This window comes from Diabrotica virgifera, chromosome 6 (assembly GCF_917563875.1).
Source record: "Diabrotica virgifera virgifera chromosome 6, PGI_DIABVI_V3a".
NCBI classification, from domain to species: Eukaryota; Metazoa; Arthropoda; class Insecta; order Coleoptera; family Chrysomelidae; genus Diabrotica; species Diabrotica virgifera.
In genome coordinates this window covers 22,346,694-22,459,440 of record NC_065448.1, presented here as the reverse complement: position 1 = coordinate 22,459,440, position 112,747 = coordinate 22,346,694, and the positions used below count along the sequence as shown (strand labels likewise).

The 112,747-nt window shown below is 32.5% G+C and overlaps 3 protein-coding genes across 3 annotated transcripts; 2 read left to right on the top strand and 1 right to left on the bottom strand.

Moving 5' to 3' along the window:
• The first annotated feature begins 566 nt into the window (after positions 1-566).
• Positions 567-25,304, top strand: LOC114331507 (uncharacterized). The gene is made up of 4 exons (XM_050652589.1): positions 567-684; positions 10,878-11,609; positions 22,451-22,492; positions 24,349-25,304. The coding sequence occupies exons 1-4, from the start codon at positions 673-675 to the stop codon at positions 25,222-25,224; spliced, it is 1,662 nt and encodes a 553-aa protein (XP_050508546.1). The 5' UTR covers positions 567-672; the 3' UTR covers positions 25,225-25,304.
• A 13,913-nt stretch (positions 25,305-39,217) lies between these two features.
• LOC114331186 (uncharacterized) lies at positions 39,218-83,098 on the top strand. The gene is made up of 6 exons (XM_028280683.2): positions 39,218-39,323; positions 40,212-41,026; positions 60,998-61,282; positions 61,337-61,577; positions 80,865-80,903; positions 82,268-83,098. The coding sequence occupies exons 1-6, from the start codon at positions 39,312-39,314 to the stop codon at positions 83,015-83,017; spliced, it is 2,142 nt and encodes a 713-aa protein (XP_028136484.2). The 5' UTR covers positions 39,218-39,311; the 3' UTR covers positions 83,018-83,098.
• Positions 60,804-64,048, bottom strand: LOC114331469 (cuticle protein 18.6-like). Its single transcript, XM_028281060.2, has 2 exons — positions 63,941-64,048; positions 60,804-61,667 (listed from the first exon to the last, which is right to left on the bottom strand). Exons 1-2 carry the CDS (start codon positions 63,950-63,952, stop codon positions 60,888-60,890), a joined length of 792 nt encoding a protein of 263 aa, XP_028136861.1. The 5' UTR covers positions 63,953-64,048; the 3' UTR covers positions 60,804-60,887.
• Positions 83,099-112,747: the final 29,649 nt, after the last annotated feature.

Sequence of the window (112,747 nt, the reverse complement as noted above, 5' to 3'; positions counted from 1 at the left end):
CTTAAGAAACGCTAGTATCTCTTCTTCTGTGAATTTCTGTTACTATGTTTGACTGCATTTTGTGATGTCACACGGCTTTTTAACTGATCTGGCTGGAACGTCTATCTTTCTGTTACGTGGCTGTTAGTGTAGCTGTTAGTGGCTGTTACCTACAACCACCATAGACAAGTAGGTACATACTCAACTTGACTGATTGACCTCAATTTGTTGACCGCAAATATTTATAAAATCACACAAACAACGTTTGACCTAATAGGTTTAGATAGCTTGAAAATAGATTATTCTTTGAAATGCTACATACTCTATATACATAACATCAGCTTGATTGTCAGAAAAAAACGCTTATACCTACTAGGCAGATTGCAGATCTTTCTAGGAGATAATAAAAAAAGTTTACCTTAACATAAACAAACATGATATGCAAATTTAAAATCTTATGATCTTATTAGGAATACATTAAACCAAATTTCAACTTTTTTCCCCAATCCCGCGTGCAATAAACTATTTTTACAACTTCTTGATTATCAATTAAAAAATAGTGCTAGTGACGACCTTCAAAAAACCGGCAAATATATTCCGGGGTGGGGCTGATTTACAAAGATAACGAAAATCGTATAAATAATAATCAATTTGACCAAAAATTATTGTTAAGTTCACTAACGACCAAATACAATGGCTGCTAAAGTAAGTGTTATTAATATTTGTTTAATTGTGTTCAGTGATCTTACTTAAGTCTTTCTTAAGTTTTTTTTCAGGAATTTACTACTTGTGCTTACAAAGTAAGTCCATTAATTTTTTGGGTCTTGGTATATTACATGATTCTTCTCCATTCTGATCTGTTTTGTGTTTTTTTCCAACTTTTTATTTTTAATGTTGGTATATAATTTTCTATTTGTCCTATTTCTTTTTTTTTTCTAACGTTGTTCGGATCCTGGTGTATTTTGCATGCTTCAATATTTTATCTTCTTCCTTAAATTCCTTTTTCTTTTGTGTTTTTTTATATGTGCCAGTACATAACTCATGTATAACTCTATCTATTCCTATTTTGAGGAATCTATTTAGCAGGATATCGTGTTTAACGTTATCAAAAGCTTTTTAATAGTCAATGAAACATAATACAAAAACATCTTGGCGTTGATGGTAGCAATTTGAGTCCACGATTCCATTGAAAAGAATGCCTCTCTTGCACTTAACCTATTCAGACACCAAATTGTGTCTCTCCGGTATTTACTTCACATTTCGAATATATCCGAGAGTGTATGGCTCGTAGAAAAACTTTCAAACATGGCTCAGATAACTTATGAGTCGATAATCACTACAGTCTTTAGGATGTAACTTTGTGGAATCGTTACATAAGTAGATTTTCATGTTTCAAGGATGATGTAGATGCTTTAGGTGCGTAGGTGTACCAGTAATTTCTTTAATGTTTCAATGTTTCTATAAAAGTTTACATCGTCATGCTGAGCATGTAGGCTCTCCGCTTCTTGACATTCGTAAATCACCCAGATTTCTTTCGTTCGTTTGCATTTTTGTTTACTAATTATGTTTAGTTCCGAACACTTTTTATGTTGTTGTTGAATTTTGGCCATCGTTCTTTCCTTCATAATACATGGCATATCATCGGTCATTCAAAATAAATTGTTCTTTGTTGTTGCTGGTTTAAGCAGGTTATCAGAAGCTGTTTGAATGTTAGAGTATAGTATAGTTGATCAAAAAGATGGCATAACCCAGACATCCAAAGTGAAATTTATCCTTCAACACCAAATTGTTCTATATGGTCCACACAATGTCCAGAAAAAAGTCACACCATTTTACCAAATCGGTAAATTCGTAGTTTTTTAAGTTTTTCGCCAATATTTCTAAAACTATGCGGTTTAGCATGAACAACCCTCTATACAAAATTGTTCTACATTAAATTTGAAATAAAAAAGGCCCGAAGCATAATATTTCTAAAATGAATGGTTCCAAAGTTACGGAGGTAGTATAGTATAACTGGTCCAAAAAAAGGCCCAACCCAAACATCCAAAGTAAAAGTTTTCCTCCAACACCAAAATGTTCTATGTGGTCCACATATTGTTCAGTAAAAAGTTACACCATTTTGAGCGTCCGGTTTGGGAGGGAGATGGGAGAGAAGCCGGTAAATTAGCAGTTTTTTAAAGTTTTTCGTCAATATTTCTAAAACTATGCTTTAGCGTAAACAATGGTATATACAACAATGTTCTACATGAAATTTAAAACAAAAAATGTTTTATACATAATTGTTTTAAAATCAACGGTTCCAGAGTTACGGAGGGTGAAAAGTAGAGGTTTTCGATACTTTTTATATTTTTTGGGCAATATTTATGATATAACTATACCAAAAACCCAGACATCCAAAGTGAAAGTTATCCTCCAACACCAAATTGTTCTATATAGTCCACATAATGTTCAGAAAAAAGTCACACCATTTTGAGCGTCGGGTTTGGGGGGAAGAGGGGGGAGAAATTGGTAAATATAAAAAGTATCGAAAACCTCCACTTTTCACCCTCCGGAACTCTGGAACCGTTGATTTTATAACAATTATGTATAGAACCTTTTTTGTTTTAAATTTTATGTAGAACATTTTTCTATAGAAAATTCCTTACGCTGAAGCATAGTTTTAGAAATATTGACGAAAAACTTAAAAAAACTACTAATTTACCGACTTCTCCCCCATCTCCCACCCAAACCGGACGCTCAAAATGGTGTAACTTTTCACTGAACAATATGTGGACCATATAGAACAATTTGGTGTTGAAAAAAACTTCTACTTTGGATGTCTGGGTTAGGCCTTTTTTTGGAAAAATTATACTATACTACATACAAGGGTTATGCATAGGGCCTTTTTTATTTAAAATTTAATGTAGAACAATTTTGTGTAGAGGGTTGTTTATGCTAAACCGCTTAGTTTTAGAAATATTGACGAAAAACGTAAAAAACTACGAATTTGCAGATTTCTCCCCCCTCCTTCCAAACCCGACGCTCAAAATGGTGTGACTTTTTTCTGAACATTATGAGGACCATATAGAACAATTTGGTGTTGGAGGAAAACTTTCACTTTGGATGTCTGGGTTTGGGTCTAACTATACCATACTATTATGCCGTATGTCGTTCTTTATGCCATTCGGACATTCGAAATTTCGTTGGTTGTTGCTTGCGCACAGTTTTGCCAGTTCGGATCCCATTTTGTCTATAATTGTTGGTTAGGTACCTCTATTTATTAATATTATATCTCAGCGTTGTTACTGATTTTTAAGATAGTATTTTAAATTTAAATTGAAAGTATAGTTGTTCCATTTTTTCTTTGCCCATGCGTCACGATTCATTTTCGAACAAATTAAATCAAAACATAAAGTGAAACGTACTAGTCCAGAAAGCCACTGCGCATCTGCTAGGAAAAATATTCTAATTTGGAATTTTTGCATAATCTTACTCAAAAAGGACCCCTTTTAACAAATTTGCATGTTGCCAGGACCAAAAGTTGGTCAAAAATTTTTTAAACGTTTTTTTTTTTGTTTTTTTTTTCCTGAAATTATTTTTTTTGGATGGAACAAATTTTTTTAGGTTTTTTGGATCATTCCAAACAGAAAAGGTCTTTAGTGACTTTTCTCTAAAGTTGATAGTTTTTGACATATAAGCGATTAAAAATTGAAAAAATGCGAAATCGGCCATTTTAACCCTCAAGAACTATGTGAAAAACTGAAAATTTGAATGTTGCCAAGGTAGGTAGATATTCTTTAACCATCCATTGATGAAATCCCGAAGAGTTTTTTGCAATACAACATCAAAAACCCTTTTGTATTTTAATTGCCAATCAAGCGTGCGCGACACTATTTCCACCGTTGCATGTGTATACAGTTTGGTGCAAATGAAAGGAATAAATTCGTTATTTCGTAAACCGCTGACTTTAAGGAAAAATTCCAAAACAAGTCGGCTTTTATTTTTAAGTTATGATATTGTGGCATATATAGTATACTAGTGACGTCATCCATCTGGGCGTGATGACGTAATCGACGATTTTTTTAAATAAGAATACGGGTCCTGTGCTGGCTCATTTGAAAGGTTTTTCAATTCTCTATCCAGTAATATAAACATGTTCATAATTATTTATACAGGGTGTCCAAGAAATGTTTATTAAATTAAATCATTTGGCAAATTGACAAAAAAATTAAATTATTGGACACCCTGTATAAATAATTATGTAAATGTTTATATAACTGAATAGAGAATTGAAGAACCTTTCAAATGAGCTAGCACAAGACCCCTATTCTCATTTAAAAAAATCATCGATTTCGTCATCACGCCCAGATGGATGACGTCACTAGTATACCATATAATATGTCACAATATCATAACTTAAGAATAAAAATCGACCTGTTTCAGGATTTTTCCATAAAGTCGCCGGTTTACGAAATAACGAATTTATTCCTTTCATTTGCACCATAGTGCATACACACACATGCAACAGTGGAAAATAGTGTCGCGCACGCTTGATTAGCAATTAAAAAACAAAGGAGTTTTGAATACTGTATTGCAAAAACTCTTCGGGATTTCATCAATCGATGTTTAGAGAATATCTACCTACCTTGGCAACATACAAATTTTCAGTTTTTCACATAGTTTTTGAGGGTTAAAAATGGCCGATTTCGCAATTTTTCAATTTTTAATCGCTTATATGTCAAAAACTATCAACTTTGAGAAAAGTCACTAAAGACCTTTTCTGTTTGGAATGATCCAAATAACCTAAAAAAAATTTGTTCCATGCAAAAAAAATAGTTTTAGGAAAAAAAACAAAAAAAAAAACGTTTAAAAAATTTTGGACCAACTTTTGGTCTTGGCAACATGCAAATTTGTTAAAAGGGGCCCTTTTTGAGTAAGATTGTGCAAAAAATCCGAACTAGAATATTTTTCCTAGCGGATGCGCAATGGGTTTCTGGACTATACGTTGATGTGTATATACATTGTGTATAGTGTATACTATATACTATACATATCGCCGTACGTTTTCCTTTATGTTTTGATTTAATTTGTTTCAAAATGGATCATGACTCATGACGGATGGGCGAAAATAAAATGGAACAACTATAAGCAGTCAGATTGTTGTAGTCAGAGTAGGTTTATATCATTGATGTACGTGCATATAATATGTGTATATAAATAACAAGAAGTGGTATGAGAGTTAAAGTCACCCAAAACATTTACTATGAGCTGTCCTGGAAAGTATATTGTCTTCTCTTAGGTCAAATTGTTTAATTATTTTGAAGCTAAGTTTTTTAAAGTATTTTTCTTCTTATTATTTTAACTCGGTTTTTAATACTTTCGTTCTTTGATTTTAGGATAAAGTTCTTTCCACATTTTACTAAGTCTGAGTACATCTATAGTATGTTCTTTTCTTAAACAATTTCTATTGAATAATCGATTGATTCGACCGATACTCTCAATTTCTCTCAATTTCTATTGAATTGGAAGAACCACGGTTATCCATGCTGTTCATTTAATTAGTTCCTTTGCTGGTTTAATAAGTTATGAAATGAAAACTGATTTTAGCTTTCAATTGTAATTTTTATTCGCTTTTGGCTTCATTATTTGTATGTTTGTTGCATAGTATAAGAATTTAACATTTTATATTTCTCGCAGTTTTTAAAAATTTTCCTGTTTATACTATAAAAGTATAGGTCTGGATCCAGCGTATGAAAAAAAAGTTGATTAATAGCAAGCTGAAAATTTGTTAATAGCTTAAGGGTGTCTAGTCGGATAAACTTTGATATATGGGAACACTGGAACAGGGGCAGTTTTAATTGTGGAACAGGTTAAAAATTTGGAACGGCCAGAACACGAAAACGGCACATTTATTTTGTCCGACAGAACAGACTTAAACTCTCCGAACAGAGATTAAACTCTCATGCAAAAATCAGACTGCTATTTATCACCTGTCATAATTCCTGTCATTTGACATATACTACATGTTCCACTCATTAAAACGCCCATTTGGTGATAAATAGCAGTCTGATTTTTGCATGAGAGTTAAATCTCTGTTCGGAGAGTTTAAGTTTGTTCTGTCGGACAAAATACATGTACCGTTTTCGTGGTCTCACTGTTCCAAATTTTTAACCTGTTCCACAATTAAAACTTCCCCTGTTCCAGTGTTCCCATATATCAAAATTTGTCCGACTAGACACCCTTAAGCTATTAACAAATTTTCAGCTTGCTATTAATCAACTTTTTTTCATACGCGGGATCCAGACCTAGTAGATTGTAGGTAGACATCTCTTTCTCTATGCTGACGTTCAGTATTTAGACCAATATCTTTTGCTAAACTATCTTTCATTCTTCATTCCTTATACATTCCTTATACAGTGCATTCGTAAAGTGTGGAAACGGTCTATTATCTTATGACTTAATTATTTTCAGAGTTAAAGCTCGAACAGGTCGATTTTTATTTTTAAATTATGATTTTTTAACGTATAGTACATAATAGTGACGTCATCGATTTGGGCGTAATGACGTCATCGATGATATTTTTAAATGGGAATAGGGGTCGTGTGGTAGCTCATTTGAAAGGTGATTCCATTCTATATTCAGTAATATAAACATTAACATCATTATTTATACAGGGTGGCAAAAAATTATATTTTAATTAAAATAATTGACGTAAAAAGAAGAATGTATGTAATTTATTTAACTCAAAATACATTTTACTGATGCCAAATATAATAAAAAAAATGTTTTTCTACGACCGTTTAATAATATGCTCATTATTCGCTATTTTTTCATAGATAATAGCACCCATTACTGTACCCGTGAGTAATAATTTATTACTCACGGCTCATTACGCACGGGCTGTGGCGCATGCCACTTTTAATATTAATCGTATATAAACTGCAAATAAAATTACTTAAACTTGTTTATTTAATACAATAATGATTATAATTTATACCAATAATTGATTAATTATTTACATGGGAAATAAGCCACAATTAAAATGAAAAAAATAATTTTATTAACGTTTCGACGCCCAAATCGGGTGCCGTTGTCAAAATACAAAATATTACTAAAATAAACTAAAGTGTTGTTGCTAAGCAAAAAAAATTCTTCTAATAATTTATTTAATCTCACTCATTTATATTGGCAATTCAGACATATATTATACATTTTAAAGTAGAAGACTTTAAAATGATATTGCCAATATTTATGAGTTGCGTTCCTGGGACGACTTACTGAAAGATAGTTCATTCGATTACATGAAATTAACCCCAACTCAAGAATATCCGTCATAAAAAATTATAGCATGTGATATGTCTTTAAAAAGACAACCAAATGCAACGACAGTAAAATTCTCGCGTTAAAGACTTCATAGTAAATCACAAGGTAAAACCAGGAAAAACCCTGTGATACTATCCCGACATCGTAAGTATTTGGTCTTACATTAATTTACTCTCAAAAAATAATACCAAATTCTGACTTGTAACATGTTTAATTTATAAATAATATTAATAATACTAGATATATATTGTTGACATATCCATGCGTGTTGACATATTTGAGATCTCTCAAATTCTCTATTTTTAATATAATGAACATAGAGTTCAGTGGAGAGATTCAAGTATAGTCCTGAAAGAATCAGATAGTAAAAAGAGAAAAATCAAAGAAGCGGCTCTAATTATGCTAAATGAAACCAATTGTGTCGCAAATTCCTCGGTAGAATGCAGTAGGATGTGGTTACCCATACTGAAAGAGGAAGTCAATAGAAAGAAAATACCAAGATTAGTAAGTCAATAATATCGAGCTAGTACATATTTTATATTTTAGTATTACTTATATATCTAGTATTATTAATATTATTTATAATTTAAACATGTTACAAGTCAGAATTTGGTATTATTTTTTGAGAGTAAATTAATGTAAGACCAAATACTTACGATGTCGGGATAGTATCACAGGGTTTTTCCTGGTTTTCCCTTGTGATTTACTATGAAGTCTCTAACGCGAGAATTTTACTGTCGTTGCATTTGGTTGTCTTTTTAAAGTCATATCACATGCTATAATTTTTTATGACGGATATTCTTGAGTTGGGGTTAATTTCATGTAATCGAATGAACTATCTTTCAGTAAGTCGTCCCAGGAACGCAACTCATAAATATTGGCAATATCATTTTAAAGTCTTCTACTTTAAAATGTATAATATATGTCTGAATTGCCAATATAAATGAGTGAGATTAAATAAATTATTAGAAGAATCTTTTTTGCTTAGCAACAACACTTTAGTTTATTTTAGTAATATTTTGTATTTTGACAACGGCACCCGATTTGGGCGTCGAAACGTTAATAAAATTATTTTTTTCATTTTAATTGTGGCTTATTTCCCATGTAAATAATTAATCATAAAAATGCCACAAGGAAATAGCTTCAGAACAACATACCAATAATTAACTTGGAAAAATTTTTAAAGGAATTTTAACTGTAACAATGTCAGTATATTTTGTACGTTTATATCTTGTTTACTAAAAATTTTGACATTTATCATTTATTTTAGTGACAGTGACATTAGCGCATTTTGTTTATGTTAATTGGAATTTATAACTACTTAATATTGTATTTGTTTTTCAAGTTATATTGTGTTAAATATGTTATAACATATTATGTATAGTTATATATTATTCTATTATATCGGGTGTCCCAAAAGTAGCGGAACGGTCGAATATTTCGCGAACTAAACATCGGATCGAACAACTGAAAAATACGTTTTCAATAATTTTTAAAAATCTATCCAATGTCATTAAATACGATCCCTCACTCCATTCCCTAGAGGTGGGGTGGGGGGTAACTTTGAAAGCTTAAATGAAACCCCCAAGTTTTTATTTCAGGTTTGGATTCCTTATGTAAAAGTAAGCAACTTTTATTCGAGACATTTTTTCGAATTACGGATAGATGGCGCTGTAATCGGAAAAACAATTTATCGTGATTACCATAGGTAAATTATAGAAACGGTCTCATATCTCGAGAAATACACTTCCAAATGAAAAATAAAAAAATATGTATTTAATATTTTTCAAAAACCTATCGAATAATGCTAAACATGACCTTCCACCTCACCCCCACGACTTGGAATTGGGGATAACTTTAAAATCCTAAATGGCAACCTCCATGTTTTATTGCAGATTTGAATTCTTTATGAAAAACTAAGCAATATTTATTCGACACATTTTTTGGAATAGTTGATAGATGGCGCTACTAAATTGTCTTTTTCCAATTATAGCGCCATCTATCAACAATTCTAAAAAATGTTGCTTAATTTTTCATGACAAATCCAAATCTGCAATAAAAAATGGAGGTTGCTACTTAAGATTTTAAAGTTACCCCCACCCCACCTCTAGGGGGTTGGGTGGAGGATCATGTTTAGTGGTATTCGATAGGATTTTGAAAAATATTAAATACGTATTTTTTGGCTTTTCATTTGGAAGTGTATTTTTCGAGATATTAGACCGTTTATATAATTTACCTATGGTGTCACGATAAATGGTTTTTTCTGATTATAGCGCCATCTATCCATAATTCGAAAAAATAAAAGTTACTCACTTTTACATAAGAAATCCAAATCTGCAATAAAAACTGAGACTTTCCATTTAAGATTTTAAAGTTTCCCCCACCCCACCTCCAAGGGGTGGTTTGGGGTATCGTATTTGATGTCATTGGATAGATTTTTAAAAATTATTGAAAACGTATTTTTCAGTTTTTCGATCCGATGTTTAGTTTGCGAAATATTCGACCATTCCGCTACTTTTGGGACACCTTGTATATAGTTAAATGTAAATATACATTATAACTATATATTACGAAATACGTCCACCGACAACAGCCATTTCCTATTTATTAGATTCACTGACAGTAGCTACAAATTTAAGCTTATAATTTTTCGGAAACGAATAGAACTTATATTGACTATTTCTAGTTGTATTTTTAAGTACAATAAATAAGAATTTAGTAATAGTAGGCAACCAATTATTCAGCCACGTACTAGGGGTAAATAGCATTTAGGTATTTCTGTAAATGATTATAATTTAAATCTCGAGTAGTTGATAATTAAATGTTTTACTAACTAAAATAAAAAAACGTCGTAGAAAAAGTATAGTATTCTACTCGCATGTAATGGCTATTACTCACTCTGATGAATTACGACACTCGCCTACGGCTCGTGTCGCAAACTTCATCATCGTGAGTAATAGCATTACATGTACGTTGAATAATATACTATTATTATATAAATAAACCTTGCTTTTCGGTTAAATTAAAAAATGTTCAAACTGTCAAGAGGCAGGTGTGTGGCTGTTTGAAATTTAATTTAAGCGAAAAGCAATGTTTATTTATGAAATAAACATTTTTTTTATTATATTTGTCATCAGTAAAATGTATTTTGAGTTAAATAAATTACATACATTCTTCTTTTTGCTTCAATTATTTTAATTTAATAATTATTTTTTGGCCTCTCTGTATAAATAATGATGTTATTCAATCATCTTTCAAATGATTTCTACCACACGACCCCTATTCTCTTTTAAAAAAATCATCGATGACGTCATTAAGCCCAAATCGATGACGTCACTATTATCTACTATACGTCAAAAAATCATAATTTAAAAATAAAAATCGACCTGTCAGAGCTTTAACTATGAAAATGATTAAGTCATGAGATAATAGACCGTTTCCACACTTTAAGAATGCACTGTGTAGTCATGACAACGCAAAGATAGGTCTTTTTATAGTTTGCTGTTTTGACCCTATTCGTTGCAGTAGCTAAAGTGATAGCATTATAATTGGGACCTTACATTATACTCACAACAACTTATGTTTTCTTCTTTCAGTTTTTAGTTCTCGCCGCATTCGTTGTAGTAGCTAGTGGCTACGAACATCATGATGAAAATTTCGGTCATGGAGCTCAACATGCTATCTCCACCTACTCCACCGTTCAACATCACGCCCCAGCAGTCCACGCATATGCTGCTCACGTTCCCGCAGTCCAAACCTACGCTGCTCAACCACTTGTCCAACAATATGCTGCTCCAGTAGTCCACGCCTATGCTGCTCCAGTTGCCAAAACTGTTTATGCTGAACCATCTGCACCAGCTCATTACGATTTTGCCTACGGCGTAGCTGACCCACACACTGGCGACTCCAAACACCAACACGAGTCTCGTCGTGGAGATTTTGTTCACGGAAGTTACTCCCTCTTGGAATCCGATGGAACCAAACGTGTCGTAGACTACACTGCTGATCCACACCACGGATTTAACGCTGTCGTACATAACGAACCAGCTGTACACGCTGTAGCCCCAGTTGTAGCCAAAGCGATCGTTCCCAATGTAGCATATTCTGCACCAGTGCATCAGGCTTACGCTGCTCCAGTAGCTCATACTACATACTCCGTTCCAACACATGCTTATGCCGCTCCAGTAGCTCATGCCGCTTATGCCGCTCCACTTGCTCAAACCTACTCCACCTCAGTCGCCCATGGTTATGCTGCTCCTTTAGGCCATGCTAAAGCTGGTCATTATGGATATGCTGCCCAGGCTCCAGTTGTGTCATACAATGTCTATTAATTTAAATATTAAATGTAGATTTTGTATATAATTTATTTTGTAAAGTTGCAATGCAATTAAAGATAATGTTGACTGAAGAACCTTTTTTATAAACTATTTCCTGTACTTGATGGATTCGACCGTTACTTGATAGAAATACATTTTATCTTATAATAAAACACTGAAAACTTTTGTTTTCAATATTTACACAAAATTTATTATAAATTAATGTCACTAAAGCTCTTTCGACAGAGTGCCTTTCTCAAATGACGTGTTTTTATTATTCGTCTATACGTTAAAGTCTCTAACTTAACAGGTTTGAGGAGTGAACATCAATAAACAAATAGCAGTCTTTGGAACCATTCATTTTAGAAAGATTATGCATAGGGCCTTTTTTATTTAAAATTTAATGTAGAACAATTTTGTATAGAAGGTTGTTCATGCTACACCGCATAGTTTTAGAAATATTGACGAAAAACGTAAAAGACTACGAATTTTCCGATTTCTCCCCCCTCTCGCCCCAAACCCGACGCTCAAAATGGTGTGACTTTTTTCTGGACATTGTGTGGACCATATAGAACAATTTGGTGTTGAAGGATAACTTTCACTTTGGATGTCTGGGTTATGCCACCTTTTGGATTAACTAGACTATACTACAATGGGTACAACAAACAAACAATTATTAACAAAATTTTAAACCAAAAACTGAATAAAGCCCTGAAATTTATCTTCCCACTACCAGAGAAAAAACCCGCAACCTTCTGATCTATCATACATACAGGCAAGATATCAACAAAAATTAACAAACACATAAAAAGAAGGAATAATACCATCTTTAAGAACTAACAAATAGTTAGTCAAATACATTAAGAACAATAAGAGCCAAAAGAAAAAGCAATTACAGAGAAGTGTGACAATTACAATCTGACAGTGGTGACACTGTCCCACTTACATCGGTCAAACTAGCAGAACCTTTGACAAACGCATAGCAAAACACAAAAGGACTTTCAATAATAGAAACACAAATTTAACGTACGCATTTCACCTTCTAGATCAGAATCATTCTTTTAATGAACAGTATCAAATTCTTTATATTCAAAATAAAATCCTTAATTAAGCTGTCTTTATTAGAATATATTGAATTAATAAATTAAAAACACAGATATAATTCCGAATGACCAACTTGAGTCAAACGGCCCTCCATTCGTTAACCTATTCAATTAGAGACTATAGAGGCACTCTGTCGAAACAGCTATAGTGACATTAATTTATAATAAATTTTGTGACAATATTGAAAACAAAAGTTTTCAGTGTTTTATTATTTCCTATACGTTACATAACTTCCGATCGATTATAAAAAATTAATCAGATTGATCCGTGGGTGATATCGTACCTACTACAAACTAGACTATAAGTGGACAAAACTAGATGAAATCATAATTTTAAAAGGAAGATAAAGGAACTTTTCAAGGTCTGCAGGTGAACATTATGAAAACTTTTTAGAAAAATTGTAACATAATCATTTTTATATTGACGAAAAGGGGAAGTAAATTAACAGAAAGGGAAAATAGATTAAGAAACAAAACCGAAAAAAGGAATATCGAATAGATAAATACAGAGTGAGTCTGTAATTTGGAATAAATTCAATAGTTCAAATACTGATTATTTTTTTGAAAAATACCCAGACCTGTCAATTAGTATTTCAAATCTAAAATTTTTTACATACAATAACAATGTATACAGGGTGTCCCAATTTAGAGATATGACGTCATCGTTGAGTTTCTTAAATGGCAACACTGTTATTTTGATAGCTATTTAGATAGGACGTGTAAAGTTATACATAACTGCAAAATATCAAATTTTTATTTCCTACCATTTACAAGACAATAAAAAATGAAGTTATGTCTGTAATTTGGAATAAATTTAAGGCCGTGGGTACATAATTCGTAAATATTTTACGGCTATCCCTATTTTTTCTGTCTTTACACGGCAAATTATGTGTAGTAAAATTCACACTGGTATGGATATGTAAACATTACTAGAATGTCATTCTACTTGACAATGGCATCATTAACTTTAAAGAGATGGCTTTTGAATGTTCTTAGATAACTGTTATTTGTATAATTGCAAATTATTAATTCAGTTAATAAATGTCATAATTTTTTCACTAACTATGTATCCAGTGATTGTAATAATTTATATGTACAACAAAAACTAATACTCAATCGAGAAAAGAGCAAAAGTGTTTAAGTGATTTTTTAATAATATATTGTTACTATTATGGAACGCTTACAAATATTTTGAACATCTTTAACAACAAAATACTTGGATCACAGAATATAATCCTGATGTATTCTCTGCTTGAATCTTCCATAAATAACAAACAATAAATATCTTTTTATTAAGTTCACGTCTTAAATCAATTATTTATGAAATAAATTATCAATAACCCACCAACTCAAAATATTCCCGGTGCCACGTCAAATATTTAAAATATTTAAAACTGTCACTGTCTTGTCATCATATTCTATTTGACTCAGTGCGTTGTATGACAAAGATAGCGAATGCTCGATTTGGAAAATATCACCACGGATATGGTGTCCATTTTTTCGAATCCCGCAGAATGAAAGACTAAATTATTATCGAGGGCCGAAAGTCCCTTAGAATAAATAAAAAGTTTCTTTTGAATGAGATATTTGAAATTAAAAATCACACTACATTTTCTCTTAGTTTTTCACCCCTGTAACTTATTAAAATATACATTATAGAAGTTTTCAGGCACTTTCGGCCCTCGGCAATACCGTAATCTTTCATTCTGGATTCGAAAAAAATGAATCCCCATTTGAATAGCATTGCAGCCGAAAACACGTACCCATCCCCTTAATAGTTAAAATACTAATTGTTTTTTTTTTTGAAAAATGCTCATACCTCTCGATTAGTATTTCAAATCGATATTTTTTACATACAATAATAATGTATACAGGGTGTCCCAATTTAGAGATTTAATATTATGCTTTATTATCTTGTATATGGTAGGGAATAAAAAATTGATATTTTGCAGTTATGTATAACTTTGCACACTCTATCAAAATAGCTATCAAAATGGCAGTGTTGCCATTGAAGAAAATCAACGATGACGTCATATCTCTAAATTGGGACACCCTGTATACATTATTATTGAATGTAAAAAGTTTCGATGTGAGATACTAATGGACAGGTCTGAGCATTTTTCAAAAAAACAATTAGTATTTGAACTATTGAATTTATTCCAAATTACAGACAAAACTTTGTTATTTTTTGTTATCTTGTAAATCGTAGCGAATAAAAATTTGATATTTTGCAGTTATGTATAACTTTACACACCCTATCAAAATAGCTATCAAAGTGATAGTGTTGCCATTAAAGAAAATCAACGATGACGCTCTATACATTATTATTGTATGTAAAAATTTCAATTTGAAATACTAATCGATAGGTCTGAGAATTTTTCAAAAAAACAATTATTAGTATTAGAGCTATTGAATTTATTCCAAATTACAGACTCACTCTGTATAAAAGATGTATGCGTCAATTGGCTACAGCAGTATCAGTTTTAAACAGACGGTTTTCGAAAAAAAAAATGGTTTTATATAGACCATAAAAATCAGGCTTTATTTATACAGTGTGAATTTTATGTATGGAAACACTCAATTATCTCGGAAAAGGCTTGCACGATTTTTATAGGTTTTGGTGGGTAAGGGTTTTCTAATGCGGCCGATATTATAGTGCTAATTACATTGTTGTCAGAGTTTCCGTTTTTCTGGAAATCTAATGAACTTTCTTATTTTAAATGGAACACTCTGTATATTTTTTGCGTTTTGAAGTCCTTAAGAAATAATGATTATTTTTCATGTTATATTCCCTATACCTAAATTCCATAATTTCTGAGTTATTGCTACATTTATTAAAAAAAAATTTAACAAATAGGGATGTTCACTAATTTTTAAATATAGTTAAAGTCAATAGATTACAAGGTATATAAAAACGTAACAATCATAAAACTGTTTAAAAATGTATATTTTTTAAGATAAATGAGTTCATAATGTTGATTTTCTTGGAGGCTAGAAAAACGGTACCCTGCAGCGAGGCTACGGTCTGTGACGTCAGCAGTCGTAACGTCTTTGATCGACGACTAGTTTTGTATACTTATTTACGAAGTGTATATGAATGTGCGCAGTTTTTTACGTATTTGATTATTAAAAATGAAGCCAAATAAGTGGTGTTTTGTTTCTGGGTGTGTAAATACATCAAAAAACAGTTCTGACAAGATGTTTATCACCGTTCCAGCCAATTTAAAAGAGAAAAAGAAATGGTTTGTTGCAGCTAGAACTTAAAATAACTAACTTAAAGAACTAACTTAATAAAATAAACATTATAGACGTTTTCCAGAGACTTTCGGCCCTTGGTAATAATGTAATTGTTCTTTCTGCATTTACATTTTTCAAAAATACTTATTAGTTTTCTCAGAATTCGAAAAGAATTAATGAACTTAAATAGCATTAGACCAAGCTTTTGCACCTACCCCCATAAGGAGTAAATAAAAAAGTTTCGGGACCTCAAATTTGTATTCTTAAACTGGGATATTCCTAAAAACGAGATTCTAATAATACATACAGTAAAAGTAAACCTTGAAATAACTACATGTGGATGTAGGTATGACTTTATATTATATTAAAATCATTAATAATTTAGTGAAAAGATTGGTTGAAATGAAAATGTATATTACCCAAGTTCAAAAATATTTTTTACCTTGGATCTAGAGTTGAAAAGGACAGAGCAACATTTAACAACATGCATGAGAAATATTTTCACCCATTGCGACATAATATCTCTCTCACTAAAAATGCGGCTGCTAAAATGTTATTAATTTCCGGTCTTGCTATATGGCGCAGAGGCCTGGACAATAATGGAAACATTAATAAAAAAGCTAGAGGCATTCGAGATGTGGGTGTACCCAATTATCCTCAGAATATCCTGGCGACCCACACCAACGTACAGGTATTGCGTCGAATGGGAAAACAAAAATAAATCTCTTTTACAATTAAGAAAACGAAGTCTTAAATATTTCGGTCACCTCATGGGACATGATAAATATCGTATACTCCAACTGATAACGCAAAGTAAAATAGAGAGCAAACGCGGACCCGGAAGAAAAGACACTCATGACTTAAAAACTTACGCCAATGATTTGGACAAAAATCGATCGAGTTATTCAGAAACGCCGCAATGAAATTAAAATTGCCATGATGATAGCCAACGTCCACAACGGACAAGGCACATGAAGAAGAATAAAAATATTTTTAATACACCTAACCAAGGTAAGGTAATAACCAGCCAATGTATGTATACAATATGCATGCATACAATGCATGCAACTTTCTCTATTTTTTCTTGTGGAGTATTAAGCATCTATTTTTTTAGCTTAAAGAAGACATGGAAAATTATATGGAATATACACTCAGTAAAGCTGTGGTAGATTTATTTTTTTACAAAATGCCAATAAATCATACACCATTGTTACATCTACACTACAGTCGGTAGTTGATACGAATCGGCTTTCTGAAAACCTTCTTCCATTTAATTTGTTTATTTTTGTACCACCCAAAACATGTCCTTACAAACAGTCTATCCACTTTAAACTAAACAAATTCACTATAAAACTCCACTTTAACCGTGATAAAACAAGAAGAGAACAAAATAAAATGACCTGAAACGCCAAACAGGTAAACAATAACACTATGAAAATGGCGCGCGCTTGGGGTGTGCAACTAGTGACGTCAGGCCAATAGAGAAGCGTTCTTGAAATTTAAAATAATGCTAGATTTCTAATAAAGATTTTTCATAGAAAGGCTTTTTCAATTTTGTTGAAATTTTGGACAATTATTCCTAGGGTGTTTTTTAATCGTTTTACATGTTTGAAATTACTTTTTAATTTTTTGTGAACATCCCTATTATAAAAATCAATTTTTTCGGCCCTGGTAAACATTATTTTAGATTGTTTGGTTCATTGTGAACAAAAAAGATCTTTTGTAATTGTTCTCCAAAATTAATCGTTTCCGAGCTATAAACAATTTAAAACTGAAAAAAATCGAATAATGACGATTTTCAAGGTTCAAAAACACAAATCAAAAATATTATTTTTGAAACCGCGAAGTACCCAAATTCAAGATCAAGCCTTATTTTATCAGATACCTTAAGTAATTGTAGCTTGTTTCATTTTAAAACATTGTTTTTTAGTTGTTAATGCAGCTCGATCGCCCGTCCTGACATACTAGGTCTGGATCCCGCGTATGAAAAAAAGTTGATTAATAGCAAGCTGAAAATTTGTTAATAGCTTAAGGGTGTCTAGTCGGACAAACTTTGATATATGGGAACACTGGAACAGGGGCAGTTTTAATTGTGGAACAGGTTAAAAATTTGGAACGGTCAGACCATGAAAACGGCACATGTATTTTGTCCGACAGAACAGACTTAAACTCTCCGAACAGAGATTAAACTCTCATGCAAAAATCAGACTGCTATTTATCACCAAATGGACGTTTTAATGAGTGGAACATGTAGAATATGTCAAATGACAGGAATTATGACAGGTGATAAATAGCAGTCTGATTTTTGCATTAGAGTTTAATCTCTGTTCGGAGAGTTTAAGTCTATTCTGTCGGACAAAATAAATGTGCCGTTTTCGTGGTCTGACCGTTCCAAATTTTTAACCTGTTCCACAATTAAAACTGCCCCTGTTCCAGTGTTCCCAAATATCAAAGTTTATCCGACTAGACACCCTTAAGCTATTAACAAATTTTCAGCTTGCTATTAATCAACTTTTTTTTCATACGCGGGATCCAGACCTATACGCACTTCATTAACAATTAAAAAGCAATATTTTTAAATAAAACAAGCCAAAAAATCTTATGGCAAGCTATTAGAAGAATTGTTAAGCTTGAATTTAGGTACTTCGTAATTTCAAAAATTATATTTTTTACTTGTGTTTTTGAAACTTGAAAATCGTCATTATTCGATTTTTTTCAGTTTTAAATTGTTTATTACTCGAAAACGATCAACTTTAGAGAAAAATCACAAAAGACCTTTTTTGTTCCCAATGATCCAAAGAACGTAAAATAATGTCCAACTGAGCAGAAAACATTGATTTTTATAATTTGTTTAATTTTTTTTTTAATAAATGAAGCATTAACTCCGAAATTATGGCATTTAGTTATAGGGAATATAACATGAAAAATAATCAATATTTCTTAAGGACTTTAAAATGCAAAAAATATACAGGGTATTCCATTTGAAATAAGAGAGTTAGTTAGATTTCCAGGAAAACGAAACATCTGACAACAATGTAATCATGTGACTATAACATCGGCCGCATTAGGAAACTCCTACTTGCCAAAACCCATAAACATCGAATAAGCCGTTTTAGACATAATTAAGTGTTTCTGTACATAAAACTCACTCTGTATATTAAAAAAAACTTAAGGAAATCGTGTAAGAGATGTGTGTTTTGCAAGGAAAGCGAAAATACAGACTTTTGAAGGAAAAGCAGAGTATTACGTGAAAGTGGTTAATGATCTCAGTATAGCAAGTAGCAAGTAATTCTAGGGCTTTGGTCCATGATTCCAATAGCAAGGGGTTGGGATAAAAGTTTTTAAAATTAAAAATTTCAAGTATGCGCCAATTTTTTTAGAGGTATTTTGTCTGAACTTTTGTTGTACTACAGCCACAGTCATTAAAGTATGCTGAAGCTTATATTACTCATTGTAGGCATTTTATCTGCACTTTTTAAGTCTCTTAAATCAAGAACTGGTATCATCGTCCCAATCCCAATACTCCAGAAAACAAAGCATTTAAAAATAAAAAAATTACAATTTTTTACGAAAGGTCAACAAAAAAGGAGTACCTACCATCTCGCGGGTATCGAAATTTTTACTGTGTCATGGTTTTTTAGCAAAAAAAAACGATTTTTGAAGTTATACTTCTTTAGGCACGAGGGTGAATTTTTACATTCCCTGGCGCATGCGCACACCGACAGTATGGTATTAGTCGCTCAAACGTTATACGGGATCTGATTGGGTGTTAAAATCATCTGTAAATAATTGTTCAATATGGAGATTATGGATAAACAAAGGTTGTGTATATTAGTTTTTATTGTTGTGATGGCAGAGAAAAAAGCAAGTTTATAATTGTAGTGACTTTCTAAATAGTTTTTAAAAGCGACAGGTACGTAATAATTATTGTAAATGTTTCAGTATCCTAATAAAAAATTACATAGGTTCCTACCTACCTATTTGGAAAATTTAAAATAAACCTACCAAAATAGTATGTAATGCTTTGATTTACATAATTTGATTACCATCAAAATTTCTATCAATATTCACCTAATATATTGTTTTGTTACTCTATGTTTTGTTGTATTTTATTATTTCAATTCTGCAAAAATCAAAATAATTTGGTTAAATTCAGAACTGCCAAAAGTTTAAACCGTTTAGTTAGTCGATCTTCCCACATGATGCATGTATCTCCATGGGTAAAAGTGTAAGATGAATGAATTTCAATACTAACTGCGCTAACATAAGCGGTTTCGAACCCCAATGGAAACTTTTATTTTTTTATTTATTTTTTATACATTTTATGATTGTGAGTATATTTATTATCTATTTTTTTTTCAGAAAATACGTATTTAGTTAAAATTTTTTCCGACATTTATTGTTCAGAAATCATTTGTGGCATTTTTCAATGTGTTTGTGTGTGTTTTATTCTTTTATTTTTTTAATTTTTGGTATTGGTTTAATACAATTTTTTTAAAAGTAGTAAGTATTAAAATTAGTTTAATATTTAAATAAAATATAAATAAACTGTTTAAATTATATTAATTTCGTTGAAATCATATCATAGAAGTATAACTTCTTACGTGCGTACAAAGTACACACACATTCTTTTTTTTTTTTCATTAACTTCAATTTTATTTGGTACGCTAATTATGAGGAGATTTTCACGATTTTTTACCAAAAAAAGGGACCAAAATTATTTGGAGCGTAACTTGCTTACTCTTACTTGCTTACTTGCATACTAGAAACTTATTTAAAAAACAAAAATAAAGCTTTTATTGCCACTTTAAAAAAGTTGTAATGTAATGGGAGCAAAGTATGCTAAATTTGCAGTCACTCGCGCGTTATGGGGACCTATTGGTTTGTGAAGAATAGGTCCTAAAACCAAAAAAGTTAAGTAACATTTTCCATTTTAGTGGGAACTTTCCACTTTTTAATTAAATTTTCCATTTCCAACAATCGTTTTTTCCGATTATAGCTCCATCTATCCATAATTCGAAAAAATGTCTCGAATAAAAGTTGCTTACTTTTACGCAAAGAATCCAAATCTGCAATAAAAATTTGGAAGTCCCATTTAAGATTTTAAACTAACTCCCACCCCACCTCCGTGGGGTGTCGTGTTTGGTACCATTCGATAGATTTTTCAAAAACATTTTGAAAGTATATTTTGCAGTTTTTTGATCTTATGTTCATTTTACGAAATATCGCGGGTTTGTATTTACAACTTAAAATTTACCCCCACCCCTCTCGGTGGGTGGTCATGTTTAGTACCATTCGATAGATTTTTGAAAAATTATAAAGACGTATTTTTTAGTTTTTCGATCTGACGTTCATTTCGCGAAATATTCGCTTTTTTTGTGAAACTTTTGAGTCACCCATTTCCTTACGCCCCGCTCAAATCGTCAAATTTCTGAAATATACACTCTTTTGCATGTAATTAACTTACCTTATCTTAATCTGACAATTTTGAGTATTTTTAAGGATATATTTTTTTTCGGGCTCCCTCTAACGAACTTCCCTGTGTTAAGAGCCAATATATGGTAGAGGTATATCTGCTATGGTATATCTGCAGGGTACCAGGTTTCTCCCCATATGATAATCTGACGCGCTCGAGTAACTGCAAAAATCGCCGCTTGGGCTTCCCTACCATAATGAGTTTTACCCAAAAAGTACTTACTTTTTTGGTTATTTCATGTTGAAACATTCGATTTGGGATTTGACGAATATTCTATTTTTCATTAGATACAACTTTTCTTCTACTGGCTCTACAGAACTCTAGAATGCATGCAGAATTTTTTTTTCACTTTTTTAATATAATCAATATCTACTTTTCCTAAGTTTGTTTTCTTTTGATAAAATACTTTCTTTTTAAATTATTTGTGAAAAACCATCTAAAAACATGGTTTTGTTGCTGAAAAATAAATATTCACTCGCAAATAACTCGAGAAGTATTAACTTGATGAAAAAACGCCATAGAACAAAAGTTACTTAGAATTAGTCAGTTTATCAATTTCCGCACTTATTTTGAACGTTTATTTTTCACCCCTAAAAAGCGGTGATACTCACCTCCAGGGCAAAAGCACACATTGGCACAATATCACTTTTTTCTTTGACATGTTATCTATGTGTGTGCCAAATTTCATGTCAATCCAAGCGGTTCTTTAAAATTTAGAGGTACCTATTACAATATTTTACCGTGAGTGAATGGATTATTAGTTTATTTCAAAAAATATTTTTACTGCATTCTTGTAAGAGCTAAGTAACTTACATAACTTTGACTTTTTGTTAACTAAGATACCACCATTTACCAATAATTCTTCGTCTCCTAAGTGCATAGACTTGTTAAAATCGACCTTCATGTCATACCAGAATCTGACAGGATGTTGATACCTAGCAGATTAATGTGAAAGGTTCCAAATTCAATTCCGGGGTGGGACCACCTTATTAACACAACAAAAATCATATAAATAATAAACACATTAGTCAAAATAGTATTGTGAAGTTTACGACCTTACAAGCATTATGACAGCCAAAGTAAGTGAATCAATTGTTTTTCAACAACTTTTTTTTGTGCAATCATTTGTTATAGTAGGGGAGCGAAGTATGCTAAATGTGCAGTCACTCGAGCGCTTTGGGAAACTATTGGGTTGTGCAGAGTAGGTCCTAAAACCAAAAAAAGTTAAGTAAAGTTTTCCATTTTAGTGGGGACTTTCCATTTTTAATTTAATTTTCCATTTCCAACAATCGTTTTTTCCGATTATAACGCCATCTATCCGTAATTCGAAAAAATGTTTCGAATAAAAGTTACTTATTTTTAGGTAAGGAATCCAAATCTGCAATAAAAAATGGGGCTCATATTTAAGATTTTAAAGTAACCTCCACCCCACCTCCGTGGGGGTCGTGTTTGGTGTCATTCGATAGATTTTTCAAAAATATTGAGAACATATTTTTTAGTTTTTCGATCTGATATTCGCTTTTCTTTTGTGAAACTTTTTTCTCACCCATTTCTATACGCCCCGCTCAAATGGTCAGATTTTTGAAATATACACTCTTTTGCATGTACTTAACTTACCTTATGAGAGAAGTACCTGAGAGAATGGTTTGGATGTAGCTCAAAACAACTATTTAGAGCTACTGCCTCAAAGATTAAAATAGCTATGATGATTGCCGACCTCCGTAGCGGAGATGGCACCTGAAGAAGAAGAAGAAGAAGAAGAAGAAGAAGAAGAAGAACTTACTTTATCTTAATCTGACAATTTCGAGTTTTTTTAAGGATAGATTTTTTTTCGGGCCCCCCTTAGAACTCCCCTTTGTTAAGAGCCAATATATAGTAGAGGTACATCTGCAGGGTACCAGGTTTCTCCCCATACGCTAATCTGACACGCTCGAGTAACTGCAAAAATTAACGCTAAAAGTAACGCGAAATTTAAAGTGAATACAGTTTCGTCGTTTTAAAAGTTATTTAAATTCTGTGAAAAAAATTTTATTTAAATTTACGTTTAGTTTTTAATTGTTGCCACTTTTAATTTTTTTTAGTCATCATAGCCATTGATTGTGCCATCAGACTTTTTAAAAAATACACAAACTTCACTTTTGCAAACATAAGCAATAAGCAAAAAAAAATAAATATTTTAAAAATTCAAGAAAAAATATTCGACCCTATCTATAAATTTTTAATTAAATTTAAATTTGTGTGTGTGTGTGTGTTTGAAGAGTTGGCTTGGAAGCTAGTTCTTTAGCCACAGAATTGTAATATAAGTTATTGGTTTTTAAATAATATATCCAACTTAAAAAGAAATTTACATATAAATATTAGCTCATATTATATTTCTCTACTGTCTAAAGAAAGTAAATGGGTGATGTTTATGGGAGTCTGAATTTTAAGATCTGATAATTTTGAATAGAGTTGATCTGTTTCCTAGTTTCATACTTATGTTTACCGCATTTGAAAAGAATATGGTTGATGTCACATTGTGATATATTATTGCATAAGCATACCCCAGAAGGGATAATATTTAACTTAGCTAAGTGCGCTGGTAATGCGCCGTGATTGGTTTTCAGACGAGTTATTGTCGCCGTCGTAAATTTAAGTTGAGTTTCCTTAAAATCGTGATATATTATGCTTATTAATTCAATTTTATCTCGATTTTATGATCCAAACTTTTTATTTGTCTTTTTTTTCTTATATGATAAAAAAACTCAAATTATGATGGTCCCTACCATTGTTTGGGTAAATTTCCATTGCTATGCTTTTTATTGTTTTATTGTAAAAAAGCTGTTTTTGTAAAACAATTTTTTATTTTGTGTATACACTTGAGGGCACCCAACTTTTATTAAATTCAACCACATTTATTTCTTATTCAACATTTTATAATTTTATCCTGTTTTAGTTTATAGTTCTTGCTGCATTCATCGCAGTAGCTAGTGCTGGCTCTTGGGGTTCGGGTCTCGGCTACTCCGCACCAGCTCTAGTTGGTCATGGATCTCACGATGCCATCTCTACCTACTCCACTGTTCAACAACATGCTCCAGCTGTCCACTCATATGCTGCCCACGCTCCTCTCGTCCATGCTCCAGTTGCCCATTCCTACACAGCTCCAGTCGCTCACGCTTACGCTGCTCCCGTTGGTCATGCTCACGCTGAACCCTCTGCACCAGCCCATTACGACTTCGCATATGGTGTAAGTGACCCCCACACCGGAGATGCTAAGAGCCAACACGAATCTCGTCGTGGAGATGTTGTTCACGGAAGCTACTCCCTCTTGGAATCCGATGGAACCAAACGTACCGTAGACTACACTGCTGATCCACACAATGGATTTAACGCTGTTGTACACAAAGAACCTACTGTACACGCTGTTGCACCTGTCGTAGCTAAAGTTGCAGCTCCAGTCGTTGCTAAAATCGCAGCTCCAGTAACGTATGCTGCCCCAGTAGCTCATGCCGCATACTCTGCTCCAGCAGTTCATGCTGCCTACGCTGCTCCAGTTGCCCATGCTTCCTATGCTGCTCCAGTTGCCCATAATTCCTATGGTGCCCCAGTTGCCCATGCTGCCTATGCTGTCCCAGTTGCACATGCTGCTTATGCTGCTCCAGTAGCCCACGCCTCTTATGCAGCACCATCTGTACATGAATACGGTACCTCAGTTGCTCATGGTTATGCTGCTCCTTTGGCCCATGGTCATCATGGTTATGCTGCTCCTTTGGCCCATGGTCATCATGGTTATGCTGCTCATGCTCCAGTCCTTGCCCATAACGTATGGTAACTCTAGGAAGGAAGAATTGTATATTTTGTATATAAATTATTTATACTGCTTGCAATACAATAAAAGGTTGTCGAAAACTATTGATTGTGTTATAATTTATAAGCCCATTTAATTTACATGTCGATATCCAGAAGCATGGTACCTACAGAAAATTCATAGGACTATTTTTTAAATTATAACTTTATTAGGAAGCACAGTAGATACTTTACTAGAGACTACAGTAGTACGATACTACAGTAGATACCACAACAATTACTTAGTATAGTACATACTGTCCAAAAAAGTTCATTTTGCTATTTTTCCAAAAAAATGTTTTACAGTCAATTAGGTACAATATTTTGATATTTTGATACGTTTGAAACGAAACAATTAATTTTTCTCATAATATGGTAGGTAATACCTGCTCATTTTGCTGAATGCGGATAGGAATAAGTTCAATTTTGGAGGTTGTTGTTGTTGAGTAGTATCTATGTATGTATTTTGACAACGGCATCCGATTTGGACGTCGAAACGTTAACAAAATCATTTTTTTTACAAAAATTGTGGCTTATTTCCCATTAAAAATAGTTAATTACAAAAATGTCACAAGAAAATAGCTTCAGAATAATATTGAGTAGTATCTAAATTTTTATATTATTATATTTTAATATTATTATATTTTAATATTATAATATTATTTACCGTGTTTTCAGAACAAATTCTATATATCTATATAGTAAGTTTCATTTTATTTACTGCTACATTTTCAAAAATAATTTCAGCCCATTTCCAATCTACCTGGATCAGCCTGTACTAAAAAAAATAACATCAAAACTCCGATATATGAACTGTTTATGCATTATCTTGCAATGAAGAATGTATACTCTGGTTAACTGTGACAGTTGGAGAAGCTTTATTCACAGAAAGTATTTTCGCTAAAAGTTAACTGCTTCTGAACTAAAGATGATTGATCTTAAAAGTGCGGGCGTACCATGATTTTTTTTGTAAAGCATATTTCGAGGGGCTGAAGCAAGTTGACCTGCTTTTTAAGGAACTTAGTGAGTTTTGTGATAAATTTTTTAAAATAAATTTTAACATCTAACTGCAGGTAACCTCATCAATCCTTAAATGCGGTCTTGTGCTCTTTTTTTTTTAATTAAACGCTTTTCTTTACTTCAATAGTTTGCATAAAATCTTTAGACGTTAATTTGACTGACTTTTCTTCAATGCAAATAAATTTTGCCGACATATGTATTCGCGGGAACAATGCACTAATAGTCAATAAAGATTTTTTTGTTTATTAATTGTTTAAATAAAAAAAACAATTTTAGAGGAAAATTCTTAATTTCTCTTGTTTTTTACAATGTAGAAACTTGAAACTTTTACGGATTGTAGCTAATGATATGAACTATACATAATTTAAATTTTTGCTTTAATTGTTTACGTTATGCTTCATAAATAAACAATAATATTTAAAATTTTGTACGCTCGTATATTTGTTTATACAGGGTGTAACAAAAATACAGGTCATAAATTTAATCCCATATTCTGGGCCCAAAAATAGTTCGATTGAACCTAACTTACCTTAGTACAAATGTGCACATAAAAAAAGTTATAGCCCTTTGAAGTTACAAAATGAAAATCGATTGTTTCCAATATATCGAAAACTATTAGAGATCTTTTATTGAAAATATACATGTGGCATTTTTATGGTAGTAGTATCTAAAGAAAAATTTATAGTAAAATTTGGACACCCCATAAAAATTTTATGGGGGTTTTGTTCCTTTAAACCCCCCCAAACTTTTGTGTACGTTCCAATTTAATTATTATTGTAGTACTATTAGTTAAACACAATATTTAAAAAACTTTTTTGCCTCCTATTACTTTTTCGAAAAGTCAGTTTTTATCGAGATATTTTGAATATTTGTCAAATCCACCACATATTTTTGTATATGGCTAAGTACGATTATGGAGACTTGGTAATAATATGAAAATTTATTTATGATTTACATTTTTAGGTATATTTTGAACAATATTAAAAAAGAAGTAATATCTCGATAAAAAGTACCTTCTCGAAAAAATACAAAGAGGCAAAAAAGTTTTAAAAACACTGTGTTTAACTAATGATACCGCAGTAAAAGTTTAATTGGAACATACACAAGCATTTGGGGGGTTTAAAGGAACAAAACCCCCATAAAAATTTTATGTAAATATATTAAAAAAGAAGCCGCAACTCGATAAAAACTGCCTTATCGAAAAAATACTAAGAGGCAAGAAAGTTTTAGAAATATTGAATTTAACTAATGGTACCACAATAATAATTTAATTGGAACGTACACAAAAGTTTGGGGGGTTTAAGGGAACAAAACCCCCATAAAATTTTTATGGGGTGCACAAATTTCACTATAATTATTTTTTAAGATGTTCCTGCCATAAGAATGCCACATGTCCATTTTCAATAAAAAATCTGTAATAGTTTTCGATATATTCGAAAAAATCGATTTTCATTTTGTAAATTCAAAGGGCTGTAACTTTTTTTATGTGCATATTTGTACTAAGGTAAATTAGGTTCATTCAAACTATTTTTGGTCTCAGAATATGTGATTTAATTTATGACCTGTATTTTCGTTACACTCTGTATATAAATCAGCGTTTATTCGTGTCAAATTTCAATACGATATGAAACAAAACTTCAACCAAAATTCGATTTCAAAAGATTCGTGTTTTTATCGTAGTCTTAGAAAAACCACCGGCAGACACGTTTAGTGCTACAATTAACATTAGAATACGTTTTGTTGTATTAATTAATTAAACGCTTTTTAAACGCTTTTCTTTAGTTCGATCGTTTGGGTCAAATCTTTGGACGTTAATTTGACTGCCCTTTCTTCAATGCAAATGATTAAAAATTTGCAGACATGTGCATTCGCGGGAACAATACACGAATAGTCAATAAAAAATTTTTGTTTATTAATTGTTTAAATAAAAAAACAATTTTAACGGAAAATGGTCAAATTCTCTTGTTTTTGCAACGAAGAAACTTGAAACTTTTACAGATTTTAGGTAATTATATGAACTATGTATTCATAATTTCACTTTTTACGTTAATTGTTTACGTTATGCTTCATAAATAAACAATAAAGTTTCAAATTTTTTGCCGATTTCGACTATGTACTTTTCATGTTTGTACGTCATATGTATATACATATTTTTACGTATATACATATTTTAATAAACATGACGATATATTTTAATGTTTGAAAAGTGTAAGACTAAAAAGTAAAAAATAAAAAAATATGAAAAAAATATTTTTAAAAAACGCTTTTCTTTAGTTACGAGTGACTAAAATTAAACATATAAAAAAATCAGATAAAAAGCAAAAAATAAAAAAATATTGAAAAAATCTAACACATTCGTTAAAGAAAAGCGTGGTGCGAAAACCGCTTATTCGATGAAGACGCACCACGCTTTTTTTTGACGAATGTGTTAGATTTTTTTGATTTTTTTTTATTTTTTGCTTTTTGGTTGATTTTTTTATAATATGCTTCTCGTAATAGTCACTCCTAACTAAAGAAAAGCGTTTCTTAAAAATAGTTTTTTCATATTTTTTTATTTAATTTCAAAAGCACAAAATTGAAATCAAATGTAAGTAAAGAGGAACTAAAAGCTCTCAAATCTTTAAAATAAAATAAATGTGTAATAATATTATAAGCAGTCTAGGGTAATGCGACTGCAATCATGGACAAAATTCAATATCAGAATTCTTGAGGAGCAAGAAGCGAGTACTGTCAACAAACCAGTGTTCTATGAAGATTGTTTGTTTGTTTAATTTTTTTATTCCACATCAAACAAACAATCTTCATCGAGCACTAGTTTGTTGGCAGCACTCGCCTCTTACTCCTCAAGAACTTGCCAAATATTTGTTTATCAATGCTATTAAGCCTCTACCTTCCATCAGTTTCCGAATAGCAATAACGGAGCTAAAAGTATGATAGTACATACAGGGTTGCAAAAAGTCTGGCAACACGTTATTTTCTCGGAAACAGCTAGAACGATTTTTATAGATTTTGGTGGGTAAGGGTCTTTTTATGCGTCCGATATCACAGTGGTAATTACATTGTTGTCAAATCGTCCGTTTTTCTGAAAATCTACTGAACTGTCTTATTTCAAATAGAACACCCTGTATGTTTTTTAAGTTTTGGAATCATTGAGGGATACTGATTATTTTTCATATGATATTCCCTATACCTGAATGCCATAATTTCGGAGTTATTGCTACATTTATTAAAAAAAAATTTAAACAATTTATAAAAATCATTTTTTATAAATTGGTCCATTTGAAACAATTTTTTCGGCCCGGGTAGACATTATTTTACGTTCTTTAGATCATTGGAAACAAAAAAGATCGTTTGTAATTTTTCTCTAAAATTAATCGTTTTCGAGTTATAAACAATTGAAAACTGAAAAAAACGAAAAATGACGATTTTCAAGGTTCAAAAAGACAATAAAAAAAAATAATTTTTGAAAATACAAACTATTTAAATTCAATACCAAATCTTCTTCTATCAGATACCTATAAGAATTTTTGTCACGTTTTATTTTAAAATATTGTTTTTTTAATTATTAATGAAGCGCATATGAGAGAACAGGCATTAGCAACTAAAAAATAATATTTTAAAATGAAACAAGACCAAACTTCTTATTAATAACTAATAAAATAAGGCTTAAACTTGAACTTAGGAGCTTCGTAGTTTTAAAAATAATATTTTTTACTTGTATTTTTGAACCTAGAAAATCGTTATTTTTCGATTTTTTCAGTTATAAATTATTGTTCATAACTCGGAAACGATTAACGTTTCAAAGAGGAAACAAAAGAGCATATAAAGTTTTAAAGAGGAAAATTACAAAAAAAATTTTATCCACAATCATCCAATGAACCTAGAATAATGTCTACCTGGGCCGAAAAAATTGATTTTTATAAATTGTTTAAAAATTTTTTTTTTAATAAATGTAACAATAACTCCGAAATTATGGCATTTAGGTATAAATAGGGAATATCATATAAAAAATAATCAGTATCCCTTAGGAATTCCAAAACGAAAGAAATATACAGTTTGTTCCATTACATTCCAAAGTTCATTAGATTTCCAGAAAAACGGAAGATTTGACAACAATGTCATTACCACTATAATATCAGCCGTATTAAAACACTCTCACTCACCAAAATACATAAAAATCGTTTTAGCGGTTTCCGAGAAATTACCGTGTTGCCAGACTTTCTCTCAACCCTGTACATTTAAAATAATTACTTGTATCGGCATCTTTTAAGTTTACTCTTCCGAGACCTGATGATGCCTTATATTTGTAGCAAGCGAAACCGGTTATTTGGGGCAAATAAAAGTGATTGTCAGTAAGTCTATAATTTATTTTATTAACATTATTTTAGTTTAAGAATACACACTATCCTAGAAAAAGCTAACTACCCACATCAGGATACTCCACATTAAAGTTGCACAAGTTTGACTTGAATGTTTGAACTTGACTTGAGTTTGACTTAATTTCAAGTCAAACTCAAGTCAATTAAACTAGTTTGAAAAAGTTTGAAAAATAATTTATTTCGTAGAGATATATTTTTTGTTGAGGTAGGCATGTTAGTTGCCAATTAAGATAAGAAATTTAATAATACAATGAGTTCCATATAAAAGTAACTTGATATAGGAAGTAATTATAGTCAAAAGATGGTAATACATTTCTTAAAAATGATTGCTGTATGCTTAGAATTGCTTGCAAGTTTCGTTTTATCGATATCACTGTTTTATATTTTTATTTGAGTGTTATTACTAGAATAAAACAAAGAATTCGTTAAATTGTTTTTTTATCATAACAATTGTAAGTTAGACTACTTTAACAAAAATTTATGAAGGAACAACAAGATATAATATTTTTAATAGAGTAGATTTAATGCATTTTTTGCGACTTTTCAATTTAGTTTTAAAGAATTAGTTCACTATTTGTCCTTTTACAACGCTGTTCTTTATTTTTTCATTTTATTATGTATGCACTTTGCAATTTTCATTTTTTTGAAATCACCTGCCGCAACATCAAATATATCAGTATATTTATTTTTCTTAATTAAATACTGCTTCGACTACAGATTGTTTCTCTTAATTTTTGCAGTGGGAATACCTTCAAAATCAGACTCAATTTGTTCTGGTACTTATTCTGAGCCGAAAAATATCCAGGTTCAGATATTATCTCACAAAGCACACACTTCAAAACGAACGTAATAAACAAGCCAAACATAGACGTCTAAATATGAACTACAAACTAATTTGCGGAGTAGGCGGATATCTACGGGGGGAATAGGGAAATTCTCATAGAAATGTATTAGCTGATATTATATTTAAACCGCAGACAGACATATAAAACTCAATAAACACGCTATTTAGGATAATTAAGAAAACTTAATGCATCTACATGAATTTATTTAAAATTTAAACCCAAACATAACATTATTTTTGTAGCCTGTATCCCAAAAAAATATAAAACCAATAACCCTATGGTCAGTTTTAAATTTTAGAAATTTTAGAAATACTTTTGTATTGTCGTGTTTTCCAGGGAACTGCAGGTTGGTACCAGATGTTGTTTTCGATGAGATAAATGCCTATGTTAATAAAAGAAAGTCATAAAAACTCCAAATGATTATTTTGAACTGTCCATTGATAATGCAAATATGTAGTATTTTTTTTGCAACCATTAAGGGCATAGGCGTAACATGTCCCCTGTCAAAATATTCAATGTGTTTTAAATGTATTTATTTTTTTCGAATACTGAGAAAACTAATAAATATTTTTGAAAAATTTAAACGCAGCATGAAAGATTACATTATTTCTGAGGGCAGAAAATCCCTGAAAACTTCTATATTGTTTATTTTAATAAGTTACAGAGTGAAAATAAAAGGGAAAATTTAGTGTGATTTTGAATTGAAATATTTCATTCAAAAGAAACTTAGATATTATTTATTCTAAGGGACTTTCGGCCCTCGGTAATAACGTAATCTTTCATTCTGCATTCTGCGTTTAAATTTTTGAAAAATACAGGATTCGAAAAAAATGAATATCTACATTTAAAACACATTGAAAATTTTGTCAGGCGACATTTTGCACCTTTCCCCTTAACGAGAACTCGGAGTAACAAAGTGCTTTATTCCTGTTCGAAAGTCAAACTATCCGTGTAAATTCATTTCTTCATATTACAAGTTGTAAGACTCCCGTTTAGTAATTCTTAAGTTTTTTTTTTGATCTTGAATGTACTAATCTGGTTAGTTTTTTTAAGTGAAACTTTTTATTAAATATAATATATTAGATTATAAACCTGGTTCATTCCAGGTCAAATCACTCAGACAAAAACTTTTGGATCTCAGATTTGTCTGAAACTTAGTCTATAGCGTCTGCTTAATTCTTCTTTTTTCTCTCAAAATACCATTTTAAGCGATTTTACAGTGATTTGGTATTTATTTAAACAAATTTGCATTTTTTATCGTAAAATATCAATAGAAAAAATAATGGTTTAATAGTGGGGACTCAAAAATTCATTATAACGCATTATAACAAGTTATTTTAATTAAAAACAAGTTTTTGATCCAATTTTTGGCTGGACTATATATAATTGACTGGACTATATATAATTTTGACTCTGATATTATTGCATGTAACTTTTCTTGTATTGTAAAACTATACAAATTCTTCGAACCACTTAAAGTCCTGTGATTTTGCTGTGTGTGGGCAAATTTTCAGCCAAATCGAAGAACTTATATTTTGGGAATGGAGGAACATGTAAAAAAACAGTATTTTAACTATTTCTACACTAAAATTTGATCAAAAACTTGTTTTAAATAAAAACAACTTATTATAATGCCTAATATTCACATTTTGAGTCCCTTCTATTAAAATATTGTTTTTTCCATTGATATGTTACGATAAAATAATGCAAATTTGTTTAAATAAACTCCAAATCGCTTAAAAAAATGATAGTTTGAGAAAAATAAGAAGAAGAAGAAAATGGTTCGACCATCAATTTCATTTCTAGATCCGCCATAGGCGGAGTAGCAGAGAAAATTTTAAATAAACACGTTGCCCAAAATGATATTCAAACTTCAAACTGTTTGAAGAAGTTTGATTTCAAGTCAAACCTAAAGATATCGGAATCAAGTCAAGTCAAACTTTTTTACAAAAAAAGTTTGGTTTTCAAGTCAAGTCAAGTTTGCTGAATAAAATCAAACTAGTTTGACTTGATGCATCTCTACTACACATATCGGAAAACCCAAAAATACAGAACGAAAACCTACCCCTTAAATTATTGTGCAGCAGCATTAGTCTTCTTTGCACCAAAATGTCAAAGTTTGTTCTAGATATAACACAATCATTAGCCCATACCATGAACAATTTTACAAAGAACAACAGTTTCTTTAAAAGTAGCAGAAATAGATTAAAATCTTAACAATATGCTAGTGAGTTTCGATATTACCAGTCTATTTGGAAAAACTTTTAAAATAATTAAAACCAATTAAGAGAGAGATGATAACTGACAACACAAACCAAACTGAACGTATCAACTATAATGCAGTTATTTAGCTTGAGTTATAGTATAAATTAGAAAACAAACTATTCTCTATTCTAATAATTTTTCAATAGATTAGAAGTACTATCTGAATGGAAAGAAACCTACTCCTCAAGTATATTCAGAAAATAAGATATAAATAAATGTAAAAACTATCTAAGCAATGCCGTGACGAATACGCTAAATGAAGTATATTATGCAAAATTTTCTATTGAAGATAAAGTACAACGTCCAGTCCGAGATCTGTGAAGGCATAAGAATGTTAATACGAGAAGAAGACCAAATACTCTCAATAAGCAAAGTATTGCCTTATACTAAGTGAAACCTATATACTCTGGAGCTTTTTCATCAAAAAGGGAAAAACGATAATACTGTGAAAAGTTTATAAAAGCCTATTAATCTCTTTCAAGCTTTTCAGACTTACGTTAACTTGCTACGTGGCTTTGGGATTATAGCAGGTTAGGCCGTCCGCACTTGGGTCGATCGAAGACACGTCTCGAAGTTCACGCTCCGGTGGGGAGAGATCTATGCGACTGGAATCAAGTCGACTACTTCCAGCGTCGACCCATGTGCAGACGGCCTGAGTCTCCTATAACTTGCGCCTACGATATCATCATCTAGCCTCAAAAGTCCACTGCTGACATAGGCCTCCTCCACTCGTTTCCAACCCCATCTATCCTGCGCCGCTCTCGTCCAGTTTTCATTTACCTTTCTTAAGTCGGCAGTCCATCTTGTAGGCGGTCGACTGGCGCTTTTTTTGTCTTCTCTTGGCCTCCATTCCAATAACCTCTTCGTCCATCGCTCACCTGTCATTCTGGCTATGTGTCCTGCTCATCTCCACTTCAACCTGGCTACCCTCTCGATGACGTCAGTCACCTTTGTTCTTCGTTTCGGATTTTGTCTCGCAGAGTTATTCCTAACATTGACCGCTCCATTCTTCTCTGCGTTACTCTTAGTTTGGTAGCCGAGGCTTTAGTTAAAGTAAGTGTTTCTGATCCGTACGTCAAGATTGGGAGGACGCAGTGATCAAATACCTTTTTCTTAAGGCATGTGGACAACTCACTTTTAAAAGTTTCTCTCAGTTTTCCAAATGCTGCCCACCCAAGACCTATTCTTCTTTTCAGTTCATGCGTCTGGTTATCCCTGCCAATCGTAATTTCATGTCTCAGGTATTTATATCTATCTATACGAGTTCTATTTCCTTCCCACCATTACTGACGTTCTGGTTGGGTACCAAATTTGTCATTATTTGTGTTTTCGAGATGTTTATATTTAAACCTAGATTTTCTGTAGCCACAACGAGTTCTTGTACCATCTCTCTTGCCATACCTACATCCTCAGCTACTACGACTATATCATCGGCGGACCGTAAGTTATTTAGGTATTCTCCATCTATTTTTATTCCCTTTGTCATCCAATCCAAACTCTTGAAAGCATGTTCTAACCCCGTTCTATTTTTATGCGATTACTGTTAGTATGTAATTTGACAGTGGTTGTTGCTTGTAAGTATATTTTGTGTAATTATTGTACCTATACCTATAATCTAGCATTCCTATAATTTAGCATTATCTTGTATACCTATAATCTAGCCTGTATTCTTTAGTTTAGCAAAATATTACAGACGCTAAAAGAATGCAGGCCTACGGTATACAAGTAAGGTAACAGGGCCAGAGTTACGCTTCAACCGCGTATTATTACCCCTGGTTTTACTCAAGGTACTCATTCTATTTAGACAGAGCCGACCTGGGACCTAAATATTTTTTAAAATATCTGGATATTTTCGCCAGCGCTGGAATTTGATCCCCAGCATTCTGCGTGCGAGTCAGAAATTCTACCGTCCGAGCTATCCGGCCCATGAAATTAGAATAATAACAGAGAAAGCATCTTGCCTAATGACATTCTGTGGAATAAAAATATCACAAATAAAGAAAAGAACTACACGAAGCTTTAGTAAAAATTAGTTTATTGTACAGATCCAAAAAATTGAGACAAACAGAAACATACAAAAAGAAGATTCAAAGGTTCAAAAATTTATTTACTACGTTTACAAAAATTTTTTTTTTGAATTGTATCAAGTCAATTTGATATATACATTATACATATAAAATATATAAGATATATAAGATAATGTGTATATACAAATAATAGAAATATAAATACATTCACGCACATTCACAAAATGAGACATCGGAAAACATAGTAAGTAATATTCATGTCCATGATACTGCTTTAAAATGATCAAAATATTCACTAACAGAGTAAAAAGCAAATCTCAGAAGATATTTTTTCAGAATGACTTTAAATTTATTGATTGTAAGGTTCTTAAAATCCTTAGGTAGGATATTATATATGTTAAAGTCAATAGAGTTTTTTGTGATTTACTCAAACGATATTTGACTGTTCTGATATTATTGGCACCTCTTGTGCTGTAATTATGCAAGTCAGACTGTTTAATTAAAGTATCTGCAATTTTGTGTGTTTCCACGAGAACATTGTGCAGCCATAGTGTTGGCAAGGGCATTATTTTATATTTAATAAATAATGGTTTGCAAGATTCCAAGTAACCAACTTTTGCAATTATTCTAGGTAATTGCTTTTTTTTGCAATTTAAATATTGTTAGTGCATTGCAAGAATTTCTCCACAAAATATCGCTATAGAGAACGAATGGAAAAGAGAAAAGTAAATTGTTCTTAAGGTATTAACAGTTGTAACAAGTTTTAGTTGTCTAAGTAAAAATAAAGTACTTGAAAGTTTACCTTTGAGTTGGTCAATATGATCTCACTCAATATGGTTATACCAAGTCAGTGTGTTGTCAGTTGTCATGCCCAGCAATTTTACAGTATTTTTTTCCACACGAACATCGAATGGATTAGACGAAATGAATAAATTTTGAGTTTTGTTGTCATTTAGTCTAAGTTCATTTGCTGCAAAAAGGGGTTTCTAAAAGAGAACGATTTCTGTCAGAAAAAAATAAAAGAAGTGTCGTCTGCAAATACTACTGTTTTACATGGAGCCATAAAATTGGGCAAGTCATTAACATATACATATAATAAACAGAGTCAGGCAAATATGCAACAGTGCATATGCATATGCATTTGGATATTTTTGCAGTTTCTTTCGAATTTTGCATATACTGGTATATTTAAAAATGAAGTGCATATAATAGGTTTTCAAAGCGAATTTATTTGTTTATTCATGGTTCAAATACCTTCGTACCTGATATTTCTGTGTGGATCAAGGCATCCAGAATTAGTCATTGATATGGGAAAATTATTATGCTCAGAATGCAATAAGTAAATACAAAGTAAACCTAAATATTTTAAATTGCATAAAAATAATCAGAAAACCAAAAAATATACATTTTTAATTTAAAATACTTTAAATAACCCCCGATCTAAAAATTATTTAGTTTACTGTAGGATTTTTTTTTTGCATATTCCATGCGAAAAAAATTCCAAATAATTCAGCATTGCAACACTGCTTTACACACCGGTAACAAAAATAAATTAGAATCGGGAGAGAAAAAGCAAGATTCGATATCTAGGTGCTTAAAAGCAACTAATCGGAAATCAAGTGAGCAAGAGACATTTAACCATGATTTGTTCGAACCATTGGTAAGCTAAAATATATCTTTGTCCAAATTATCAAACGAAAATTTGCGAATGTTTCTTGGAAAATACTGCAAATGGAATATTCCAAGTGAAAGAAGTTTAAGAAGAAACGAGGTCGATTCTGTAGGTATATTCAGCGGTACTGAGTAAAATCATTGATTATAGACACGGATTATAGTCCGTGTCTATAATCAATGGTAAAATAAAATTAGATATAGGAGACAATTATTTTTATGTATGTGTGGATGAAACAATTGATTTTTCTGGATGGTACATCGCACATTTATTAATCGAATCTCTTAAAAATGAGCAAGCTTGTAAACCGAATTTAATTGCTTCCAGGCAGTTGTATAAAACCAACGCACTGGGTAAGAGTTTTAAGGTTTTTACAAGAAAGTTGAGCCATTTTTTCTTCCTTTAACTGTTCCCATCGAAATTTTTTACTTTTTCTTTCAGATACTGCACCTTACATGGTTAAAGTAGGAAACAATTTGAAAATTTTTTATCCACGTTTAGTACATACAACTTGCCTAGCACCTGGTTTAAATAGGGTCGCAGTAGAAATAAGAAATAAATTTCCTCTTGTTTATAATTGTATTTCAAATACGAACAAAATATTTCTTAAGGCACCTATAAGATATCAGTTGTATAAAGAACATTTGCCGAATCTTCCTCTTCCACCAAAACCTATTGTTACTAGATGAGAACTTGATTAGAGGCTGCAATGTTTTATGAAGAAATTTTTGCTGAATTGAAGCCAGTAGATTCTTACGTACCACTTATACTTTTCAAAGAATTGGTAAAAAATAAAATAGTACCACGGCAACTTTCATATTTAAAATATTATGTACCTCCATACATGCATATTTGACACAAATAATACATGCAATACATGCATATTTGACATAAATAAATGCATATACATGCATATTTGACACAAATAATATGCATGTATGTATATACGCATATATCTTCCTTTTCAGCCTGCATATTTGTCTGATTTTGATAATAAATAATAGAGAGCCCAAAACAGAACCCTGTGGAACTCCATGCTTAACATGCTTAAATTCAGAGAGACAATTTTCGTATCCGACTGCTTGGTATCTATCACTTAGATATGATTTAATTAGTTCTAAAGGAGTACCTCTGATACCGTAACAGTGCAGTTTTTTTAGTAAGATATCATGAGAAACACAGTCGAAGACCTTTGAAAGATCACACAGCGTTACGGCAGTTTGGTTATGCTTCTCCAGGCCATCAACTATGCCACTCATCACATCTAAGAGTACATGAGTTGTGGAACGATCCTTTTTAAACCCATATTGTGAACTGCTAAGAAAGTTATTGGTTTCAAAGTACGATATTAGGCGTTGCTTCAGAATTTTTTCTATTATTTTACTGAATATAGAAACGATATAAATTGGTCTATAATTGTTTACAAGATCACGATCGCCCTTTTTAAAAATAGGAAAAAGATTGGAAGCTGTTGAAATGGATCCATTGATCCTTACTCCGGATTTCAAGAAAAGCATACACTATACACCCATAGACTGTAACACTCTCTGATTTTCTAATTTTTTATTTTTATAAATTTTTTTCCATGTTAAATGTATTACTTTTTTGCCTAACATGCTAATAATAAGCATAGTAAAAATAGTTGCAGAAACACCTTTCGATAATCCTTTACCTCCTAACTGAAATATACTTGCAAAAATTGACCTTCGAGGATCTTTCAATATGTAAATATCTGATAGTTTAATTTGTGAATGGTTGTAAATTCTTTTCCGGGGTGGGACCAGCTAATAAACGCAACAAAAATCATATAAATAACAAACAACTGATTGCAAAAATATTCTAAACTTTTCGAACTAACAAACAAGATGGCAACCAAAGTAAGTGATTTAGCAGTGTTTTATGGATAACGTTTTTTGTTTTGTGCGATTAGTGTTTTTGTGAATAAATTAGATTAGACTATTAAATCGACTCAAAAGCGAACCATAAAGAGTTTACATCGGTTTTTATTTCTTAGGCGCAACATTTCGGGTGAATACTTTTTAAACGTTCATTTTTTTCGAATATTCCTTAGAATAGCAGAAAGTTTATTTTGCGTGAGATATTTGAAATTAAAAATCTCACTCAATTTTCTCTCTTTTTTTTTGTCACTCCTGTAGCTCATTAAAATAAACATTATAGGGGTGTTCAGGGACTTTCGGCGCTCCGTAATAATGCAGTCTTTCATTCTGCGGTTAAATTTTTCAAAAATACTTATTACTTTGCTCGGGATTCGCAAAAAAATAATGCTCTTCTAACATATTTATAGAGCGACTTATATTTTTCCAATTTAAGTTAATTTTTATGAAAAAAGCATAACTTATTATATATTATCTATTATATATTTATTACTTTGTTGTCGTATATCAACCAATTAACCTATTCATCTTTTATTATTTCTGTTAGCCATCCTTAAGAAATAGCTGGATGTTTTAGCCAATCTTTCTTTATAGTTTGCTTTTTCTGACCTAATTCAATGTCAAAAAGCTACTTTATGTAGCTTTAACAAAACTAACTAAGTAGTTATTCCAAAAGCAAATATATCAAAACTTTATTTTTTTTTGGTTCACCTTTTTTCAAGAGAAAAATTGGAGTAAAAGTATCAGTTTTGACATATTAATAGAATGGTTTTTTATTTTGTAGTCTTTCTTCTCCGATATACTCTATTATGATGATTAGTTATATGATAATTATATATTAACTTATGATCTAAACTTTTCTTCTTTCAGTTTTTAGTTCTCGCCGCATTCATTGCAGTAGCTAAAGCCGGTTCTTATGGATCAGGTTTCGGCTACGCCGCGCCAGCTGTTGTCGCTCACGGATCTCACGATGCCATCTCTACCTACTCCACTGTGCAACATCATGCTCCAGCCGTACACTCCTATGCTGCTCACGCTCCCCTCGTTCATGCTCCAGTTACCCATTCCTACGCAGCTCCTTTGGTTCAAGCTCCAGTCGCTCACGCTTACGCTGCTCCCGTTGCTCACGTTCACGCTGAACCCTCTGCACCAGCCCATTACGACTTCGCATATGGAGTAAGTGACCCCCACACCGGAGATGCTAAGAGCCAACACGAATCTCGTCGTGGAGATGTTGTTCACGGAAGCTACTCCCTCGTAGAATCCGATGGAACCAAACGTACTGTAGACTACACTGCTGATCCACACCATGGATTTAATGCTGTTGTACACAAAGAACCTACCGTACATGCTGTTGCTCCAGTTGTTGCCAAAATCGTAGCCCCAGTAGCTCATGCTGCTTATGCTGCTCCAGCGGTTCATGCCGCTTACTCTGCTCCAGCAGTTCATGCTGCTTACTCTGCTCCAGCAGTTCATGCTGCTTACTCTGCTCCAGTTGTCCATGCTGCCCACGCTGCCCCAGTTGCCCATGCTGCTTATGCTGGTCCAGTTGCCCACGCCGCTTATGCAGCACCAGCTCTACATGGATACGCTAGCTCTGTTGCTCATGGTTACACTGCTCCTTTGGCTCATGGTCATCATGCTTATGCTGCTCATGCTCCAGTCCTTTCACATAACTTGTGGTAATTCTAGAAAGGAACAATTGTAGATTTTGTATATAAATTATTTATACTGCTTGCATTACAATAAAAGATTGTCTAAAATTATTAATTGTGTTATAAACTATAAACCCATTTAATACCCATACATGTCGATAGCTTGTATCTATAGAATTACGATACCTACAGAAAATTAATGGACCATTTTTTTTAAATTATTGGTATTTTCAATATAAAACAATTATAATTATCTCAAACATAATCTAATATTGTCACAGACCTATATTACAAAAATGTTGAAAATTCAGTTATAGTTATTAAGGTACCAAGGGTATTATAAGGATAATAACGCTTGAGGTCAATGGTGTATATACAGAGGGCCCATGGCCCGAGATATATACGTTGACTGAAAGCGTTATTATCTATAATACCCGTGGTGCCTCCAACGTTTAATGTCCGACTAAATTCTTCTTTATATGCAAACAATTTAAATGAATTTTAAATTAATTAACTTTCAAATAAGTAAATACATTTAGCAGCAATAGTCGTAACGTAATTGGGGTAAGCATAGTTTTACTTAGGTTTTTATTTGTCAACTTAACAGTATTTAACCAGTTATTTAAATTTAATGCCCAATGCATCCAATAAATGCTCAAGACGATTGAGACCTGGACTGCATGCAGGCCATTCTAATCTTATCAATCCAACCTCTATTTTATGAGACAATCAGTGTTTTTATTTACACAAAATGGTACAGCTCTTAAAAGAAAAGAGATATTCGGATAATTCAAAAAACAAAATTTTAGTGATACCTCCGGGATAATATGGAATGTTAGCTCTTTCATTTTTCCACAGAATGTTTTAAACTTAGGAGAAAATACAACGCTTTCATTTACCCCTGTATAATGCCATGCAAGCAAAATTTTTGTATTGCCGGAATAATACCAAACAATATCAATACATGTACCTACAAACTGTTGGAAGAATTTTGAAAATCGGAGCACAAATAAAAAAGATATCAGAGCACCTTTATTAATTTCCAGTTTTTTAACCAATATTTTAACTTGACCTTCCCTTTATCTAATTAATTAATTTTTCTTATATTTCTCTACATTTTAAAGATTTTCTAGTGTCAGGCACCTACATTGATACAAACTAACTGACATTTCTTAGTCCTTTGACTGGGAACAATACAATTGATTTTTATTTGTCTTTTTTCCTTACTTCGACCTTTGCCCACAGCTCAAAACACCTAAGAGCAAAGACCTTTACAATCGTACAAGTGCATACACAGAATCAATTACCTCTTTAGCTGCATTTACGAACAGTTCCATCCGAACGTTGTCTTTCTCATAACTAATACATCTATCTCTTGTTTCATATCACACATCTGCCTTCAGGATCCATTCCAATACACTGTGTTTTGACCTACGAAGCATGTCCGCCTACCCAGTCCTTCACCTAGCTATCCTACTAGCATAATCTGGACGTTTAAACATGTTACTGATGAACTTACAATAGTGTAGGAAACAGAGGTTGAACCTTGCAAAATGGACACAAGTCCGGTTTTATTTTTTTTCTGGCATATCAAGGGGTGCTTATTATAAGACTAACTTTTTCTGAAAAAATTTCGCCCCGGAACCCCCCTTTTCACCCCTTTAAAGGGGGTAATTTATGGTTTTTGCAGAACGTAGCCCTTCCTGTAACTTTTACAAAAAAATTTTTTTATAGAAATATGAAGAGGACTATACTTTCTACGATTTATTTCCGACAGCATCTCTCTATCATCCACCGTTTAGCAAGGGTGGCGCCCCAAAGTTGACAAGTTTTTAAAAAAGATGTTTTTAAAAAATATATATTTTTCCCTAACTGTAACGGAAATTAAAAAGAAATGCGGCGGAAATTATTCACAAATAGGTGATTGATTTTTTGGTATAGGTTTCACTTAAGGGTAATTGCCCTCTTTTTAATTACAGGGTGTTACATTTTAAAAAACCCCTTTTTATACCATCTGAACCGTTTATGCTAGAGTAAAAAGACTTTCAGCGATTACCCATGTACTGGTGTTATTTACAAATTTGTATAATGCACCCCCATTTTTTCCCCGGAACCACCCAAAAAAAAGAAGAATTAATAAATAAAGTGGTTTTCTTGGAATCCTTCACACACAATGCCCTTCATTAATATGCTTCATATATCATTTTGTGCCAGTTATTATTACCCATGCATGGACACTAAAAGCGATTTCCTAGTGCAACCCCTGTAGCCAAAAACAATAAATAAAATGGGGGGTTGAAATTTTTTTTTTGTTTTTTGCTTTTTGATCCATATGGGAATATGCTTCATCAATAGTGCTTTTCAAAAATATATATGGTTATTGCAACATCCCTGCGCAAACCACCCCTATCCTTGAAAATATACTGCAGAAACTACCCCTATACCTTATCCAGCATGTTTTTACGATTTTCTCATTACCTATTAATTTTTTTTAAACAAAACTTATACAAGGTTAAAGACCACTATTTACTCTAAAAATTAGGTCCTATTCATTTTTTTCGTTTAAGCAACCGTTACGGCACAGTGGCGCCGTAAACCTCATATATGTTTTGACGGGCTCCAGTTTTTGTTTATTTTTTCGACATCTGTTTGTTTTATTGATAAAGTACTTATGTAAAATAAAACAACACAGTGTAATCTACAAATCATGACCTATGCACATTTTACATTCTTTGCTCCTCAAAGCTACAGTGGTGGCCCAAAATAAATTTTTTCATATTTTCGCCACCTACACGCATTTTATTGCGGTAATGCTATCTTAATAGCACAATATTTACCCTTAGGTGGTCGCTAAGCAGTGGCGGATCCAGGGAGTGGTGATGGGGGCGATCACCCCCACCCCTCTCAAACCAAGTGATATTATATTTGAAGATTATAAAAATATTCATTTATTTTTACAGAAATACTTATATTATATTAATATTATTTTTATAAGAATTACTTTTTATGCTTTAGCGACAGTGGCGGATCCAGCATCGTTAAGAGGGGGGTGCCAATTGGTTAAATTTCTATAAAAATAAATGAATATTTTTATAATCTTTGAATATAATATCACTTGGTTTGAGAGGGGGGGAGGTGATCACCCCATCACCCCTCCCTGGATCCACCACTGCGTAGCGACCACGTAAGGGTAAATATTGTGCTGTTAAGGTAGCATTAATGCAATAAAATTCATGTAGGTGGCAAAAATTTGCAAAAATTTATTTTGGGCCACCACTGTGGCTTTGGGGAGCAAAGAATGTAAAATGTGCATAAGTCATAATTTGTAGGTTACACTGTGTTGTTTTATTTTGCATAAGTACTTTATCAATAAAACGAACAGATGACGAAAAAAAAACAAAAACGGGAGCCCGCCAAAGCATATATGAGGTTTACGGCTCCACTGTACCGTAACGGTTGCTTATACGAAAAAATGAATACGACATAATTTTTAGAGTAAATAGTGGTCTTTAACCTTGTATAAGTTTTGTTTAAAAATAATACATAGGTAATGAGAAAATCGTAAAAACATGCTCGCCAAGGGATAGGGGTAGTTTCTGCAGTATATTTTCAAGGATACGGGTGGTTTTCGCAGAGATGTTGCAATAACCATATATATTTTTGAAAAGCACTATTGATGAAGCATATGCCCATATGGATCAAAAAGCAAAAAACAAAAAAAAATTTTCAACCCCCCATTTTATTTATTTTTTTTTTGCTACAGGGGTTGCACTAGGAAATTGCTTTTGGTGTCCATGCATGGGTAATAATAACGTGCAGAAAAGGATATATGAAGCATATTAATAAAGGGCATTGTGTGTGAAGGATTCCAAGAAAATCAATTTATTTATTAATTCTTCTTTTTTTTTGGGGTGGTTCCGGGAAAAAAATGGGGGTGCATTATACAAATTTGTAAATAGCACCAGTACATGGGTAATCGCTGAAAGCCTTTTTACTCTAGCGTAAACGGTTCAGATGGTATAAAAAGAGGTTTTTTAAAATGTAACACCCTGTAATTAAAAAAAGGGCAATTACCCTTAAGTGAAACCTATACCAAAAAATCAGTCGCAATTGCCGCAGGATTTCTTCTTAATTTCCTTTACAGTTAGGGAAAAATATATATTTTTTAAAAACATCTTTTTTAAAAACTTGTCAACTTTAGGGCGCCACCCCCGCTAAACGGTGGATGATAGAGAGATGGTGTCGGAAATCGATCGTAGAAAATATAGTCCTCTTCATATTTCTATAAAAGAAATTTTTTGTAAAAGTTACAGGAAGGGCTACGTTCCGCAAAAACCACAAATTACCCCCTTTAAAGGGGTGAAAAGGGAGGTTCCGGGGCGAAATTTTTTCAGAAAAAGTTAGTCTTATAATAAGCACCCCTTGATATACCAGAAAAAAAATAAAACCGGACTTGTGTCCATTTTGCAAGGTTCAACCTTTGTTTCGTACACTACAAGTCATCCCTTGTAATGACATGTACCTAAGTAGATCAAAATTTAAAACTTAATTTAATTTAACAAATAGTCATAAACCTCATGCATCTGTGTGCGTGTGCGTGCTTATGAGTACCTGTTTGCTCATATTTGTGCATACGTTTCAGGGCAGCAGTCAACAAAGTCAGAATAGCCATGTTAGTGTCCAACATCCGTAACGGATAGGCACCATAAGAAGAAGATGTATTTGTTTGTTGTTCTGAAATGTCAACATTTACATACCTTTCAAAATTTTGGCTTTCTATTTGCATTTTGATACAACCAGACACTTTTCTAACTCTGACTTTCTCTGTAGCATTTAATCACTTGTAACGCCGACCTGAAGACGATCTGTATATTGTAGAGATCGAAACCGGTCGTCGAAGTAAATTAAATGATTGTGAGTAAGTCTGTGTTTCTTTACTTCATTTAAAAATGATATAGGTCTGGATCCCGCGTATGAAAAAAAAGTTGATTAATAGCAAGCTGAAAATTTGTTAATAGCTTAAGGGTGTCTAGTCGGATAAACGTTGATATATGGGAACACTGGAACAGGGGCAGTTTTAATTGTGGAACAGGTTAAAAATTTGGAACGGTCACACCACGAAAACGGCACATGTATTTTGTCCGACAGAACAGACTTAAACTCTTCGAACAGAGATTAAACTCTCTTGCAAAAATCAAACTGCTATTTATCACCAAATGGGCGTTTTAATGAGTGGAACATGTGGAATATGTCAAATGGCAGGAATTATGACAGGTGATAAATAGCAGTCTGATTTTGGCATGAGACTTTAATCTCTGTTCGGAAAGTTTAAGCCTGTCCGCACATGGAACGACGGACGCTCGAACTACTCGACTCGATTCCAGTCTCTCCCCGTCAGTCAAGTTCCTTCGTTTTGGCATTGAGCTCCGTACACGGAGCGTTTAGGATTGCAAATCTCCTCGTCTTGTACGACACTCGTCTCTTGCAATCCGTAGCGCACGATAAAGTTCGAGTGAGACGCAAGTTTCGATAAAGATAAAGATAAAGTTCGAAGATTCATGTTTTTTTACACTAGCTGATAAATTTTTCAAATCTGAATATCCCTGACTCACTTAAACATTTTGCTTCAAATTTGAGAGCAACAGACAAGGCCAACAGAAAAGTGAATTTTTAAAATAACTTCGGCTTAGCCATTTATGATTTTCATACCATATTGTTTTAAACGATCTCGAAAATGGTTGATTGTCTTTTGTCTTATCTGTGGATAAAATTGTTAAATTTTGTAAAGGCCGGCCCATTGAAATAATTACTAATCTTTCTTGATTTTGGCGCCTTGAAAAAGGCGTCTCGATCAAACTGCATATTACATCGTTTAAAATATTCATATTCGATGACTAAAGTTTTTCCACCAATAAAACTAACACACCTACGTTTCAACAACGTCAAATATTACTTATTTTATTTATGTATCAAATAATAATTTACTATTCGAATAAATTGATAAGTTAACAATTAACCTCGCTTTAAATTTTTAATTATCTATATAATCTAATAACACATTATTCAGTTTTCATAAACAAATTTAAATTGTTCTACCTAGTTTTATTCAATATTTAACCTACTAATAACAGCCAAAATCAAAAAACAATAATTTTAAAACAGTTTCACAAGACACAAGAGAAGCAACTGATAAAATTTTGTAGGTCCGGCTATAAGACTCTGACTATCCGCCCGTTCAAAATCGTAGAATACGGTCGCTACGAGCGTAAACAGAGAGAGATCGCACGTCAATTCGGTGTTGGCGTCGTTCTATTTCAGGCTACGTTCCCGAGTGCCTGACCAAGGAGAATATAGAATCTATACAGTACTACTGATACTACAAGGAGCGTACAATAATTATAACTACGGAGAAAATTTTTTGGATATTTTTAAAAATAATTTGGATAATTTTTGCTATTTGATTGTAGATATTGTGTCAAAATTTATAAATTACAATTTTGAAATAAGTAATTTATATTGATAGTTTATATTAATAGTTTATATTATTGTACTACATTTGAAGAGGGTAGGCGGCGCCTACCTTGCCTACCCCGACGGGCCGCCCCTGCTTGCGTCTCTTTATTATATTGACCAGTTGTGTTGTTTGGTTCAGTCGTTCATGGACCTCCTCATTTCTAATTCTGTCGACCCAGCTTACTTTTAGTAGTCGTCTGTATACCCACATCTCAAAGGGTGTCAAGCGTTTAACCCTTATCCGGGCAACACATTTTACTTACGTAACCGGGCAACTCGGGTCCGTTGGGCCCACCACTGTTCTTTAATGTACTATTCATATTTACCCACATATTATGTCTAATGTTCATTTGTGATTTTTTATTAAAGTTAAATTTAAATTCTCTAGATTAAAAGAAAGGTGCTACTATAGTACCTATGCGGTCTACTTCGAGGGTGCGATCTACCTGAAGGATTTGCACAAAATAATGAAATGCAAAAAACTTTTGTAGAAAAAATATTTATTTACAAGTAATAAATATTTGGAGCCAAAGAAGACTTAATAAATCAATAAATAAAATCTTTTGTAAATCTAATAGGCCATTTTATTTGAAAAGATCGATTGGTATTTACGCACACCCTGGAAAAAGATTACGGTGTTGTTGCCTTTCATTGTTGTGTGAAAACCCTTCTGAGAAAAGAGTATAAACGAGAAAATATAGTAGGGCCATAAAATTTACTCCAAAGTATATCTACATTATGATTGTTGACACTCAGGTGCCCTGCAATTAGTAGGAGTCCAATAAAGGCATATATCTCTGTACAGTCGCAATATGTCCAGTTCTCTATCCCCAGGACTTTTTCGGCTTCTTTATTTGTACACTTCACTATTTCGTTCACAATTTTTTCGTCCACAAACAAACAAAAGGAATCAACAGGATCATCCACACTTTGACCAAGAGCTAACATTACTTTGTGCACTTTGCTTTTTATTATGTCGCAGGATCGCATACGCCCTCTCGGTTGTGGTTGACCCTTCCAGTTAGTTCCATCCTTAGTTTCAAAAATTACACACTCTGAAATCTGGGAACTGGCAGCTAAACATTCTTCTTCATTATCACTCAATACTACTTGCTGATCATCCTCTTCACTTGCTTCCGAAAGATGATCTTCAATTTCAGAGTCACTTGCAATGCCAACTACTTCAGGAGATTCTTCATCATCGGAATTCCATAAATTAACCTTTCGTTACTCGCGCCAACTTTTTGTGATCGGATACTCGCGCACGGTGCAGGAGACCGGGTCCAAAAATATGGGTCAGCAGTGTTTTAAAATTATTTTTTTTTTGCAAAATTGTGTACGATTAAATTATTTAATGAATATATGATCATATAATTTTGTAGATATGCGTTTGTGTTCACATTATATTACTTTAATCAAAAATTTAATAATTTTCATTGTTATCCATTTATATGTATATACAAAAACTTTGGAAGTGAAAAAAAATTGAATATGGTTAAATTTGTTTACTAAGAACTTTAGATCTTAATTCAATACACAAAAAAATTAAAACCAAAGAGTAATTGTAGTAACAAAAAAAGTTATAAAAATTAATTAACGTTTTTAAAACATGAAATACACAATGGTGTCACATTCATTGGAACAATGGTGTTCCAAACACAGATATTTTGAGCATATTTGGCAGTAAAACTTTGTTTTTCTATTTTTCTTCCAATAACAAACAGCACAGCGATCTGAAGTTCCTGGTGTTACGACTGGTACTTGTTCTGTTGGTAAACCACATATCTCCCTAAACCTCATTCTGATGGTTCTGGGTAAGTTATATATTTATATTTATATATATAAATATAAATAAACTAATCTATAAACATTGAAAATAAGGAAAAGATCTTAAATTACCTTACTAATTAAAAATATCGATGTGTGATCCAAACACAAAAATTGGTGCACAAATACTCGCACACGGTGTACGGGACCGTGTTGCGTAATAACAAAAGGACAGTACTATTTTTTACACTGCGAACTGACTTTACCCACAGTTGATTGACCACTGAAGACGTATACGAAGTAGCCATTCAAAATCCCCACTACAAGCAGAGTTACAGGAATTTATTTACAGGCCCGGTCTCCCACACCGTGTGCGAGTAACGGAGGGTTAATAGCAATCTCTTGCAGTTCTGCAGCTGATAATGGATTTCGGGACATTTTATTCGCACTATCTACTGTAATTAAATATAATTTTACTGGCTTAGTAGTTGTCGACACTAACATCGGTATCAAATGACTGATATCAGATGCATTATTTATTTCAAAATATGTATAGGTACCTACCTAAAAATACTATTATATTCCAACAATCATTATCAGTTTTTACAATTTATTTAGAATAGATATAACACCTAAAATAAGCATCTCTTTGATGTTCACATCAAAGAGATGTTTAAATTGTTTGTTGCACGTTTAGACTTTATTATTGGATTTCCGAAATCATAAAAGTCTTTTACATAATCCACAAAGACATTACCTGACTGCCAAATTAACTTCTGTAACAAAGATTGAAACTTTAGGTATAAATAAAAGTAGGGTCCGACAGGCCCGTATTGCCTCTTTACGTGACAAAATTCTTTCGACGCAATAATTTCAAAAATGGTAATGAATATTTTGAATAGCTCATGACTATGTTGAAGGAAACACACTTCTAAACAAATTCAGTGATGCATAAAATTCAATAAATTTTTTTTTATCAGTTTATGATAAAAGAATTGGCGTCTAAGGCCCCCTGGGCCCACCTTGCCCAGATAAGGGTTAAGCATAGCCTCAGTTAGAGTCCATGCTTCTACTCCCTACAGTAGGACAGGAAGCTTTCTCTAGAATTCCTATCAAATATTTACACTGGATTCTACCAAAAAGCGTACACTACGAGAAATTAACGGAAGCAGTAATAACTGCAGTAAAAGCAGAAAGTCCTACAGGGTACTGTAAAGAGTATATTCTTGGATGGTCTAAACAGGGCAAAAAACTTGATATACACAATTTTGGAAAGACCGAGAGTAGGAAATTTCGGACGACTTGTTCCACTAGATGCGAGAAATGGAGTGAAACAATTAAAATATAGGTTTTAAAAACCCGTGTGGACAAGCCTGGTCACTGCTGCGAAAAAAAGCATTAACCAGTAACGCACCCGACACCACAACCAAACCAAGTAACGTCTTGAATAGTATCTATCTCAAGAGCACTCCAAAACTGCTTACACACAACTAAAGTTAAAAAAGACCTTAATATTTTAAAATCATCATCAATCAGCTAATCACGTCAACTGCTGGACATAGAACTCCCTCAGTTATACACTTGTTAAATTCAAAAATGGCTTGAAAAGTTTTTCTGAAATTACAAGTAAAATTTAATAAAAAATTTTGGTCTTGGTAAAAGGTATATTATTTTAAAAAGCCCTATAGGGCTACAAACATCGAACAGAACGTTTTCGCTCTTAAAAGAGCATCATCAGTGTTGCCTAAAATAAGTATAACCATATTAATTATCAAAATGTTGAACTTAAAGTGATGACCAAGGTAGAATCAAAGTTTGGTTATACTTACAAGAACATGGTGAGCCAACCAAAAAATACGAAGGTCAAAGCCTTTCAAAAATGGACTAAAAGTCACATCAAAATGCTAACATAGCAAATTCCAAAGAATGGATATAATCCCTAAGGATATGGCCCTAGGATAACATATGACTCCCACACGTTGTAAGTGGGTCAAAGGTAACAATTTAGGTCATTATGTTACAAGAGCTGACAGGCAACTAAGATGTGAGATATCAAAAGCGAATCTGTCTGATGTCAAGACAACAATTGTCAATGGAACTTGAAGTATCATGAAAAATTGGTTACACAGCTACTAAATTTATAGTTGTTTATAGTACAAGCAATGATAACAGCTAACATCAGTGTGTTGGAATTATAAAAATAAAGAGTTAGTGAGAATAGATTATCTAGATGTAAAATAGAAGGGGGGAATTTGAGTACCCACAATCATCAATGAAGTGTACGTAAATTGATGAAGAAAGGTAGGCAAAACAACATACAGATAATGTAATGTATGGTTTATGTTTTGAAATTAGATAATTTATATTTGTGAACCAACACAAATGATGGCTGAGAGACTGGCTGAAAAACTAGAGACAAAATAGGGGTCGTGATATCAAATGCTGAAAAAGTTGTAAATGCAAAATCTTATTTATAAATTAATAAAATATAGATGGGTTCATCAACACAAATTTACAAGACTGAAAAGGTTGTATTACAAGCTTAGTCCAAATTTCTTTATTATGTCCTTTTATGTTAAATAACATCTAGGGCAAAGAAAAATTAATAACTTGGATAAAAGTCCACGAGGAAAATAAACTTCCTGTAGCTGGCTGTATACCATAAATCACAAAAATGCCAAGTTTCTTGTAAAAGGTATATATTAAAATACCCTAAATAAGGGTCAAAATACAAAACGTTTTCGGATTAAGGAATCCATCATCAGTGTTTAAAAGCCAAAATTTGCATGCCTGAGCCACCAAAATGTATAGGGTAAAAACCCTTTAAATGTAAATAATAAAGATGTTTTACATATTTATATAAAATCCATCGGATGTAATAGATAAACCTGGATGTTACCCAGGGCAACACAGGACTCTCCCCACGTGGTTGGAACTTTTTTTGGTGAAAACCTCACATATTGGATTTCAGTTGGCCATTGAAATCCAATATGTGAGGTTTTCACCAAAAAAAGTTCCAACCACGTGGGGAGAGTCCTGTGTTGCCCTGGGTAACATCCAGGTTTATCTATTACATCCGATGGATTTTATATAAATATGTAAAACATCTTTATTATTTACATTTAAAGGGTTTTTACCCTATACATTTTGGTGGCTCAGGCATGCAAATTTTGGCTTTTAAACACTGATGATGGATTCCTTAATCCGAAAACGTTTTGTATTTTGACCCTTATTTAGGGTATTTTAATATATACCTTTTACAAGAAACTTGGCATTTTTGGATAAAAGTGTCTAAGCTACAACTAAAGTGGGGTCAGATGAAGATAAGTGTTGAGTAAGATTATTGAGTATATGAGAAAATTAAAAATTGTGTTTATTTGAGATAGATGAGTTTGTGGTATATAAAGTAAATTTGACATCACTATTGAGACTAATGAACATTATTGAGAGACTGGGGACTCCAGAGACCAGGCAACCAAACAAACCAAATGATGAATGAAAGGTTGGCTGAATGGAATAACTACTAGATGTGTGAAACTTGAAAGATATATTGTACAGTATTATTGGTTGATTTAGTTTAGAATGAAATAGTTATGATTGGACACTAAACGAAAAACGGTTTGAAAAGATGATGTGGAGAGAATGGGATATATATTGAATAGATATAGTTGTGTACAAGTTGTGACAAATGGATGTTGCGGATATAGTTGAAATTGCTTTGTTTGGGAGAAGAAAAATTTTTTGAAGAAAGGATTAGATGATTATCGAAAATTGAGTGAACATGTGGATGTGTGTGAATAAGAAGAGAAAAGAAAGAAATAGAACAATATTGGTAGATGCGAATAATTAGGAGAAATAAAGTAATATAAGAAACAGATTTATAATGTAATTTATGAGAAAAGTTGACGATGTAACGGTTGAAAGTCACGATTGAAAGACACATGGCGATTAACACAATTTGGACTTCTCTGTTTCTCTTTGACTATTTCAAGATCCTCGTATAGGTCCAATCTCAGAAAGTTTTTATCGGGAATGTTATGTATTAGGGATACGTTATCAGGGATATTGAGAGTATGGTTGTTTTGTTTAAGATGTTGAGAGAAGGTTGATGTATTCTCTCTTTTAGTATGTTCAAGTGAACGGGAGGCAAGTGACCTACAAGTTCTCCCTATATATGTGGCATCACAATCAGAGCATTGCAATTTATAGACACCGCTACGATTCATGTAGTTAATAGGGTCTTTGGAGTTGGAAAGGCACTGTCCTAAATTACTTGATACCTTAAATGAAATTTGAATGTTATCAACTGATCTTTTAATAATATCTCTAATATCTCCAGACAAACGTTCATGATGATATGGTAAGGAAGTGTAAATGGGTTTGGTGGTCGAATCTCTGGGGAACGCAGCCTCTCTCAAGACTCTCAGTTGTCTCTTATGGATAAACTTGTCTATGATGTTAGGTTCGTAACCATTATTGAAGGCTATTTGTTTGAGAATGTTCAATTCTTTGTTGTAATTGGATTGTGATAGAGGGGTAGTTTCTAAACGGTGTATGAAACTGTGAAATGCTGAATATTTGTGTGAAATGGGGTGATTAGATGATAGGGGTATGACATGGTCCGTCTGTGTTGGTTTCCTATAGATACTGAAATCGAAATGGTCATTTAATCTGGTGATAGTGAGGTCAAGAAAGTTAATGGATTGGGATGATTCTAGTTCCATGGTGAACTTAATATTAGGATGGATTTGGTTGATTTTAGAAAGAAGTGAATCAGCTAAATTAGAATTCCCGGCTATGAATAACAAACAGTCATCCACATAACGAAACCAGTGTAGAATCTCCGGATTTTTAATGATCTGTGTGGATTCTAGATGATCCATGAAAATATCAGCTAAGAGAGGGGATAGGCAACTACCCATGGCTAAGCCATCAGGTTGTCTGTAAAATTTGTTATTGAAAACAAAAAAGTCTTGAGCTAGACAAAATTGTAATAATTGGATGATGGAATCTGTAGTAGACATGGTGATTGAACTGGCTCTAAGAAGAGAGTGTACCAGATTAATAGTTTCTTGTTTAGGGACAGAAGTGAAAAGATTGCTAACATCAAATGAAAGCATAGTAATGTTAGGACGAAGATTTATTTGTTGGAGTTTATTGACTAGATGACTAGTGTTTTTGACTGAAAAACGAGGGGTGAAGTTCGTCAAAGTATTAATGAGGTTCAATATAAATTTGGAAAGAATAGAAACAGGAGTGTTAATGAAGCTCACAACTGGACGAATAGGAATGCCCTCTTTATTTATCTTAGGTAAACCATACAGTCTAGGTGTCAACGGGTTACTTGGTATTTTGTAATAAGGAGCAAACTGTTCTGAAAAAAATTCTGTAAAAGGCTTCAAGTTGTCTTTAAGTTTATTGATGAACTTTTTAGTGGGATCTTCAGACAGCAGTGTGAAGTTGTTGTTAGAGAGGAAGGTAATGACTTTGTCATTATAGAGTGTGTGGTCCATAATGACCAAGCAGTTTCCTTTATCTGCCTTGCTGATGATCAGATTGTTGGATTTAATTTTGTTTTTAATGGATTTGAGTGTGTTAAGATGATCAGAACGTTTCTTGTCTGAAAAATTAGGGAAAGAAATTGTAGATGATGTATTTTGAGAAGAAGATGGGAGATTAATAGAAGATATATTGTTAGATAGATTTAGTGAAAATTGGGAATTGGAAAGGTTAATTGAAGAAGATGATGAGTTGTGTTTATTTTTGAATTTATTAATGGTATTAAAACATGAATTTCTGATAGAAGTTTTTTTATTCAGAGGGACAGAAAGGTTTTGTATTATGATATCTAGCTGAATGGAGAGACTCTGAAGGTCCTTTACAGAAACCTTCTTAGGGATGGAGTATTTGAGGCCTAGATTTAAGAGATCAATTTCTTTCTTGTTAAATACAACTGAAGATAGGTTTTTTAGTCTAGGGTGAAAAACAAAGTTAGAAAAAGTGGTGTTACTGTTATTATTGTGTAAAATGACTTTGTTTCTGATGAGATTATTAAGTTTTGATTTGAGTCTGTTAGTCTTATCCATAAGAGACAACTGAGAGTCTTGAGAGAGGCTGCGTTCCCCAGAGATTCGACCACCAAACCCATTTACACTTCCTTACCATATCATCATGAACGTTTGTCTGGAGATATTAGAGATATTATTAAAAGATCAGTTGATAACATTCAAATTTCATTTAAGGTATCAAGTAATTTAGGACAGTGCCTTTCCAACTCCAAAGACCCTATTAACTACATGAATCGTAGCGGTGTCTATAAATTGCAATGCTCTGATTGTGATGCCACATATATAGGGAGAACTTGTAGGTCACTTGCCTCCCGTTCACTTGAACATACTAAAAGAGAGAATACATCAACCTTCTCTCAACATCTTAAACAAAACAACCATACTCTCAATATCCCTGATAACGTATCCCTAATACATAACATTCCCGATAAAAACTTTCTGAGATTGGACCTATACGAGGATCTTGAAATAGTCAAAGAGAAACAGAGAAGTCCAAATTGTGTTAATCGCCATGTGTCTTTCAATCGTGACTTTCAACCGTTACATCGTCAACTTTTCTCATAAATTACATTATAAATCTGTTTCTTATATTACTTTATTTCTCCTAATTATTCGCATCTACCAATATTGTTCTATTTCTTTCTTTTCTCTTCTTATTCACACACATCCACATGTTCACTCAATTTTCGATAATCATCTAATCCTTTCTTCAAAAAATTTTTCTTCTCCCAAACAAAGCAATTTCAACTATATCCGCAACATCCATTTGTCACAACTTGTACACAACTATATCTATTCAATATATATCCCATTCTCTCCACATCATCTTTTCAAACCGTTTTTCGTTTAGTGTCCAATCATAACTATTTCATTCTAAACTAAATCAACCAATAATACTGTACAATATATCTTTCAAGTTTCACACATCTAGTAGTTATTCCATTCAGCCAACCTTTCATTCATCATTTGGTTTGTTTGGTTGCCTGGTCTCTGGAGTCCCCAGTCTCTCAATAATGTTCATTAGTCTCAATAGTGATGTCAAATTTACTTTATATACCACAAACTCATCTATCTCAAATAAACACAATTTTTAATTTTCTCATATACTCAATAATCTTACTCAACACTTATCTTCATCTGACCCCACTTTAGTTGTAGCTTAGACACTTTTATCCAAGTTATTAATTTTTCTTTGCCCTAGATGTTATTTAACATAAAAGGACATAATAAAGAAATTTGGACTAAGCTTGTAATACAACCTTTTCAGTCTTGTAAATTTGTGTTGATGAACCCATCTATATTTTATTAATTTATAAATAAGATTTTGCATTTACAACTTTTTCAGCATTTGATATCACGACCCCTATTTTGTCTCTAGTTTTTCAGCCAGTCTCTCAGCCATCATTTGTGTTGGTTCACAAATATAAATTATCTAATTTCAAAACATAAACCATACATTACATTATCTGTATGTTGTTTTGCCTACCTTTCTTCATCAATTTACGTACACTTCATTGATGATTGTGGGTACTCAAATTCCCCCCTTCTATTTTACATCTAGATAATCTATTCTCACTAACTCTTTATTTTTATAATTCCAACACACTGATGTTAGCTGTTATCATTGCTTGTACTATAAATAACTATAAATTTAGTAGCTGTGTAACCAATTTTTCATGATACTTCAAGTTCCATTGACAATTGTTGTCTTGACATCAGACAGATTCGCTTTTGATATCTCACATCTTAGTTGCCTGTCAGCTCTTGTAACATAATGACCTAATTTGTTACCTTTGACCCACTTACAACGTGTGGGAGTCATATGTTATCCTAGGGCCATATCCTTAGGGATTATATCCATCCTTTGGAATTTGCTATGTTAGCATTTTGATGTGACTTTTAGTCCATTTTTGAAAGGCTTTGACCTTCGTATTTTTTGGTTGGCTCACCATGTTCTTGTAAGTATAACCAAACTTTGATTCTACCTTGGTCATCACTTTAAGTTCAACATTTTGATAATTAATATGGTTATACTTATTTTAGGCAACACTGATGATGCTCTTTTTAGAGCGAAAACGTTCTGTTCGATGTTTGTAGCCCTATAGGGCTTTTTAAAATAATATACCTTTTACCAAGACCAAAATTTTTTATTAAATTTTACTTGTAATTAATGGTATACAGCCAGCTACAGGAAATTCTTCCTAGTGGATTTTTCTGAGATATTTATCAAGAGGGAAATATTAATCACCCATTCAAACGAGTAAAATTGCCATTTTAAAACCTGGGAAAGCTAAAAATGTATTAAAAGTTACCGCCCAAATGCATTTCTACGTATACTCTACAGTCTACAGAATTAAAAAAAATACTATAATTAACTAAACGATACTCCAACATATACCAGTAAAACAAGCCAAATTTTGATTAAACCCCAGCTACACAGACCAAATCCTAGCAGTGGCTAACTATATAGAAACGGGCTTTTAAAAACAACTAAAAATATCTACTGTTTTCATTGGGGAGGGTAACTGCAAGCAAAACGGTTATATTTATATCTGGTGGAGAAATGCCCGATCTGATGCTACAGTGGCAATCCGTCAGAATTTTTAGTTGCAATAAAATAGTCAATTGACCACTTTTCCTCTGAGCGGCTCATATGTAGTTACCAACTCAATGTTTGTTTATAAAAATTGATTATTGTTATTTAGTGCTTGTATCGTATTGTCCTCTTTGTTCATACACAAAACTTAACTGTGAAATAGATATTGCGATTTGGGGAGAATAACTGCAAGAAAAACGATTAGATATCTGATGGATGAATGCCCGATCAAGACCTACAGTAGCAATTCGTCAGATTTCTTAGTTGAGACCAAAGAGTCAATTGAATATAACGTTTGTTTATAAAAATATTATTGATATTTAGTGCTTGGAATGTATTGTCCTCTTTGTTTATACACAAAACTTAACTTTGAAGAAGTCGTTCCAAGAGTTATTTTCTTCGGAAACACCAGTGATATAATCCTTCCATCCTAATTGTGTATTGCATGCATTTTTGCGTTTCTTAGCCAATAGTGGCAGATAGATAGTGGAAGATGGTTGATTAGTTTGATTTGCTAATTTTATTTTTGTCATTTTAAGTTTTCTCTACTCTATGCTTGATTTCTCTATATAGTCCAGAAAGCCACTGCGGATCCGCTAGGAAAAATATTCTAATTCGGATTTTTTGCACAATCTTACTCAAAAAGGACTCCTTTTAACAAATTTGCATGTTGCCAGGACCAAAAGGTGGTCAAAAATTTTTTAAACGTTTTTTTTTGTTTTTTTTTCCTAAAATTATTTTTTTGCATGGAAAAAAGTTTTTTAGGTTTTTTGGATCATTCCGAACAGAAAAGGTATTTAGTGACTTTTCTCTAAAAATGATAGTTTTTGACATATAAGCGATTAAAAATTGAAAAATTGCGAAATCGGCCATTTTTAACCCTCAAAAACTATGTGAAAAACTGAAAATTTGAATGTTGCCAAGGTAGATAGATATTCTTTAAACATCGATTGATGAAATTCCGAAGAGGTTTTTGCAATACAATATTCAAAACTCCTTTGTTTTTTAATTACTAATCAAGCGTGCGCGACACTATTTTCCACCGACAGTATGGTGCAAATGAAAGGAGTAAATTCGTTATTTCCTAAACCGGCGACTTTAAGGAAAAATCCCGAAAGACGTCGATTGTCATTTTTAAGTTATGATATTGTGGCATATATGGTATACTAGTGACGTCATCCATCTGTACGTGATGACGTAATCGATGATTTTTTTAAATGAGAATAGGGGTCATGTGCTAGCTGATTGGAGAGATTCTTTAATTCTCTATTCATTAATATAAACATTTACATAATTATTTATACAGGGTGTCCAAAAAATTTTTATTAAATTAAATTATTTGACAAAAAAGAAGTAGAAGAACACGCTGTATAAATAATTACGTAAATGTTTACATTACTGAATAGAGAATTGAAGAACCTTTCAAATGAGCTACCACACGACGCCTATTCTCATTTAAAATAATCATCGATTACGTCATCACGCCCAGACGGATGACGTCACTAGTATACCATATATGCCACAATATCATAACTTAAAAATAAAAATCGACTTGTTTCGGGATTTTTCCTTAAAGTTGCCGGTTTACGAAATAACGAATTTATTCCTTTCATTTGCACCATACTGTCGGTGGAAAATAGTGTCGCGCACGCTTGATTAGCAATTAAAAAACAAAGGAGTTTTGAATATTGTATTGCAAAAATCTCTTCGGGGTTTCATCAATCGATGTTTAAAGAATATCTACCTACCTTGGTAACATTCAAATTTTCAGTTTTTCACATAGTTTTTGAGGGTTAAAAATGGCCGATTTCGCAATTTTTCAATTTTTAATCGCTTATATGTCAAAAACTATCATTTTTAGAGAAAAGTCACTAAAGGCCTTTTCTGTTTGGAATGAACCAAAAAATCTATAAAAACTTTTTTCCATGCAAAAAAAATAATTTTAGGAACAAAACAAAAAAAAAACGTTTAAAAAATTTTTGACCACCTTTTGGTCCTGGCAACATGCAAATTTGTTAAAAGGAGTCCTTTTTGAGTAAGATTGTGCAAAACATCCGAATTAGAATATTTTTCCTAGCGGATGCGCAGTGGCTTTCTGGACTAATACTGAATTAAAATAAGCGATGCAGTGCATACAAACAACGGTTTAAGTTGTTTAATGATGTTCAAAATTTATCTACTCGTTCCATAATAACAGTAAGTATATTATTAAAATTACTTTATCATTTTTCTCTTTTCTCGATTATTAGTTTTTATTGTATGCTATATAAAATTATTGCATCACTGAATACATAGATTGTGAAACAATTATCCTATCAATTAAATTAATGGATAATTTACGTGATTATACAGGTAACTGTTATCCAAAAATATTCAAAAACTGAATTAAATAGGCATCTCGTTCTTTGCTGATGACGACCTCGCTGTCAACTTATGTTGTTTATATATCTACTGCATAGCTTATGTGATTTTAGTATGGAATACAATTCAATGTTCTTTTGTTGTGATATCTTTGTCAGCTATTAATCGGTCTTGCTATGTTGATTTTTTCTTATTATTTTGTGTTGAATCTATTTCCATTTCTTTCTTGTAATGTTATCTTCTGTTCTTTTTTTCTTCTCTATAGCTTAAAACTAAATATTTTCTTTTCTCTTGGCCATTTTTAGAATTTTTGCCAGAAATGTGAATCAGTCTTCTTTTTCTCATCCTGTTTTATTATTCTTTCTTGTATTTATGACTTTAGATTCCCTGTATTTATTCTAAGATCTATTATATCGGAATATTGCATAAGTGACTGATAGTGTATGTTCCAACTAAAGACATTGGTATAATATGTGATATCAAAGAAAAGAAATAACAAAAATTAATTTTTTTTGACAACCTTTTATTGTATTGCAAGCAGTATAAATAAGTTCTATACAAAATCTACAATTATTTCTTCTTAGAATTACCATAAGTTATGTGAAAGGACTGGAGCATGAGCAGCATAAGCATGATGACCATGAGCCAAAGGAGCAGCGTAACCATGAGCAACTGAGCTAGCGTATCCATGAACAGCTGGTGCTGCATAAGCGGCGTGGGCTACTGGAGCAGCATAAGCAGCATGAGCAACTGGGACAGCATGAGCAACATGAGCAACTGGAGCAGCGTAAGCAGCATGGGCAACTGGGGCAGCATATGCAGCATGAGCTACTGGAGCAGCATGAGCTACTGGGGCTACGATTTTGGCAACAACTGGGGCAACAGCATGTACGGAAGGTTCTTTGTGTACAACAGCGTTAAATCCATGGTGTGGATCAGCAGTGTAGTCGACGGTACGTTTGCTTCCATCGGATTCCACGAGTGAGTAGCTTCCGTGAACAACATCTCCACGACGAGATTCGTGTTGGCTCTTAGCATCTCCGGTGTGAGGGTCACTTACTCCATATGCGAAATCGTAGTGGGCTGGTGCAGAGGGTTCATCATGAACGTGAGCAACAGGAGCAGCGTAAGCGTGAGCGACTGGGGCGTGAACCAAAGGAGCTGCGTAGGAATGGGCAACTGGAGCATGGACAAGGGGAGCGTGAGCGGCATAGGAGTGTACGGCTGGAGCATGGTGTTGAACAGTGGAGTAGGTAGAGATGGCATCGTGAGATCCGTGAGCGACAAGAGCTGGCGCGGCGTAGCCGAAACCTGAACCCCAAGAACCGGCCTTAGCTACTGCAATGAATGCGGCGAGAACTAAAAACTAAAAGAAGAAACGATTATAAAATGTTGGTTATTTAATTTAGTATAGGGTTGTATATAATTATAATTTAAATAATCTTCATAATAGCTGATATCGGAAAAAAAGACTACACAATGAAAAATTATTCTATTAATATGGCAACACTTATGCTTAATATATATTTAGTGAAATGTAATGTACTCAAATTTCGTAAAAGTTTCTCTTGAAAAAAAGATCTAAAGTTGATTTTTGACATTAAATTAAGCCAAAAAAGATGTCGATAAAGATTCCATAAAAAATCTAACTATTTATAAAAGATAGCCAAAAGAACAAGAGATATTAAAGGTTAATTGATGTACGACAACAATGTAATAAATATTAAGCACTACATTTTCATAAAAATTAAATTAAATTGGTGAAATACAAGTCACTAATCTGTATAGTCCAGGGCGCATCTGTTTTGAGATGGACGTTGAGAGGTGACTAATATTTTTTTGCAGAAATTGCTTGGAATTAACTCATATAATAATAATTGAGTTATCCTCCCACTCAAAAAGGTCCGGAACATTGTTTAAATAATCAAAATGTCAAAAAATGAAAGAAAAATTCGATTTTTTTCTTGGTTTTTTGATTATAACATTAAAAGTAGTATTCACTTCCGAGAAAAGTTGTAGACACTTCAAAGTTGCGTAGTTAAATTTCCTACAATATAGGATTGGTTAAAATTTTTAAAAATTGTCACCCTTTGTTGCAAAATAGCAATAATTCCGAAAAAAAAACATAAAAAACAAGTATTCGCTTTTTCCGTTTTTCAACCATTTATGCTACACTTACGACCTTCATATTTTACGCAGGAAAATTCTATGATATATTAAAACAAAAGATCATTAATATCGGTTTAAGAGATTTTGCAAAATAAATTTTGCAATCCAGCTGTCGCAAAAAAAATTCATTTTGTCGCAAAGCAGATAGCAAGTTGAAATTTTTTTTCATATAGAAGAATACTGTACCTTTAATTTGCCATTTTCAAAATCAAAATCAGTTAGCTATCACTGCGTCAGGATTTTTTTTAAATAAACATTAATTTTTGGTGCTACGCACAGGACAGCGGTGTTCGATTCACACAAGTTGATTTCCACCAAAATTTATTCCAACCTTTATCTAATATATTATTTTTTTACTCTATATTTTGTTGTATTTTAATATTTTAATTCCACAAAAATCAAACGAATTTGATTATTGTTTGTGAAATATGGTTTAAACAATTGCATATGTTTAAAAATTATAAACTTTTATTTTCTAAGTTAAAATATATGAACAAAGAAAGATTTTGCTAAAAAAGTGTAATTTCAAAGGACAGAGTATGTGTTTTTATTTTGCAATAAACAAATTTATTTATTTATATTGAAATGTATTAAAACTTTAAATTTACCAATCATTATCAAAGGTCATTTAAATGCCCAATCAGAGCAAACGTATCCGCTGTCCTGCGCGTAGCGCCAAAAATTAATGTTTATTTAAAAACATTTTTGACGCCGTGGTAGTTAACCGAATTTAATTTTGCATATTGCAAATGAAAGGCACAGTATTCTTCTATATGTAAAAAAAATCAACTTATTGTCTGCTTTATTTTCAGTCCTGCAACATTTTGAAAATTGAATTTTTTTTGCGAAAGCTGGATTGCAAAATATGTTAAATCGATCTTAATAAAAGTTGCAGCATTGTTTTATTATATCATAAAGATTTTCTGGTTGAAATATGAAGGTCTTAAGTGTAGCATAAATGGTCGAAAAACGTAAAATGCGAATACTTTTTGCGAAATCTTTTTTTATAGTTTTTTCGCAATTATTGCTATTTTGCAACAAGGGTGACAATTACGTAACTTTTATGTTAGTTGAGTCACTTCTCAACATCCAAATGTACTAATATTTTTACAGATGCGCCCGGGTCTAGTATGTATTGTTAAGAAAACACGATGTACACTGTTTTTAGTTCACGTATTAAACCGGCCACTCACGGTACTGCGGTGTCGTTCGACAAAATCCTCGATGATATCAATTCTGCAGTACTGCAGCAGACATGCCAGTCTCTCTGTAGTAAAATTGTAACGATTTTGTTGGATGCACGGTAACACACGATCAAAATTTGTATCAATTAGTCGAATTCGACAAAATTGAACGACGCCGCAGTATCGTGAGTAGTCGGATTTAGTCGACTGCAGAATCTAATTTATTCACAACAACACTAATCGCACAAAATAAAGATTGTTCATAAAACACTAGTAATTCACTTACTTTGGTTGCCATCTTGCTTGTTAGTTAGCAAACTTAGAATATTTTTTTAATTAGTTGTTTGTTATTTATATTATTTTTATTGCGTTAATAAGGTGGTCCCACCCCGGAATAGAATTTGCAACCTTTCACAAATTAAACTACCAGCTATATCAACATCCTGCAAGGTTGTTGAAGGTCAATTTTGGCAAGAATATTTCACTTTAGGAGGTAAAGTACTATGTGTTTTTTGCTATTGCTTTTGTATCTAATATAAAGTTTATCTACTTTTGTACATGTTGGGTCAAAATACTAATAGATTTTTTTTTTATTTAGCTTAAATGCCTCGACAATAATTGACAAGGTACTGTTGACTTTACAATCGGATTTAATGTAAAGTGTGTGTGTGTTAAATAAATGTATTTTCACTTAGTAAAGTTGACTTTATTGTGTTTTATAAAGAGACGCTAATTGTATCCGAACAATTCTACTAGAAAAAACCTCGGTTAACTGTGGTTTAATTGGGACTCGGGACATAAAAGTACCTCTTCTTAGGGCCTCTTGCGTTGTAATAAATGCAATTATAATTATAATTGTAATTATTTATGATTATATTAATAAGTATAATTGCGTTTATGTCTATTAGTCCAAGTAATGAAGCTTAAAAAAGGACAAAACCTCGCAATTTTTACAGCATGGATCGATTTGCTTGAAAATTTGAGACTAAGTAGTGGATAGTCCAAAGATCGAAATCTATATCATGCCGAGAGGAGCTTTTACCATGGGGCGGTTACCACCCCATCTGGGGGGTGGAAATTTTTTGTTATACTTTAATCGCAAAAGTTGGTAAAAACGTTCATTCTAAGCAAAAAATGTTTTATACATTTTTTTGATAAAATTGATAGTTTTCGATTTATTCGCTATCGAAAGTGTTAGTTTTATATCGAAAAAATCAATGTTTTTAATAAGTTTTCTGCTAATAACTCCAAAATTTTTCGTTTTATCAAAACAACTTTACTTAACAAAAATGTACCTTTTGAAAAAATAAACAAAACCAATTTTTTTAAATTTTCTTTAGGACCAATAGTAATCGAGCTATACTTTATTATATGTTGGCTCTTCTTCGTTAAATGCTAAATATTGTAGTTCCAAAGTCAAAAGACGGGAAAACTATGCATTTTTCGAGGAAATATTGTTTAAACTAATTTAAAGCGCTTAAAAATATCTATCACCCGAAATTAAAAAAAATCTCTAGCTCAAAAAATTAAGTGACTCAAAATGAAAAGAATGTCAGTCCCCATTTTTTTCAGCGAAAAAGTGATCGCAAGCAACCTTCTAATCACCACCTTAATTAAAATTAGTCATTAACCTTATTTTGCCTTTTTTACTTATATATTATTAATAGGTTTTAGAAGTATTCCCGGCTTAGAATGATTAGTTTTTAAAATAATGGAGTTAGAAGCGAATAACAAATTTTTGTAGTTTGGAAAAAAATGGCCTCTTCTTCAGGATAGCAAAGTTAACATCAGAGATACAAAAAAATGTTTAATTATGAAATTGTAGCTTATTTAATTTCCAAGAACCTGGTTTAAAAAAATTTTTCTACGGCAAAAATTGGGTGAGCTATTGACAATAATTAAAACTTGTAATAACATGCAAAAACCACCTTTACCAACCCTTTCAAGTCACTTCTTTTTGCGACTGAGGATTTTAAAAAGATTTATTATAAATAGGCTTATAGACCTTGTAAAAATCTACAAAATTATATTTTAATCAAACTTTCTGAGATAAAAAAAAGTTACGGTTAAAAAATCAATATATTTTTTTGAAAAAAAAAGGGGGAAATCCAAATGATTTTCACGTCAAATAATTTATTAAACCATCAAGCCACTATACAAGCAGCAATAGATAAAACACACTGCACGAAGTTGCCGGAGGTACTGTTAGACAGTAATTTTAAATGGTTAAACCACATTTCTAATTTGAAATCCAGATTAAGTAGCGCATGTTATGCATTGAGAAGTCTTTCACGTCTCTTTAATACATCAATATTAAAAACAGTATACTTTGCCCATTTTACTCAATAGCCAAATATGGCATTGAAGTCTGGGGTTGTACCTCTGAATTAGAGCAGATATTCGTACTTCAGAAAAGAGCTATTAGGATAATATATAAAATGAAATTTAGAGATTCTTGTAGAGGTATCTTTAGACAAAATAATATTCTTACAATTCCTGGTCTGTATATATTTTCGTGTATAATGTATTTACATTGCAAAAATTATGAATTCAATAAATTTCAATTTAACCATGTTTATTCAACAAGATTCAGAGACAATCACTTTATGCTTCCACAACATCGTTCTGTTTTGTTGGAAGGTAGCACACATTATGCAGCCATAAGTTTCTTTAACAAATTGCCAATAGATATACGAAGGAATTTACATCAGCCAAACTTTCGGAGGTGTGTACATCACTACATTTGTGAGCTAAAGCCATATTCTAAAAATAACTTTTAAGTATGTTTTGTCGTATTTATTAATTTATATACTTTTAATATGTACATTATATGTCTGTAATTTTGACTTGTCTCATACATGTACAACTTTGTATAATGTCGCATGTGATGAATAAATTTGACTTGACTTGACTTGAATGGAAGCCTAATAATGTAAGTTAGCGGTGTTTTTGGTCATTGGCCTAATTCATTCTTATTTATTTATGTATTATAAATACATTCTAGAAGTTTGACTGGCTTAGAAGGATTAGTTTAAAAAAAACTGGAGTTAAAATCGAATAACAAATTTTTGTCGTTTGGTAAAAAATGCCATTTTCTTCAGAATAGAAAAATTAGCGTCAGATATACGAAAAAGTGTTTTGATATGAAGTTGTAGGTTATTAAATTCTAAAGAACTTGGTTTGAAAAAAAATTTTCTACGACAAAAATTGAGTGAGTCGTAATATCGAAAATCATTGATTTTTTCTATATAAAACTCACAATTTCGATAGCGAATAAATCTAAAACTACTAATTTTATCAAAAAAATGTATAGAACAATTTTCGCTTAGAATGAATATTTTTATCAAATTTTGCGGTCAAAATATAATACAAAAATTTCACCCTCGAGATGGGGTGGCAACCACCCCCATGGTAAAAGCGCCTTTCGGAATTATATAGATTTTGATCCTTGGACTATCCACTACTTATTCTCAAATTTTCAAGCAAATCGATCCATTCTGTAAAAATTGCGAGGTGAAAAGCTTCGGTTCCTGGACTATATGTTATGCATATATTTCTGTCCCGATTAAACCCCGGTTAGCTAACCAAGGTCAAACCTGGACATAAAGTATATATGGCTTAAATTGATTTATAAATTAGGAAACCAAAGGAAATAAATAAGGAAACCAAATATTGTCCAAATACAACATAGAGCAAAGAAAACAAAAGATTTTAATCAGATTAGATCTAGATAAGAGATGGAAAAAGTACTTTGACAGTTTATTATATGAAAAATTTGACAGAAAACCAGTTGAATTAATGGACACAGTAACAACAATCGTCTCCAAAATAACAAACGAGGAAATGGTTCAAGCAGTTCAAAAAATAAAGGAAGAAAAAGCAGTTAAAATTCAAAAAATAAAAGAAGCAAAGGCAGTTAATAGTTCAACGAAGAAGAATACCAGATAATATTCCTGGGGAAGTGACGAGATAATTAGGAGTGACAGGAAAAAGTTGGCTAATATGTTTATTTAATTAAATGAAGGAAGTTGTCTAAATTCCAGGATAAAGAATTAGTGCAGTCACTGAAGGTGAATATGAGCTATTAACTCCGATTTCGTTGAACCTCCATCGATTTGCACGAAAATTGGTGAGTGGTTAGAGGATATCTCCAGGAACAAAGGTGACATGGTGCCAACTTGCGCTTTTACCCTGGGGGTGGATGCTACCCCTCCTCGGGGGTGAAAATCATTTTATAAAAAATAACCCCACAATTCGATAGAGCGACAAATTATAAGCAAAATTTGTTATATAAAGTTATTAAAATAAATCAAAACTTTTTGAGTTATTAAAGATCAAAGATTTTATTTTTTCGTGAGAAAAATGCATGTTTTTAACCGATTTTTCATAAATAACTCAAAAACTATAAGTTTTTACAAAAAAGGTATTATTGTCAAAATTGAGGCTAATAAAAAATCAAATAAATTCCTTACTAGAAAAACCTTTCAATGTTAACTAAAAGTGAGTTATAGGTAATTGAATGTATATTTCTTTCGTCGAGTACCCAAATCTAAGTATTCAAGCTTAAATACCGGGAAAATGATGCATTTTATAACATAAACTTATTAAACATTTATTAAATTTATTAAACTTATTTAAACTTACTTAACTTATTAAACATTAATAAATAAGTGCTCGAACAAGTTGATAACATTAAAGTTTATGCACCAAAAATGTTTCAAAATGTATCTTTTAAAACATTTTCTAAAAAATGTTTTTGTTTTTTTGTAAATAACTCCATTAAATTTTAAAGTAGCAAGTTCATCTAATAACTGGTTAAAACTTTATTCCAAGACCTATTAACAAACGTCAGAATAGTCATTTATATCTCTTACTTTTTTAAAAATAAAAGGTTAAATGTCCCCGGTTACATGGTTCTCGCAGCAAAATTGAAATTTTAAACGTTTCTATCTCGGTTATTTTTTACTCTACGAAAATAGTGAAATAGGCAAAGTATTTGCTACAGAAAAAACTAAAATTTAGTTATTTATCATTTTTTACGTATATTGAGTATTTTTGGAGTTATTATCAAAAGAAAATGAAAAGTACGATAATTCTAAAAATTCTGATTTTTTTAAATTATACCTTTTTTTCAAAAATATGCATTCTAAACCGGTCAAATTTGTTGAAATAATTAACTCTGATAACATAAAGAAATTCTTGTGAGGATTACTACAAATTTTAATTTTTGCGGAAATGGCGTATGTTTAGTTTTTAACTTTTTCCTAAAAAAATCGAAAGGGTTCTCTTATTTTCATCATAACTTGCTTAATGTTGATGCTATTAATACTACTGAAGCTCATTTGATAGGTATTCCGAAGTACTTTGACAAGTGCTTAACAAGTATATTTTATAAAGTGCATCGTTTTCCCGTTATGTAAGCTTGAATACATGTCTATTAAGCTAGAAAGACCATTTCATAAGGGAGCCATGAGACACACCCCATATTTTTTTGCTATTTTATTGCTAATTTATTACGCAAATTAAAAATTTATTGCTTCATCCCCTTCAGAGAAACAGGTGGCCATTCCAGCTTAATATTAAGCTAGAAAGGCCAACATTCATATATCCGGATCGAAAGTAGATAGAGAGTTGCTTCCGGCGGCCTATTTTATTGCTAATTAATTGCTAATTTGTTACGCAAAACAAAAAATTATTGCTTCATCCCCTTCAGAGAAACAGGTGGCCATTCCAGCTTAATATTAAGCTAGAAAGGCCAACATTCATATATCCGGAACGAAAGTAGATAGAGAGTTGCTTCCGGTGGTCTATTTTATTGCTAATTAATTTCTAATTTATTACGCAAAACAAAAATTTATTGCTTCGTCCCCTTCAGAGAAACGGTGGCCATTCCAGCTTAATATTAAGCTAGAAAGGCCAACATTCATATATCCGGAACGAAAGTAGATAGAGAGTTGCTTCCGGCGGCCTATTTTATTGCTAATTAATTGCTAATTTATTACGCAAAACAAAAATTTATTGCTTCATCCCCTTCAGAGAAACAGGTGGCCATTCCAGCTTAATATTAAGCTAGAAAGGCCAACATTCATATATTCGGAACGAAAGTAGATAGAGAGTTGCTTACGGTGGCCTATTTTATTGCTAATTAATTGCTAATTTATTACGCAAAACAAAAATTTATTGCTTCATCCCCTTCAGAGAAACAGGTGGCCATTTCAGCTTAATATTAAGCTAGAATAGCCAACATTCATATTTCCGGAACGAAAGTAGATATAGGGTAGCTTCCGGCGGCATATTTATTGCTAATTAATTGCTGAAAGATTGAGTTTACAAGAATTTACAAACTCACCCCCTTCAACCCCTACCGTTATCATCATTCCCCGGAATCCACAAAAAGTGAAAATAACCAGTTTAAAGAGCTAAAACCAAGTACGTATTTTTTGCTCATTAATTACTACATGTCTAAGCCAAAAATGAATGTTTTGCTTCCTCCCCTAACGAGCCACAATGGCTGCAGCGGTTTAATACTTAAGGCTGCAATACTCAACACTCCTATTTCAGGAAAGAAAGCAGATAGAGGGTCGCTTCTGGCGGCATATTTAATTTTTAATTAATTGCTGAAAGATGGGTTATACCAGTATTTACAAACTCACCCCCTCCAACCCCTACCGTTATCATCGTTCCACGGATTTCACAAAGCGTGAAAATAATCAGTTTAAAAACTTAAAACCAAGTGGGTATTTTTTTCTAATTAACGGCTGCAGGTCTACGCCAAAAACCAATTTTTTGCTTCATCCCCTAACGAGAAACAATGGCTACTGCGGTTTAATTCTTAAGCTACAATACCCAACACTCCTATTTCAAGACCGAAAGCAGATAGAGCGACCCTCTATCTGCTTTCGTTACTGAAATAGGAGAATTGAGTGTTGTAGCTTAAGTATTTAACCGCAGTAGCCATTTTTACTGGTTAGGGGATGAAGCGATAAAATCAAATTTGGCGTAGACCTGCAGCAGTTGCTTAGGAAAAAAATACCCACTTGGTCTTAGATTTTTAAACTGGTAATTTTCACTTTCTGTGAAATCCGTTGAGCGATGATAATGGTAGGGGTTGGAGGGGATGAGTTTGTAAATTCTGGTATACCCAATCTTTCAGCAATTAATTAGCAATAAAATATACCGCCAAAAGCTACTCTCTATCTACTTTCTTTCCAGAAATATGAATGTTGGCTCTTCTAGCTTAATATTAAGCCACCTGTTTCTCTGAAGGGGTTGAAGCTATAAATTTGTAATTTGCGTAATAAATAAGCAATTAATTAATAATAAAATAGGCCGCCAGAAGCGACGCTCTATCTGTTTTCGTTACTGAAACAGGAGAATTGAGTGTTGTAGTATTCAACCGCATTAGACATTGTTGCTCGTTAGGGGATGAAGCAATAAAATCGTTTTTGGTGTAGACCTGCAGCAGTTGCTTAGGAAAAAAATACCCGCTTGGTCATAGGTTTTTGAACTAGTAATTTTGACTTTCTGTGAAATCCGGGGAATGAGAACAACGGTGGGGGTTGGAGGGGGTGTGTTTGCAAATTGTTGTATACCATATCTTTCAGAAATTAATTAGCAATAAAATATGCCGCTGGAAACGACCCTCTATCTGTTTTCGTTCCTGAAATAGGAGTGTTGGGTATTGTAGCATAAGGATCAAACCGCAGTAGCCATTGTTTCTCGTTAGGGGATGAAGCAAAAAATTGGTTTTTGGCGTAGACCTGCAGCTGTTAATTAGAAAAAAATACCCACTTGGTTTTAAGTTTTTAAACTGATTATTTTCACTCTTTGTGAAATCCGTGGAACGATGATAACGGTAGGGGTTGGAGGGGGTGAGTTTGTAAATTCTGGTATACCCCATCTTTCAGCAATTAATTAAAAATTAAATATGCCGCCAGAAACAACCCTCTATCTGCTTTCTTTCCTGAAATAGGAGTGTTGAGTATTGTAGCCTTAAGTATTAAACCGCAGTAGCCATTGTGGCTCGTTAGGGGAGGAAGCAAAAAATTCATTTTTGGCTTAGACCTATAGCAATGAATAAGCAAAAAATACGTACTTGGTTTTAGCTCTTTAAACTGGTTATTTTCACTTTTTGTGGATTCCGGGGAATGATGATATCGGTAGGGGTTGAAGGGGGTGAGTTTGTAAATTCTTGTAAACTCAATCTTTCAGCAATTAATTAGCAATAAAATAGGCCACTGGAAGCAACTCTCTATCTACTTTCGTTCCGGATATATGTATGTTGGCCTTTCTAGCTTAATATTAAGCTGGAATGGCCACCTGTTTCTCTGAAGGGGATGAAGCAATAAATTTTTGTTTTGCGTAATAAATTAGCAATTAATTAGCAATAAAATAGGCCACCGGAAGCAACTCTCTATCTACTTTCGTTCCGGATATATGAATGTTGGCCTTTCTAGCTTAATATTAAGCTGGAATGGCCACCTCTTTCTCTGAAGGGGATGAAGCAATAAATTTTTAATTTGCGTAATAAATTAGCAATAAAATAGCAAAAAAATATGGGGTGTGTTTCATGGCTCCCTTATGAAATGGTCTTTCTAGCTTAATAGACATCTTGAATACTTAGATTTGAGTACTCGTCGAAAAAAATATACATTCAATTACCCATAACTCACTTTAAAATAACATTAGTTTAGTTCTTTAAGTAGGGAGTGTATTAAATTTTTTATTATCTTTAATTTTGGTAATTATAGCTTTTTTACAAAAGCTTATAGTTTTTGAGTAATACGTGAAAAACAGCTTTAAAACATGCATTTTTTTAAGAAAAAATAAAATTTTTTATATTTAATAACTCAAAAAGTATTGATTTATGTTAATAACCTTATATAACAAATTTTGCTTAGAAGTTTCGTTAACATCATGTCACCTTTGTTCCTTGAAGTATCTTCTAACTACTTACCTTTTTCCATGAAAATTGATGAAGGTTCAACGAAATCGGAGGTGAAAACCTTCAGTGACTCCACTAAATATAAAAGGGCACAATATAAAGGGCCAATATTTATAGACGGATACGTGAAGAAACCGAAATATTCGATAATTAATTTGGCTTTATGCAATGTAGACCAAAAATAGGTGAAATTTTTACTATAAGGCAGTTGAAGGAAAAATGCAGGAATAAATAAACAAACACTCATATTGTATTTATTGCTCTTGAGAAAGTATATACTAGAGTTTCTCGAGAGATTCTGTGGTGGGGACTCGATAAGAAAGAAGTCTGCGGTGAATATGTTAAGATTGTTAGAGATATGTATCGTCGTATTAGAGATAAAACTCACTATGTGCACTTTTTGAGATTTTGACATTTTCATCAATTTGAACTCAATACGGTACTGCCCAGCTCTTGAGAAGTCACCTGGGGCTCTAACCCTTCTAATTGCTGAGATAATTTATGGTACAATTCACTAAGTGCGTTATTGAGAATTTCGGTTCCAGGGCAAAACTCATTAAAACGTATTATTGCACTTAGTGAATTTTTCCTTTCAATATGAAGTGCAATATTGTGAATTTCGGTGTCAGGGTAAAACTCATTAAAACTTATTATTGCACTTAGTGAATTTTTCCTTACAATCTGAAATGAAAAATCGGTACTTAGTGATCTTTCAAACAATACATTAGATAACATCATCTATTGTGTGTTAACATGAGACAGATTTTTTTAACTTGTCCTTAAGTGCCTTTGAACAATCTCTGAAGCGTTAAATTTAATTGTAATTCTATATTCTATATACATATTTATTTTATGATTTTGTATTTTATTTAGTATTTGTTTGTAATTTTTATAAATGTTGCTTAATTGTATATTTTTTGTCAATGGGCTTGCCCCGTTTATTAACAATAAATAAATAAACATTGTATTGTTGAAACTGTACATTATATTAGTGTGCATTACCTGTTCAGCGATTGATTAAAGAGATATGAGATTAAATTTCTTTGTAACCGTGATAGCTTACATAAAAGGTAACATAATCTATTTTGCAATTAAGCAGGCGACTTTTGTAGCTGTCATAAATGGCGAAGGAATTGCATTTATTTTCGAAAAACGAAACTTATTGTTCATTTTTTAAATAATAAACTTATTTTTGATACTTCGTTTGTTGTAAGTCAGCGAAAGTTTATGGAGACAAATTCATTAACTTCTCAATATCCAATAATTGTGTTCAAGGAAAAACTCATCAAGTACAAAGTGTAGTTAGTGAGTTTTACCTCTAATAGGATATCAATATCCAATAATTGTGTTCATGGAAAAACTCAGTTAGTACAAAAATTGATTTAATATTGATTGTATCATAGTTCCTGTGACAAAATATGGCTTAAAATATCTGTTTTTATTTATTTTTTAAAGTTGTATTAAAAAAATTTCAAAATTCAAGTCAGGTGAATTTAAAAAACAATTTGTACCTTTAAATCGATTTTTATTCACTTTATGAAAAGTGTAGTTGGTGAGTTTTACCTTTAATAGGACGGTATGTGAGTAACAACTAGTGTTAGCACGGGCGCCCATATAAAAATTTATAGTGGGGGGCCAGACGTGAAGATGTTGTACATTATATTTTGTATACTTTGGATAGCCATATATAATTTAAAGCACACAAAAATCCAGGCGGGCACCCCCCCCCCCGCCCATGGGTATGGGCGCCCATGAATGTTAGTACAGTTGTGGGAAAGACTGATAATGATAAATTTCATCTAATTGTAGGATAGCTCCTGGGGTCGGTGCTTAGTCCTTATTTATTCTTATCGGTGTTGTACCGGATAACAGCTTAAGTACAAGGTCGCATTCCCCGGTGCTTAATGTATGCTGATGATGTACTAGGGCAGTCATTTAAAGTATACTGTCATTTAATGCGTTCTCGTAAACGGCTAATGTCAAAATTTCAGCCAAATCGAAATTATAGTATAGTTGTGATTGCGTGAGAAAGTTAGCGTGTCCGCGGATTTTAATAAAATGGAAAAAGAGCAATATCGGTCGAAGATTCGATTCTTGTTTTTGGAAAGGAAATCACGCAGCGAAATCAAAGAGCGCTTGGATGCTGTGTACGGTGACTCTTCTTCTTCGATGGCAACTGTCAAAAATTGGTTTAATGAGTTCCAACGTGGACGAACGTCGGTTGTTGATGAGCCACGCGTAGGTGCCCCGAAAATGGCTTCCACGGAGAATAACGGCAAAGCGAATAGTTCTGACGAGAAAACATTTTAAACATAAGGCAAGCCGCACACCAAAGAAACATGAAACGAAAAACATGAAACATGAAACGAAAAACATGTTTCATGAAAAGAAAACACTGCTAAACAAATCTCAAAGCCCGCCTATCAATGAAACGAGTGTGATTCATGCTCATGACACATTTTTATTTTCGGAGAGTCTCATAAATGGCCGGATATAGATTTGTTTAGCAGTGGTTTATTTCCATGAAACGTAATTTACGTTTCATGTTTCTTTGATGTGCCTTATAGGGCAAAAAGATAGTGGTAGTACTTGAAACGTTTATTTAAAGATGGAGTTATTACAAATAAAATGATATCTTTGGATGGTAAATTGATTGTGAACAGTTATAGTATTAAGAACCTAGGATCAGTATAAGAAAGTAATAAGGAAATAGATGGAGATGCATACAGTAGAATTAGGGTTGGATGGATAAAGTGGAAGTAAGCGGGTTATGTGTTGTGTTACATAATAATTCCAATGAAGCCGAAGGAAAAATTCTATATAACAGCCATAAGACCAACTATGAGATACGAAACTGAATATTAGGCAGGTAAATAGAAAGGGAAATAACAAATATATGTATGTGGCGGAAATGAGAATCATTATATGGATGAATGAAATAACAAAAAAGAATAAAATTAAGGATGGGTATAGTAGGGAATATAACTCTGGACAACAATAATATAGAAAAGGTTAAGTCGTATATATACTTCGGACAAAAAATAGAACTGTCAGAGCTTAACATAAAGACAGATTTAAATAGAAGAGGTTCCTTAGCCTGGGCAGCATTTGCCCGATTACAAAGAGTATTTAAGTCAAACTTACCAAATACTTTAAAGACAAAAGCGTTCGATCAGTACGTGTTGCCAGTTCCGACTAATGTTGCCCAAAATCGGTCTTGGTCTTGCAGTCTTGGTCTTGTTCTTGCGTTTCTGCAAGACCAAAATAGCCTAATTTTAGCAAGACTAAGACCAAGACTTAGCGTGCAAGACTTGAACAAGAACAAGACTAAGCCTGCGAGACTCTTGCGTCTTGCAGTTAGAATTGAGGGTCGTTTTAGGGAGTATATTAGTTCGGCTGTATTTTTAGATACTCTGAGAAACAAAAAAATTTAAAAATTTTGAAAATTGGACTTATGCGTATTACAAATACAAACATACATAGCGAATCAAGATATCCATTAAAATAACTTTTGACGCATTTGACACATACTCAGAGGTCATTATTACAATGTAAAAATAAAATATTTTTTACATTCTTTCAGTCCTAGCAGACGACTTCTTCGCTCTGAAATCAATTGTCCATGTTTTGAAAATAGTCGCCTTCTAATCATAACATAACATTTGTTATCAAAAATATTGAATATCGTATTCAAACTTTTTAAAAATATGCCACATATTAACTGATAAAAAATATACTTAATAAGTAATTAATTTTTTTCATTATTAGTTTTCTAGGAATCTAAACACCACAAATATTATCCGTATATAGTAAGACTATTATGTATTGTTTGTGCTGAGTGTGTTATGACGTCACTCAGTTAAAAAAAATTGCCGAAACAGCGCAGCTAATGTTTAAAAGTATGTATTATAGCGACACAAAAGAACAGATAATGACAGAGATAACGTGTAAACAAAATACCGAAATATTATTTAATAACGATATACACTTCTCCAAGTAATTAACGCACCACCTTCAAAACAGGCCATTTTTAATGTCTCGAATTTCCTAAACTTGTTGTCCGATTTAAGTGACTTTTAATATGTTGTCTTATTTTTTATAATAAATATCGCTGTAAATTATGGCTAGACAGGTCAATTATTGTCATTGTATATCGCGTGTACCAATAAAACTGTGTTTTTCTCAGAGCTAAGAGCTAACATCACTCTGTGGAATATTCTATCATTTATAAAATACTGAAATTATTAAAACCCAACTAAGCCTCATATTTTCTTAACATTATGTTTTTTATTCATTCGCTTATATTGGATAATAAATGTCGCCGAATTAAATGCTTCTTAAATCACAGATAGTGAAAGGCAAATACTCGAAAAAATACATAAATTTCTAATAAAATTTAGTTAGTTAGAACATAGGCTCGGATCACTTAGATCGTGAGTTCAAACCCCACCCGGTGTCAGTTGTTTGATATTTATTAATTTGGTTGATCTTTACTATGGCTCTGATATTCAAGCTTAAAATTTACCTATCTGTTACGTTGTTCTAAGATAGGTAATAGGCTAATGGGCAACTGCGAGACTTGCAAGACTCTTGCTGCAAGACCAAAACCAAGACCAAGACCGGGAGCGCAATACCAAGACCAATACCAAGACCGGGAGCACAATGCCAAGACCAAGATGAACACCAGATGTACCGGCGCAAGACCAAGACCAAGGCTGTCCAAGTCTCGTCTTGGTCTTGCATTTGGGCAACACTAGTTCCGACTTACGGAACTGAAATTGGGCTTTTATCAACAGCGTAGTCTACAAACTTCAAGTGACTCAGAGATGTCTATGGAAGAGTGACTATGGAACGGAGAAGAATGTTCAACATTAAGTTCAGTGATCGCAAGTCCAATGAAGAGATAAGAAAACGATCAAAAGTAACAGATCTGATCCAGAAGATTGCCATGTATGCATAATCTAAGATCAAAATTAGCCATTCACCACCCATGGTCAGAGTCTCGAAAAATAAGCGTTATATTGGGGATTTCTAATGTCGACATTAAAAGTTGCACTATTTTTTTTTCTATCAAGCATTTGATCTAAAGATTTCTAAGAAAACTTCTTTGTACTCTCTTTTTTAACATAAACGTAATTAAGAAGCTAAATTAAATTTTAAACTTTGTCACACAACTTTTGCGAGTAAACTTTGCAATACACAAATCCGCAACTTTTCCTTTTAAAAATTCATAACCTTTATCAGGATAAGAATAAAAGCTTGAAGCAGGTACCGTTGCGTTGTATTCAGAAATGTTAGAGCTATATACCGTAAAAATTTCAGAAAAAAATATTAAAATGGAACAGAGTTGTAATGAGGTAAACGCAAAAAAATTTGATTTGATTTTTTTTATTTTTGGTGTAAAATTGCGATTTTGACAATATTCCCCCACATGAAATTCAAAATAAACCTCATTTTCGTTTTCAGCACCATCAAAAACATACAGTATGACAGAAGCGTTATATTGGGGATTTCTAATGTCGACATTAAAAGTTGCACTATTTTTTTTTCTATTAAACATTTTGATCTAAAACTTACCAGAAAACTTCTTTGTACTCTCGATTTTAACATAAACGTGATTAAGAAGCCAAATTAAATTTTAAACTTTGTCACACAACTTTTGCGATTAAACTTTGCAATGCACAAATCCGCACCTTTTCCTTTTAAAAATTCATAACCTTTATCAGGATAAGAATAAAAGCTTGAAGCAGGTACCGTTGCGTTGTCTTCAGAAATGTTAGAGCTATATACCGTAAAAATTTGAGAAAAAAATATTAAAATGGAACAGAGTTATAATGAGGTAAACGCAAAAAACTGTGATTTTATTTGTTTTCATTTTTGGGGTAAAATTGCGATTTTGACAATGTTCCCCCACATGAAATTAAAAATAAACCTCATTTTCGTTTTCAGCACCATCAAAAAATACAGTATGACTAAAATTGGCCATTCACCTCTCCGTGGTTAGTATCTCGAGAAATAAGCGTTTTTTTTTAGTTCTGCTCGTCTAAATAGGTCCCCATGACGCTCTATAGTATATTTTTTTAACCAGGAGGAGTAAACTAAAAGACAGATTCACACCCAAGAAATCACTAGAATAATAACCAAATACATCTTCTTTTTGATTGCTCTAGTCGGCCCTCAACGGTAATCCATAAATATTATCTTAAATTAATACGTCGCTAAAGCGTTCCAAAAACAACTGCTTTTTATATAAAAGTAGACTAACAATCTAAAAATTAAAGGAATAACTAAATGTCACTAGTGTCAAAATTTGATAAATGTCATTAGTGTCACAATTTTATAACTGTGGAGTAAACTTGCCTGAGGTTGGACCAATTACAAACAAGCAATACAGAGCGGTAAATTTGAATCACTCCTCTTGGTTAAGAAACAAACCATAGTAACTGCAAATTTAGCATCCAGTCCTCCCCTACTCAAAATAATTTTTATTTAATAAGATTTCGAGCTTGAAATATCAAATAAAAATATTTTTTAATATCAAAAAACTATTGGATAAAAGAAGAAGAAAATAAGTAGTGAATATTGGTTTAAAACTTGTCAGTAAATAAATTATTATAACAAGAAGGCGTAGGAACAATACATTAATATTTTTGCTTAGATATAATACGCCAACAATACAGGGTGAGGCAAATAAAGGGCCTATTAGAAATATCTCGAGAACTAAAGGCAACACAATCATGAAAATTGAAATAAAGGGGTTTTGAAGGATGATCTATTAAATGAAAATATTTTCATCTCTTTGCAACTTCCAGTTATACCGGAAGTTGCTTATAACTTCGTTTTTTTAAATGGGACACCCTGTATATTTTTACATTTTTGGATTCTCTTCGATGTCTTCTTTCTTAAAATATGAGGTTTTGTAATATTATACAGGGTGTTTTAAAAGATAATTACGTTTTTTTATTAATTTCGTAGCAAAATTCACACCCTGTAGAATTGTAGTACTTTGACATCTAAAACTCTACTTACGTTCAAATGATTTTTAATACACTCTACTATTGTTAAGAATCATTAGTGTAGCTAAATTTGTAATTTTAGTATACAGGGTTGGTCGAAACTCGAAATGAGTATTTTCTGAGTTTTCTTAAATGGAACACCCTGTATTTTAGTATTGTAGTGAAATGATATTTTATAGTACTTTTTTATTTCTTAAGCATTCCCTATACCTAACTGCTTTAATTTGTGCTTAATTGTTAATCGCACCAACAATTTTAACTACGTAGGTATTTTGATAGCTAAACCATTATTGGTAATTTTAAGGACCAGTCTGGATTAATATGTATTTATTTCTGAAAAATTATTTGGGATTGAGTATTTTCACGGCCAACCTAATAAAATTTTACGTATTTTTTGTTGCAATTAATGTTTAGCTTGAATCACCAATAACTCACAAATTAAAGCAGTTAGGTATAGGGAATGCTTAAGAAATAAAAAAGTACTATAAAATATCATTTCACTACAATACAAAAATATAGGGTGTTCCATTTAAGAAAACTCAGAAAATACTCATTCCGAGTTTCGACCAACCCTGTATACTAAAATTAAAAATTTAGCTACACTAATGATTCTTAACAATAGTAGAGTATATTAAAAATCATTTGAACGTAAGTAGAGTTTTAGATGTCAAAGTACTAAAATTCTACAGGGTGTGAATATTGCTACGAAATTAATAAAAAAACGTAATTATCTTTTAAAACACCCTGTATAATATTACAAAACCTCATATTTTAAGAAAGAAGACATCGAAGAGAATCCAAAAATGTAAAAATATACAGGGTGTTCCATTTAAAAAAACGAAGTTATAAGCAACTTCCGGTATAACCGGAAGTTGCAAAGAGATGAAAATATTTTCATTTAATAGATCATCCTTCAAAACCCCTTTATTTCAATTTTCATGATTGTGTTGCTTTTAGTTCTCGAGATATTTCTAATAGCCTCACCCTATATAGTACATTTTAATTACATTTTCTACAATAGTTCTTCACTTTATGTTATTGTGTTGGTGTTCATCATAGATTAATGTACCATATATTATTAAAGTGAAATAATAATCTTATTAAAATCGACCTTCAAGAACCTTGCAGGATGTTGATATCTAAATATCTACTAATTTAGTTTGTGAAAGGTTTCAAATTCTGTTCCGGGGTGGGACCACTTAACAAAGACAACAAAAATCATATAAATAACAAACAACTTGAACAAAAAGTATTGTGAAGTTTACGAACTAAAAAACATGGCAGCCAAAGTAAGTGAACTGTTAGTGATTTCTAAAAATCTTTGTTTTGTGCGATAGTGTGTTGGTGAAAAAATTAGTTTTAAATAAATATTACGGGGAATATAAACAGTGAATAATAATCAAAATATTTTATATTAATGACTTATTTTGATCGAAATTTAAGTTCATTTTTCTTTTCTTTTGCATTTTCTCCAGTTTATTTATGATTTGTTCCGTAAAGCCGAAATCTCCCTTTATTTAATATTTTAAAATTAAAATTAAACACTATAATAATATGTCCTTTCATTCCAAATTGTAAGTTTCAAAAATAATATATGTTTCATATGTAAGTCATATATTTTTCTACAAAAAAAGCTTATAATATTTTATTAAACGTTTACAATTTTTAATCTGTATGTTGGTTAATTTTTCAAATGATCTTTAGATATTTTTAGTACATACGACATTTTTTATTATACACTTTCAAGTATAAAAATAAATAAGTACTAGTAATAATAAAAAAAATTAAAATAAATATTATAGGTGTAGATTTTGACACCATTTTAGTATTTTTAGTTGATATACGCCTTAATTTTAATATGATATCCTTAAAAATATAAGGCTATAAAGAAAAAGATATACAACAATCAATAATAAAATATATTCAAGTTTTCTTTAGAAAAAATGTTATTACAACTTTTGATTATATGGTTTTCTACCAGCCTTTGATTAAATGTTTGATATTTCATTTTTTCTTTTTATATTGGGCCTGGATTCTGTTTAAAGTATTTATAGAAACAAAAGTCTAATAAGTCAGGAAATAAAATTCGAAATTATTTATCCTCTGAGCTTTTTAAGTTGGAAAAATAAAGCATAACAGAGTGGCGAAATACTCGACAAGGGAAATCTAAATTGCATTTCACGTCCTGTCATTCACCGTGATAATAATTTTATGTCATTCACCGTGATATTAAAGCAAATAGTTCGCTAAAATTACTATCACGGTGAATGACAGGACGTGAAATGCAATTTAGATTTCCCTTGTCGAGTATTTCGCCACTCTGTTATGCTTTAGTTTTCCAACTTAAGAAGCTCAGAGGATAAATAATTTCGAATTTTGTTTCCTGACTTTTGATTTATAGATGGCGCTAGTAGCATCTTTGGTAATTATTTTGATAATTACCCGGAAAGGATGAAAGGATTTGATTTCAGTTCAGTGCCTCTACCCAGGTGCTCCGATGAGGAAACAGTTATTCCGCAATACGTATAAGCACATAATAGAGGTTCTGTACTGTAATAAAATATTTTTGAACCATATTTTCTTTTCTTTTAGTTTTTCTTTTATTTATAGAAAGTTAGCAATTTATATTTTATATATTTTGTTTTTGTTTTAGTTTATAGTCCTCGCCGCATTCATTGCAGTAGCTCATGCTGGTTCCTGGAGCTCAGGTCTCGGCTATGCCGCACCAGCTGTAGTTGCTCATGGATCTCACGATGCTATCTCCACCTACTCCACTGTTCAACATCATGCTCCAGCCGTACACTCCTACGCTGCTCACGCGCCCCTCGTCCACGCTCCAGTTGCTCATTCCTACGCAGCTCCTTTGGTTCACGCTCCAGTCGCTCACGCTTACGCTGCTCCCGTTGCTCACGTTCACGCTGAACCCTCTGCACCAGCCCATTACGACTTCGCATATGGAGTAAGTGACCCCCACACCGGAGATGCTAAGAGCCAACATGAATCTCGTCGTGGAGATGTTGTTCACGGAAGCTACTCACTCTTGGAATCCGATGGAACCAAACGTACCGTTGACTACACTGCTGATCCACACAATGGATTTAACGCTGTTGTACACAAAGAACCTGCCGTGCACGCTGTTGCTCCCGTTGTCGCTAAAGTTGTAGCTCCAGTTGTTGCTAAAATCGCAGCCCCAGTAGCTTATGCTGCTCCAGTAGCTCATGCTGCCTATGCTGCTCCAGTAGCTCATGCTGCTTATGCTGCTCCAGTTGCTCACGCCGCTTATGCTACCCCATCTGTTCATGAATACGGCAGCTCTGTTGCTCATGGTTACGCTGCTCCTTTGGCCTATGGTCATCATGGTTATGCTGCTCATGCTCCAGTACTCTCACACAACTTATGGTAATTGTGAAAAGAAATTATTATAGGTCTTGTATATAACTTATTTATGCTCATTGAAATACAATAGAAATTGTTAAAAAACATATATATTTTGTTTATTTTTCCTTTTTCTGGATATTTGTTTTGAATTGATCAAGTTACGCATTAACAACAACTAATGTATAAAACCAAACGATCAGAATTAACTTAAGAGTAAGAACACACCAGTTTTCAACAAAGGTTTTTGGCGAATTTAGAGCTACCGTAAAGTCGTATTTATAAATGTACAAGTTTATAATCAACTTAGGTCCCTAAGAGAGATGCACCAGATCAAAAAATTACTGTTAACTAAAAGATTTTGTATCAGTTATATTAGACAGATTCCTTTAACCAAGTTTTCTTGATAGGATCCATTCACAACTTTTAGAACATCTTTTCTACGACGATTAAGGCAACGTACAGTTGTGGATGTTCTCGATGTCCGTAAACCCGGGTTTGTCAAATAAAACTCAATGCGTAACAACGTCTGACCTTGAAAGCTGCCTTGAGCAACAATTGTCTGTTATATCAGAAGTGGGAAAGTCCTGCCAAAGCAGCCTCTCTGGAGGACATTTTGGAGTCAAAAGCACACTTGCCAGATTCGATAGTTGGAGGAAAATTTTACTTGATCAACTGCCGACGAGATATTAGAAAACAATATCTTGAAGTTGCATCCCTGTGTCCCTACCTAATTAAGAAGCGATCACAGTACATACCAGAAGCATTTATAACATACGTCGTATCCTTCGTATCAAGACATGGAGTTCCTTTAGAGCTACATTTTCCTGAAGGACGGAATTTTGAATCAGAAATATGGCAAGAAATAATGAAAATTTTAAATAATATTTTTGCCGAAACAATTTTTTTAATCTGTCCTTTAACTTTGTGAGGTTAGAGTGTGATTCAAATGTTTTTGTTATATTTTTTAAGGTCTGTTTAATGCACCAACCTCTAAGTGTATTTCATCTAGTCTTAAGTATACATTGCGAGGCATAAGTTACGGATATTATAGAAAATGTATGCTCATTTTAATAGTTGATTTTTTTGCGAACGAATTAACGGATTTCGCTTATTTTTTATTATTTTAAATATTTCTTGAGTATTTATACAGTTGTGCAAAGATTTCCTCAAATTTATTTTTTGTACTTATACCGGGTGGAAGAAAAGAAGTGTTTTTCTTATGTTAAATTTGAAACACTCTGTAGAGAGAAAGAGGTACAAATCTGAGTAAAGGTCGGAATCGTATTAGGTATAGTCTTATATTTTATGAACATTTTGTTTTTTGAATCTCCCTGATATCTTTAGAAACAAAGAAAATATGTGGTTTTACTCCTTAACATTTACGTTTTAAGCGAAACAAAACTAAATTAACAATAAAAAATAACAGTTAACAAAACTTTAAAAACAGAAACGCATATAACGTAAACAGTTTTTATCGACACGTATAAGAGTTATTTTGTCGACCAGCTAAGCGGTATGCAGAGGCAACATAATTAAGAGAGACGAGATTGTTTAGTGGAGGCTCTGTGATGTTTTGGGGAGGAATTTCTCTGAAAGTAATACGGATTTGGTGTTTACCTGTAGGCTCTTTAAATAGCTAGAGGTGCAGCTGGTTCCTAAAAAAACTGATACGACTCTTAAAGCGTATTTTGTAGAAAATTGAGCAGTGTATTTTGAAGGATAAATACTTATTATTTACATACTGTCACTGTCACTGCCAAATCTTAAAATTTGTCAGATAACTTATTCTGGTCAACCTGGTTCAACCTCAAAAAATGGCTCCACATGCTAGCAAAGAACTAAAAGCAAGTATTGTAACGAAATTAGAAGATGGTTGGTCACTATCTGCCGTAAAGAACCATTTTAACGTAAGCAGAAGAACAGTTTTTAATATTAATAAAAGATGAAGAGAACAAGAAACTCTCGAAAGAAAGCAAGGTTCTGGAAGACCAAAAATATCTACCGCTCATGAAGATCGTACGCTTTTGGAGAGATTAGAAGAGAATCCTTTTGAAGATGCGAAAACTGCAAGAATTCAAAATAATATCAACATTTAGACCTTAATGAATATTACAATTATTTATGAATCAACATAATAAATGTAATCAGTTATTTGTTTGTTTATTTTATTATTTGTCTGTTATAATAAATATAATATAATGTCAAATCAATCAAATACACTGCTCAAAATGATCAAATCTTACTAAGAGTCGTATCAGTTTTTTTAGGAACCAGCTGTACATTACCTATATTCTTTTTCTTTGAACACTCTTTTCCTTTCGCACTATAGATAGGAAATAATTTCATCTTAGTGGTATGACAAGACATGGCCTCCTCACGTATCGCAGTCGTCAGTTAAAACAAATATTAAATAGTTCAACCGTCTAGTTTCTTTGTTATTAAAGATATCAGAGAAATTAAAAAAAAATAAAGGTTTATAAAAAATGAGACTACAACATAGTATCGATGCATAACCATCTTTTTACCTTTTCCTCCCTACAGGGTCTCTCAAACTATTGTTTCGGTTAAAACACATGTTAAACTACAAAACAGTCCATTTTCTTTGTTTCTAAAGATATCAGGCACATTAAAAAAATGTTCACAAAGCATAAGACTACAATAACATTCTGATGTATATCGTTATTGTATTACCTCGTCCTCCCTACAGGGTGTTTCAAACTTAACATAAGAAAAACGTTTCTTTTCTTCCGCCCGGTATAAGTACAAAAAAGGAGTTTGAGTAAATCTTTGCACAACTGTGTATGTGTAAGTACTAAAGAAATATCCAAAATAATAAAAAAAAATTAGCGGAATCCGTTAATCCACGAAAAAATCACCTATGAAAATGAGCATAAATTTTATATATCCTAACTTATGTCTCGCAGTATATTTTATCAAAATATTGTTATAAAATGATTCATATTTTGATTTTGTTTTCAATCTATATTTTTAGGCGTTCTGTCTTTGGGCTCAATATATGTACATATATTGAATATTAATATAAAATATTGCCAAATTTCATAATTTCCCCAATATTTTTATGAATCAATGGTACTTTAAAAACGTTGTTCTTGAAAAATATTTTCAACCTTTTAATGATATTTTTGAAGTTGACAACAATTGTCAAATTATTAATGTGTTCCCCTTTTTATATCCACAATTTTAACCCTTTGGTCTGACAGGTTATCCGGTTTATCAGATTGCACTTTTATCATTTATCGAAATCCTAATGATAACACATTTCGTGTATAATGTGTCAAGAGTACTCAATGAAAATTAGATTTTTATAATTGAATAAAAAAAATTAATGATTTGTGAAGAGTGTTTTTATTGTTGGCCGTATTTAGAGCACTATAGGAAAATTTGTTTATTTTATTTTAAATAAGGACTTTTTGGAGATTCTTGTGTGGATAGGATTGTAAAGATTAACATGAAGTTGACAGAAAAAATTATGAAACACGTTAAGGGGAAAAGCGCAAAATGTCGCTTGTCAAAATTCTCAATATGTTTTAAATGTTTTAAATTTCGAATCCTGAGAAAACTAATAAATGGGGAATGAAAGATTACGTTATTACAGAGGACCGAAATTACTTTAAAATAAATAAAAAGTTTCCTTTGACTAAAATATTGGCAATTAAAAATCACACTAAATTTTCTTTTATTTTCACTCCTGTAACTTATTTAAATAAACATTATAGAAGTTTTTAAGAGATTTAGGTTCTCAGTAATAATGTAATCTTTCATTCTGCATTTAAATTTTTCAAAAATATTTATTAGTTTTCTCAAGATTCGAAACAAATGAATATCTAAATATGTTATTTTATAATATGTGTTAGGTGTTAGGTACCTATAAAAAAATTGTGTAGCTAAACAATGTTAGCTTGTAACAGTTATATTACTGTATATGACCTGTCCTATACATTTGTAAAAATGTCTTAAAAGGATGAATAAATATTTCTATTTCTATTTCTATTTCTATATTCAAAACACATTGAACATTTCGGCAGGCGACATTTCAAACGCAGAATGAAAGATTATATTATTACTGAGGGCCAAAAGTCACTGAAAACTTCTATAATGTTTATTTTAATAAGTTACAGGGGTGAAAATAATAGAGATTTTAGTTGCAAATATTTCATTCAAAAGAAACTTTTTATTTATTTTAAGGGACTTTCGGACACTTTGAAATTTTTTAAAAATATTTAATAGTTTTCTCAGGATTCAAAAAAAAATGAATATACTTCATCCCAAACCCTTCTTTCAGTGTGTCGACGATAAACTGTCGAAATATACTAACCTAGAATTACAATTGTAATTTTACCCCTTGACGTTGTGAAAGTAGGCAACTATCCGTCCACGAATACATAATTTTCTGAGTTCTAGGTATATTAATCACGATAGAGAAAATTTGACAAACTATGATGCACTGAAAGAAGGGTTTGGGATGCACTGTACGTTTAAAGCATATTGAAAATTTTGACAAGCGTCATTTTGCGCCTTTCCCCTTCAGGAAGTAGTTATTTCATCTGTCAGCGTATCTGCTTTTTAGCTTATGTACTTAATACTTGTACGTTCATTCTGTTGTCGTCCAGTACGTATTTCTACAGAGCTTATTATTTACTCTGGTTAATGAGAATTAACTATAATTTCAGCAGAAAATATGTTTATTTTAACATTTAGATTACCACTTCTACTATTTGGAGAGCAATTTGGGGAAATTAGATTGGTCAAAAGAGTTTATGAATAAAAAAAAATAAAAAGAATGAGAAAGGAGCTAGAAAACAAGAAAAACTTGGACAGAGTATATTCAAGACCCAAAAGAAAACAGGAAAATAGATAAAAGAAATGGAACATTTATCTAAGGACAGGAAAAATTGGAAGGAAATGATAAGTAGATCTGACGCCTTTTATATGGACTGAGAAGAAGCTGAAAAGAAAAAAAAAAAAAAAGAAAATTAAATATTATTTTTTATTAACTACTTTTTTCAGTATTAATTTTTCGATTTCTACCAAACCCTAATATTACAAATCTCACAGTGGCTAAGGTCTTATGTTTCATGCAACAGAAGAATTATCAGGATCTTTAAAATTAAATTAAAACTAATTTTTGAGATAACAAAAACAACTGCAACTAATTTAAGAGAATCTGTTAAATGTCAGTCATTGTGATACGTAATTGCACAATATAGAGCAAGTACCCGACGTTGATATCACCTGGTAATGATTTTAACAAAATTACTTTCACTGGACAAGAATAGTAGCGGAGCCAGTGACAAAAGTATAACATTGGGTCACCTATACATATAATAAGATACATGAGATTGACATATTTTTTAGGCTTATTTTGTTTTAAAATAACTTGATTGCAGATTATCTTTTGTCCGTTATCTATATTTTTCTTACATATTAGATTTTATATGTATAATAATCTTTTCTTTGCTTTTTCTTTTATATATTTCAACATTTATGGACTAACTTTCTGAGATTTCCTAGTCTTAATCTTTCTTATTGCTTCCTCTAGTTCTTCTTCCTGTGTAGCTTCTGTTTCCTCAGTGTTTTTTTTTCAATTTTTCCATTGCGTTGTTTTCATTTTCTGTTGCGTTGTTTTCATTTTCTGTTGCTTTTCCTTGCTCTCTGTTCAACAGTTGTTCGAGACGTTCTCTACATTTTTCCATTAGGTATATCATTGTCGTCGGTTAATATTGTTCCGTTCTTGGTCATTATTTGTTTTGGCTTTCTTACTTTATTCCTTCGTACACTTTTCACTGTTCTATAAAACAATTTTACATTTGCTTGTTGCACTCTCTGATTGAACTGGAATAATCATGCGGCTGTAGTTTCGTGTTGCAACGAAATTGAAAATGGTTATTCATTTTTAATTTTACATTTCTTTATTTTTTTTTTCAAACTTCCCCAGTTTTTATTTTTTTTATTTTTGACTATTTCTCTTACTTTTATTTTCTGAATTTTGTATCTTCAATATTTTTATTGCACTGTATCGTATCCCAATTCTCTTTCCACAATTCTTTCTTTTCTTTTATTTCGATTTTTACGTCTTTATTCCACCATGGTCCACTTCTATTTTATATTATTTGTTGTGCCACCTAGGTAAACTGGTAAATATATTAATTTTGCTATATTTATCATAACATTTTAAGTTGTCCCATTATTCTGCTACTAGTTCTGTCATTTTTCCTTACTTCTTTGTCCAACTCCTCCTTATATCTGATTTTTGTTGTTTCTTCACTTAGTTAATTAGTTCCTGGTCTTTCCTATACTTTTTTTTTGCTTTTTATTTCTTCTATTTTCCTGTTAAACAGAGTATCCAGTAAGTAGCCTTAAAATTCAAATCTGCCTTAAATAAGATCTTATTTTTACTTATTATACTTATTCCTCTTCACTCCATGCGAAGCATAGTACATCTGTCAGCCTCCATTCTGTCCTTTAATCTTTGTCATATCCCTTAAAAAAGATCAGAGGATGCCTCACCATATGGATGCGAAATACTACCCAACAATGTTCATAAACGACGATAATAATATAAGGGAGGAAACTACTACGCCAAGTTGTTTATGAAATATTTGCAAAACAAGAAAAGTTATGTTTTATTTTATACGTAGGTTAAGAAGAACGAAAAGAAAACTTATAATATTTTGTGATTTTCAACGAATTGTCAAAATTTGCCTGAACGAGGAAAAATTTAGAAGTCGGCAAATGAAAGCGTTTTCAAATACCTTTCAAATGAGCAATTGTAAATTACAATCCATTTGGTATATTCGAAGATCATCATCATCATCACGTAGCGCTACAACCCTGAGTGGGTACTGGCTGACTGTAGAACTTTCTTCCAATTTGTTCGGTCTTCCATCAACCTAGGGTCAAATGGGATGTTCATTTTTCGGAGATCTGATTGGATGTTATCTCTCCATCGCATTCTGGGACGTCCGAGTGGTCTTTTGCCTGTAGGAATCTCCTCCCATACCAGTTTTACAAGTCTCTCGTTATATTTGAGATAAATGCGAAGATACAGCTGTTCCAGTTTTTAGAAAATCGCATTTTTTGTTATTTGTTTACTGATAGTAGTTTTGCTTGACAATCTCAAATTACGTATTTATGTGAAGGTAGTTCTATATGTAAGTACATATACAAATCTCTACTTATTATATTTCTTGGTCGTTTTTTTAATATTTTTTTACACGCGTTACCTTTATTGATTTCTCTGATCTGTTTGATTATTCTGCAATATTGGAACTCAACGAATTATTAAAATAGATAATAAAACCTAAATTTTAAGCATTTAAACAAGCCTTTAGGTGGTCGAGAAATTAAGTTAATAAATGAATAATAAAGTTAGAACAAAATAAAAATGTATACCATTTGAAAATGAGCACATTAGAGATTTTTAGAGTTTTTAATTTTTTTAGAGTTTTTAACATTAACTTTAATCTGACGTATCAAATACGTGCATTCGATATTTAACCCTCCGCAGGTGACCTTATGCAATGCCGCCTATTTTGTCGCTTTATATTGTCAGCAGTACTAGAGTTCTTTAGTAGTGAAGAGATAAAACTATATTCACCTAATTTGTAAGACAATTTGAGATTGTCGTGTAAAGTACACCAACGATTTTCAAAAATCTGGCTATTTTTAACAGCTGTATCTTCAAATATACTAGATGTATGTTAATTTACAAATGCTCGTTTGAGAGGTATTTAAGAGCCTTTTAATTTGTATTTTTCTATATTTTTTCCTCGTTTAGTTAAACGTTCCTCGTTTGACAATTAGTTAAGAATCATAAAATTTTGTATGCATCCTTTTCATTTTCCTAAACCTATAAAATAAAACATATCTTTTACGGTTTTGCAAATTATTTCTTTTTTCTTCTGCGCTAAAATCGATCTCAAGACCTTTCAAATATGGGGTAAAAATATTATTTTTGACCCGTTTGAGAGTCATATCTCAGGCCCAAGGTCACCTAGCTAAAAATATGTACAGTAGGAAAAATGAAAGAATACCCATGAACGTACATATAAAACACGCTGTATTTTCCTGTCACCGTATCACACAAAAAATTGGCCAGCGCAAGTACATGTAATAATTATTGTTACATGTACTTGCACTGGACAATTTTCCTTGTGACACGGTGACAGGAAAATACAGCGTGTTTTATATGTACGTTCATGGGTATTCTTTCATTTTTCCGACTGTATATTATAGAAAAATGTATATTGCCTACCTTTTGACTGAAATGAATGTATCATTTGACTATCGCCAGCTCTCTATCTATAGATAATATTGGTACTAACACCTCGTCGCTCGGTACTGTACCGGAACGCTATGTGCGATTGCAGACAATGTCACGTAACTCTGACATTGACCTAGTGATCTACACAATCTGACGGATTTTAATGGAAATTGGCATCATTAAGCGCATTTTTTAATCCAATTAAGTTCGCTTAAAGACATTTTTTTCTAATTGTTATTAGCTAAACAAGTTGGCGTTTAAATCTACGACAGAGGTGTGGTCATAAATCATTTTGGATAGATTGAAATTTGATGTTGTAACAAGTTGCTCCGATGTTAGTAAAGAAGAATAGTTTTTTTCTTCTAGTTCGAATATACTTCTTATCGTCCTATTAGTCTCTTACAGGTACTAGCTAAACTATTTGAGAGGCTATTAGTTACAAGACTTATGAAGAAAGGATCTTTAATGGAAAACTGGAAACAGAAATTAGAACTAGAGTATTTAGATGCTACGTATTCTCTGTCTTTTTACATGGAGTTGAAGCCTGAGTAATTACGGACGTGACTAAAAAAAGACTTACCAGCTTTGAGATGTGGTGTTATCGAAGAATGTGGAGAATATCATGTATACAACACGTAACAAACACGAAAATAATAAGAAAGATGAAAAAAGAAAAAGAAATACTCAACATTATGAAGGAAAGAAAAATTAGCTACTTTGGTCACACACTAAGAAATGAAAAATATGAGTTGATGGAGTGGAAAAACAACAATAGAACTCTTCATAACCGCTGCAGACAGAGTAAACCGGACCATGATCGTATTCAGACAGAGTAAAACAAAACGATTAGCGTGAAAAATTATAACATAAAATACAATCCGCTCGAATTATCTCGAGTGTGCACAGTGTGGACAGTTTAGCGTGCTCGAATTAACTCGAGAGTCCACGTTAAGGGGTTAATGTCAAACTTAAAAAGCGATTAACTAAATTTAACAGAAAAGAAATATAGGTATCCCACTTATGGAATCTCCTAGTTATAAAAAAGGCTACAGAAGCAACTAATGAAAAACTGGCTTAAAATTAACACCATTAAAGGCAATTTTAAAAAATGGGAACAACAATTTTGTTACGACCAAGTTAAGATATATTAGCGGCAAGACAAAAAACAATGGATCACTGACCAGATACTGAAACTGATGGAAAAACAAAGAACATATTATTATAAAACCATAGAAAAAATCTCATACAATAATATTTACAGGGAGATAAGGAGACAGCTAGGAAAGACCAAGGAAAAATTGTTAAAAAATTATACTTTTAACCTGCATAAGAAAATAAGGGAGCTAAATGGGACGGATGAGGTAAGTAGGGACAACTTGTTACTGGATAAAAATGGCAGGCTGATTTCAGACGAAAGGGAAAATTTGGCAGATGGATACAGGAAACAGAAACTTTTTCAAGATGAAAGACAGAAATTTCTATTAAACAATAGGACCACGGATAGCGATCTGTACATCTGTTTTTTAGATTGCAATATATAGCATTCAATATAATCACACACAATTTCTACTCCAACGAAAGACTACAAAAAGACAACAAAGATTATAACAAAAACAAATCAAATCAGGAATTAAAGAAGCAAAATTGCAATTTACCGTAATGAAAAATATTGCCAACTTTCTGAGAGAAGATGGCACGCAATGAAGAAAGATGTATTCTTACGATATTCATATAATTATCAAATTCCTATATTTTTATGAAAAATATATTCAATTAGCTGTCTAAAGAGGAAACAGTAGCGATCAACAGGTAGCGAAAACGCGTTCCAAGATGGCGGCTGTAATTTTGAATTTTTTTTCGAGATATTTGGCACACGTATTCGTAATATAATAAAGAATGGCGGTACAGAGCCCAATTTGAAAAATATATTAATATGTTGAAATTACTCTGGAATTAAATACAATATTAAAAAAACGAGCCTGTACCGCCATTAAGAAGAACAAAAAAATACACTTTCTTCAAATAAACTTTTTTATCCGATGCCTAGATTTTGTGTCATTTTGGAATTACTAAAATTTTTTATTTCATTAGTAGTTCCAAAATGACACAAAATCTAGGCATCTAATAAAAAAGTTTATTTGAAGAAAGTGGCTTGTTTTTTTAATATTGTATTTAATTACAGAGTAATTTCCACATAATATATTTTTATATTCTTTATTATTCTCCATTCTTTTTTATATTACAAATACGTGTGCCAAATATCTCGAGAAAATATTCAAAATCACAGCCTCAATCTTGGAACGCGTTTTGGCTACCTGTTGATCGCTATTGTATCACCTTAAAATGAAAATTGCATCTGTTGTCAATTTTTCTTTCATAACTCAAACGGATTTTCAAATACTTAATTACTTGGTATTTTCACGTATCGTTCTATTAACTACCATATTTTTATGGCGTGTTTAAGTAGCTCCATGGCCATATAGTTTCTATTATTGAACATCTTCTTTGTTTTTGTAACCAGTTAATATTATACTGCTCCCTGACTCTCTTGGCTTGCCTTAATCCCATAATTCTAACAAACCTGTCAATTTTAATTTTAATTTGCAACTTATATGAAACGTATAATATTTAATGCCGAAACTGAAGAAGAATTAAATAGAGAAAATATAGTCAGATACATAAAATCTCTTCGCTTAGAATGGATGCCTGCGCTAGTAGCATCCTGTCTATTAGTTTAAATAATATATCATCCTCGGGTTTTCATATCTTTCTTTTAACATGTTCCAGGCCACTTCAGAGTTGGCCTCGGATATGTGTAAGTGTTGGCTTCCCCTCTTACTTGAGTTTTTAGGTACTGCATTTTTTCTGCATTCGACAATTAGTCGTTTTCATGTATAACTTTAGTAAACAGATCGTGGAAAGTATTAGAATGGATAGGACATACAGAGATGCCTAAAATCAGATATGTTGAGAAGGATAATTAACTGGACAACACTATGGCCCAGAGGCGTGCGGTCCATGGAAGCGGGGGAAGCGCCGCTTCCCTATTTATTCGTCGATATAAGAATAGTACATTATATACCGCGGAACTGAAGTAGTACATTTAATCCTGAAGGTAAAGTTTATGGCCCGACCGCAGGGAGGGCCATAATTTACCTGAAGGATTAAATGTACTTCAGTCGCAAGGTATATATGATACTTTTCGTACTTCCGGTATGATTTTATTAATTATTTCAATAATTTCAATCAGTTTTTTCTCTCTTCAACTCATTTAATAAACTGTCTTTAAAATAAGTTACCATAGTAACATTGCGTTGTGACAGTTATAATTTAGAAACATTGTCATTACTAGTGTCATTGTAAAGAAACATTGTTATTGATAATTATTGGTATCATGAGTGAAGAAGGTGTATCTGATATTGATAAAAGAGCAGCCGAAGTAGGTGAAGAATTGTTACCACCGAAATCTAGAAAACTATACGAGCAGCAGTACGATGCTTTTAAAAAGTGGTGCCGCTTAAAAAATGTGAGACAACCTACTGAAAATGCGCTGTTAGTCTACTTCGATGATAAATCAAAAGCGGTTTGTGCCTCAACTCTCTGGGCACATTACTCAATGCTGAAATCGGTTATTAACATTAGAGAAGATATTGATATAAGTAAATTTCCAAAATTATTAGCTTTTTTGAAGAGAAGAAATGAGGGATTTAAGCCAAAGAAGTCAAGAATTCTCACGTCTGAGCAGGTAGATCAGTTCTTACGGGAGGCTCCGGATGATAAATATTTAATGCTTAAGGTAAATTTGGAAATTTGTTTATATTCAGAAATTTTAAGAAATCAATTTTTTTGTAGGTTGCACTTATTTTGGGCGTTGCGGGAGCTTGTCGTGGAAAAGAGTTGGTTGATTTAGAAATCGACGATGTGAGAGATTTGGGCGATTCCTTCCTAATTGCGATTAGAAACACCAAAAATAAAATTGACCGAAATTTTGTGATCAAAAATTCAGAAAACAGTGCCATCAGTTTTGTGGCGATATTTCGGAAATATGTGGCATTGCGAAAGACAAGGACAACTCATTCAAAATTTTTTGTTCAATACATCAACAAAGAATGTACTACGCGAGTAGTAGGAAAAAACATGTTTGGTACAATTCCACGGCAAATAGCAGCTTTCTTGAAATTAGAAAATGCGACGTCTTATACGGGACATTGTTTTAGACGCACATCTGCGTCTTTGTTAGCTGATTCGGGAGCAACAATAGACGTGCTGAAGAGACATGGAGGATGGAAATCCTCCAACGTGGCCGAGGGATATATTGAATCGACTATTAAAAATAAACAAAAAATTTCAGATAAAATATTTGGTCAAGTCGCCGATTCGTCCACTATAGTTATGCCACAGTCCTCATTCTCGCTTCCTGTTTCCGCAGGATCTTCGAAACAAACACCAGTTCAATATGAAAAGGACCTATCTGTTACTCGTCAGTTACCTGCTGCATTAACCCAGGAAAGACTGGTCAATATGACGAACTGTCACAATATTAATTTGAATATTAACGTTAATTACCATTCTAATTAATTATATTTTTCAATAAAATATCCCTTAAATTCGTTTGTTTGTGATTTAATCGTTCCGGGAGTTTCGTCAATATTTAATCCCGGAGGGATTAAATGTGACACTTTAGTACCTGTCACAAGGGAGTGAAGTTGTCACTTTAGGCCCGGAAGTACGAAAAATATATTATTAATTAATATTTAATAATAAAATTTTTCCCTAATCCAAATAATCTACATATTACCTAGCCAATAGGCATTGAAAAATATTAAAAATTAATCGCGTACGAACGAACTCAATATGCACACAATTCAACTATTTGGTCCACTCCTGGCAGAAGCGCATCTCAAAATCACCGCTTGTCATGCAGTTGTCCCTTTTAAAATTGGTCAGGGTTCAATGACCGCAGCCACTAATCGCGCGAATTTTGGTATGCCATGGAAGCGCTCGTCGTATCGCCTTCCCGAAAGTGAGATGCTCCGACTGTTACTGCTGCTAAGGGGTGCTTAGGTATTACATACATTTGCTTAAAGAATATTTCGATTTAAATTTTTTGCAGAGATATTTCCTTTTACTGATCTTTTATTTGACATTTTACAGAAATCAAATGGTATTGCATTTTGTATAAGACAAATTGATGACTTTATTAATACGATAATTAAAAAAACGAGAGCAGTTTAAAAATATTTGGGATAAAACTGAACATATGGGGTTTGAACATGAAAGAAAAATAATGAAGATTGATAATTTCGGAGACAGATAGACAGAGGAAACAGAGGAAACAAAGAGACCTTTTGATAATATTCTACAACAAATGAATTCTAGCTTTCAAAATTTTAACGATTTAAAATTTGTAGAATTAAATATAATCTTAATATTTCTAATTATAACTCATCAAAATTTCCCACAGAAGAATTTATGTCATTACGATTAAATAACGAAAATTTTTTGATATCCCAGCTTTGCATTCTCAGTTAAGTATCATTTATGAAACAACTGACATGAATGATAAAGAAATACCCAGAAATCTGGGATTCCTTTATAACTACTGGTTTAAACAAGTCGCTGTGTGAAGTGGTCAAGTTGTGTGAATTAGTACTACTAACTATTCCAGCCACAAGTGCATCAGTTGAACGAAGTTTTGAAGTATTAAGATGCATTAAAAGTTTCAAATTAAGAGTTTAAAAGAAATTCAACAAGCGAAGACAGACTTTGAAAGTTAGCCCTATTATCCATTAAAAAAGACTGCATTCAACAATTATCAGAAGTTGATAGGAGAATAGACCTCGAGTATAAATAAGTGTCATTTTAGTGAAAGTTGTGTGTTGTGAAAAATACCTCGGAGTATATTTTTTTTTTAATATGATTCTTCTTTAGAAAACCAAGCCCGGCGCGAGGACTCAAGGCCCGAGCTAGCAATACAGATCAATGATAGGTCACTAGTCACTAGAAATAGCGGGAATAGAGTGCCTCACGCATTCACGCGTCACGGATTTAGTGTGTGAGTCCTTGTACGCAGGACATCTCACATAATTAAGTACTTTGCTGATAGAGAGCCCCTGCGCATCAGAGTGTTATCAGGTGGAAAGTTGCTCGACCCTCGACCCTTAAGAAAATATTTTTATATCCTTATTGAATCGCTTCCCCTTTCGAAAAAGTCACCGCACGCCACTGCATGGCCCAGGTGTAGAGAAATACCTAGAAGAAGATGACCGGATTATGTAGAAGAAGACATATCACCTGGTGAGAACAATAGTGGCGAAACTTCAAAATGGACATTTAGAGATAATCTTATTTGAAGTTTTGATGAAACTGCTAAATAGTATAACTTACTAATAGGTAATCATTTTGCAAAATTTTTCTAATAATGTGCTTTCTAGGTATTTAAACCAATTAGTAGAAGTAATTTTATTTAAAGAAAAGACAAACATTGTATTTATTTTAGATTTTTTTTACGTTACGTCATTATTGAATTATCGAGGATGTTTAGTTGGATGTTTCGCCACTATACTTTGCTACTATTGCGCGCTATCATACAACAGTTTGGTTTTTGCATCAAATAACATATTTTATTGTACAAATCAAAAACCTATTCACAAAATGAAACTAAAGTACAATAGAAGTACATAAAAAATGTTAACAAGAAAACGATAAACATGATAAAAAATAAAAAGTAAGCAGAAGAACTATGAATAGTGAAATAAAATTCATTATTTCACTTATGTTTCATATTTCAAGGTACTGAAGAACTGATTGGGGGCAGAAGGAATTGATTTATTTTGTAAGAGACTTTGCAAGTCTTCAAACTTCTTTTTAGAAATGGATATTGGTTCTCGATAGAGTGGAACCAAAGAATACTGATCCAAAGTGCATAGTCGCTTTATTGATTTTCTATTTCTTAGTAAGACCGGTTGAAATTGAGTTTCTATGTAAGAAGTTGTTAAAAAAACACACACAAACAAAAAAGACCACACAGAAAAAAGTGCACATTCGCCACTATTGCACATTGCACTACTATCTTTAAAGATAATAGTTCAATGTTCAAATACGTGGAAACACGGCCTAATTGGAGATTCGCCTGTGTTGATAAAAAGTTTCGTTACGTTCCTAAAAAAAGCAATTTAAGAACTAGAATTTAGTCGTTAATGCATCAAAATAGTTGACAAATAATTCACAATATCATAAATACATGTAGGCGCCCTATAGTAATAAGCAAATTAAATAATTGTTCGCCAATATTGCACATAAAAGAGGGCATATTTAGATGTCGGTTGATGGACTCAAAAACGTTGATTTTCGGGGTTCGCCACTATTGTTCTCACTAGATGAGCAATGAATGTGAGAGACTGGAAGTTCAGTGCAAGGACAGGATGAAATTGAAAAGAGTCACGACACCAGCAAAGACACACAGCAAGCTATAAATGACAGATAAATAATCCACCTCACCCAAGAATAGGATTTTGATCGCCATGGCGTTAGTTATAATCTCTAGGGATTGTAATGGTTAATTAATGAACGAATGAATATTTTAAAAAATATATAGATAGTGCATGATATCCACACATGTTTCTTTTTATGTTTGTATTAAATTAAATCTATTATTAGCCTATTTGATCTAATACTACTAAAAACGTTAATATACTAATATAAACACTTACTCGATATGGTCTCACATACATTTTACCCACATTATCATAATTATGCTCATATTTTTCCTTGTAAGGGCAGCCGACACTGCTCTTGGCCTACTTTTACCAGATGATCTTTAATTTATGACAATTATTTTAGCGAGACCGCTTCGCGGTGTAATTGTAAGCCTCACAAAGGCCCATATTTTGGTAGTCTGGTTGTCTGTCGTCTTTCAAGGTCATGAAGAGTTAAGTTATAGTGACAAGAAAGGGCAGCCCATCCCATGCAGAAATTATTGGAAAATATTATATTTGTAATAAATACTTTTTTGTATAGTACCTTTTAGTATAGTAAGTTTTAGTATAGTAAGTAGTTAAAACCGAAATTATAAAAACAAAAAACTAATTTTGCCATCTTAATTAACATTAGGTAGAAGTGAGAAGTGAGTTTCACATGCAAAAAAAAAGGTACATGATCTAGGATCATTTGTGCAACATAAAATAGTAACTTGCCATGCTAGGGGAGTAGAATATACTTAAGTTGAACTCGAAAGAATAAAAAATAAAATAAGAAAGGGAGACCGGCCCTGGCAAGGTATGGTGAAGTTGTACTGATATTGTACTCCTAGTTTTTACTTAAAACAGGTGGTATTATTAAATAGTTTTTTAAAATGAAAGTGTTTATCTACTAGATACTACTACGTAAGTCATCTATACGTAATTATTACTTTATTATTGTGAAAAGAAAACGTCAAATAATAAATATACACCACCGTTCAATCATTTTGTGAGGTTAGCTAGCATGCGGTTGGTTTGTCACTTACCAGAGCCGGACTGAAGCTTTCGCCACCGCAGCTTAAAATGACCTCACACAATGTAAACACACCTTCCGATCTAACCAGTCCAGTAAATCAACGTTCGAATATCACAAACAGTTATGCATCAACCGCTTCAAATTCTTTTCCGAGTAAGACCCAAGCAATTGTATTTAGTTGTATCGATAATGCTAAACTGCAGGATTATTTAATTCCGTTGGGCACAATAATCAACCCAAAAAATATTATTTTTTCATCTAGATTATCTCATAATAGAATCTGCATGTATTTGGCAAACAAAACCGTAGTAGATAATTTCATGCAACAACATGGCTCTAAGTATAGAAGTACTCGGCGAAGTTGTAACAGCACGGAGACTTGTCTCTCCAGCAGAAAGACTAGTCTTGTCTGGTGTCTGCCCGTCAATTCCTCACCAAGTATTAGTTGAAGAATTACAGAATATTGGTTTAAAGCTTATTTCCCCAATAACATTTCTGAAAATTAGCTCAACTCTTCCCGAATATAGTCACATATTGAGCTTTCGGAGGCAAGTTTATGTAAGCCCTATAACATCACCAATTCCAGATTATATTCTAATAAATTTCGACCAAACACCTTACCGCATATTTTTGTCACAAGGTACACTCACCTGCTTTATTTGCAAAAATACAGGACACATATCATCCCAATGCAATAACAGTTCAGTAACGGAATCAACTCATATTGATTCAAACAATGAAGTACCAAATCAAACAGATCCAACAAGTATATTACACAAGTTACCAAACACTCAGCAGTCATCAAGTTATGCATTATCAAATCCGAGCATATCACCTACACCTACAAATCTCCATGACCAAGAAATTACTAATACTCCTACTCATAGCAACACTTTCAGTCATCCACATTCAGCGGCAATACCGTTTTCACAAACTCCTAAAGCAATATCCTCCAATCTATCAGCACTTCTTCCATTAGATACAACTGCAGAAAACTCCAATAAAACTGATACATCACCACAACTTTCCGAAACAACCATTTCAACCAATCTTACAATCAAAACTTCAAGCTCGACTTCTGTCATTACCAATGAGTCTGCTCCAGTACTTCCAAAGGTAATAAAGCCACAACATCTAAGTGAAAACTCTAATAGCACTTGCGAAAACGCAAGTTCTTCCATAAAACGCAGTATTGGTGAGATCGACACTCCTCCTTCAGACTCAGCAATTTCATCACAAAATCTGTTTGCAAAACCCAAATCTTCTAAACCAAAAAAACCACGCTCATCTAAAGTCCCATCGACACGGGAAAGTCTTGAAAATTTTATTGATAATCATACCCCACCATTCGTTTTAAATTACCACCAATTGTCCTTACTGATTGATAATGTCCAAGGTTCCCCCGACACTATTAGCGTCGTTAAAGAATTTACAACTGATATGCCTGGTTTACTCTATCTTTTACAAAGCAGCTATCAATATGCAAATGATAGATCTACAAAAACTAAGTTTACAAAACTTCAAAAGAAACTTCTTAACCATTTAGGGAAAGAGATTTCTGACTTAGACAGTGACTCTTCTGTAGATAATTGCTCAGTATCATCTAACTCCGAATCTGTTAACAACATTCAACTCGATACTTCAATGGAACATTGGTGGATTTTTCCATGGTCTTTCCCAAGCTGATGAACATGGAAGAAGCGTTCAATTTGTATGGGTTCCCTCACACGTCGGAATAACAGAAAATGAAGAAGCTGACAGGACTGCACGAGAGGCAATTTTAAGTGATTTTTCGGAGCCGATAGACAAGTGTGTTTCCAGTGACTTAAAAGCTTATTTTAAAAATAAAGTGTTGTGTTTGTGGCGAAATGAGTGGTCTCAATCTAATTCTAAGTTAAATAAAATAAAAAATAATGTGTCTCAGTGGTTTCCATCGTCGCGCAATAGACGAGAACAAATTGCGGTTGCGCGTTTACGTCTAGGACATACCAGGTTAACGCACTCTTACCTTTTCACAAAGAGTAATCCACCTATATGCGATCAGTGTAACGTCCGATTAACAGTCGAACACTTTTTAATAGTTTGTAGTAAATATGACCAAGAAAGACAGCGCTACAAGATCCCAAACGCTCTACCACAGGCTCTAGGTCAAAACTATTCCTGCGACAATATAGTTAATTATCTAAAATCCATAAACATTATGTACAACCTGTAGTTGTTTACTGTTGTTATTTATATTTTGTTCCGTCGCTAATAACCTTTTGGTGGATGCGACTTCTTTTTTCTAATAAAAAAAAAAAAAATAAGAAAGTAAGTTATCAATCGAATTAGCACAGAAAGCGACAATAAATATTGTTCCCATACCACCATATTGACAACAGGTGGAATACTTTCTTTGGCTACACCTCCTGAGATTTTCAAAATTTATAAATCAAACAGGATGCCGAGGAAATTAAGATGAGAGAATTTTAAATAATTCACAACTCATCTGCTCAGCGTGGTAAAAGTTCCAAAAGAAAGATTCCTTACTACTCCTACAAAAGAGTAAATGAATTAAAAATGTATAAATATTTTCAATTTCTTTGAAAGCAGTTGCATAATACTCTGGTTAAATCGGAGAGTGCAGGAAGAGTGTATACCGGTTTCGGAGGTCTTTTCCCCTCATCAGTAGTCCTCTTCTCTCCGATTTCTCCAGGTGTCACACTTTGGGCCTTTCCGAATTGCAAAGAGAGAAATGTCACGGATGAACTAGAGCCATCTACCGAAAAACAAATTAAGTTATCAATCGAAGTAGCACAGAAAACAACAATAAATATCGTTCCCATATTACCAGATTGACAACAGGTAGAATACTTTCTTTGGTTACACCTCCTGAGATTTCCAAAATTTATAAAGACCTCCGAAACCGGTATAGACTCTTCCTGCACTCTCCGATTTAACCGAAGTATTATGCAGCTGCTGCATTTTCGTGTTGCAAATAAATTGAAAATGTTTATACATTTTTAATTCATTTACTCTTTTGTAGGAGTATTAAGGAATCCTTCTTGTTGGAACTTTTACCACGCTGAGCAGATGAGTTGTGAATTATTTAAAATTCTCTCGTCTTAATTTCCTCGGCATCCTGTTTGATTTATAAATTTTGAAAATCTCAGGAGGTGTAACCAAAGAAAGTATTCCACCTGTTGCCAATCTGGTGGTATGGGAACGATATTTTTATTGTCGTTTTCTGTGCTACTTCGATTGATAACTTAATTTGTTTTTCGGTATATGGCTCTAGTTCATCCGTGACATTTCTCTCTTTGCAATTCGGAAAGGCCCAAAGTGTGATACCTCGAGAAATCGCAGAGAAAAGGATATGGGACTACTGATGAGGGGGAAAAGACCTCCGAAACCGGTATAGACTCTTCCTGCACTCTCCGATTTAACCAGAGTATTATACAGCTGCTGCATTTTCGTGTTGCAAAGAAATTGAAAATGTTTATACATTAATAAAATAAGATTTTGCGACAATACCAAAATAATTATTTAGGGGAACAACAAATGGAAGACTATGTAGCAATTAGCAATATATGGATGAATATGGAATGGGAAGCTGGTGAAGATATTATAAATAAAATTGAATATACATGGAAGAGCTGAAACAAACTTAAAGAAAAACAGAGAGAGAGAAAAATCGAATGTGGTTAGATGACTTGACCCATTAAGTAACATGTCCATGTATATATTTCAAGCTTCAATACTGCTACTGCTACTGTTTCAATATAAGCTACTGACTAAAGCTTCTTGATATTTGGGTCTTTAAAGAAAAACCTAGCACTGATGAGTGATGAGCAAATGGTTAGATATTGCGGCCACGATTATTATCTAAAACAGTTTATTCGACGAAAACCTGGCAGGTTTGTTTTCAAACAATGGACTTAACGTTGCTCTGAATCAGGCTATTGCTAACATGTGTATGAAGGCAAAATGAATTATATCTAATGGGACTTTGGAACTTCTATTGTGACTGGGTTTACTACCATTATTCCAATTCTACAAGACCAACGTTTTTATTTCAATAACTTTTTTCAGGTACCTAAAACTAAAGATGAGCGAAAATGGAGTATGAGCAAGTGATACTGCTTGATAAAATAGATGAAATAACCGCTCAATGTCAAATGACGAGAATGTGCAAAGAAGATAAAAACATCGGTACTTAGTGGTTTAAACTGGGAGCTGTAGAAGGACGGTAGTCTAATATCGTCCTTATTTCTATTATATTTATTTAATTGCGTTAGAAATTATCACGATACCAAATTATTGGAAAAAAATGTCATTGCGTATGAAAGGCGAGAAGATAAACTACCAAAGCTTCCAATAAATAAAGATTATAGATAGTGTTCACAAAAAAAATTTATGTAAGAATTTTTAATGAAAGAACCAGAAACATCACAGAAAACATTATAGTACAAGAATAAATAGATTTCCAACAGCGCAGATATATTATATTATACCATTTACACTACAGCAGACAATAGCAAAAACACTGAAAATTTAATGGAAAAGTACATATTTGTTATACGAACTTCCAAAGGGGCATTTAATAATGTATAATATAATTTAGGTTTTATAATTTAGTTTTAGGCGGGTTTTAGGAAAAACTTTGGCACTAACGACCACCTATACTGCATAAAAGGAATTATAGAAAAATCTATCGAATACAACCGACCATTGGTCCTGGCTTTCGTAGACTTTCGCAAAGCACTTGATACGATAGAAATTAACAGCATCATGAGAGCATTGGAGGAAAGTCGTATAGATTATCGGTACTCCAAACTGACAGCGAACATATACAATAATGCAACCATGACCGTCCGACTACACAATTATACCAAATCTATAAAAATCAAAAGAGGAATTAGACAGGGAGACACGTTATCTCACAAACTCTTTACGGCAGTAGGTACTTAAACATGCTTTCCAACAATTAGAGTGGGACGCCAAAGGAATAAATGTCGAGACGGTGAAAAGCTCTCCCACCTACGATTCTCAGACGACATAGTTCTTATAACAGACAACTTAAAAGATATAAGAACTATGCTTACTGAGTTAGATGCCGCCTGTAAAAAAGTTAAACATAAATTTTGGCAAGACACAATACATGACAAACCTGGTAGATACCAAGCGAAAATCCAAAAGTCGACGTCAACGAAGTAGCATTGGTCAATAAATATAAATACTTAGAGCATGAAATCCAAATTGCCAGGGACAATCAAACTGCCGAATTACAGAGAAGGATCACCTTAGCATGGGCCGCATATGGAGCTCTACGAGACATCTTCAAGAGCAACTTTATTATTTGAAAAGGAAGACGTTCAACCAATGTGTGCTTCCAGTTATGACTTACGGCGCCGAAAAATTATCGTTAACCCAGGCCACAGCAACTAAACTTAGAGTGGCCCAAAGAAGAATGGAACGGTTACTACTTGGATTGACTCTTAGAGACAGGGTCAGAAACGAAGAAATAAGAAGAAGGACAGGCGTCACAGCTGTCATAGAGCGAGTAGCATGGCTGAAGTATAATTGGGCGGGCCATGTAGCCAGAATGAAGGACGGGAGGTGGATCCAAAAAATTACAGTGTGGAGACCAAAAGAAGACAGAAGAAGTAGAAGTAGACCACCTACACGATGGACAGACGGCGTCAAAAAGATTGCTGGGAATTGGTTGCAGAAAGCCCAAGATCGAGAAAACTGGAAGAAATTAGGGGGGCCTATGTTTAACTTTAGATGCAGAAGGCTGGATGATGATGATGATGAATATAATTTAATTTGTTAATTCTTCTTCTTCTTAAGGTTACATCTTCTATCGAAGGTTGGATATTAACATGGCAATTCTTATTTTACTTACAGCAGTTCTAAATAGTTAGTTAGAGCTCACACTAAACCATTTCCTTAGATTTCGTAACCAGGAGGTTCGTCTTCTTCCTACATCTCTTTTACTTTTTATTTTGCCCTCTATAATCAAACGCAGGAAACTATAACGAGGACCTCTTATTATATGACCGAAATATCCAAGCTTAATTGTCTGTATAATTTCTTCCCTCTTATTAACCCTATCAAGAATTTCAATATTGCTAATCTTGTCTACCCATGATATTAGTAGCATTCTTAGATAACACCAACGCTCAATAGCTTCCAATTTCTTAATCTCTAATTGCTTCAATTTCCAGGCCTCAAATCCGTAGAGCAAATGACCCCGCAGAAACCTTATGGGAAATGGCACTCTGTCAAATGCTCTGAAACTTTGGGTTCTGGTAGTCCTTGATGTGTAGAACAAAATACTCCATGGGCGCGTAGCTCCAAAAAGTCATGGTTTCACGATATAAGCCTCTGAAGTTATAGGTACAGTGAGGATGTTTGAGTTGGAATAAATTCATTTTCTAGAGAATGGGCGACTCTGGAGATAAATTACGGATCAAGTCGATTTTTATTTTTAAATTATAATTTTTTGGCATATATATAATACTAGTGACGTCATCCATCTGGGCGTGATGACGCAATCGATGATTTTTTTAAATAAAAATAGGGGTCGTGTAACAGCTCATTTGAAAGGTTATTCAATTCTCTATTCACTGATATAAATATTAACATAATTATTTATAGAGGGTGCCCAAAAAACTTTTTGAATGAAATTAGTTAAGACAAAAAGAAGAATGTATATAATTTATTTAATTCGAAATACATTTTACTGCTGTCAGAAAACAGAAAAAAATGTTAATTTGAAAAATAAACATTGGTTTTCGCTTAAACTAAATGTTCAAATTGCTAAAAGGCAGGTGGGTTGCAGCTTTAATATTGAATTTAAGCGAAAAACAATATTTTTTTATCAAATAAACATTTTTTCCTGTTTTCGGACAACAGTAAAATGTATTTCGAATTAAATCAATTATATACATTCTTCTTTTTGTCTCAATTAATTTAATTAAAAAAAAATTTGGGCAACCTGTATAAATAATTATGTTAGAGTTTATTAATGAATAGAGAGTTTAATAACCTTTTAAATGAGCTATTACACGACCCATATTCTTATTTAAAAAATCATCGATTGTGTCATCACTCCCAGATGGATGACGTTACTAGTATGATATAGATGCAAAAAAATTATAATTTAAAAATAAAAATCGACCTGATTCGTAATTTATCTCCAGAGTCACCCGTTCTCAAGAAAATGAATTTATTCCAACTCAAACGTCCTCACTGTACCTATATAACTTCAGAGGCTTATATCTTAAAACCATGATTTTTTGGAGCAACGCGTCCATTGAGTCTTTTGTTCTACACGTCAAGGACTACCATAACCCAAAGTTTCAGAGGATTTGACAGAGAGCCATTTTCCATAAGGTTTCTGCGGGGTCCTTTGTAAAAACCTAGCAGTACAACAACCAGACGTTTCATTTTGAATCATCCAATGTTGAATGTTTTGTAATGGTAATGAATGTGAATTTTGTTTTCTTCAAGTTCATTTTAATACCATATAATATCTATATGGTACACTTTTCGTTCAACCGTTCCACAATGTTTGTCAGACTTTGTAGAATTGAATTAAATATGATAGTGTCATCGTCGAATCTTACATCTAATGTTGTTTGATAAATACAGTGGAACCTCGATAACTCGGATTAATCGGGACCGCGACCGATCCGGGTTATCGAAAATCCGAGATAGCCGGAGAATATGGTAAAAATTAATAAAATACGGTATACTTACAGCTAAACTTCGTTAGAATTGAAAAACATGAAATATATTTATAAATATGCAGTTACCTACTCATTAAAATTACTAAAAAAACACCAAACCCAAACGTAAGCAAATGGAAGCGAACAATACAAGACACAATACTAAAGACCATTGTTTATAAAAGAATTTTTTAAATAGTCTTTCCTAAACAATGCTGACAGTTTGAAATAAAAAGGAATAGATACTACAGACAGGTGGCTGTTGTTTCTGCGGCGTGTGCTGAGTCATTTTTAATATCGTATAGTTCAAATTACACACATAAGTACACATTGTCATTATCTCTCAAATATTATATTACATACATTTTTATTGTTGAAAGGTTTGTCTGATAATTAACTATTTTGATTGGAAATAAGCCACAATTAAATTGAAAAATACAAAATATTGAAAATCAAAATGTTTATCTGATGAAAATCGGTCCGGGTTAGCCGGACTTCCGGGTTATCGGCGGCCGACTTATCGGAGTTCCACTGTAATTCTAAATGGGATGTATTTTTTCGGTTTTATTGACTTGTTTTATAATTTTGTAAGTGAAAGTTTGCCTCTCATGTAAATCAGTTTTTAGTTTATTCAACCAATAAACTTTTTCCATGATTAACGATTTGTTTTTCTTTAAAAGTATTTTTGTTTTATTTTTGAGTATGTATTTGTATGTTTTTCTACGTATTATTTTGACTTAATTTCCACATATACATTTTTTTCTACAACCGTGTTAAAAATGCAATTTTTAGCACTCCATAGGAGCGTTAAAAATGCTACTTTAAGGCACTACTGCTTTAAAATTTTTAAGGCACTGCAGTTAAAAGTGAATTGACAAATTGTGAAACGTCAAAATATTTATATTTCAAATTGAAGAGTCTCAGATGCAGAATCCACCAAAAATGGTAAATAGTTATTTAAATCTGAGACTGTTCGTGTTGAAAGTTCTTTCTGGTACATCCTTAATCTGCGACTTTTTCAATTAATAAGACCGCAGCAGACGAATATAGAAAACGAAAAGGAAACGATCACATTCCGTTTTCATTCGTCTAGGAAAAAAGGACAGAGAAGGAACTTTCAGTACTCAAATCCGAGTAAAGATAGAAAAATAATAAATGATGGTTTTGCTTATTTTCGATTCAGAGGGATGCACACCCGCTGGACAGGCTGTTTCTACCATTGCAGGCGTCATCAGCAGCGTTCGTTAGCGTGCACTCCTCTGAATCGAAAAACAGCCGGACCATCAATTTAAAGGGAATCTGAAAGATAATTCAAAATCCCCATTAGGACGCGATACAGCGACATCTCTTAACAAATTGAAGAGTTTCAGATGCAGAATCCACCAAAAATGGTAAATAGTTATTTAAATCTCGGATTTGAGTACTGAAAGTTCCTCTTCTGTCCTTTTTTCCTAGACGAATGAAAACGGAATGTGATCGTTTCCTTTTCGTTTTCTACATTCGTCGTCTGCGGTCTTATTAATTAAAAAAGTCGCAGATTAAGGATGTACCAGAAAGAACTTTCAACACGAATAGTCTCAGATTTAAATAACTATTTACCATTTTTGGTGGATTCTGCATCTGAGACTCTTCAATTTGTTAAAAGATGTCGCTGTATAGCGTCCTAATGGGGATTTTGAATTATCTTTCAGATTCCCTTTTAATTGATGGTCCGGCTATTTTTCGATTCAGAGCTGTCCGGCTGTCCAGCGGGTCTGCATCCGTCTAAATCGAAAACAAACAAAACAATAATTTATTATATTTATATTTCATTTATTAACATTAATATTAATAGTATTCTCCTTTTCATGAACATTTTTCAGTGCGTCACAAATTATAGAAAAAAAAGGTAAGTCCGTGATAATACACATTTATGACATTTATTCTAACGTGACATTTTAGTTCAATCTGACAGTTGTCAAATTTTATTTTCAATTTGGAATAAAACCAAATCATTTGTGTCTATTGCATTTATAAAATGGTATTTTCTTTCATTTGTATAGTCTTATAAATTGTACAGATTATATTGATAATAGTATTATTTTATTTAATAAATAATTCTTTTTTGATTATGGCGCCATCTATCGACAACTAGAATAATCACCAAACTAGAATAATTACCAAAGTATTCACAGACGTGCCTTTTTTTCTGTCACATACAATTTAATGCGTTAGAGAGAAATCGAAAAACTGTGACGCACTGAAAGATGATCATGAGAAAAAGAATACAACTTGCGCAATTTAAAAAAGGTGGTTTAAAAGGTTTTTTAAAATTTAATTTAAACTGTATTGTTGCATTTTTAACACGTTTGTAGAAAAAACTATTAAAATTTGTTAGAATAATACAACAATAAAAATAGATGTCATTCTATAGTTGTTATCATTTACGTATTGACAGTATAGGCAGTTTTGATGTAATGTCAAGAAAAATATAAAAATGGAATGTCAGTCAAGTTCAAGTAAAAATTTTTGTAGGTATTGTGCTGAATTGAAATAAATAAATTATAATTGTTGATATATAAGACGTTTGTAGAAAAGATATTGTATGATATACGTGTTAAAAAGTACATTTTTAAAAAGGCACTCATGTGAATTGCAGAATTCGTTTCGCTCATTCTGCAAACTTTCACATGCGTGCCTTAAAATTGTACTTTTAACACTTATATCATAAATAACTACTATTTAAAACACAAATGTAGTTACCAATTTTTTTAATAATTATTTATGATATAAGTGTTAAAAGTACACGTTTAAGGCACGCATGTGAAAGTTTGCAGAATGAGCGAAACGAATTCTGCAATTCACATGAGTGCCTTTTTAAAAATGTACTTTTTAACACGTATATCATACAATATCTTTTCTACAAACGTCTTATATATCAACAATTATAATTTATTTATTTCAATTCAGCACAATACCTACAAAAATTTTTACTTGAACTTGACTGACATTCCATTTTTATATTTTTCTTGACATTACATCAAAACTGCCTATACTGTCAATACGTAAATGATAACAACTATAGAATGACATCTATTTTTATTGTTGTATTATTCTAACAAATTTTAATAGTTTTTTCTACAAACGTGTTAAAAATGCAACAATACAGTTTAAATTAAATTTTAAAAAACCTTTTAAACCACCTTTTTTAAATTGCGCAAGTTGTATTCTTTTTCTCATGATCATCTTTCAGTGCGTCACAGTTTTTCGATTTCTCTCTAACGCATTAAATTGTATGTGACAGAAAAAAAGGCACGTCTGTGAATACTTTGGTAATTATTCTAGTTTGGTGATTATTCTAGTTGTCGATAGATGGCGCCATAATCAAAAAAGAATTATTTATTAAATAAAATAATACTATTATCAATATAATCTGTACAATTTATAAGACTATACAAATGAAAGAAAATACCATTTTATAAATGCAATAGACACAAATGATTTGGTTTTATTCCAAATTGAAAATAAAATTTGACAACTGTCAGATTGAACTAAAATGTCACGTTAGAATAAATGTCATAAATGTGTATTATCACGGACTTACCTTTTTTTTCTATAATTTGTGACGCACTGAAAAATGTTCATGAAAAGGAGAATACTATTAATATTAATGTTAATAAATGAAATATAAATATAATAAATTATTGTTTTGTTTGTTTTCGATTTAGACGGATGCAGACCCGCTGGACAGCCGGACAGCTCTGAATCGAAAAATAGCCGGACCATCAATTAAAAGGGAATCTGAAAGATAATTCAAAATCCCCATTAGGACGCTATACAGCGACATCTTTTAACAAATTGAAGAGTCTCAGATGCAGAATCCACCAAAAATGGTAAATAGTTATTTAAATCTGAGACTATTCGTGTTGAAAGTTCTTTCTGGTACATCCTTAATCTGCGACTTTTTTAATTAATAAGACCGCAGACGACGAATGTAGAAAACGAAAAGGAAACGATCACATTCCGTTTTCATTCGTCTAGGAAAAAAGGACAGAAGAGGAACTTTCAGTACTCAAATCCGAGATTTAAATAACTATTTACCATTTTTGGTGGATTCTGCATCTGAAACTCTTCAATTTGTTAAGAGATGTCGCTGTATCGCGTCCTAATGGGGATTTTGAATTATCTTTCAGATTCCCTTTAAATTGATGGTCCGGCTGTTTTTCGATTCAGAGGAGTGCACGCTAACGAACGCTGCTGATGACGCCTGCAATGGTAGAAACAGCCTGTCCAGCGGGTGTGCATCCCTCTGAATCGAAAATAAGCAAAACCATCATTTATTATTTTTCTATCTTTACTCGGATTTGAGTACTGAAAGTTCCTTCTCTGTCCTTTTTTCCTAGACGAATGAAAACGGAATGTGATCGTTTCCTTTTCGTTTTCTATATTCGTCTGCTGCGGTCTTATTAATTGAAAAAGTCGCAGATTAAGGATGTACCAGAAAGAACTTTCAACACGAACAGTCTCAGATTTAAATAACTATTTACCATTTTTGGTGGATTCTGCATCTGAGACTCTTCAATTTGAAATATAAATATTTTGACGTTTCACAATTTGTCAATTCACTTTTAACTGCAGTGCCTTAAAAATTTTAAAGCAGTAGTGCCTTAAAGTAGCATTTTTAACGCTCCTATGGAGTGCTAAAAATTGCATTTTTTAACACGGTTGTAGAAAAAAATGTATATGTGGAAATTAAGTCAAAATAATACGTAGAAAAACATACAAATACATACTCAAAAATAAAACAAAAATACTTTTAAACAAAAACAAATCGTTAATCATGGAAAAAGTTTATTGGTTGAATAAACTAAAAACTGATTTACATGAGAGGCAAACTTTCACTTACAAAATTATAAAACAAGTCAATAAAACCGAAAAAATACATCCCATTTAGAATTACAGTGGAACTCCGATAAGTCGGCCGCCGATAACCCGGAAGTCCGGCTAACCCGGACCGATTTTCATCAGATAAACATTTTGATTTTCAATATTTTGTATTTTTCAATTTAATTGTGGCTTATTTCCAATCAAAATAGTTAATTATCAGACAAACCTTTCAACAATAAAAATGTATGTAATATAATATTTGAGAGATAATGACAATGTGTACTTATGTGTGTAATTTGAACTATACGATATTAAAAATGACTCAGCACACGCCGCAGAAACAACAGCCACCTGTCTGTAGTATCTATTCCTTTTTATTTCAAACTGTCAGCAT

Excerpts from the sequence above, each read along its gene's own strand:
- LOC114331507 (XM_050652589.1), top strand. Across the intron at positions 11,610-22,450 it reads TTGTGTCATACAATGTCTAT|TATTGTGAAGTTTACGACCT; the intron begins TAATTTAAATAT and ends TAGTCAAAATAG. Across the intron at positions 22,493-24,348 it reads CAAGCATTATGACAGCCAAA|TTTATAGTTCTTGCTGCATT; the intron begins GTAAGTGAATCA and ends ATCCTGTTTTAG.
- LOC114331186 (XM_028280683.2), top strand. Across the intron at positions 61,283-61,336 it reads GCTTCCATCGGATTCCACGA|CATCTCCGGTGTGAGGGTCA; the intron begins GTGAGTAGCTTC and ends GTTGGCTCTTAG. Across the intron at positions 61,578-80,864 it reads GAGATGGCATCGTGAGATCC|TATTGTGAAGTTTACGAACT; the intron begins GTGAGCGACAAG and ends TTGAACAAAAAG.